At 42.4% G+C, this 144,179-nt stretch overlaps 2 protein-coding genes and 1 non-coding gene across 5 annotated transcripts; all 3 read right to left on the bottom strand.

Moving 5' to 3' along the window:
- Positions 1-30,956: 30,956 nt before the first annotated feature.
- Positions 30,957-68,807, bottom strand: SMC3 (structural maintenance of chromosomes 3). Of its 2 annotated transcripts, none has more exons than XM_014346593.4 (29): positions 68,152-68,807; positions 66,966-67,041; positions 61,864-61,902; positions 60,195-60,262; positions 58,113-58,184; positions 57,688-57,767; positions 56,897-56,975; positions 54,590-54,707; positions 53,507-53,682; positions 52,963-53,043; positions 52,052-52,216; positions 51,638-51,759; positions 51,204-51,417; positions 45,907-46,010; positions 45,624-45,723; positions 45,043-45,203; positions 44,480-44,621; positions 42,382-42,532; positions 39,029-39,181; positions 37,299-37,450; positions 35,777-35,935; positions 35,052-35,159; positions 34,454-34,562; positions 33,698-33,945; positions 33,404-33,616; positions 32,917-33,108; positions 32,580-32,757; positions 32,292-32,398; positions 30,957-31,360 (listed from the first exon to the last, which is right to left on the bottom strand). In XM_014346593.4, exons 1-29 carry the CDS (start codon positions 68,164-68,166, stop codon positions 31,289-31,291), a joined length of 3,654 nt encoding a protein of 1,217 aa, XP_014202079.1. In that variant the 5' UTR covers positions 68,167-68,807; the 3' UTR covers positions 30,957-31,288. The 2 variants fall into 2 exon arrangements, with proteins under 2 accessions (XP_014202079.1, XP_063463600.1); XM_063607530.1 differs by lacking the exon at positions 68,152-68,807 and adding an exon at positions 67,897-68,096.
- LOC112441101 (small nucleolar RNA U13) lies at positions 59,140-59,241 on the bottom strand. The gene has a single exon (XR_003029077.1). It is a non-coding gene; the product is annotated as a small nucleolar RNA U13 (small nucleolar RNA).
- A 16,258-nt stretch (positions 68,808-85,065) lies between the features above and the next one.
- Positions 85,066-141,335, bottom strand: DUSP5 (dual specificity phosphatase 5). Of its 2 annotated transcripts, none has more exons than XM_063607528.1 (4): positions 140,630-141,335; positions 135,960-136,108; positions 131,688-131,907; positions 85,066-87,872 (listed from the first exon to the last, which is right to left on the bottom strand). In XM_063607528.1, the coding sequence occupies exons 1-4, from the start codon at positions 141,285-141,287 to the stop codon at positions 87,736-87,738; spliced, it is 1,164 nt and encodes a 387-aa protein (XP_063463598.1). In that variant the 5' UTR covers positions 141,288-141,335; the 3' UTR covers positions 85,066-87,735. The 2 variants fall into 2 exon arrangements, with proteins under 2 accessions (XP_063463598.1, XP_034787344.2); XM_034931453.2 differs by lacking the exon at positions 85,066-87,872 and adding an exon at positions 126,401-127,926 and having other exon boundaries at positions 140,630-141,315.
- Positions 141,336-144,179: the final 2,844 nt, after the last annotated feature.

Genomic DNA, 144,179 nt, shown 5'->3' with positions numbered 1-144,179 from the left:
CTAATTCTGGACTTTCTATTTTTTCCTAGTAGTCTTCCTGTTCACTTATTAGTTTTGACTAAAGATCCTTTATAATAATATTTGTTATTTGACAAGAACTCTCTCTTCTCACAGCTCTTCTTTTTGGGGGTTTTCATAACTCTTCTTGCATTTTTATTTTTCCGTATGAGCTCTGCAATCAATTTTCTAGAAAAAAAATGTGGTATTAAAAAAAAATAGCCAGATGTGGTGGCACATGCCTGTAATTCCAGCTACTCAGGAGGCAGAGGCACAAGAATCATTTGAACCTGGAAGGCAGAGGTTGCAGTGAGCCAAGATCGCACCACTGCGCTCCAGCCCGGGCGACAGAGTGAGACTCAGTCTCTAAATAAATAAATAAGTGGTATTTTTATTAGATCTTGTTAAAATTATATATTATCTTGAGGAGAATTAGACCTTTACGATGATGAGTTAGTCCCATCACAGAACAAGGGATGTCTTTTGCTTTGTTCAAGTCTACTTTTATGCCTTTAGGGAGTATCTTAAAGTTTTCCTCAGAGAAGTTTTGGTGGTTTTAGTGGTATCAAATAAAATACTTGACACTGCAGCAGATCAAAGCAAAAGCTTTGTTACAGAAAAAGTAATACTAGGAGGGAGGCCAGAGCCAAGCAAATCATCACACTGACACCAGCTGCCAGACTCACAGCCCGGAGGGACAAGAGACATGGAGCCAGACGGGCAAGCAGCCAAGCCGGAAGTTGGCACCCATAGCACCTCCCCTGGAACTAAGCACCATCCTCATAGTACCTGGGCTTGTAAGACCCTAGGAATTCTAAAGTCGTTCTATGGGTGGTTATGTTGAGAGCCAAGTTTGTCTATTATATACCATGTTTTCTTATTCGTGACTATCTAACTCATTTATTCCATGCTTAGTGCCACGATATGGGATCAACAACTCCCTAAGGTATTATGTTGGAGTTCCCACACAATTCACACTTTTCTTCTTAGTTTGTTCCTAAATATTTTATGCTCTTTAGTTTGTATAATAAGTAAGGCTTTCTCTTTTATTATCTTCTCTAACTGGTTATTGTTTATATAAATATAAATGTATATTTGCCTATTTATATTTCTATATTATTTAATCTATACATAAAATAATGCATGCATATGCACAGAATTATTTTGCTTTAGTTTTATCATTACAACTTTTGAGTTTTCCAGATATTCTATCATGTTATCTACAAATAGAGTTTTACTTTTTTCCCTGTCAATTTGTATTCCTCTAATAGTTTTCTCTTGTCTAGTTGTATCGATTAATATCTCGATTGTGTTAAATAATAGTAGTGGATATATAGGCTTCTTTGCCTTGTTTCTGATCTCATGTGTTTATCTATTAAGATGCTGACTTTCCTAATATGTACATTTATTATATATGTTTACATCCTTATATATACATTTATTGTATTAAAATGAATTCTTACATTGGCATTGTGTGGAAAGTTAAAAAGACGAGGAAAAGGCCCGGCACGGTGGCTCACGCCTGTAATCCCAGCACTTTGGGGGGCTGAGGCGGGCAGATCACGAGGTCAGGAGTTCGAGACCAGCCTGGCCAACATGGTGAAACCCCGTCTTTACTAAAAATACAAAAATTAGCCAGGCATGGTGGGTGCCTGTAATCACAGCTACTAAGGAGGCTGAGGTAGGAGAATCACTTGAACCCAGGAGGCTAAATTTTGTATTTTTAGTAGAGATGGAGTTTTGCCATGTTGGCCAGGCTGGTCTCGAACTCCCGACCTCAGGTGATCCACCTGCCTCGGCCTCCCAAAGTGCTGGGATTACAGGCCTGAGCCACTGTGCCCAGCCAATTGTCCTCTATTTTTATAACACTGTATTAATACCGGATGAGCAAGAATTATATTGGAAGTCTGTACTCCAGAGGGTGAGAACTTAAACCTCATGAAGATTCAGGAGCTTGCACATTAGTGGATTTGTAAGGACCCAGTGGTCTAGGGTCTGTCATCCCCTCCAAAGTAAAAGGTAAATCTTTTGCAGTGGCCTTATCAACCTCTTTCCCCTTTCAAAATTCTACTTTCCCCTCTGAATAGCTGGTACGATGTGAGTGTCTTCTTATAAGTGTCTGATGTAAACTGGGTGAGGATCAGGATCAATCTATATGTGAAATATTAGCAAAACTTTGAAAAATTTTTGATGACATGGATAAAAGAAAACCAAAAGCTCTAATATTTTCTTCTTGTATTCCAGTGGATTGACTTTTGAGCCTCATATTTGGAAGTCAATTGAATAAATTATTACTTTTATTTATTTATTTATTTTGAGGGGGAGTTTCACTCTGTCACCCAGGCTGGAGTGCAGTGATGTGACCTTGGCTCACTGCATCTTGTACCATCCATCATCCAAAAGGAAACATAGAAATACTGCCTTGGTCCATCTATCAAGTGATAGGAAATGCTGTCAGCTTTCTTGGAATGAGGCACTGCCTGGGAAAGGATTCTGCAGAAAGTCCAGGCTAGGCACGAGTAACTCTGCTACCTGGACCATGTGACACAGAGGATCCTATAGCATGAGAGGCATTTATGGAAGGAAAGACATATTGAATCTATTACAAGCCCCAGTAGGGGGATCACAATGTAGACACCTAGAGCTCTGGAGCAAGTCATGACATGTGCAGCAGAAATTTACAGCATTTGGAAAATAGTTCCTAGTGGGTGACTTGGCCCTGGTAGAGACAGAGCCTCTGATCTTGCCAACCATGGAACATCAAGTGACTATGTGGCAAGAGCTGCTGCATTACATTTCTACTGTTGTGTAACAGATTATCGTAAATGTAAGGGCTTAAAAGAGCACACATTTATTTGTTCACAGTTATGCAGGTCAGAAATCCAGAATGGCTCAACTGGGTTCTCGGCTCAGGATGTTACAAGGCCAAAATCAAGATATTGGCCAGGCTGGGCTCTTATCTGGAGGCTGTAGGTGAGAATCTGATTCCAACTTCATTCAAGTTGTTGGCCAAGTGCAGTTTCTTGTGGTTGTAGGACTGGAGTCCTCATTTTCTAGTTGACTATCAACAGAAGGCCTCTCTCAGCTCTTAAGGCCACTACACTCCCTCTCAAGTGGCTCCACCATCTTCAAGCAAGCAACAATGCATCAAATTCCGCTTATACTTGAAAGAGACTTGAACCCACCACTAGAACCTTTAGAGTAAATCCAGCACACTCACTGTTCCTCACAATCTAAATGATATAACTCCTATGCTTAGAGAATTGGCTCCTTCTCTGTTTATTAGCAGGCTGTGCTTGAGCAAGTCAAGTTATCTAATCTCTCTGTTTTAGTTCCTGATCTAAAAAAATAAAGGTATAACACCTTATAGGGCTGTTGTGAACATCAGTGAAATAACACTTATAAAGTACCTGACACATGGAGATGCTCAGTTAATGAAAGCAGTCAAAACCAGCACCTCCACCACCACCACCACCATCATCATCATCATCATCAGAACAATGAAGACATGAACAATGCTGTTTTAGGCCTCTTTGGCCTAGAGAATGACAAGCCTTTGGTAAAGTAACAATGGAAATGAAAATAGTTTGGGGCTCCAAATCCTAATGTATCTGAATTCCTGGGATCCCTGGAGTCCCAAGTTCCAGTAAAGCATCATGGGTGGTATGTGTTTGGTGGCCCTCTTAGTTTGTTTTTTGTTGCTTATAACAGAATACTGGAACGGGGGAATCTATAAAGAAAGAGAATTTATTTCTTACAGTTGTGGAGGCTGAGAAGTCCAAGGTCAAGGGGCTGCATCTGGCAAGGGCCTTCTTGCTGGTGAGGACTCTCTGCAGAGTCCCTAGGCAGTGCAGGACATTGCTTGGGAAGGGGGCTGAGTGTGCTAGCTCAGGTCTCTCTGCTTCTTCTTATAAAGCTACCAGTTCCACTCTCATGATAACCCATTAATTCATTAACCTGTTCATAAGGCCCAATCACCTCTTAAAGCCCTACCTCTCTAAATACTGCCACGTTTAGGATTAAACTTCAACATGAGTTTTGGAGGGGACAAACATTCAAACCATAGCACCCTCATTGGTTTTGCATATGGTAAATTAGTGGCCATTCAAATCATTCTACTTTTCTCGTCTTAATTGATAGCTGTTCTTCTGACATTGTTGGGATGAGGTAGGCTCCCTGCTTTGCACTCCCACAGCAACAAGAACTGCCCTCATCACCACCCTGTCTTCTAATTGCCTTTTGCTGGCTACATATTCCATGAGACTGTGAGTGCTCTCTGAAGGTGAGTATTTTTGTCCTACTCACCATTGTATTCCCTGGATATAACACAGCATATGATAGCATAGCAAGTGCTAATTAAATACTTGTTCAATACATGAATGAATGAATGTCTCCCAGCTCTTTTAATCATTATACCTAACAAGGCAGAAGGAATTAAGTGAATTAGGGGCATTATTAGTACATAGCAATTAAAAATGATAATCATAACCATTATGTAGGAACTTAAGAAGACAACTATGTAAGAATGCCAAATGATAGAAAAGTTACTTAAACTCCTTTTGGCCACATCCAGAAAATGAGGCTAGCAGCATCTGTAATATTGGTTTGTTGTTATAATTAAATGAGAGAAAATAGGTAAAATATTTAGCATGGTGCCCAATATGAACATGTGTTTCAAAAATGGCAGTCATTTTGTTGTTGTTTACAATAATAGTAGGTGAAAGAAAAAAACAGAAAGAAAATAGTTATTTTAGAGCTTATAAAATGATAGTTCTATAATTCTACAACTTCAAAGTTTCTATAATTTCAAATTCTATTTCTATAAAAATAACTATCACAAATATTTCTATTTTGTCATTAAAGTCAAAGTGACCTGGGTTTATTACCAATTCTCTGAGCCCCGTTAATAAAGTAAAAATAAGTATTATATCGTACTTGCTTTATAGGTCTTCAGTCAATCAAATAAATTTCTAAATGTGAAAGTGACTTGAAAGTAGTTACCTACTTTTTTCCAGTTCTGTCCTGCCTTAGTTTTCCCCTCTGGTATCCTTGTGATGGATGTACTGGCCACAAGGGAAATTCTGTACAAAAAGGGAGTCAGTAATTGGAGTGAAAATCAGTATGGGGTTGCCCATGACTTCAGAGAGTCAGAGTGGCCAGCCCTAGAGAGGATCTAGGGAGCAAGCCCAGGGAGTGGGTTCCCACAAAGAGAACCTGGAGATGACTGGGAAGTGGAGACAAATCTACCGTGCTGGATTCTGGGTTTGGAAGGAAGACAGGAAGACCCAGGAATGTAATATATATATACCCAAGGAGAGCATCCTCATACCACCAGGTCTCAACAGAGGCATTTTTTTGTTCAAAACTAGCTCTAGCTTCCCACTTCCCATACCTAAGCCACCCACAGGCTCCAGCCTATTATTAGTATTGGCTGTTTGGTTCCGAATGACATGAGCCTTTCTTTGACTCTATCCCCAGGCTAAGAAAAACACAGGTCTTGGCTGGTTAAATTCTGCATCTACAGAGTCATAGCAACTGATCAGCACCACGAAGGTTATTCCTGCTGCTGGATTTGTTGCTTTCTGGCTCCAGAAATAGCACGCATTCCTTGCCTCTGTGTGTTCTACCCACTCCCTCTGAGAATACACAGACAGAAGTTGGATCAGGGACCACTCATGCTAAATGTAAACAGTTGAGTGTATTTGGAGTCCTTTTGTTTTAAAAGTCCAGCAGCTTCCTTTGCACCTGTTGGCACAGTGTCAACTTTCTCTGTTTCATTCATGCTGCATGGGAGAGTCAATCATAGCTTCAATTACAAAGTCAACAACATTTGGGAAACCCTGCCAGGAAATTTCACTTAATCCTCATAAAAACTCTACATAATACAAGATAGGCATTATGCACATTTTAGGAATGAGAGAACTGAATTTCAAAGAAGTTCAAAAACTTGAACAGGAGCACACGGCAGAGCCAGGATTCAAAACTAGAGCTTTGGCCTACTGAAAGCCTGAACCTTTCTACAACACCAGATTATAAACATAGAATGTTGGGACTTTAAAGATTGCTTTGTAAGTTTATACTTTGAAGAACTACTGCTGCTCCAAGCACGTAAGAATAATAGATGAAATATGGGGAAAAAAGGTAATCTTTGCTCAAAAGCACAATGAACATCTCCATGGACTACTGAAAATGAACCTGAAAAACAAGATTTTTAAGCAAATGAAAAAATCTAACCCTAAGAAAAAAGCCAACAAAATCAAACAACAGGAAGAAAAATTTAATACAGATAAAATTAAAATAATAAGATTATCTGACAGATACTTTAAAATATGTTTAAGTTGCTCAAACTAAGAAATAATATGTATATAAGAACAAAATAAAGGCGAAATAGGCAGAAAAAAGGGGAACAGGTGAGTAATGAAAAAGAACCAAGTAGGAATCTTGGCAAAAAAATAAATAAACAAAAAAGAGTATTCCACTTTTGGCCTCGATGGATTAACAGAGACCGGATTTACCCTCTTGCCAGAAACAACAAGAAAAACAGAAAAACATGACACAATGGTTTTCAAGACACTTGACATTAGGAAACAAAGAACGTGATCCCTGAACAATGGGAGACAAACAAGGTGAGCCCTGTTACTGCTACAGTTTACTGCCTTGAGAAGAGTTCCAGGGCACAATCTGGGGGTAGGGGGTGGCGGGGGCGGGTAGGGGGGTGGTAGGGTGTAGGCAACTAAAGCCCAGTGGCGTTTCTGATTTGAGGCGACAGAGCTGAGAATCTAGCAAGACCAAGACGCAAGTGTTCACAGGACAGAGTACCAGAGGGGAGAGAACTGCACAGAGACTGAAACCCAGAGATCTCCAGAGGGTCCCTCTCAAATATCCAGCAGAGTACTAATCAGTGCACGTGTGTGAGGTCAGGAGAAAAATCATCTGAAAGGATCTGAGAGAACAGTGTTCAGCACTCACACAGGACTGGCAATAATACCTGTTCCCACCAGAGAGAATGGAAAAACTCCAAATTCAATGGGTAGTGTAATTAGCCTAAGACTGAGTACTTCTCTGAGTCTGCCTTAAAAATCATAAAAGCAAGATCTAAAAGCATCAAACTGTTTCCAAGTAATAGTTGGAACAAAGTTCAATAAAGTTCAAGATTTACAGGGATACAAAATATCCAGCACCTAATAGGGTAAAATTCACAATGTCTGGCTTCCAGTCAAAGATTACTAGGCATGCAAAGAGGCAGGAAAACACAATCCATCATGGGGATAATAATCAATTAAAACCAACCCAGAAATGGCACAGATGTTAGAATTAGTAGAGGGCATTAAAACCATGATTAAAACTGCATTCCATATGTTTAAAAAGTTAAGTAGAAACATGAAAGATATATAAAAAGATCCAAATAGAACTTGTAGTGATAAAAATTACAATGATTGAGGAAAATAATAGACATGAATGTAGTTTCATCAACTCTAACAAATGTACCCCTCTAGTGAAGAATGTTCACCAGATAATGGGGGAGGCTATGCATGTGTTGGGACAGGGAGTATGTGGGAAATCTCTGTACTTTCCTCTCAATTTTGCTTTGAATCTAAAACGTCTCTAAAAACAACATCTTTAAAAAACATATTCTCTATATAACATATTTTATACAGAGAAACAAAGAAAAAGATGACAGCAGGTTTCTTGATTTCTCTTCGGAAACAATGCAAGAGAGAAGACTTGGAATAACATCTTTAAAGTATTGAAAAAAAATTGTTGACCTATAATCCCACATCTAGCAAAAATAACTTCCAAACAAAGATAAAATAAAGTCATTTTCAGACACAAAAGTTGAAATAATTTATCACCACCAGACCCATACTATAGAAGATGTTAAAGCAAGATCTTCTAAGGTCACTCAACCAATTAGGAGCACAGCCAGGATTTGAAAACAATAAAATTAACCACAGCAAACATTCAACAAACATTGGCTTATGGAATAACGAAGGACACTCACTTAACCTTCACAACACCCATATAAGGTATGCATGACTTGGCCTTACTTTATAGATGAAGAAACTGAGGCCTGGGAAGGTGAAGAAACTTAGCTTAGGGCACACACATGCCAAGGTTCAAGTTCAGGCTTGTCTGAATTTGGAGGGTGTGATGTTTTCCTCGTATGCAAATCTCTTGGGGGCACCAGCAATAAGTGGACCAGAGGGTCCAGCCTCTCTCTGGGAGGGTCCTGGCATCTGGAGATCTCTGTCTGGGCAGCTAAGAGCCCAGATCCTTAGATGGTCAACCTGACTCCTCAGGCTGAGGGAGTCAGTGAAGGAGCAAGTGAAAAGTTGAGACCACTATCCAACAGGTCTGGGGCATGCAGGTGAGCCCAGGCCCCACAAGCTGGAACCATGAAGGAGCTCGTGAAAGTTACTCCCATCCCACAAGAGCAGCTCATCCCACTGGTCTCAGCTCTACCTCTCTAACACCCCCGAAAAAGGGAAGCCAACTCCAACAACACCTTGGTGTCCCTGGAGGTAGTGCTTCCTGCATTCCACATCCCACTGACAGATTGTTGGCTTCCTTTGATGACCCTAATAAAATGTACCAGTAATTATTTATTTTGTCTTAGGAGTGCAAAAGGCTTATTGGGGGAAAAAAAAGAAAACAAACAAAATAATAATTTGCTTTGCCTTAATTAAGAACTCCTGCTTGGAGGCAGTAAAGGAATGACCCTCCATGGCCTGGTGATCAAACTCAGGGTAAAAGCTCTTGGCTCTCCGCCCACTCCTAGTCTCCATCCCTCTGAACTCTCCATGACACCTTCTCTCTATTAGGTGCTGGACAAGACCTCCCTCACTGCCTTCTGAGGTTTGTTTTTACAACAGTAAGAGCTTCCATTTACTGAAAGCCCACTCTGGGCCAGGCCCCATACCAAGCAAATGACCTGCTCTCTCACTGATTCCTCATGGCCACCCAGAAGAGTGCCATTATTGTGTCTACTCAGAGATTGGGTGGCTTTCCCAAAGTCACACAGCAAGTAAGTGGCAAAGACTCAAATTGCATGTACTTGCTTCTGAGCCACACTGCCTTAGTCAGCTGAGAGTGAGCCAGGAGACCCCCAAAAGTCAGACAAGGACCCTGCCTTGAGTCAGATATTCCTGGGATGAGACAGGAATTGAAAGTCAGAGTCAACTGCCTTCCCTCTGGGCCCTCTGGCACAGTGATTACCCTCATAAGTCTGGAGTCCAAAAGGCACAGGGTCAAATCCAGGCTGCTTCCAGGTTGCATGGCCTTGGGCAAGGTACTTAAGTTCTCCAACTCTCAGTTTTCCCATTTGTGAAATGAAATAACACCTATTGCACAGTTTAGACTCACAGGGCTGGAACTGAGTCAACTCAGGCAGCAGTGGTGTCAAGGGCACCCTGTGAACAGGCCACAGCATAGCAGGCCTGAGCAGGAACTCTGGAGACTGATTTCTTGGGTTCAAATTCCATCTCTACCACTTATCAACTGTCTGACTTCAGGCTGGTAATGTGGCCTTTCCAAGCCTCGGTTTCTTCATTTACTAAAAAAAAGAAAATGGGAAACTGCTTCTTCTCCTTCCCTCTCCTTTCCTTGCTGAACAATTCATGGGGTGGGGGACTGGGGAGGATAACACTGCAGTGACCCAGAGTGAGGGTGTTGGAGTCTGTGGAGGGTGAGGAGGCATCTATTTGGGAGGTGGCAAGTCATGGGAATCAGAATGGGAAGAGGGCAAAGCAGTTGTCCCATGGAGGGGCAGCCCAGCACGAAAGGTAAGAGACCAAGTGGGGTGAGAAGGGAATCTGCTGGTGTGGGGAAGTGGTGGCCCAATATGGAGAGTCACAGAACAGGTGGGGCAAGGAGAAAATTCACTGGGAAGGGCAGAGGCCCAGCCTAGCATGGGTGTCAGAGTCCAAGTGGAGTGAAGAGGGCGTCCACATGTGGGGAGGCTGAGTTCCCGAGCTGATGAGAGCATCTATGCGTAGGTGACAAGTGGCCTGGAATGGGGGATTTGGGGCCCAAGCGGAGAGGAGAGTGTCTGATGAGGGAAGGATTAGTGGAGGACATGGACATTGGTCACATACAGAGGGATTAATCAAAGAAGGCAACACATTCAGGATAATGAAACCAGAATTCTTGCCACTGGAGAAATGGGCTGCAAAGATGTAAAGGGAGAAAATGAGAATAAATTCTATGGTGTGAAACTGGAATTGGAAGTTTCAGTGTGAATTTATTTCTGTATGTATTTTATCTATATTTATTTCTTATATAGAGAATATAAATAAATCTAGAAGTAAATATGTATCATTTATGTGTACTTTTTTGAAGATTTTTGAAATAAGCACAAACTTACAGAAACTTTGGAGGTACAAGTAACTTCTTTTCTTCCATTTGAGAGTAAGAAGCTGACCTGATGCCTCATTATTCCTGAACACTTTACTGACTTTTTTTTTTATTTTGGAGGTTGGTGGGGTATGAGGACAGTGGGGGAGTATTAAGACAAAGCCTTTCTGTCACCCAGGCTGGAATACAGGGGCACAATCACAGCTCACTGCAGCCCCAAGCCCTGGGCTCAAGAGATCCTCCCACCTCAGTCTCCTGAGAAGCTGGCACCACAGATGTGCCCAACCATGCCCAGCTAATTTTTTTTTTTAGAGAGACAAGGGTCTCCCTGTGTTGCCCAGGTTGGTCTCTAGTGTGTGATTTATCCTGCATAACCTCAATACAACCTTCAAAAGCAGGGATTTCACATAGTTGCATTACTCTCTAATCCTCAGACGAAGTTTTGCCAGTTGTCCCAATCATTTTCTTTACAGCAAAAGAATCCAGCTCCAAATCACATGGTGCATTTAGTTGTCACATTTCTTCAGCTTCCTTAAATGCTGAAAGATGGAATAGTTCCTTGATCTTTCCTTGACTTTCATGATCTTGACACTTTTCAAGATAACAGGTCAGCCGGGCGTGGTGGCTCATGCCTGTAATCCCAGCACTTTGGGAGGCTGAGGTGGGTGGATCACCTGAGGTCAGGAGTTCAAGACCAGCCTGGCCAACATGGTGAAACCCCATCTCTACTAAAAATACAAAAAAAAAAAAAAATTAGCCAGATCTGGTGGCGTGCACCCCAGCCACCCGGGTGTAATCTCAGCTATCTGGGAGGCCGAGGCAGGAGAATCACTTGAGCCAGGGAGGCGGAGGTTGCAGTGAGCTGAGATCATGCCACTGCACTCCAGCCTGGGCCACAGAGTGAGACTCCATCTCAAAAAAAAAAAAAAAAAAAAGATAATAGGTCAGTTATTTTGTAGAATGTCCCTTAAGTTTCCTCCATACTTGGATTCAGGTTATGCATCCTTGGCAGGAGTATCACAGAAGTGATTTTTCTCATTGCATCTTATCAAGTGGTTCATGGTTTCAATTTGTCCTGTTAATAATGATGTTCATTTTGGTCTGTTGACTAAGACGGTGTCTGCTAGTCTTCTCCACTCCTTTGTAATTAGTAACTCCTTTGTAATCAGTAAGAATTCTGTGAAAAGCCATTAGGATGCTGCTGCATTTGCGCAAACTAGAGTCAGTGGTGGCTTTCACTGAGATAATGGCGCAGCAGTGGAGAGGCAGGGGCATGTTTCAGGAAATACAACCCACAGGCCTTGGTAGCTATTTGGATATGAGGAATGAGAGAAAGGGAGAAACTAACAGTGGTGCTAATAGAGTTCCCATCTGGGCAGCTGGGTGTGCAAGTGCACTTGGTAGGTGTGTAAATTAGCTCTACCATTGTGGAAAGTGGTGTGGTGATTCCTCAAAAAGCTGAAAACAGAACGACTATTCGATCCAGCAATCCCATTATTGGGTATACCCAAAGAAATATAAATCATTCCACCGTAAAGACACATTCACATGTATCTTCATTGCAGCACTATTCACAATAGCAAAGACATGGAATAGACCTAAATGCCCATCGGTGATAGACTGGATAAAGAAAATGTGGTATATATACACCATGGAATACTATACAGCCATAAAAAAGAATGAGATCATGTCCTTCACAGGAACATGGATAGAGCTGGAGGCCATCATCCTCTGCAAACTAATGCAGGACAGAAAACCAAATACCACATGTTCTCACTTATCAGTGGGAGCTAAATGATGAGAACATGTGGACACAAAGATGAAAACAACAGACGCCGAGGTCTATTTAAGGACAGAGTGTAGGAGGAGGGAGAGGATCAGAAAAAAAATAACTGTTGGGTACTAAGCTTAGTACCTGGGTGATAAAATAATCTGTATAAGAAATCCCCGCTACACAAGTTTACCTATATAACAAACCTGCACATGTACCCCTGAACCTAAAATAAAAGTTAAAAAAAATAAAAATTGATATTCTGATTGTCAAATATAAATGGAAAGTTAAAAAAAAACTTAAAATAGCTAAAAACAATTTTGACAAAGGAAGAAATCCAGAGGACCTACACTACTAAATCTGAGAATTACCATTAAGTTACAGTCATCAAGACAGCTTAGTATCGATGCGATGACAGATATAGAGATCAATAGATGAGAATACAGTGAGAAATAGGCCTATACATATAGGGTTAATTGATTTTCAGTGGTGCCAGGATAATTCAATGGGAGAAATACAATCTTTTTAACAAATGGTATTGAATCCAATGGATAGCTTCATGAAAAATAATTAAACCTTGGGCCGAGCGCAGTGGCTCATGCCTGTAATCCCAGCAATTTGGGAGGCCAAAGTGGGCAGATCTCTTGAAGTCAGGAGTTCAAGACCAACCTGGCCAACATGGTGAAACCCTGAGTCCACTAAAAATACAAAATTTAGCCAGGTGTGGTGGCAGGCGCCTGTAATTCCAGCTACTCGGGAGTCTGAGGCAGGAGAATCACTTGAACCTGAGAGGCAGAGATTGTGACACTGCACTCCAGACAGAGTGAGACTCCATCTCAATAAAATAAAATAAAATAAAATAAAATAAAATAAATTTTGACCCTCACTTCACACCATACACAAAAATTAACTGAAAATGAATCATAGACGTAAATGTAAATGCTGATTATAAAATTTCAAATAAAAAATAGAAAAAAAATCTTTGCACAAACTTTAAAGATTAATAAATTAGAGTTCATTAAAATTAGAACTTCTGCTCTTCAAAAGCCACCATTAAGAAAATGAAAAGGTAAGACACAAACTGGAAGAAAATGTTCATAGCACATATATCTAACAAATAGCTTGCATCCAGAATATAGGAGGAACTTTACAACTCTGTATTAAGAATGCAAATCAGGAGACTTTTTATGATGAACAAAAATTTAAAACATAAAAGAAGATAAGCAAATGGCCAAGAAGTAATTTTAAAAAGCTCAACATTATTAGTTACCAGGGAAATACAAAGTAAAACCATAATAAGAGCATCGTACACCCAGCAAAATGGCTCAAATTTAAAAGACTGGTGATATGAAATGTTGGTGAGGGTACAGAGGAACTGGAACTCTCATATACTGCTGGTGGGAAGATAATATGATGCAACCACTTGGAGAGCAATTTAGCAGTTTCTAATAAAGTTCAAATATACTTACTATACAACCTATAAAACCCAGAAATTGCTCACCTACTGAAATTAAATTCCTCCAGAAGAATTTAAAATATGATACATCTACACAAAGACCTCTATACAAATGCTCTTAGCAGCTTTATTCATAATAGCCAAAAACTAGAAACAATCTAAATATTCATCAGTAGTATATGGATTTAAAAAATTGTGGTATGTTTATATGATAGAATATTACATAGCAATAAAAAGGAGTACAATAGCAACATATGAATTTAAAAAATGTGTGGAGCAAACGAAGCAAGATACAGAAGAGTATATAATGTATTATTCCATATATTTGAATTTCTAGAAATGAAAAATCTCATTTATGTTGACAAAAAGCAGATAAATGGTTTTCTGGGACCAAGGGGACTGACTACAAAGGGGCATGAGAAACCTTTTTGGGGGTGGTAAAAATGTGCTAATTTATCTGAGGTATGTAACTATGAGTAGAATTACTAATCATAGCGTGGTTGTATGTTGTGGTTTATGGACCATCAGACCTTTTCCCAAAGTGGTTATACCAATGGCGGTGGTTTACACTCCCACCAGCAGTATACAAGAGTCTCAGTTGCTCTGTATCCTCAACACTTGATACTGTGAGTCTTTTTAATTTTAGCCACACTGGTGGATATGTAGTAGTAATTTGTGATTTTAATTCACATTCTCTGAAGACTTTCCAATGTGTATTGGCTTTGGGAAATGCTTTTGAGACCTTTTGCCCATTTTGAAAATTAAAATTGAGTTATCTGTATTTTTCTGATTATATTGTAGAATTTCTTTGTATAATGTGGAATTGAGTTGTTTGCCAAATGTAAATGTCAGTATAGCTTAACTTTGTATTATTCTTTTTATAAGTGAGGATGAACATCTTTTTATTAAGAACCATTTGTATTTCTTTTTCTGAAGAGTCTTTATCCTTTGCCCATTTTTAAAATTGTTTTGGCATTATTTCATACAAATGATAAGAACTGTTTATATTATATATTAAGAAGATTAGCCTTTTGCCTTAATATCAATGGCATGTTTTTTTCTTAGCTTGACACTTCTCTTTTGGCTTCGCTTATGGTGTACTTTTTGGCCACGCAGGGTTTTTTTCTTTTTTTTTTTAAAGAATTTATCAACCTTTTCTTTTAGATGTGTAGTCATTTTTAAGTCCAATGTCCCCATTAGATACCAAAGAGAGGTGATGTCAGGCAATGTCTAGCCGCCTTGGACTGAGCCTATGGAAGGGCCTGAGCTAGTAGGGAGGGGAACAGGGGCTCAAGTCCTCTTTCTGCTACTTATGAGCTGTGGATCTTTAGGCAGGTTACTTTACCTCCCCTTGGGGCAGTTTCTTTTTCTGCAAAATGGGGATATTGGGGCCCACATTACAGAGTTGATGTAACAATTAAATGAGATATTGTACGAAAAGCACCTAACGCACAGCTAGCACAGAGTATAAACACTCCATACAAGGTACTTCTCTCTCTCTAAATGGGGTGTGTGTGTGTGTGTGTGTAACAGGTGTAAATAAATGTGTGTGTGTCTGTGAGTGGGAGGAAGCAGGGCCCAGCTGTAGGATACAACACACAGTTGGCTCAATTACTCATGGCCTCAAGATTAAAAAGCGGCTCCAAGTATTTACAGGCCCCCGGATAATTGCAAATCCCACAGCCTGGCTCCAGGCCAGAGCACTCTGCCTACACTCCCTTCCCCCACCTCCTCCACTGGTGGTCAGAACCTGGCTCCCCTACTCCCTCACTGGGTATCCCCTGGCCCATAGATACCCAGAGGATCTGAGACTCCAGGGTGGTCTTGAAGGGGAGAGGCTGGGGCCTTGGTGGTCTGCTAAGCCTTCTGGAGATCCCCATCTGGACTGACTGCCTGCTCTGGGGACCTCTCCAGGCAAGGAGATCAGTGTACAGCCAGAGAGTAGAGGGGCTCCACATGGCCTGGGGCTCTCCCCCTTGACACCTTGGCTCAGCCAGACTTGCAAATCTCATTCCTCAACATACTGGAGTTCACAGAGCAAGTGGGGCTTTATGTCTCAGTGTTGCTGAGAAAGGGCCAGGAATTCCCTTTTTGTATATCCAATTCTTCCAGAGTTCTGGGAGAGCTGGCAGTTTAAAGGAGTCCTGCTGAGAATCTTCTAGGCAGACCAGGTTACCTCTTCCCTGTGGAGCTTTGTGAAGCTGTTTTTCTCTGACTTTGCTAAAGATGAGAGGTGCATAGACACCTCTGGAACCAGCTGGAAAGTTGACATGAGGCCAGGGAGGTCTCTCTGTTTCCCCAGTAGTGCCAGTCAGCCTCACAGGGCTCTGGTGCTAGGAAAGGGCTCATGGGCAGCAAATCCATGCTCCTTCTTGTCCTACTCACTAGGGAAGTGGGCACCAAGAAGGGATATGATTTGCCTGAGGTCACTACATTAGAAGCAAGTCCAGGCAGAGATCTAGAAACCAGGAGCACACTCTTTCCTCCCTTCATGTTCCCAGCATCAGGCATAGGGTCTTTAGTGTAATGGGAGCTCAAAGTGATGGTTGGCTGGATTCAAACACCAGGTTTCCTGACGGCTGATCTAGTTCTGATCTAGTTCTCTCCCAAGATGGCCCTGGAAATATTCTATGCAGAGAAATACTTTGTAAGATCCTTGTTGAGGGTAACTGTGGTAGATTAAAGACGGCTGCAAAATCATGGCTATTCCTCCATGGAGAGGTGGGGCCCAATTCCACTCTGCTTGAAACTAGTTTGGGCTTAGTACCTCACCTGACAAATTGAATGATGTGGAAGTGATGTTCTAGGACTTCCGAGGCTAGGTCATAAGCAGCTTAGCAGCTTCTACTTTAGCCATTAGTTAGCACTCCCTCCTGTAAACCTGAGCTTCCATGTAAGAAGTCCAGCCACGCTGAGACCGCCAGGCCAGAGAACTCACTTGCAGGCCTCTGGCTGACAGCATCTCTGAGTCCAGCCTTCTCACTTCCCCTAAACACACACCAGACACGGGAGCGATGCCGTCTTGGGCCCTCCAGTCCATCTGCCCTCTCCATCCCACTTAGGCAACCACCACTAATGCCATGTGAGGCAAAGAATCACCTAGTGAGTCCTGCCTGGATTTCCTATCTTCAAATTCTAAGATGCAATCAAATGGTGCTTGTTTTAATCTACCTGAGTTTTGGTGACGTTTGTTACACAATAATAAATAACTGTAGGAAAACTTTCCCTCTTCAGGAGCTGCTGTTGAGCCCGTTCCAGAGTGAGTACATGCAAACTTACCCAGCCCCAAATATTACAAATGTAACCTGGCTGCCAACTGGCACAAAAAGCTAAACCTAAGTCTCATATAGCAAGCACTGCGTGCAAGGCACTCTATTCACACATAATTCTCAAGCCACCTTTTTAGATAGTTTCGTGTGATGTCTCCATTTTACCAGAGAGGAAATGGAGGCAAAGGTTAACAGACTTGCCCAAGACCACACAACTAACAAGTTGCACAGCTGAGACTCAAAACCCACGCCTTTTTCCAGAGTCTATGTGTATTGTCTCCCTCGATGAGTGGGTGCTTCCTGGGGCTCTCCCCACTTAGGAGACATCATGCCTGCACAGGCTGTGTGGGTGACATGAGGGACTCTGGAGTACACGTGAGGGTGAGAGTTCCAGTGCCCAGGAGAGCTGCCTCCAGGGTGATGAATGAGTCCAAACCCCAGGCCCAACCTCGTTCCACCCACCCAAGCCCCCTCCTCAGGCCCCTGCCACAGCTGCCACCATCACAGCCTCCTATCCAATTACAAGCCCCAGACTACCCCCCCTCCCTACCTCCTCCTCCTCCTCCTTCCAGTCCACAGGAGGGCAGAGACCCATCCTTCCTGGGAACAGTGCTAAAGCTGGAGCACAAATCTGTCAAAGGCCGTGCCAGCTGCTGTCATTGCTGTGGCCCCCGCTTGCTGAGCTCATTCCCTGGGGTCCAAGGCAGCTGGTGTTGAAGAGGGACAGGAATGAGGGCCCTGCAGTGAGGATGTGTGGAATCCTGCAGTTGCCTTTGTTTAGATGTGTCAGACCACACCAGGCCTGGGCTCTGCACCTGCTGCTGGAGGAAGTCACCTCCTACCTCCCATCCAGTGCATGAGCATGTACACACACACAGTGCCACCTCTACCTTCCGCTCAGGGTGCGCTCACTCTCACACACACACACACACACACACACACACACACAGAGTGTCTCCTCTACCTCCCACTTCAGTGTGTGCTCACACACATACACATACGTATGCTGACATAGTGTCACCTCAACCTCCCACTCAGGGTGTGTTTATACACAATACACACACACACACACACAGAGTGTCCCTTCTACCTCCCACTTCAGTGTTCAGTGTGTACTGACACACACACACATCCAGTGTCACCTCTACCACCCATTCAGCGGCCTCCCACACAGTTGGGTCAGTGTGTGGAGTGATGTGGAAGCTCCCACATAGGCCTGGTAATACTGGTCTTTCCCGCTTAGTTGGTGACTCTTTCCTAATCTATTTTTATTTTCAGAGATGGGGTCTCAGAGTCTCAGGGCCTCGCTCTGTTGCCCAGACTGGAGTGCAGTGTTGCAATCAGGGCTCACTGCAGCCTCCAACTCCTGAGCTCAAGGGATCCTCCTGCCTTAGCCTCCCGAGTAGCTGGGACTACAGGCGTGTACCACAACAGCTGGATAATTTTTTTTTAACTTTTTGTTGAGACTTTTTTCACTTTGCCCAGGCTGGTCTTGAACTCCTGGACTCAGGTGACCCTCCTGCCTCAGCCTCCTGAGTAGCTGAGATTACAAGCATAAGCCACCATGCTCGACCCTGTTCCTAATCAGTTTTCCCATCAGAAAAACTGGTTAATCAAAGCATCAAACTTACAGGTTTTTATATTTCAGGTCCTTACCAAATGATTGTTGAATAAAACCAAAGAGTCACTCCCCAAATCTATCATTCGTCCCTATGGTGCAGGTCCCTAACCCCACTCCCTGTACACTTTCCCTTCCTTCCCGCCATCCCACACACACATGGACCTTGACCTGAGCTGCTCCTTATCAGGCCTGCCTTCTACCCTGAGAGTCCATGAGCTGCCTTCCTCATGGCCACGCTCTGAGGCCTGAAGTGGGTGGTCAGAGGAGCTTCCTATGTTTTGGAAATGTATCTAATACTTGGAAAGACATGACAAGCTCACTGGATGTTCTTTCAAAGCCACACTAGAGCATGGTCCAACAGACCCTCTAAGGGTCATCTGACTCTCCAGGGGAAAGTAGCTTCAATTGACCCACTGTTTTCTACTGATTAGACCCAGACTCTGTAAATGAGATGTTAACTTACAGGGAAATAGAGGCTGGTAAATTGGAAGTGACTCTTGTCTGCTAGAAAAGATAAGCCCAGAGCCGGGCATGGTGGCTCACACCTATAATCCCCGCATTTTGGGAGGCTAAGGTGGGTGGATCACGAGGTCAGGAGTTCAAGATCAGCCTGGCCAATATGGTGAAACCCCCTCTCTACTAAAAATACAAAAATTAGCTGGGTATGGTGGTGGGCACCTGTAGTCCCAGCTACTCTGGAGGCTGAGGCAGGAGAAACGCTTGACCCTGGAAGGTGGAGGTTGCAGTGAGCCAAGACTGCACCACTGACTCCAGCCTGGGCGACAGAGTGAGACTCTATCTCAAAAAAAAAAAAAAAAAAGAAAGAAAAGAAAAGATAAGCCCAAAGGTTAATGTCCTAGACAACTTTTGTCATCCTGCTGGTTCCCTCGTTAATAAGTCCCTGACAAATTCTCACTATAGCCTGTATGAGAATCATGATTTCAACTTTGCAAAAATTATGCTTCAACGCTGATCTCAAGTTTCCAGAGGATGTCAGAATTGGGGTGAGAGGACCTCTGAGGGTGGAAATTGGGAGGAAGAAGGTTGAAGTCACTGTGAAGGATGACAGGCTGTAGGGTGGAGAAGAAGACTGAGCTTAAGGCAGGAAGTGCCCCTGTGTCCTGAGTAAATGGTGCTGAGGATGCTGGTGGGAATATGTGGGGTGGGTGGAGGTGTGTGGGGGAGGCAGGGGAGAGGAGCAGACAGAACTGGAAGAGGTGATGGCTAAACAGTGGTCAAGCAAAGTGGCCACCAAGCCAGGAGCTCATTGGTCCCTCTTCCTAAACCTGAGAGAGAAGGTGGATGAGGAAGTCTGGTCTCTATGAGAGAGTGTTTCAAAGAAAAGAAACCTCAAAAAAATTCTCATGTAGTAAAAGGAACGTTCCAGAAGTCTTGGTGATACGAGTTTTTTGAAGGAGGTGGGGGTGAATATGGAAGGTGGTAGACTGCAAGGAGCAGCTCCTCAGGTCCAGGAATGAAGGCAGCAGGGTGGGAAGCCTTCTGGAAGGCAAGCTGAATCATAATGAGGCCTGTGACAGACTGACCAGACCTGGGGCTTCCTACTGGAACAGGGCCTGGTGTGGACTCAGAGATCAGGGATGCTTCAAGTCTGAGTTCTGAATGCTGGGCAGGGACCATTAGGGTTTTTCTTGGTGGGCTGGGCTAGAGGAGACAACTATGGAGTTGGTCACACTTCATGTGTGACCACATGTGTGACCACAGCAGCTTTTAACAGAAGCACCCTAGAAACCACTGGTACAAGGACAGTATCAGGTGGCAAGGAGCAGCCATAAGGCCCCCCAGCAGCATATCTGCACCACCAGGGCTGTGATTACCAGCAAGTCCCACCCTCAGAGCTGCTGCTGGCACAGACTCATCAGCTGTGAGCTTCAGGTTTCTTCTAATGAGGAGGCTGATGAATCAAACTGACTGGTTTAAAATTACTCTCCACTCAAGAAAGGAATGAGCTTAATAGCCCCAAGTAAAATGGGGCAGTAGCACATTACTGCGGCTGGTCAGGATGCAGACGTTGGCTCACTCATCTCTGTAACCCCAGCCCTCCAGCTTGGGGGCCTTTCTGTCTAAAATTCTGCCAGTTTCAGAGACTCCCCTCTATACCCAGTTGCTGTGCCACTGTTTATTTACCAAAGAGAAATTCCACTTTCCTCATTGGATAAAAACAAACAAAACAAAAAATCTCTGCTGCTTTCTTTTGTATAGATGCCTCAAAAAGGACGTCTCCCAGGTTCACAAACCATCCTTTCCAAAGGTCAAAATTTTAGCCCACCTAACTCCACTTTTTGAGGTCAATACATTTCCCTGGTTAGCAGGTCTCACCTGTGGCCCTCCTGGGCCCTGCCCGAGATCCAGTGTAGAATCTCCAAGGGGAGAGACTAGAAAAATCACTCTTTCAAGTGAATTTGATAATGAGGCAAGGACTGGGTAGGTTAAGATTAGAACCTCTCCAGTTTGCTAACAAGATAGTACGCTGGGTTCTGCACACATTTCTAGACAAAGTTCTGGCAAGGCTATTCCAGAATCTTACCTCACCACTAGGTTCACCCCGGGGTGGGGAGATGGGGGGCAGATGAACTGGGCTCCACAGAGTGCAGCTTCTCTCCAGCACCCATTCCTCATTTCTCTATGGGTAGAATCTAGTTAAAGAGAACCATGGTGAAGACGGCAGTCGTCTGTGGGGCAGTCTCTGAGGGGCGAAGCAGCCAGGGTATTGTGGGAGCTAGCCTACCACAGGTGGAACACTCACTCATTGCCAGAGAGGCTCCGCGTCACTGTGGACCTCCGAGGTGGACGAGGCCTGCGGTGAAGCTGGCTTCCACCACTTACAGCTGCATGGCCATGATGGGTAATAACCTCTTTAAGGTGTAGTCCACTCCTTTGGAACATGCAGAGAACAGTAATTCTTGCAGGGTTGTTGTGAGGTTTGTCTGCCACAAAGAACAGAAATTACTCAGCATAAAGCCTGACACATAGTCAGTGCTCAGTAAGTGCCAGCTACTATATATTCGACAAACACTGGGTAAAAATAAGAAAAACAAAACAAAAACAGATAGGCATGGCCCCAGCACAGAACTTACAGAGTACAGGGTTTTAAAGGGACATTTCACTCTAAAATAATAGAAGACAATGGGTATTTGTTTTTAAAGTGACAGGAAAATAACTGGGGAAAAGCACAGGGTTGATTCAGAAATGAGTTTTTTTCTGACCCCTAGAAGCAAGGAAAAAAAAAAAAAAGAGGAAGAGAGTTCTGACCTTGCACGTTCTTTAGACCTAAGTCTGTTGGAGCTAAAATAGAGTATAGGGGCACAGAAAAGGTGTGTGTCTTACACATTGCAGAGCCTTTAGCCTTGCGACCAATTGTTACCCCTGCACCTGCCCTAATGTGTCTGACAGCTTGGCTACCTGGAACTGTTTTGAGTTGTCAACATCCACATCCCTTCTGATATTGTTGGCTCTGTGATCCCACCAAAATCCCATCTTGTAGTTCCCATAATCACCACATCTCGTGGGAGGGACCAGGTGGAGATAATTGATTCATGGGGGTGGTTTTGCCCCATCCTGCTCTCGTGATAGTGAGTTAGTTCTCACGAGACCTGATGGTTTTATAAGGGGCTTCCCCCCCGCTTCACTGGGTGTTTAGGCTGTCTTCTGCTAGCCTGTGAAGAGGTGTTTTCCACCGTGATTGTGAGTTTCCTGAGGCCTCCCCAGCCATGTGGAACTGTGAGTCAATTAAACCTCTTTTCTTTATAAATTTCCTAGTCTCAGGTATTCCCTTCATGGCAGTGTGAGAATAGACTAATACACCTCCCTACGTCAAATGTCCCAAGTGTCTCCTTAAAAATCCTCTTATGGCTGGGTGTGGTGGCTCACGCCTGTAATCCCAGAATTTTGGGAGGCCGAGGGGGGCAGATCATTTGAGGCCAGGAGTTCAAGACCAGCTTGACCTACATAGTGAAACCCCGTCTCTACTAAAATACAAAAATTAGCCGGGCATGGTGGCAGGAGCCTGTAATCCCAGCTACTTGGGAGGCTGAGGCAGGAGAATTGCTTGAACCCAGGAGGTAGAGGTTACAGTGAGCTGAGATCATGCCACTGCACTCCAACCTGGGCTACAGAGCAAGACTCTTTCTCAAACAAAAAACCCTCTTATACCTACAAACTACAAAGTGAAACACATTTAACTGGATGTGAGACCCAAAAGAGAAATGAAATGCTTGGGGGCAGAACCACAATCCTGCTCTTCAGAGTGGGCAGATGAAGCAGAGCTGGGCCAGGCTCCTGTGAGAAAGCAGAGTGCTAAGCGGCAGGGTCAGGAACAGGCACAGGGCAGTGGTAGTGCTCGGCGTGCAATCTTTCCCAGTCCTCCCACTACCAGTCCTCCACTAGTCTTTTCCTTTTCAAAATTGGGAGTAGAGACTAGGGTTGGGCCAGGTGAGAGGAGTTGAAAGTTAACTGCTAGAGAATAGCAGAATCAAAGGCACTCAGCTGGCAACTACTCTGCCAAGATGCACGTGGGGCATACAGTGCGAGAAAAGGGGCTCCTGGTTTTGAATTTGCGGCTCCTCCTCAGGTGCCATCTGAAAGAGCCTCCATCACCCAGGATCTTGTTCAAACAAAGCCTCCTGCTTTTGTGGCATGGCGTCCCAAGGGTGTGAGGATGGAGACAGCAGGAAACAATACACCCCAGATTTGTAGACAGCTCTGAAACCAACTGGTTCAAAGGTGCTTTTTGCCCTTCCTTGTGGCTGGTCTGTCTACAAGTGTTGGCACTGGTTTCATTTTGAATTTTTAAATGGCAGCTAGAGAGGTTGGTGGACTAAGATAAGCCAGGACTCTACTCTCAGTTCCACTGCTTTCCAACAGAAATTGTTAGACAAGTTACTTTGCCCTCATGAAACTTAGTTCCTCTTCTGCAAACTGGGGTTACCACCACCCACTTCAAAGTCGCTGCCCTTAAGAGAGACGATAAAAGCGCCCATCTGGTAGCTAGCAGGTAATTATTATGCACAAGGTGCATACATTGATATACAAAAAGAAACGATCTCTGAAAGACTGTAATCCTTCTGCCCCAAGGGATCAAGAAATTACTTGAAATCAATGAACCCCTCTTTTTCATCTACTTAGCCAAGGGCAGAAGTTAGATGAACAGACCCCCTGCCTAGAAGCATGTGCATAAGAAAAAGAAAAACCAAAAGGCAAGGATCACTGAGAAGACCTATTTGGCACCAGCTTCAGTGGTTTCTCTTTTTTGAGGTTTCTCAGAATCTCACAAATGAGATGAGCTCTGTCCATCACAAGGCCATGCTCCACGGTCATGCCAGCATTCCCATCAGTGTCAAGGCAGATGTTGCATCTCAGAGGATGAGATTTAGCCTGCTGTGTGACCCCTGTGCTGAGGTACAGGGGCAGGGCTATGTGTGGGCTCCCACATGCCTGCTCACCATGGGGATGAACCCTTTATTCTTAAGCAGTAGGGAAATGGGACTTCTGGAACAATCCTAAAGCACATAATAATCTCACATAACAGCCACATAATCGCAAGGCTACAGGGATTCTAATAAGATTTCTAACAAGAAGCAAGTATTCCCTTCACTCTGTGAAAGAACATAAGAGACGCTGATTCGGAGTGTCTTGTTGGGGAGATGACTTAAAAATGATAAACTGAAAAGCAACATAATAGGTGAAGCTGTTTCAATTAAGGGATGCCAGGTTAGAGACAGAGCAAATGAGGAAAATTATAATAGAACAACCTCTTCTGGGTTTATATGAAGATAGAGGAAAAAACTGCTCTGAGGAGAAACAAGTAGGGCTACTGCAAGAAAGGACCGTGATGGTTGATATTGTCAACTTGATTGAATTGAGGAATGCAAAGAATTGTTGCTGGGTGTGTTTGTGAGGGTGTTGCCAAAGGAGATTAACATTTGAGTTAGTGGATTAGGAGAGGCAGACCCACCTTCAATCTGGGTGGGCACCATCTAATCAGCTGCCAGTGCAGCTAGAATAAAACAGGCAGATGGAAAGAGCAGACTTCCTGAGACTTCCAGCCTTCATCTTTCTCCCGTGCTGGATGCCTCCTGTCCTCTAACATTGGACTCCAAGCTCTTCAGCTTTTGAACTCTTGGACTTATACCAGTGGTTTGCCAGGGGCTCTCAGGTCTTCAGCCACAGACTGAAGGCTGCACTGTTGGCTTCCCTACTTTTGAGGTTTTGAGACTCTGACTGGTTTCCTTGCTCCTCAGCTTGCAGACAGTCTATTGCGGGACTTCACCTTGTGATCATGTGAGTCAATACTCCTTAATAAACTACCCTTCATATATACATCTATCCTATTCCGTCCCTCTAGAGAACCCTAATACAGACTGCAATTTTGTTAACAAGATCCCATTAAATAGCTGCTGCATACCTTTCTAAGCAGCAATCCAACCTGTTGCAAGCACTGGGTACCTTGGCTAAAAGCATCCAATTACTGAGCTGCAGTTAACACGTAGCTCAAACTCTTGCAACAGAGAAATCTCAAGAATATCACACCTTGACCATCTCATTGCTCCTGGAACTCTACTCTAAGAAACTAGAGTTTGAAAAACTAGACTGAAAAAATGGAGGGGTTGGCATGTGTCAAGGGCCCCCTCTAGTGGCTCTGGGAAAAAAGTGAAGTAATTACTGGGAGACAAAGCAGCAGCCCAGTGATGAAGAAAGCCTCAGCCTTATCTACCTTTGCAGCCATCATTTCTAATTCTGAAGTGGTACGATAGATTCCTGTGTTTGAAGACCTCTCCTAGCAAAGGCCTCTGCCTCAGAAGTGTCAGGGACCTTTAGTACATTATACCTTAACTGCCTCTGTTAACTTAGTCCCAAATGATTTGCCTTAAACCCATGTCCTTCAATTTTCTATGGTGGTGGGTTTTTTCCACCCATATGTAGTTCCATGTTTCCAGCCTTTATCGCCATCATTGTTAATTACTGAATAATTTTAGGTGTATATTTATAAAGCCAAAGCAGGACTTGTGATCACTGTACACTTTAATGTTTGATAATCAACTTTCCAGGCACTGATCTGAACACACAAGTATCCATGAGATAACATTCAAACCTTAATGTCTCTTTCCAATAATAGAGTTATACCAACCAATGTGAGGACTTGAGAGAGGAAATAAATCCATGTGCTTCTTGCAAACCTAATCGCTAGGCTGCCTCATGTCCCTGAGCAATTACTGGCTGCCACAAGGGCTCTTACACCCAGGAGACTCTGTGTCTAGGAAGGGGAGAGTGAGTGCCACATGGTGGCAGATTTATGGAGCAACGCTGGCATCTTTCATGCAGAAGACTGGCAGCCAGGAGTAATCCAGTCCCCCTAGGACACTGAGATAAGTGATCAGAGTGTACCTAAATAAGTGCAGTCTAAAGAAAATAGGAGGAGTGGGGAGGCAAAAGGCAAAGAAAACCAGAGATGGTGAATTGTGCCCTTAAAATCTGTTTTCTCTGTGTCATGTGGAGGATCAATCAACACTGTACTATCTCTCTCCCATTTCATAGTTAACTTGGGAGAAAAAAAGAGCTAATGTATTAGAGTCTGTCCTGCTTGCGAAGGAAAGCCAGGACTTCGTTCTGGCTCTGTGGGTTATTAAGCTGTGTGTGCTCATTTATTCATTTGGGTCACTTACCTAATCTGGGCTTCAGATTTCCTCGTCTATAAAATTAAGGTATTAAACTAAAAAATTTTGTATCTCTGGATCTAAATATATCCTTCAAAGTCCTAACTTAGAAAAAGTGTAGATATGAAAGCCACTTTATTTTTTGAGACAGAGTCTCGCTCAGTCGCCCAGGCTGGAGTGCAGTGGCACAATCTCAGCTCACTGCAAGCTCTGCCTCCCAGGTTCACGCCATTCTCCTGCCTCAGCCTCCCGAGTACCTGGGACTACAGGCGCCCGCCACCAGGCCCGGCTAATTTTTTGTATCTTTAGTAGAGACAGGGTTTCACCGTGTTAGCCAGGATGCTCCGGATCTCCTAACCTCGTGATCCACCCACCTCGGCCTCCCGAAGTGTTGGGATTACAGGCGTGAGCCAACACGCCTGGCCGAAAGCCATTTTTAAGAAGACACGTTTTGTGAAATCTGAGCTCTTGCCAAAATAATATTCCTTCTAGAAATGTTAACCACTTTATCAAGAATTACTTAATGTGACCAAAATAAAAGCTGTAACACTTCTAGGCAATAGGCAATTGAAACAGATTCTGTTCTTACTTTTCCCGGATGAAAAGAATTGTTTCTTCCAAAAGATAAAACTAAGGAAACAAGGATATCACTGTTCAATCTTCACACAAAAGGAGAGGATAATTTCCACCTAATTACATATAATTTTAAAACAAAAAAGGGCCAGCTGCAGTGACTCACACCTGTAATTCTAACACTTTGGGAAGCCAAGGATCACTTGAGGCCAGGAGTTCGAGACCAGCCTGGGCAAAGTGAGACCCCCCCCCCACCCCCCCACCCCCCCATCTACTTAAAAAATCAGAAATCAGCCGGTGTGTTAGCACACACCTGTAATTCTAGCTACCTACTTGGGAAGGTGCCCTGAGAGGAACCCTTGAGCCCAGGAGTTGGAGATTGCAGTGAGCTATGATTGAACCACTGCACTCCAGCCCGAACGACAGAGTGAGGCCCTATCTTCTCTTTAAAAAAAAGAGAAAAAAAAAAAAGAAAAAAATACCAAGTAGGGAAGGAAAGATCCTCCTAACTTTTAAGTAGCAGGCTAACACTTTGCTGTTACCATTTAAACTGCATTAATGTGCAACTGGTTCCATTTGCACTTCCCTCCATTTAAGATAGCAGACTAAGCATAAATACACAAACCTGGATTATCAGTGTTCCAGGATAAGGAGATACGCCTAAGTAAAAAGATACAGAATGAATATTATTTCGTAAATATAACACTTTTTTTTTTTTTTGAGACAGGGTCTTGCTCTGTTGCCAGGCTGGAATGCAGTGGCATGATCATGGCACATTGTAGCCTCAACCTCCCAGGCTCAAGTGACCCCTTCCACCTCAGCCTCCCAAGTAGCTGGGACTACAGGTGTAGCCACCAAACCCAGCTAGTTTTAAAATTTTTTGTAGAAATCGGGTCTCACTACATTGCACAGGCTGGTCTCAAACTCCTGGCTCAAATGATCATCCTGCTCCAGCTTCTAAAAATGTTGGTATTACAGGTATGAACCACTATACCTAGCAGAATTTTTAAGAAAATGATTTCTTAAATCTTTAAGACAGAACATAATCTCTGCACCTCTGTGGCAAGCACCCAACAACTGGAAGCTGTATCCTGTGTAAGACCATTTGCTGGGTGATAGTGAAATCTGAATACTGTTCACTTTACTTAAACACTGGTATTCTCCCTTTGTGGGAAGCTGAATCAAAGTACTAGTCCTTTTATTAAGAGAGTTTTGGTTTTTTTTTTTTTTTTTTGAGGGAGTCTCGCTGTGTCTCCCAGGCTGGAGTGCAGTGGTGCGATCTCAGCTCACTGCAACCTCCACCGCCCAGATTCAAATGATTCTCCTGCCTCAGCCTCCCAAGCAGCTGGGACTATAGGCCCGCATCACCTCACCCGGCTAATTTTTAGTAGAAACAGGGTTTCACCATGTTGGCCAGGCTGGTCTTGAACTCTTGACCTTAAGTGATCCGCCTGCCTCAGCCTCCCAAAGTGCTGTGATTACAGGCGCCGAGCCACCACGCCTGGCCTAGATAGTTGTTAAAAGAGAAACACCTTTTAAGAATTAACTAAATATTTCCAAAGACCCGTTTGCTATTGCTTTTTTTTTTTTTTTTTTTTGAGATGGAGTCTCGCTCTATCGCCCAGGCTGGAGGGCAGTGGCACGATCTAGGCTCACTGCAAGCTCTGCCTCCCAGGCTACCGCCATTCTCCTGCCTCAGCCTCCACAGTAGCTGGGACTACAGACGCCCACCACCACGCCCGGAGAATCTTTTGTATTTTTAGTGGAGGCGGGATTTCACCAGGTTAGCCAGGATGGTCTCGATCTCCTGACCTCGTGATCCACCCACCTTGGCCTCCCAAAGTGCTGGGATTACAGGCGTGAACCACCGTGCCCGGCCGCCTATTGCTTACTTTTAAAAAAGAAATCCTCCCTTTCTATTTCTCCCTTTTCTACTGACTATATTATTCACAGTAAAATTATTTCTATAAATTACATCATTTTCTAAAATTACTATTTCACTAATTTTGAGTAGACAAATCCTTAACCTACATACTATTTCATATTTTACATTTTTTTCAAAAAGAGCATAAAGAGTATACAAAAATCCTTACAAATATTCACACTCTGACTTCTAGGAATCTACGCTGGGAAAATAATCCTAAATGTTGGGAGTTTTGTGTATAAAAATGTTGATCTGTTTTTTAATTCATTTTTGGTACTTTAGCCAAAAGAAAACGATCTAAGCCTCCAGTGGGATATTTAATTATGCTACTTCTACTTGACAGAATAGTATATGACTATTAAAATCTTGTTTCCAAAGCATTAAAACAGGAATATTTTATATTATTACTAAATTAAAAATCTAAGATATAAAATTATACACCTAGAATAAACATAAACCACAAAACTTTTTATGAAGATTTGAAGGAAATGCCCCAAAATATTAACATTGGCAGGCCAAAGCAGAAGATCACCTGAGCCCAGGAGTTCAAGGTTGCAGTGAGCTGTGATCCTGCCACCGCACTCCAGCGTGGGTGATGGGATGAGACCCCCCCACCATCTCTTAAAATATATGTTCTTCAATTCCACTATGGTGAATGTAATGCATTTGTAACAGTATTAACAAAATCTCCAAGTGGAAGAATCAGTACTACTCTGAGGAAAGGACTATCCAGCCAAAGAGAAGCATAGATTTTCTTATGAATCACTGGCTAACTCCTTGGGTAAATGTCTGTCCTTCCTCTAAGTTTCTGGGTTAAGCATGCTCAGGATTGTCACATTTTTCTATTCAGTCTCATTAGAATTAATTCATGACTAAGATATCACAAAGAATATAGGCTTTTACAAAAATTTTGTTTCATTATTTAGATGCTTTATTGTTATAAATTTACTGGCATTTCATTATACTAATATCCTTGGGGAAATGCTTAAGAACAATATTAAGGAGTTCTAGAATGATGCTATGTTTGTAACATCCCTTGAATTGAATCCTGGAACTTACCTTACACCAAATTCTGTATTATAAGGGGTTGGTCATATCAGAGCAACTCTACAAATCGTAAACTATACACCAAGCATTCATGATGAATATTCTTAGGTAGTTGTTTAAGAAAAATTCTTGGGTAAATGTGTAAGAAAAATGGTAGAAATATTAGAAAGATATTATAGTTACGTAACCCTTTGAATGGAGTCATAGATAGAACATATACCAAATTCTCTATTATAGATCAGTTATGTTATAGCAAAGCTACAAAGTATAAATAATACACCGAACATTTAAAGATTCAGCCAGTCAAAATGAAAACCCAAAGTAAACTCACATTTTTAAATTCAATTTAAAGTCCCATTACTATTTCTTTATTTTAAAAGTATCTCTTTAGGTATTTCTGGTTTCCAATGATGGAAGAGTAGCTCCTAACAAATTCTCCTGCAGATAACCAGTATAAACTCAGGCCAGGGGAAATCAAGAAAAAGAAATTAAAGGTAAATATTTGAAAAGGAAGAAATAAAACTGCCTCTTTCTTGCAAATGACATGACTGTCTATGTAGAAAATCTCAAAGAATCTACAAAAAGCTACGAGGACTATTGAGGTAGTTTTCCAGGGTCACAGGAGACCCCCAGTGCTTAAAGACCTACTTTCAAAGAAAAGAGTAGTATGGAAAGGGGAAAAAATGTAACTTCACAACAAAGAAACCTGGCAAGTACAATGTTGGGTAGGTGATCAAGGTAAACATCAGTGATAAAACATGTTAATAATATGTACTATTATATGAGGTAATGAGAATACTTCGCTTCTGTGGTATGAGCTCCAATCTAACCATGAGAAAAATATTAGACAAACCTAATTTGAGGGACATTCTACAAAATATGTGAATATTCTTCAAAATTGTCAAGATATGATAAACAATGACAGAGAAATTGTCACAGACTAGAGGAGATATAAGTAAATGTAATGTATCCTCTGTGGGATCCTAGAAAAGAAAAAGGGCCTTAGTGGAAAAACTAGTCAAATCTGAATAAAATCTTGAGCTTAGTTGATAGTAATGTATCAATGATAAATATACCATGGTAGGGGCTGATTTTGTGCTTCCCTTCCCAAACTCACATGTTGAAGTCCTAACCCTCAATACCTCAAATTTAACTGTATTTGGAGACAGGTCTTTTAAAGAGGTGATTAAGTTAAAATGAGGCCTTACATCCAATCTGATTAGTGTTCTCACTGGAAGAGACTATGACAAATGAAAAGCCACATAAAACACTGTATTAGTCATAAAACCGATTATTTAATTGAAGCTATAAAAAAGGTAGTATAAGTGATAAAATAATTAGGAAAGAATATTTAGCATGTTTCAAAACATTTAAAATAGGAGCAGAACATTTTACAAAAAGTTGTACAGGAAATTAAATTCTTAAACTGTAAGTACAAACATGACATTACAGAGTATCTTATAAAATACAAAGACAAATATAAAAGGACTATGATGCTTTAAGTCTGAAAACTATTGGCCAAATATTTAGGTTTAAATTTACAGTTCCTGGGTATGAGAATCATATTACTATATACATCTCCCAAACCAGTAGGTAGTATTTTCCAATTAACCATGTGTGGTATCATCTTCTACAAAGTCTTTGGCCATCTCTGCTGTGATCACATCAATATGACTAACCTGAAGAATAAATGTTAAAAACAAAAATCTGTTAATTACATCAGTGTTTACATTGTATAGGGTAAATATATACAGCCTATCAACTACATTTAACTACATTTTTTAATTTATAATTTTTTTTTTTTTTGAGATGGAGTCTTGCTCTGTTGCCCTGGCTGGAGTGTAGTGGCACCATCTTGGCTCACTGCTACCTCCGCCTCCCAGGTTCAAGCAATTATTCTGCCTCAGCCTCCCAAGTAGCTGGGACGACAGGTGCACGCCAGCATGCCCAGCTAATTTTTGTATTTTTAGTAGAGACGGGGGTTTCACCATACTGGCCACGTTGGTCTCAAACTCCTGACCTGGTTATCTACCTGCCTTGGCCTCCCAAAGTGCTGGGATTACAGGCATGAGCCATTGCGCCCGGACTATCACCTATATTTTACATATGAAGGAAAATAATTCTGAAGCACTGACTTATAAAACCTTTATTTACAGTGGTGTTTGTTCAATGCATGGATTTAAAAAATATGTATTTTAATGCTCTGAAGAAATAAATATCATGCCTAAACATCTAAACTACCTTTTTGTTCACTTTCTATTACTTTGCTATTTCATCAAGAATTTTAAGGTTGGGAAGACACCCAGGAAGAGCTATGCAGTCTATACAAATGAACATATATAATTGTTAAAGACTGTGCATTACAGAAGCATTGAATAGACTGGACAGAAAGATATTGTTTATTAATGCCAATGAAAATAAAACCAATGCAACGCCATAAAATACTGCTAAAGTTCATAGTTATTTGAAGGAAAAGTTCTTTCTTTACAAAGACATCAGATAAGCAAAGACTTTCTAAGTTTTCTTTCACTATTTAAGTAACATAAAATCAGAATTCAACAAATATAATTGATTAAATACAAACTTAAACTCAATGTAAAATAAAATTACCTTATTTCTGAACTTTACACCATAGAATTTGTCAGCTGACTCAAGCAGTTCAGGCCTAAAAGTAGTTGTAATAAACTGAGCATGTACAGCAAGTTCCATAATCATATCTGTAAAAAGAAAATTGTGCTTTAACAAATTTCTTTTCAGCAGATCTATAAATTTAAAAAGCAACTATCTTTACTCTTACTAAAATTCAAAACTGCCTGAGTTTGATTTTTTCATATATACATCAGCAAATATTACCAGCTTATTGTTAAATACAAAACCAAAACTGTACTGAAACTGTACCTGACACAGCCTTTCTGTGCTGAGCATCCAGAGCCTGGTCAATTTCATCAAACAAGTAAAATGGAGCCGGGTCACATTTCTGAATGGCAAAAATCAGAGCAAGGGCTACCAAGGATTTCTGTCCACCTGAAAGCTGTTGCATTTCTCTCATTTCACCTTGTTTTCCTGTAAATGACACCTAAAAATAAACATATTATGAGTTAATATCCTAAAGGGCAGAATCACCACCATCTTTCAAAAGTAACTTGCATATAATGCACCAATCAGATTTGCAAAAGATACTATAAATTCGATTACGGTAATGCTCTGAGGAAAATGGAATACAAAGGTATTTTACCCTAATTCCAACTCCAGTAAACTGGTCAACTGATGGGACACTGCTTTGTGAGCCAGAACCCCTCTCACTCTCACCACTCCCTTCTCCTTCATCTTGAGACTGACTGCCCTCCACATCTCCTTTCTTCATCACCAAAGTAGCTTTGCCACCAGGTACTAACTTCTGGAATACTTCACTGAAGTTCTTAGATACCTTAAAACAAAAGCAGATTGAAATATAAATTTTGCTTAGAATTATATATAACACTTAAGTAAAATATTTAAAAGCAACCAATTATTTTTTAATCTTAAGAACAAGGATAACAGACTAGATCCTTCTAAGGGCTGTGTAAAACATTCAAGTTACTGTAAACCTATATGCTAGGTTTGTTCACATGTATTAGATTCACCTGGTAATGAGGAAAAAAGCTTTAAAATCTTTACAAACTGAAAAGAGCTGGAAGCTTTTGTCCTCTGTGTGTATGTTTTAACTACAAAGCGAAACATACCTGTTTGAAAGTTAACTGAATAGCTTCATATTTCCGAAGTTCAAGTACATTCATCAGTTCCATGATCGATTTGTAACCCCTATCTAACTCTTCTTGACGCTTTATTAACTTTTCTTTCTGCTCGGAGAAATTTACAAACTGATCCAAAGCCTTTTTGTTAACATGGCTGTACTTCTTTAATTCTGTGTTGCACTGCTCAAGTTTTCGAAACAACTATAAAGAGAAAATATGTATTCATATAAATAAATTTATATACTGAGCAATTTGTAACAAGACTTCAAATTTAAAACCAACCTGTTTGAGGCTCAGTGTCTGGTACTTTTCAAATGCTTCCTGGGGAAGTGATCCAAGTTCTCGAATTTTCTTCATACACTCTTCTTTCTTCTTCAATAGCATGCCTTGCCGATTTGTCATCTTTTCCAGTTCTTTAGTATCATGATTTATAGCATCCATATGTTCTTTTTCCATATTTTTCCAGCGCTCCATACTCTTCTGAAGCTCCTTAATTCCAGCTTCTGTTTTATCAATGGAATTGTCCAAATCTAAGATGGGGGGAAACAAAATTAGGCTATAATACCTATAAAGCCAGTGTTATATGTTGAGTATAGATTTTTATGATCAAACCTACCAAAATAGGTTTTAGGTTTTGTGTTTAAAATTTTCTGTGAAAATTTATGAACCACGTTAAGTCAGTACAAAATTAGAAGTATATACGAGTCACTCAAATATATAATTTTCATTATTCAATGTTAATGCTTATAAACTATAGTTATTTTCTAGCAACTAAGTGATAAGAGAAACTTTAGTCAGATATTTCATATTTTATCAACAAAATGAATCATTTATGGTCTCAAAATTGTCATAAACATTTCAGTAAAACAAAAGTTACTATTTATAGTCAACTTCCTAAATTCCATTTGCTATACATTGTTTATAATGGAAAACAAAAAATCATTAGTATATGCTTCTGCCTATTTGGACATTTCATTCTGTAGTAAACAATTTTATAAAACATGCATATAAACAAAATTTTACTACATAAAAATTCACCTTCTGATCGTGCCATAGTGTCTTTTACTCTTTTATTGATGGCTTCAAGTTCTGATGTTGTGGCTGTGAGAACAGTACCCCCTTCTGTCTCTCTCAGCTCATTAAGTTCCTGTAACAAAAAATACAAATTCCATTAGTTTCAAATGTTATGACTGCCAACATTTTCTATGGCTATTGTCTGAATAAACATTCAAGAAAACAAAAAAATATAAATACATCATATAATTACAAATACTTAGAAGTATCCATTAAAGGGAAGAAAAAAAAGACATAATTACTAGAAAATTTCTAAGCATCTAACCACCACTGAAAAAATATTAACATTAACTAAGTACTTAGAATGTGTCAGGATAGCAATTATATAAAACAAATATGATAATGCTTAATTTACACAAGAAACTGAGGGTTAGAAATAGTGACTTGTCCAAAATCACACACTAGGTGGCAGAATTCCAACCCAAGGCCCACAAGACACTAAGCTTTCTGTCCCCAAAGCCCATGCTTTCAATCAGAGCCTCTGATATAACCACTTGCAATAGGTCATGGCCACCAAGGAGCCCTTAAAAAAAAAAAAAAAAAAAAAAAAACACATACACACCTGTTCTACTTGGTCCAAGCGTTTTCTCAGATTCTCATTGAGATAAGTCTCTACTCGAGTAATAATACCTTCTAATTTAATTCTTTCATTTAGCAACTGTCTGTTTTCCTAGAATTAAGAAAAAGTTGTCTATATAAGCATGTACATTTCACACACAGGAATGGTGCTCATTTGCTGTCCTCTCTAGTACTTGTGCTCACGTGAGCTGAAATGAAGTTTAATATGTTATATTCTTCAAAAAAGCCCTATACTTCATTTTTCTCTTATCAATTCATAATGTTAAATTTTTGTGGCTGGCTCTTTTTATAACGCATGCTGTCAAAAACAGTTTCTTTAAATGCTTTTCATTTTTTAGAATCGGTGTTGGTAGTTTACATCTATGCAGTTTTAAAAATCAATTAAAATGCTTAATCAAAACATTAAATATGTAAAGGCAGTAAGATAAATATGGTAAGGCTAACAAGCTCAAACTCATAGCAATACTTACAACTAATAAGTAATGCTAATTAACTAAATTTTAAGGAAATGAAAATTTCTTGTATAATCCTAACCTAGCTAGAATGGTTTAGAAAAACAAAATCTTATTTACTCCTATGTATATTAAAAGTCCAAGCCTCATTTTAATATTTTCTCAGTTCTTTCATATTCCCCTAGTTAGCAAGAAAGGCCCTTTTCACAATAGCCAATTACTAATGAATTCTTTTTCCAGTCAGCTGTCTACTTACCTGCTGAAGTTGACGAATCTCATCATTCAGTGCATCTACTCTCTTCTGATCTTCCAAACTCAGTTGAGAAAGCAAATCAGTTCCCAGTTCTGCTTTCAATGACTCTCTGGTAGACTCCATAGCATGCAAGCTTGCCTCCAAACTCTGTAAGCTACGTTGCTATATGACATTATCCATTTATTAGTAAGGTATTAGCCACTGTATTACTTATAGTGAAAATTTTAAAACAATCTATATTTGATTGAGCTAAATATATACACATATCAACTCAAATATTAGGTGCCTATTAATTTGGTAATTAGGACTCTAGCAACAAGAAAAATATGATGTAATAGTATAGGTGGGGCAGGGTGGGGCAGATCATATTCCATGATTAAACTATACAAAAATCTTCAGGCATATTATAAGAACAAAAAGTTGCCAGGCGCAGTGGCTCACGCCTGTAACCCCAGCACTTTGGGAGGCCAAGGTGGGTGGATCACGAGGTCAGGAGTTCGAGACGAGCCTGGCCAACATGGTGAAACCCGTCTCTACTGAAAATACAAAAATTAGCTGGGTGTGGAGGCACACGCCTGTAATCCCAGCTACTCTGGAGGCCGAGGCAGGAGAATCGCTTGAACCCAGGAAGTGGAGGTTGCAGTGAGCCGAGATCACGCCATTGCACTCCAGCCTGGGCGATAGGGCGAGACTCCATCCCCCTCAAAAAAAAAAAAAAAAGTTGTCAGAATATGGTTGGGATGGTACAACTGTAGGCACATCTTTTTTTTTTTTTAAGCTCTTTGTAGTTTTAGTATTATACTAAGTAAAAGATTTGTCAAAACTGTCAAGTTTATGAGACCAATAACACACTATCACTTATAAGTTTGCTTTCTAATTTTAATACAATCTGGACAAAACGGAATCAAATATTCAACTAATTCCATTGTGCTTCAGATAAAAATGGTTACTGACAAAAACTGACCATCAGACAGTACTCTTATGTCATAGCTTCAAATGCCTATTTGTTCAATGAAGGTGGAAAGTTTGAACGTGCCAACAATAGGAGACTTTGGGTATCCATGGGTTTAAGAATGGTAAAATAGATGTAGATATCCAAAAGTATGGGTCTAGCCTGGGCACAGTGGCTCACACTTGTAATCCCAGCACTTCGGGAGGGCAAGGCAGGTGGATCATCTGAGGTCAGGAGTTTGAGACAAGCCTGGACAACATGGTGAAACCCCATGTCTACTAAAAACACAAAATTAGCCGGATGTGGTGGCGTACGTCTGTAGTCCCAGCTACTCAGGAGGCTGAGACAGGAAAATCGCTTGAACCCAGGAGGTGGAGGCTGCAGTGAGCTGAGAATGCACCACTGCACTCCAGCCTGGGTGAGACAGAAAGAGACTCTGTCTTCAAAAAAAAAGTATGGGTCCAAACAAAAATGAAACATAAAATTCAAGGATAACCCATATAATGTATGATTCATATTTCCATATTATTAATCTGTAACAATCGATCTATAACCAAAGATATACTTACGAACCTTAGGCATGAAGGTTTTCTCTGACTGCTGCCTCTTCTCTTTTAGCATCTTCATTTCTGATAATATGCTATCTCTAGATGCTTTAAATTTCCTTTGCTGGGTCTCGATCTGTTGCATTTGGTTCATCAACTGATCAATTTCATTATTAATCCATATACAAGGCTAAGGAAAATTATCTCCAGGTTGTAAATATATCGTATGTTCTTAATTCTTTTTAGACACAACACCATGTATCCCTTCCTTTTCTTTACCCCCAAATAACATTTATGTCCTCAAATTTATGGACCAAAACAATGCTGAACTATATTACCCAAAATGCATTCAATCATAAAGAAGCTTGAAACATTTCACCCCATTTCACTCTCAGAATAACATGTATACTGTTTTACTAAAAGTTATACAAAACAAATTCTTGGAAAACCATAAAGGAGGTTAGGTGAAATCTAACAATATTACATACTTTTAAATATCTTTTCATTCAACAAATGTTTACTGTTACTGTGCTTAAGGCACTATGTTAAGGGTTTATGTATGAAGAGTTCTTGCCATGTGTGGAATAATTCAATCTAGCTGGATTATCAAACACAGGAAGACAGCTGGTATACACTGTCAACATCCTCCTTTTCCTCAGTATTTCCCCATACTCTCTTTGTGTTAACATCTTGCCAAATTCAGGCAGTTCTTTAAAGTGCGATATGCAGACCCCTGCAAGGTCAAAGCTCAGGTGCTTATTTTTCTTTTTCTGTGCTTGCACTGACGGCACAGAAGTTATAAATCTGCAGTTTTAAAAAAATGCCAGTTTCACCTGAAGCAGTTAAAAATCATTAACTTTATATCTATTCTTGATGCTCAAGTACCTATATTTTTCAACTTGTGTGGCAAAATGGAAAGCACACATAAAGTACTTCTTATACCAAAGCACCATGGTGGTTTTAAGAAAATCCACATATACAATTGTTTCATTTGTGAACTGAACTAACCACTCCTCATGCAGCACCATTTTTATGTAAAAAAAAAAAAAAACTATGGTTACTCCGACTTGGTTATCTGACAGCCATTTCTTCCACTAACATTAAATCTGCACCAAATAACTTCAAGACAGTAAAATCTAACATTTTTCACCCTCCCCTGCCACCTTCTTTTTTTTTTTTTTGAGACAGGGTCCCATTTTGTCACCCAGGCTGGAGTGCAGTGGTGCGATCTCAGCTCACCGCAACCTCCACCTCCCAGGCTCAAGTGATCCTCCTGCCTCAGCCTCCCAAGTAGCTGGGACTACAGGCCTGTGCCACTGTACAATAAAATGCCAGTCCTTATATATTTGACTTCTAAGCAATATGTAACATTACTGATGCCGCCCCCACTCTCTTCCTTAAAACATTATCTCTTGCTTACATAAATTTAACAGGGAAGAAGGGAAAAAAAAACTACCAAGGTTTTACTTGTACAATTCACAAACTGATCAGTTTCCTCTTTCTTTGCCTGATACAACCTTTATTTTTGTGTTCTAGGGGTTCTTTTCTTCCAAGTGACTTCATGGTATTAGCTACTTAACACTTAAGCAAAGAATCATTAAAATAGCTTTTAGTCTTCAAAAGCTAAACAAACATAAGCTCTTGAACTTAAAACACAAGAAATTTTTAATATGTGAAAAAACAAAAGATTATATATGGCAACCAAAACACAGTTCTTCCCCCACAATATCTATCATTATGCACACAACAAAAAGATATTTTCAATATTTCTGCGCAGGTTTTCATTGAGCTTTGCTTCAAGTTCACCTAGTTCTTCTTCTGCTTTTCTAACATCTTTTTGCAATTCAAGTCGAGACTTCCTTGTGTCATAATAACCTCCAGTTAGAGCACCCCGATGGCTGACTTGGTCACCTATAAACAAAACATATGTAATAGGTCTGTACAACTTTTTTATTCAATGATAAATTGACTTATAGCAAAAAAACTAACCTACAGGCTTTAAGTAGATAATGAGAATTGAAAATAATTTAAACCACCCTGAAAAAATTTTGCTTTTCAATGCTAGAATTTTTTTTTTTTTTTTTTTTTTGAGACAGGGTCTTGCTCTTGTTGCTCAGGCTGGAGTGCAGTGGTGCGGTCATAGCTCACTGCAACCTCAAACTCCTGGATTCAAGTGATCCTCCTGCTTCAGCCTCCTGAGTGGCTAGGACTACAGGTGTGCACCACCACACCTTTTTTGTAGAGACCAGGTCTTGCTATGTGCCCAGACGGTTCTCGAACTCCTGCCCTCAAGTGATCCTCATGCTTCAGCCTCTTAAGTATCTGGGATTACAGAGTCAAGCCACTGTGCCCAGCCAAAATTTGCAGTCTTTAAAAAAAAAAAAAAAAAAAAAAAAAAAAAAAAAAAAAAAGACCCTCCAGTTGAACCTGAACATCTACCAGAGGGCAAGGAAGTGAAGACTAAAGAGGAAATATTAGTAGGACACAGGACCTAGCTTGAAATTTCCACTGGCCATATTTGGGAAAATTTGAGCATCAAAATAACAATACCAATGTAATAACATATTGAATTTAAAAAAAAAAAAATTCATGAATCACAATGATACTTTTTTAAAAAATGAAAATTGGAGACTCTTTTCTACAGAAGAGTGACAGCTAATAAATGCAGCAGCAATAACAGAATTTATGAATCACCATTTTGAAACCCCCCAGTGTAACAACTGATTCAGGCAAGAGTCAACAAAGGTGCTAAAGCAACTGAAGTTGTTGGGAGAACCTGACTTGAAGAATAATCTCACATATTATTCAATTACAAAGGAGCAAAGGGATACCTTTACAACGGAGAGATCTGCAGGTGATCAAACCTAATATCACTAACAATGGGACACATTATATGACACCATAAGTACATATCATTCATGTAGCATTCATGCCAACAATATTTAAACAATGATGAGGAAGCAATAAGACAAATCCAGAAAATGGAACTTTTCTGGATTTCTCTGGGTGGGGAGAAGGGAGCAGAAGGAACTGTCTTATATTTAAAGAATCTAGACCGGGCATGGTGGCTCACGCCTGTAATCCCAGCACTTTGGGAGGTTGAGGTGGGCGGATCACCTGAGGTCAGGAGTTCGAGACCAGCCTGACCAACATAGAGAAACCCCGTCTCTACTAAATACAAAATTAGCTGGGCATAGTGGCACATGTCTGTAATCCCAGCTACTTGGGAGGCTGAGGCAGGAGAATCGCTTGAACCTGGGAGGCGGAGGTTGTGTTGAGCTGAGATCATGCCACTGCACTCCAGCCTGGGCTCGAAACTCCATCTCAAAAAAAAATAGAAGACACTATACGCATACTTGATTTAATCCTAAATAGAAAAATATTTTAGGATAATTGAGAAAACTTGAATATGGATACTTTTTAGAGGATATTAGGTTAATGTTAAATTTCTTAGGTGTAACAATGATACTGTGGCTATACAAAAGAATGTTCTTATCGTTAGGAGATGCATGCTTAAATTTTAGAGATGACATGTGATGATGTTTTACTTATTCTTGGATGGTTCAAAAACAACCACAACAAACTGTACGTATACAGAAACAAAGCTTGGGGGGAGACGGGTTTACCTGCTTTCTTCAACAAGTAAAGAGGAAAAAAAAATTGAGGGCAGGTAAACTAAACCTATATACTGGAGGTTCTTAACCTGGATTTCAAAGATAAAATTCAGAAGATCTGTGATTTGAGTAGGAAAAAAATTTACATCTTTATTTTTATTAACCTCAAAATGAGATTTAGCATTTCCCTTCTATAACAAACACGACAAGAACCATAGTACTAGTATTAGTATCTGTGACTACCAAAAGAAGAGCTATTTTCATATTAGGTAACACTTGTCAGATGTCAAAATATTGTTTACATGTGTCAGTACTTCAAACTTATGGTAGCTGTTAGACCCACTACTATCTTGTTTTTTGAATACATTAAAGAATTATATAATATTTTTAAAAATAATAACCATGCAAATACAATTCATCTCCTTTGTGATCCAAAGTATTTTAATTTATGCATTAAAAACTGTGTTGAATGTGGCTTTTGTTGTGGAAAAGAAAAAAAGTAAAAATTAAAAATTAAAAAATTTTAAAAAAAATTGTGAAGAAAGATCCATAGGCTTCAAACAGCCAAAGCAGTCCACACTGCAAAAAAGGTTAAGAACCCCTGCTATACACCAAATGATCACATTTCAGAGACATCAACAAAATATCAAGTACGAACCCTGTCTGGACTCTTAATTGAACAAACCAACTATTTAAAAAACGATAAAATAATTGAAAATAAACTTTTCTTTTTTTTTTTGAGACAGGATCTTGATCTATCACCCAGGCTGGAGTGCAGGGGTGTGATGTTGGCTCACTGCACCCTCTGCCTCCCAGGTTTAAGCCATTCTCATGCCTCAGCCTTCTGAGTAGTTGGGATTACAGGTGTGCGCCACCACACCCAGCTAATTTTTTGTATTTTTAGTAGAGATGGGGTTTCACCATGTTGGCTAGGCTAGTCTTGAATTCCCTCCTCAAGTTATCCACCTGCCTCAGCCTCCCAAAGTGCTGGGGTTATATATAGATGTGAGCCACCACGCCCGGCCAAAGGATGAATTTTTCGAATACTCTCAAAACCAGAATGTCTCCAAAATACTGTAAGATATATTCATCAGACATGCATACAGCTCAACTGACATATTATACAGATTATATGTCTCTTTGTTTTTTGAGACAGAGTCTCGCTCTGTCACCCAAGCTGGAGTGCAGTGGCGTGATCTCGGCTCACTGCAACCACTGCCTCCCAGGTTCAAGCAATTCTCCTGCCCCAGCCTCCTGAGTAGCTGGGACTACAGGTGCACACCACCACACCCAGCTAATCTTTGTATTTTTAGTGGAGACAGGGTTTCGCCTCGTTAGCCAGGTTGGTCTTGAACTCCTGACTTCAGGTGATCCACCCGCCTCAGCCTCCCAAAGTGCTGGGATTACAGGCATGAGCCACTGCGCCCAGCCAGATTATATGTTTTAAATGATTTGTTAGAATTTATCTGTTTAAAGCTAAGAATTAGTATTACAAACCTTCCAAAGTAATACAGTCCATAGTGAAAGCACGGGCCAGCTGGGTTGAAACTTCCATGCTACGACAAATAAGGGTCTTTCCAAACACATGTTTGAAAGCTTTGTCAAATCTGGGATTGTACCTCAGTTTGCTGATCATAGGAATAGCATCCTAAAAATGAAATTTTGTCAACAGAGAGATCACAACACAGTTAACTAAGAACTTAGAATTACGAAATTACATCTTTATGAAATACAAATAAACCATAAACACCATTATATTTCAAAACGATTGGCGTTTTCCCTGAAGTAGTTAGAAGACTCATTCCACTAGAATATCCTGGTAATTTTGCTCTTGTAATCAAGGTTTTCAATAGTAGAGCCTAATAGTGCTAAAGAGTTTAGTGGTTCTGAAGCTAGACTGCCCAAATTCAAACACTCGTTTTACCATTTATCAGATGTGTACTGTGGACAAGTTGCTTAACTTCCTCAGATAATAGTTACTTTATCTACAAAATCGTAGACAATACATACCTTCCTTATAAAGTTGTGAAGACTAAATGAGTTAATATATGCAAAACTTACGATAGTATCTCTCACATAAAAGGGCTAAATATAAATAGTACTTCCTCAAAATGTTTTAATTTTACATATTTTATACATCTAAATTAGATATTCAGGAAAATATTTTGTCAGATAAAATTTCATTTCCTCTCTCCTAAACTGTTAGAACAGGGTTTTTAAAATTATGAAAATATATCCCATATATAGAAAAATGTAGTTAAGTATTCAGTGTAAATTAATAGAACACCAACATAACCACCACACAAGAAACAGAGCACTGCTGACACCCCAGAAGTCATGGGTGTGCTCCTTTCCTAATCACAAAGCAGTTACCTACAGTGGTTACCTGCCAGAAACGACCACTGCCATGACTGTGCTAATCACTTCCTTGCACTTCCCAGTTCTATATATATATATTTTTTTTTTGAGATGGAGTCTTGCTCTGTTGCCAGGATGAAGTACAGTGGCATGATCTTGGCTCACTGCAACCTCTGCCTCCCCAGTTCAAGTGATTTTCCCACTTCAGCCTCCCAAGTACCTGGGATTACAGGTGCCTACTACCATGTCCAGCTAATTTTTTGTATTTTTAGTAGAGACAGGGTTTTGCCATGTTGGCCAGGCTGGTCTTGAACTCCTAACCTCAGGTGATCCGCCCACCTCCCCCTCCCAAAGTGAGGGGATTACAGGCGTGAGCCACCGAGCCTGGCCCTAAGTTTGGTTTTGTTTACTCAGCGTAAATGGAACCACGATCCATGTATTCCTTTGTGTCTCGTTCCATTCATACATCATGTTTTTGAGACTCAATTTTTCTTACCCAAACTTCAAAGACAATTTGTAGATGTGATAGCAGAAAAAGTCAGACCCTTTGATAGCTTACAAGATTCTTAATGTTCCACTTAAATTATTGATCATTCTCATGGGGTTTCAGCTTTAACTTCAGAGGATGGTAAAACAGTTGATACTACCATCAACATTCTGAAGTCAAGTACCTCAAAGCAATTACACTGTTCTAAGAATGGTGTCTGAAGAATATTTTTAATCCACCTGAAGTGCACTTTTGTTATCAACAAAAGCAATATTATGCTTCCGAAGTCTATCACCTTACTAGCCATTTTTTCCATTTAATCCTAAGTACATCAAGACACTTTAAATCTATACATGACAGTTCCTTGGGAATCTTTCTCCAACTCCCTAACCTTAATTATGTCACTCCCAGATATGCTCTCAAAGTATCCTGTACTTACGCTTTTAACACTGCACATTTGCAATGATTTGTTTCATATCTTAGCTTTTTTCTCTTCTTTTTAAATGATCCTCCCACTTCAGCCTCCCAAGTAGCTGGGATTACAGGCGTGCGTCACCACACCAATCATAGCTGTGACTTCTGTCTCCCTCCCCAAAACCCACTCAGCACTAAGGTCCATGGGAAGACAGATATTTTTATCTCATACACCACTGAATCCCAGTGTATAGTGCCTGGGCACTAGCATGTGTTAGACTATGTGATTAAAAAATAACATAAAAGAGAAATACACCTTATCACACAATGACTCACATTGGTTTCAGGATAGGCTGTATCCCTGACATCTAACTTGTTAAGAGGCAGAAAAGTAACCTCTCCAGGAAGATTCATTTTATTAAACTCCATTAAAATCTTCGTGCTGACTTCATCTGAATCAACAATGTGATAAAATAACCTAAATATAAACAGAGTAAGACAAATCTTTATTGGTACTCAGGGTCTCCCCATGTTGCCCAAACTTATCAATCCTCCCACCTCAGCCTCCTGCATAGCTGGGACTAAAGGTGTGCACTTTAAAAATATTATAAACACTTAAGCATCAAACAGTTTTTTCCTATATAATCCAAATAATTTTTGAAAATAAGACTACTTTAAAAATTCCAATGGCGGGGAGGGAGAAACTCCCAAAAGGGGAAAGTTCTAGCTTCTATAATTAGGAACAAATACTTAGCATCTACTTCTTTAATTAGAAAGTTAAGGAACCGAGATATAAAAAGATAATGGAAGATATGTTGTACAAAAACTACAAAAGTTGTTTCTTAAGCTATTCTTATTCCCTCTTCTAAAAATGCTAAATATCAAGCAAAAGCTTTAACCTGTTTCCAGCAGTGACTTCCACGCATGTGTAGAAAGCTGGTTCACATTCAAAGTTATTCATTACAATACCATGATAGCCATTTTGAACATGCTGGTTTATTCCTTTTCGACGAAAGTGGTCTAGCACTTTGTTTATGCTGTCTATTCCATTTAAAATGGCCTGTAAGTTGTCAGAAATGAAAAATATTAAAATAATATCATCAATGGCACTCCTGGTAAGGAATGAGCCCACACCACCATACATTTTAAAAATATACCAGTGATTAAACTAAACATCCTCTCCAACAAACACATCACCTCCTCACAATATGCCAACTACATGTAACACCTTATATGATAGGTTCTGTTCTATAACAGTAGTGTTAAAAATGGGCTCTTTATCTGAACATCAAAAGTGCTATTAATAGTATGTGTAGTAATAAAACTATTTAATCTCTATCATTTCATATTTAGAAGATAATTTGGACTCCTATTTATCACTTGGAACCCATGACCTACACCTTGAAAGGTAAAAAATTATTACATAACGATTAACTCAATGACTCAGTGTAAACAGAGGTGATGAAAAGAACCTGCCCACCTTTCCTGTTGCTGCTCTAAGAAGTTGTTGCTTCTTTTCAAGATCTTCTCTTTTAGCAGCAAGTGCTTGCTGTTCTGCATTCTCTTCTCTCCACAAGTAGCTAATAAATAAAAAGTAGACTGTCTTTAATTTTAAACACATATGAGGATGCATTAACAGTATACAGTTTAGAATCAAAATACACAAAACAAGCCTGACCGGTTAACTTGTAACTTAAAGACCACATAACAGCTAGTAACGAACATTACTGAAAACATTAATGCACATTTTAGTCTATACTAACTTTCTTTCACTTTGTAGTTCATCTTTCTTATTTTTTACTTCGTAATATTTTCTGTCCAGTTCTTCTACTCGAGCTTTGACTTCATTAAGATCCTGGTCCAGTTTCTATGGAAATAAAAATAAATTTAAAATTCAATTTCATGAAACTAATCTACACCGATAGAAAGCAGATCAGTGGTTGCAGATGGATGGGGGAGGCGGACAAAAGGTGAGGGAGGAATTACAAAGGGGTATGGAAAACACTTTTGGGTAATAAACATGTTTATTGTCTTAACTGTGGTGATGGTTTTACAGATGTATACGTATGTCAAAACTCATCAAATTATATACTTTATTTTTGCCACTTTCCTGACTAGGAAAAATGATGTACACTAAATATGTACAATTTACTGTATGTGAATTATACCTCAATCATGCTGTTGAAAAATCCAATTTCAGTTTCTGTTTTTTTTGTTTTTTGTATTTTTAGTAGAGACGGGGTTTCACCGTGTTAGCCAGGATGGTCTTGATCTCCTGACCTCATGATCCGCCCGTCTCGGCCTCCCAAAGTGCTGAGATTACAGGCGTGAGACACTGCGCCCGGCCCCATTTCAGTTTTTAAAAGTTGTCTTTAGGCAAAAGAGCATACCACCAGAAAACACAAACCATTAAATACTATAAAACATGTTGCTAAAAGTTAATTTGTTCATTAGTGATCTAAATCTTCCTATTTCTATAATATACACTCCAGAATTTTAGAAAAAAAATTCTAAGTTCTCATAATAGTCCATTATATACTTTCATACTGCCCCCTCTACACACACACACAACAGAACACAAAAACTATTTTCACCTATTTTACATTCAAGAAAAATGAGTTAAAAATCTTGGCAGAACCTATAACAAATCTCTAAGAACCTAACATAAGATGCTGTTTCCTTAAGGAGAATTAATGAACTGTATTCATTAATTTAGTAGACTATACTGAGCTGAAAAAATCCAATAGCCTCATTGGCTAGAGTTTAATGAAGCTGACACTTCATCCACTTAGTGAAGTTACCAAAACCCCAGTATGTACCAGGCATTCTTAGAAGAGCTGGGGAATCATAAAAGACCAAAGCAAACAAAAATCCTTGCCTTATTGGGAAGCAATAAGACAAGCAAAATAAAGCTGAAGATCATCCTTCAGGGGAAGGGCTTCAAACTGCTTCATAAAGTAATTACATTCATCTGTTTGTATTATAACTAATTGTCAGATATCAAAGTAATTGTAAATATTCCCACAGAGTACTAACAATTATTCGTCCTCAGTAGTAACACTGACTTTTTGTCCAAAATTTTGATGGACAAAAGTCAATGTTACTACTAATTCTACTGACAAAGTCAATGTTACTACTGAGTCATAAAATCTTAGATTGGCCGGGCGCGGTGGCTCACACCTGTAATCCCAGCACTTTGGGAGGCCGAGGTGGGCAGCTCATGAAGTCAAGAGATGGAGACGATCCTGGGCAACATCGTGAAACCCCGTCTCTACTGAAAATACAAAAATTCGCCAGGCGTGATGGCACATGCCTGTAGTCCCAGCTACTGGGGGAGGCTGAGGCAGGAGAATCACTTGAACCCAGGAGGGGGAGGTTGCAGTGAGCCGAGATTGTGCCACTGCACTCCAACCTGGTGACACAGCGAGACTCTGTCTCAAAAAATCTTGGATAATCAGAATGACTTTTAACATCTTGGATAATTAAACCCTTTAATTCTACACATAAGGAATTTGGGACTCAGTGGTATCTGAAACCATAAAAGAGTTAACAAATTCCCTATGTAAAATTTAACTTTTCTGCAGCAATTACTTAATTCATCCCCAGGCTATCTGAACACATGCTAAAAGAAGAGTATAAACCTTGAAGAGTCAGTTTTCCTAAATTAATGTTTCAACTTTTACAGTCCTAAACAATTCAAAGACTGTTGTGTTATTAACTAGCATTACAGCTTACAGTATTTCTTTTTTTTTTTTTTTTTTCCTTTGAGATGGAGTCTCGCTCTGTCGTCCAGGCTGGAGTGCAGTGGTGCAATCTTGGCTCACTGCAAGCTCTGCCTCCCAGGTTCACGCCATTCTCCTGCCTCAGCCCCCCGAGTAGCTGGGACTACAGGCGCCCGTCACCACGCCCAGCTAATTTTTTGTATTTTTTAGTAGAGATGTGGTTTCACCGTGTTAGCCAGGATGGATGGTCTCGATCTCCTGACCTCGTGATCCGTCCACCTCGGCCTCCCAAAGTGCTGGGATTACAGGCGTAAGCCACTGCGCCTGGCAGCATACAGTATTTCTTAAGTCCTACATACTTTGTTTTTTTCCAGGTGTATCTGAACACTAATGGTTCCCTTTCTGACACCATGAGGCTACTCAGAACCAGTAATAAAGTAAGCTACCTATATTAAATTCAAAATATAATGTTTTGTAGACTTTATTAAATGCATTACAACCTGGAAAAGAGAAAACATTTAGTTTGCACTGAAACTATCTAAGAGCTTCCCCTTCTCCACAGCAGTTGCTACGGCCAAGATACCACTGACATAAGTTAGAAAAGTCTAAAAACTTAGTTTGATAAGTATGTAGGATACGTATCACATAAATGAACCGTAATAAAGCATAATAAAACCACCAGAAAGACATTTTATTTTTCATACTGCAGGTTTTAAAAATACACTGTGGAAAAATTAATTTAGGATAATACCAAGAGGCAAAAGGCTATTTACGCTGGGCGCGGTGGCTCACGCCTGTAATCCCAGCACTTTGGGAGGCTGAGGTGGGCGGATCACCTGAGGTCAGGAGTTCGAGACCAGCCTGACCAACATGGTGAAACCCTGTCTCTACTAAAATACAAAAATTAGCCAGGCGCAGTGGTGGGCGCCTGTAATCTCAGCTACGTGGGAGGCTGAGGTAGGAGAATTGCTTGAACCCAGGAGGCAGAGGTTGCAGTGAGCCAAGATCGCACCATTGCACTCCAGCCTGGCAACAGAGTGGGACTGTCTCAAAAAAAAGGCTATTTACATAACAAAATCAGCACTATAAAATCATCTCTGTCCAAAGGAAAGGCTTCATCTTCACAAGTGGTCATTCTGATAACCAAAAGTGTGGCTGGAATACTGGAAAATAATGAACTTCAAGCATGACAAAAAATGAATAAATTCTCTCACTGGAGGCGCCTTCAAAAAGGGCATCTGCTGTGGTTGGTTTCATAAACTCAAGAGAAAACTCATTTTATTTCAAGAAAGGAGGTGTTAACTATCAGTTCAGACTATACTAACCATATAAAGAACTGCCTGGATTAACCCAACTTTTCCACTCCTTCCACAAAGTATCACAACTAAAACCCACAGCACGACTGGACTTCCAAGAACAGCAGGCTACACTCCTGGCAATTTTACCTACCTATTATTTATGCCTACAGAAGGTGTTGTGTTTGCTCCCCACTATATATTTTTTTCTTTATGTAAAGTGAGAATATGAGTACAAAGAAAACAGCTCTTTCTTTAAAACTTCACTGAGGTTTTGGAAACATTTAAAGGTGAGTCACCAAAAACTTGAAGTGGGCAAATCACTATAACAGATTAGGGGCCAGGCATGGTGGCTCACACCTATAATCCCAGCACTTTGGGAGGCCGAGGCGGGCAGGTCACAAGGTCAAGAGATCGAGACCATCCTGGCTAACACAGTGAAACCCCATTCTACTAAAAATACAAAAAATTAGCCAGGCGTGGTGGCATGTGCCTGTGGTCCCAGCTACTTGGGAGGCTGAGGCAGGAGACTTGCTTGAACCCGGGAAGCGGAGGGTGCAGTGAGCCAAGATTGCGCCACTGCACTCCAGCCTGGGCGACAGAGCAAGACTCCATCTCCAAAAAAAAAGAAGAGATTAGGGACAAATAATTATATATAATATACAATTAATAAGTACATAAATATTAATATATGTACTTTATAACAAATAATTAAAAATGTCAAGTCCCAAAAGTCAAGAAAAAACTGAAGAACTGGTCCAGATTAAAGCAGATAAAAGAAACATGACAACTACATGTAACATAAGATGCTGGAATACCAAAAAATGATTTTTAAAAAAAAAAATATTACACCAGGCGTGGTGGCTCACGCCTGCAATCCCAGCACTTTGGAAGGCTGAGGCGGGTGGATCTCGAGGTCAGGAGTTCAAGACCAGCCTGGCCAAGATGGTGAAACCCCACCTCTACTAAAAATACAAAAAAATTAGCCGGGCGTGGTGGCAGGCACCTGTAATCCCAGCCACTCGGGAGGGTGAGGCAGAGAATTGCTTGAACTCGGGAGGTGGAGGTTGCAGTGAGCTGAGATCATGCCACTGCACTCCAGAATGGGCGACACAGTGAGACTCGTATCAAAAAAAAAAAAAAAAAAATTGTTACTATCAGCTGGGCACGGTGGCTCACGCCTGTAACCCCAGCACATTGGGAGGCTGAGGCGGGCAGATCACCTGAGGTTGGGAGTTTGAGAGCAGCCTGACCAACATGGAGAAACCCCATCTCTACTAAAAATACAAAATTAGCTGGGCTTGGTGGTGCATGCCTGTAATCCCAGCTACTCAGGAGGCTGAGGTTGCAGTGAGCCGAAATTGCACCATTGCACTCTAGCCTGGGCAACAAGAGCCAAACTCCATCTCAAAAAAAAAAAAGTTACCAACAAGCTATTTTAGACATATGTTGTGACATCTTGTTAAATTAAGGGTATGTAAGACACATGCTACCAATTCATAAAAACATATTTTAAGCTGGGCACAGTGGCTCATGCTTCTAATCCCACCACTTTGGGAGGCCAAGGTCGGAGGATTGCTTAAGCCCAAGATTTCGAGACCAGCCTAGGCTACATGGCAAGACCTCGTCTCTACAAAAAAATAAATAAAAATTTTGCTGGGTCTGGTGATACATGCCTGTGGTCCCAGTTAGGAGGCTAAGGATGGAGGATCGCTGAGCCTGGAAGGTGGAGGCTGCAGTGAGTTGTGTTTGTACCACTGCACTCCAGATTGGGTGACAGAACAAGACCCTATCTCAAAAAAATTAAAAATACATACATACATTTTAATATACTTAATCTACATAAAGGCTCAATGACATGAATATTCTTTAAAAAAGAGAACTATATGTATATTAAATTGTGCAGGCCTTTTCTAAATAAGTGTCTGTCATATTTTAAGAGCAACATGTAGACTTATTTAAAAAGAAAACTTGAAGTAGATAAAACTAAACACATTTATCTCTTCTGAAAGATTTTTACAAAGCAGCTATAAAAGTTCTTACATTATACTGCTCCAGATTTTTCTCTTTATTTGCTTCAGTGTCTTCCAAATCCTTATGTATAGCAGCAATCTGTCTTTTCTTGTCATTAATAGCCTGATCTAAAGACTTGAGTTCCTTTTTAATCCACTTATCCCTTTCTTCTTTTGATGTAAACTGGCTTCCTCGACCCTGCTTTGCATAAAGATCCGTTCTTTCCTGGGTAGCTTGAGCCAATCTACACAAAATAGAAGCGAATGGGATGAAAAGGAGAATAATCACCAAGTTTAATTGTAACCAATAATGTCAACTGCACACAGAAACATAAAGCCATTTTTCAAAACGATACAAGAAGAATTAAGTGTAAAAAGCAGCTACTATATAATTGAGCTCCTTGGACAACCTAGTTTTACATAATATGATGTAGAAAGTTAAAGTGTTGGTGAAAGTTCTCAGACCTAGCAATTCCTCGTTCTTCTTTCTCTTTCACACTGTTGAATTTGGGTTCTGTTTCTGCCAGTTCTTTCTGCTTTTCTTCTATTTTTTCAAGCAGCTTCTGCCTCTCTTTTAATAAACGTTTCTGTAAATAAAGTAAAAATGCAAACTGCTTTAAATTTTTTGCATAATTTAGGTCTAGCATAAATGTTTTCTCAGGAAAAAAACTTCATGAGAAAACCCACCTGTAACATGAAACTCTTTTTTAATGTAAGAAACAAAGGGACAGTACCAAGTTGTTACTTGAGTACAAATTATGTTAACGTAGCAAAGCTTAAAAAAAAATTCCAACACATACCAGTCACAGAAAGGGCTGTCTTCTACAGTTGCTACTCACCTGAACATTCACATCTTTCATTTTTAGCATTTTAACTTACCCTTTGTTCACTATTGCCTGCTAGTTCATCTTGTAAATCCTTGGCTTTAAGCTCCAACTTAGTCCTCTGCTTAATTTGCTCTTGTCTTTCAGCACTAAGCTGTTCTTTTTCTTCTTTCATAGCTGAAATTTTTGTTTTCAATTCTCTAACTTGGCGTTCGATATCCTATTCAAAAGTATTAAACAGAAAATAATGCAATTAGAAGTACAATAGCAGAATTGTGACACCATTAATTCTCTTTCACTTAATGTTTAGTACTACTCTGTCCGTTCAATATTCAATTCCTCTAACTCTCCCTTGTGTAATCATTCCATAATTCTGGTACAAAAGGGTTTACTATGGTCAAAAACATACGATGGCTGGACATGCTTGCTCATGCCTGTAAACTCAGCACTTTGGGAGGCCCAGGTGGGAGGACTCCTTGAACCCAGGAGTTCAAAACCAGCCTGGGCAACATACTGAGATTCCATCTCTTCAAAAAATAAAAAAAATAGGAGGCTGAGGTGGGAGGATCACTTGAGCTTGAGAGATCAAGGCTGCAGTGAGCTGTGATCTCACCACTGCACTCCAGCCTGTGCAATGGAGTGAGACCCTGTCTTTCAAAAAAAAAAAAAAAAAAAACTTCAGGAGGCTGAGGCAGAAGGATCACTTGAGCCCAGGAGTTCGTGACCAGCCTGGGCAACATGGTAAGACCTTGTCTCTACAATATATTTAAAAACTAGACAGGTGTGGTGATACACACCTGTGCTCCCAGCTATTCAGGAAGCTGCCGCAAGAGGATTGCCTGAGCCCAGGAAGTCAAGGCTACAACGAGCCATGATGGCACCACTGTACTCCAGCCTGGATGACAGAACAAGACCCTGTCTCAAAAGTAAAAAGTAAGTTAACATGAACCTTGTTTATAATCTTACCTCCATTTTATCTCTTGCATCCTGCTGAGCATCTCTTAATTGTCTGGATTTTTCTCCACTAGTCTCTCGCTTAGCAGAAAGCTAAGAAAAAAAAACAACTTATCATATCTAACTCATTTTGTAATTACTAAATATTTCATAACATCTAATAAAAATTTTTCTATTAAAATAAACCAAAAGTAACCGCTCAAATTTTTTACAAAAATTTTAAAAATGATTTTAAACTAGAAAACTGAAGCACTAAATTTTTGTACAAAATGTGTAGTTTAGGATATACTACAACTACAAGAAGCCTTCAAAATGGCTTTCCTCTCATCTTGTCTGCCTAATACCACCATCTGATTATATTTCAGATAATACTACATAGAAAGGACCACATGGCTAATTTCCTTGAACTAAAAAAACTTGCTGACTAATAAATTCATTGAGAGGTTTTTTTAAGTTTCTATTTAAAATCACTGAAAAGTGTAATTATGGCCTGAGTTTAACAAATTCATAAAAACAAAATTAATCTGATTTTAAGTGTCACAGGTAAATATTTTACCTCATCAAGTTTGGCACGAGTCTCATTAAGTTCCTGATTGTAAATGGTATATTCCAGGGCTCGTCTCATTTTATCCCACTTCTGATACTGAGCTAGTTCTTCCTTTTCTTCCTCTAGAGTATGTAATCTCTCTTCAATGTATTTTAACAACTCATTGATTTTTTCCCGTTTGCCCTCTTAAAAGAAATGGGGAGAGAGGTGGAAGAATTGAATAAGATTTTTATGTAATATCACTTCTTAAATATACCTTGAATTAAATTATTTTTAAGAACTGTAGCATTATTTCTTTGATGTGATGTGGTAACCCAATTTAAAATACTAAAATAGCAATTAGCCCATTTATGCCGGAGGTTGCAAATTTTTTTCTGTGAAAAATCAGACCTTGGCAATGACCTTGAGCAGTAGAATATAAGTAACATCCACAAGCTTAGGATTCCAATAATGGAATGCTAGGCATAAATGGCTTAAGATCCTTTATTATGAAAAGCACCAGAGAACAAATTTACACATGGTGACACTGGTTCTTTTATAACATGTAGTAAGGGCCTCAGTTTAAGCTTCCTTTTAAAAAGTCAGTGTGCCAGCCAGGCGCAGTGGCTCATATGAGTAATCCCAGCACTTTGAGAGGCCAAGGCAGGTGGATCATCTGAAGTCAGGAGTTCGAGATCAGCCTGGACAACATGGTGAAACCCTGTCTCTACTAAAAATACAAAAATTAACTGAGTATGGTGGTGGGCACCTGTAATCCCAGCTACTCAGGGAAGCTGAGGCAGGAGAATCACTTGAACCCGGGAGGCAGAGGTTGCAATAAGCAGAGATCGCGCCACTGCACTCCAGCCTGGGTGACAGAGCAAGACTCCATCTCAAAAAAAAAAAAAAAAAGAAAAAGTCAGTGTGCGTTTCCACAATATTTTTAAAAGCTACTAACATCATTGGTGTTATGGATTCTCAATTTTTATTAATAACAGCATTATCTACTGCTGTCATATACTAAACACCTACTATATTCCCATCATGGAGCCACTCTGTCACAAAAACAGTAATTTGCAACAAAAAAATAAGGCAGTATCCCATTTATTTTACCTGTTTCTTTCATTAAGGAGATGCTTTCTTCCTTTCGTTCGTCATACACTCTAGTACCAGCTACTTCTCTTAATAGCTTTAATCTCTGAGAATCTGGTGCTGTTGCCATCTGGTTGATCTAAAATTTTTAGAAAAATAATCATTACATAGCTGTAGCCTCCGTTTAAGAAGAAGAACTCCACGTTGAAAGGTTTTTAATACACATGAAGGTGTTGGGTATCCCTTATGCAAAATGGTTAGAAACCAGAAGTGTTACAGATTTTAGATTTTTTCAAGTTTTGGAATATTTGCATTTATACTTACCAGGTGAGCAACCCAAATCCAAAAATTTGAAATCCAAAATGTTCCAACAAGCATTTCCTTTGAATGTCATGTCCACACTCAAAAGGTTTCAGATTGTAGAGCATTTTGTATTTCAGACTTTTGAATTTGGGACATGCCAAGTTTTAAATAGATTATGATTTGCCTAATGTCATTTGTATAGTAGGCATGCCTACATATCTATGTCTCCTTTACTTAAATGAAATTTACCAAATAAAATCCAAATACAACTGTTACGTTCATAACTCTCCTTTATGAATAGGGCTAACAAGTGAAGGAGTATCTCACACCATCATCTTTTTCTTAGTCAATATGATAAGGTATAAAAGATGAGCTCCATTCTCAAAAAACAAAGTATTTTTATAAGGGAAAACCATCACTGACTACACTTTTTTTTAAAGCTACAATAATATATTAAAAGTCAATTCTTCCTCAGTTCCCATGGGGATTGGTTCTAGGACCCCCTGCAGGTACCAAAATCCAAGGATGCTCAAGTCCCTTATATAAAATGGCATAGTATTTGCATATAACCTATGCACATCCTTCCATATACTTTAATATCTAGATTAATTATAATAATACAATGTAAATGCTACGTAAATAGTTTTACTGTATTTTTAAATTTGTATTATTTCTTATTGTACTGTTTTAAAATTTTATTTAAATATTTTTGATCCATGGTTGGCTGAATTTGCAGATGTGGAACCTACAGATACAGAAGGCTAACGATATGACAAAAATAGTATGCTTTAAATATAGAGAGAATGGTACAACTTAAGTGCCATGCAACTTAATATATAACAAGTATCCCTAAATGTCAAAAATGATATCACTGCATTAAAAAATTGAAATTATCTCTAAGAAAATATGGTCTATCAAAAGTATCTACATCAAAGAATCATCCTTCAGATCCTCATTATTGAACGCTCCAATTATACATATTGGTTCATGCAATTTACTCACTTAAAAATTATTTTTCAAATGGCTACAACATATGTGCCACTGCTGGGCACTGGAAAAGAGCAAACAAAGCAGAAAAGGTCCCGCCCTCATGGAGCTTACATTCTAATGGAAAAAGACAGAAAATAAGTACTATCATAACAGTGTAAGTGTTATGAAGAAAAAACAGATTAAGGAAATAAAGCACATAGGGTTGAGGGGACCGCAATGCTTTCAGATGAGGCAATCAAGGATGGCATACGGGCAGAAACTGAAATGAAGTAAAAGGGCCTAGATTGACAGCAGACGGATCTCAGAAAAGTGCTCTTTCAAATCAGCCTCCATTTAAAAAAATTTATCTCCCACAAATAGTTAAATCGGAAAAAAACTTGTTCTTCCAGTAACACATTTTCTAAAACTGAAACTCCATATTCTTCCTAATCACTTCTTCTAAATGCTAACTTTCCAATACATATCTAGAAAAAAAGGCCTACAGTATAAAATAAGTGAATATTCTTTGAGAATTTTCCCTAGTCCAAAAAAAAAGTGAAAGTATATGAGAAGAGAGCAGAACAATCAGTTAAAAAAGTTTGTAGTTTGGCTGCTGAAAAAATGTAAAAACAATCCCTATTAGGGAAAATAACACGTAGCAAAATGGCAGATTTCTGGTAATGTTAGCTTTTCAGTATTTTAATTATGATAAATAATTAGGTAACACAAAATATTAATTTTAGAAAGTTTTTCAAATGTGATTTTTATAGAATTCCTACAATATTCTTAATTACTGCAACATTCATAAGCCAATAATGTCTTCCCATACTTTCACCTCAGTAAGTAATACCAGTCACTAGGAAAACAAGATCCACTTAATATGCTGAAATACTTCCATCTCAACATGCAATGGACCTATTTGGTACTTTACGGCCATGTAAAAGAATATGGCCATTTTTGCTTCAGCTTAACCACTCAAATCAATAAACCAAATTCATCACTCAAGAATTACTCAGAAAACAAATTCTACTTAAAAAGGACATACAATTGTTTTACCTTTCCTTGTTTAACAATATAATACGGATTGCTTCGAGAAAAACCAGCGCTTTCAAGGAGGTTCATCACATCATTTTTCCTGTTGACAAACAATGAAATTACTTTCCGATAAATAATTTTAAAGCACCATTAAGCAATGAGTAGAGTAGCCCCTGGGTTGATAGCCTTAGGGAGGAAAGATCAGTAATTAAACCATCTGTATCATCCTCAGAACTTTCTGATTCTTATGTTTATCCTCTATATGTTGACTTGTTGAAGATGAAGCAAATATTCCTCATATATGAAGCAGGTAAAAGAATACTTTTACTCTTTTGTAAGGAAATCATAAAATTGCGGGCTGGGCGCAGTGGCTCATGCCTCTAACCCCAGCACTTTGGGAGGCCAAGGCAGGCAGATCACAAGGTCAAGAGTTCGAGACCAGCCTGCCAACATGGTGAAACCCTGTCTCTACTAAGAATACAAAAAGTAGCCGGGTGTGGTGGTGCCTGCCTGCAATCCCAGCTACTCAGAAGGCTGAGGCAGCAGAATAGCTTGAACCCGGGAGGTGGAGGTTGCAGTGAGCCGAGATTGCGCCACTGCACTCCAGCCTGGGCGACAGAGCAAGACTCTGTATTGGGAAAAAGAAAAATGCTGGCTGGGCGTGGTGGCTCATGTCTGTAATCCTAGCACTTTAGGAAGCCGAGGTGGATAATTTGAGGCCAAGAGTTCGAGACCAACCTGGCCAACACAGCAATACCCCATCTCTATTTAAGTACATATTCAATTTTTTTAAAAAAAAGAAAAATGCTTACGTGACCATCTTCTTGTCTAAGAAATACTGATCCTTTTTGGCACCAATAACTCTTCGAAGTGAAACTTCTTCTTTATCGATCTAAGAAAAAATGTAAAAGCCCACAGTTAATTTAATAGTAAAGGAGAAAACTTTTTAAATAAGGTCATTTTAAAGTCCTTGCCCATAACTATTTATTTTAAAATTTCAATTATCTCACTAAAAATACTACTACAAATACTCAATACTCTTAACCAAGACACTTTTCACAACAGTTTGTACATTCCCATTTGTTAACAGAGTATTCATTGTCATTTTAAGATAAAATCAGTATATAAACTGTAATTATTATAACAAATTATAAAAGCTTAAAAAGTTTCAAAGTATGAAGAAAATCAGCTAAACCAATTAAATTCTCAACATTACTTTAAAAAAAAAGTTACTTACTGGTAACCGGTTGTCTGAATTATCAAAAATAATCTCCACAAAAGCAGAAATAACACGAGGACCAGTACCTTCCTAAAAATGAAAGAAGTGAGATTTGCCATTTAAGTTGTATATTCATATCCTTTAAAGGATTCTTAAAGTCTAGGGCATAATAACAAGTCTGATTCAATGGAGAAAAATTTCTGCTAGATTCATATATACACACACACACTAATCTAACGTCTCTGCTCTTTTGGCAAGAGGGATACATACTTTGGGGATACCCCCAGAGTTATAGTATATATCCCTCTTGCCAAAACAGCAGAGATGTTAGATTAGGACAACAAAACTTCTCAACCAAATAGCTTTTGATTCTAAATAAAAAATAAGAACTATGCAAGACATGTCAAAGTTAGATATCCTTAAATATGATTCTACAGACCACTTTATTAGACTGCAAGACTGGGGACATTTAACTCTACCTATTTGCTAATATCTAATACACCATGAGGCTTTTCTCTTACAGTCTCATTTTAATGCTGCAAAGAAATCCTAATAAATCATGGGATAATTACCAAAAGTCTGTTTTTTAAAAAAAATTGAGACATTCTACAGTTCTAAATCTATTATAGAAATATACACATTTAACATGTGTCACATTTAAACCAATCTATGACACAAAAACTATGGTACCAAGTCCAGATACCTTCCAGATTATAGAAACTATGTAGTAAATACAATGAAGAACTGTACCAAAGAGGTTATTAATTATTTTAATGCCAATCTGAAAAACCTAAAAAGAATTTTTCTATAGGAAATCAATTCTGATTACTGGGCTACAAATTCAAACTAAACAAGGGGAAAAGACAGACGAGCTAAACAAAACAATTTCCTATGTGTGAGAAACACTGTTAAGACATATTGAGGAATTTCATTTTCTAGTCTTTAATAAACAATATTCAAATCAGAAGGATTAATCATTTTATTGTAGTCTTTCATGATTTTCTATCCTAAAATTACTTTAGTCCATTACTCATATTTTTTTCCACATCACATTGGTAATGTGCCAATGTCCTAACAAGGTTTGAGGGAGGCATGACTCACATGAACACGAAAACCCAATCATCGTGCTTATGCATTACAAAAGGACCCACTTAATAAAATATCCTAACTCACATTACTGTAAATATACAGGTGGACCCCAACTTACGACGGTTCAACAAATGGCTGAATGACAACGTGATAGCAGTCTACATTCAGTAGAAACCATAATTTGAGTATCCATAAAATCAGTTTTTTACTTTCAGCATAGTATTCAATAAATTATATGACAGATTCAACACTTTATTATAAAACAGACTTTGTGTTAGATCATTTTGCTCAACTGTAGGCTAATGTCCATTTTTGACTTATGGTATTTTCAGTTTATGATAGGTTTATTAGGACATAACCCCGCTGTAAGTTGCAGAACATCTCTACTGTTTTTCATACTGGAAAATGATGTTTACTATCTAAGTACAAATATGGCTAAAACAACAAACAACTTGTATGTTGTTTAGTTTGCAATGGTTGTTTCTCTATGTTCCAAATTAATTTTTGGTTCTGCATCTTAAAGTTCCTAATCTGCAATCTCAAACTCTTCTTTCTCCTCAGCAAACCTGCTTCTTAAGCCTTTGCAGATCACATCCTTAAAGAAATGTACATGGAGGACATACCCACCTATAGGCAAATCCTATAATTTTCTCCTAACCATCACATAAAAATTAGGCCTTTATCTGGCATTAACATGTTAGGCTAAATTTCACAGCAGAATAAAACACTTATGATATATATCCTGTCTCCTTTAAGACATTTATATGGAGGACATATCCATCTATAGGCAAATCCTATAATTTTCTCCTAAACCACTGTATAAAAATTGGGCTTTTATCTGGCATTAACATGTTAGGCTAAATTTCACAGCAGAGTAACACACTTATGAGATAGATTGTGTCTTGTTCACAAAGAATCTGAAACTTGAACAAATGCTTTTTTAACCAGCATGGAAAATTTATTTTTAAAATACATGTAATATCAATAATGTCTTAAAGCAGTCTCACTCACATGCAATAAAGCCAACCGCTGTTCTGGACGAAGATGACTAAACTCATCACTGAGAACAAACTGAATTGCTAGAAATACAAAAACAACTATTAGTATACCCTAAAAAGGTGTTTATAACTTATTTATAACTTCCCACACCTCAATAGAACATAGTGTGTCTGGTAATAGACAATGCAAATAAATTATCTGTTTCATATGGACAAAAGGAAATGCAGAAAATGTGCCTGCACATCAGACTAATCAGGTAGGAAATGATATAAGAAAAATACTGAGAAGTTTTCATCGAAACATTTAAAGTAAGAAAATAAAGAGAAACCACCGAAATACATGAAAACAGACAAGCAAAACTAAGGTATACCTCTGGCTCAAAGTGTTCACTGACTGGATTAGGTTAACACTGTATTTGCTTTTTTCCCCACTAGACATAAATGATACGAGTTAAAATCCTTTTTAACAAAATAGGATGTATTTTGAGAATATGCTTAAGTGGATACTTTACCAAAAGAAATAAAACTAAGGAAATACAGGGAAATGTTTGAGATGCCCAACTTCTACTACACGTCTTATACTATACCGAGCTCTGTAAGGGGCCATTCCTACTTCGATATAGAGTACCTAACTGGACCACCCTGCCTAGGAAGTGGAACTCTTTACTCAGCTGTTCTTGTCCCAGTCCACCCAAGAGACCTCTGGCACTGTGTATGTGTGGAGGTGGTGGGGGTGCCCACATCAGCAAGTACGTGCATAAGCATTAATGTGTGTGCTATGGACACAGGTCGAGGTGAGGAGACTTCACACTGCCCTCATCCCTGGAGATTCTGAAATACTTCCACTTCAGTCCACTCTCTCATCATTGCCAAATTACAACCACAATAGGATATACAGGCTAGAGAGTGCCTTTCAGATTCGTGTGCACAGAAGAGATAGAACCTTTGCTCTTATTAAGCCAGTCCACTAAATGCCCCTTTCCCTCAAGCATTACCCAACTAAAAAGTTCAAATTTTTCAACCTACTCCTTAACTGTCTAATTTTGTTAAAATGTTTTTCTCCTCAAAGGATTTGTTAACAGACGCATTGCTATTTACACTTAAATGCAATTTATCTTTAGAGAGAATTTTTGAAGCTCTATTTACTATCTTCAAAGTGACAACAGTCTGTTCAGTTTCAAGTTTTTTATACCTCTTCATCCTTTACAAAGATGATTGGTTTAGAAAACGTTTTTAAAAAGGTGAAATAAGAAAGATGAACAATTTTCCAAAGCAATACTATCAACTATTCTACTGCATTTACATACATTTAAAATATGCATTTATAACATTTATATATTACATTCAAGTTTAAAAAGCATTTTGATACATACTATTGCATTCCATTCTTACAAACCATCTAAGGTAGACAGGGCAAACATCCAAATATCTCCATTTTTAAAGTGAAAAGAAAAATTTGAGAGGCTACGTGTTTTGCCCACTCTCACATAGCTAATCAGCCACTGGGTATAAAGCAGAATTCAGATCTGTATACTCTAAACCCTCTACACTTAAGCTGCAACCCCATATAAAGTATTTCTTGGGTTTCATGCATACATAACCTCAGAAAATTAATGATTTTACTAATCTACCCTAAGATACCCAGGTCTTAATATATTTACAATTCAAAAAGCAACACCTACCATAAAAAAAGTTACTTTTTCCAGATCCATTTCTGCCCACTGGAAAATTTCAAAAAGTACAAGTTATTTTACATAAAAACCAATAAAACTGTTTACCTTTTAAAAAATACTCAATATTTTTAAAATCCAATTTTCTAATACATCTTAACATCTGAAATTAAACAACAGTGAACAAAAGAAACCAATAAAACAACTATAATCACCAAATAAATTCAATTTTTGTACAGATTTCTAATAGTTTTTTCTTTAAAGATATTTCACAGTTGATCCGTTTGCTCTTACCCAACAGTTTAAAATGAATAGGAATAGCTAAATATACTACCTGGCTCTTATAATATCATATTACAATGGATATATAATTCTATTTTAACTATATGTTTAACAATTTAAAGATTCATATATTGCTAATGTTCTAAAACAATCATTTTAAATCCTTAAAGTGTTCTCATGTTTAAAATCAACCCTATATTATCATGTGTAGTCTCACAGAACCACAAAAGTATAAATAATTTTAAGGTACTTTTTGACTAACAAAACTCAAATATAAGCAATTCAATATGTAAAAGGGTATCAAATCCTTTTGATTTTAAGTGTATTTGTTTAGTGAAATTTTCAGTGTTAAGACTCATAAATAACTATGTCAGTCTTCTCAATCTTGAGCCAGAAATATCCTGAGCAAATTAACCACAAAGTTACCACCTTTAATGCAAAGTAAATCTCAAAAAGATCATTCATGTCATGCCAGAAAGGATGTACTTTTTAAAAAAACGCATATGACAGACACAGGAGCCAGCTTGAAGGGGCCTTTCAGTAGCTAAAACTAGGGGTAATCTGAGCATCAAAATGGCCAAATAAATTATAAATTATTGGTGGGGGGAATAATCCATGCATCCATATCAATAATAAAAACATAAATAAGTAGGTAAGGAAGGAGAATTACCAAATGCCAAGTTGTAAATGTGAAAGGAGTGCTGGAAATGAAAAATCATTTTGTGACCGTCAGAATAAAGGCAAGGGTCATCAACAGATGGTAAATGCAGGCACAAAGTTTGAAAAGGAGCACAAGATTTACATGGTCCAAAAGCATCTGCCTATATTACTTATTAGCTGCAAGGGAAAAAATAATATCTACACAGTGGAAACATTAGACCTTGACTGGGTGATCAAAAGTAATATCATCAATAAGAGTCAGACAGACCTCATGTGCCTCCAGATGTGATATCCTGAGAGGGACACAACATCACTTATGTCTTAATTCTCAAAAATAACAATGTTATAAAAGACAAAGGAAGGCTGTGGAAATGATCCAGATTAAAGGAGACTAAAGAAGCATGACAACTATGAAATACCTGCTCCTAAATTAGATCCTGTACTGGAGGGGGAAAAATGCTATCAAGAACACTTCTGGGTCAGTCAACATAACTGGAAAATGGACAGATTACTATGTATTAAATTTACTTAAGTTGTAAATTGTACTGTGATTATGAAAGAGAATATCCCTCCTCTTAGAAAGTACACATTAAAGTCAGAGGTAAAGGACCATGGTGTAAATAACTTTAAGGAAAAAAGTGTGTAAAAAGTGGAAATGATACAGCAAGTGGGGAAAATGTTAACAACAGGTGAATCTAGGTAAAGGGTTTATGAGTAGTCTCTGAACAGTTCTTATTGGGGCAATTTTTCTGTAAATTTGAAACTATTTCTAAATAAAAGTTTAAGATGACAATTTATCATTAAATGAATAAATATTTCAAACCACAATCCATCTATAAATAACTGAAATTTTAAGAATTTCCTTTTAAGAATTACTCCTAGAGTGGAACACTATATAGCAATTTTAAAGGATGCTGAATATTTAATAAAGATATTTCAAGATTTATCCTGAAGGAGAATAACAGATTACCAGTAAGTTATATGATGAACCCATTTTTATTTAAAAATGAACCCATTTTTATTTAAAAATGAACCCATTTTTATTTAAAAATGAACCCATTTTTATTTAAAAATGAACCCATTTTTATTTAAAAATGAACCCATTTTTATTTAAAAATGAACCCATTTTTATTTAAAAATGAACCCATTTTTATTTAAAAATGAACCCATTTTTATTTAAAAATGAACCCATTTTTATTTAAAAATGAACCCATTTTTATTTAAAAATGAACCCATTTTTATTTAAAAATGAACCCATTTTTATTTAAAAATGAACCCATTTTTATTTAAAAATGAACCCATTTTTATTTAAAAATGAACCCATTTTTATTTAAAAATGAACCCATTTTTATTTAAAAATGAACCCATTTTTATTTAAAAAGGAACCCATTTTTATTTAAAAAGGAACCCATTTTTATTTAAATATATATTAAGAAGATATATACAAAGACTAAAAACGTACTGAGGTAAACACAGTTTATATGTGGCCCCAGATTCACCTTTCTCAACCCAGGCCTTGGCTGCCAATCAATGGAAAAGCTCAGTCTCCTAATACCTCTGGTAGATTCAAGCTACCTTGGGAGTACATTCAGGTACTCCTGAATTGTGAACATGGAAAGGAGGCTATAACTCCCTGACTACTTCCGGGTGTTAGTTCCCAGAGCACCACAATCCAAAAGCTTGGAGGCATCAATGCCGGATGTAGAAAACTTTGACCAATGAAAGACAGGTGTCAGCAAACAAATCCTTGTCAGAATCCAAATCCATTCCTCTATCATCTGACCTTTCTAAGGCATGGTGGGTCCACAAAGTCTGTGAGTTATTCAACATGACTGCAAACCACCTGTGTCTTCTTTAGAAATCTATGACCAGCTTTTCTCTTCATTCTTGCCCTCAAACTGCACCTCCCATTAAAGCCTTAGCAGCTAATCCTGTCTGTGCTGTTTTCTAGGAAACCAGGACTAATCACAAGTATAGACTGTTATTATTTAGAATGGTTATCTCTGAAGAATCATGGTGTGCAGTAAAAAACAAAGAATGGTTATCTCTGGGTAAAAGGATTATAGTTTATCTTAATTTTCTTCCTTTTAGCTTTTCCATAATGTTCTATAACATGTATTTCTTTTGTTAAAGGTTAGGGGGAAAAAGTCCCTAAAAAGGTATATGTTTGATGCATATACCCAACATCAGTACAAGAGATATTTTTTAATAGTCAACATCATTCATCAATCAAATTGGTATGCTTTCACCAGATATTTTTAAGGCAAATCTCAGTACCTAACTACTTTTGGTCTTTCTTACATTATGTCTTACAACCTGTCTGGTTTTAAAACATGTTTAATCAGTACTGTTATCTTGGGTTCATTTGTTTTAGTTAAACAAAACCATTTTCCTTTGTAACAGTGACTATTAACAAATCTAATGCTGCAATCACAAAGTACAACAGCTAACTGATAACAGCTAAAACAATGGTATTTGACGGACCTTATAGACAAAATGTAATCATTCTAGCTAGTAAGTTACAGATCATTTATAAAATCACACAAATGAAATATTAAGATACTTATTTTAAGGTGCAAGTTAAAGAAAACAGAAATCGAATAATTCTTATTTTTCTACATTTCTAAAGATTTTCTGATTGATGAAAAAAATCAGAAAGTACTTATATGTGAGCAAAACCCCAGTACAATTAAGCCACCCTATGGCATGTCAATTCAATTAAATGACTTCAGTAGACAGAGCACAAGCGGGGAAAAAAAAGTATGCCTTCTTTATTCCCAACTACAAGGCTGCTATTGATAAATCGAGGGCAAAAAAACCTGCCTTCAATTTTATCATTTTATACAAAATGAAGTATGATTCTCTAAAGGCCTTCTGGAAACATCAGTAATGTGAATCTCACCCACGCGCCACAGACTGAATTGTGTCCCCCTGAAACAACTGACACCTTAATCCCGAATGTGATAGTATTTGGACATGGGGACCCCTGGAAGATGATTATGGTTAAATGAGGACATGAGGATGGGGCCATGTGAGCACACAGCAAGACAGCAGCTGTCCATAAGCCAGGAAGAGAGCCTCACCAGAACCTAACCATGCAGGTATCCTGATCATGGATGTCTGACCTCCAGACTATGAGAAAAAAAATATCTTGTTTAAGCCACCAGTCTATGGTGTTTTGTTATGGCTGCCTTAGCAAACTAATATACCACTTAGTTTGGACTCTGTACAGCAAAACTATGTCAACAGCAGTCTGTGTTTCTGGTGTCCAGAAGCACTCCTTTCATCTATCCTGTAAAATACTCAGCAGTGTCAGAAAACATTTTTGTTAGCTGTATCAGCAAAATGCACACTACAATCTGAGCAATCTATAATGACTACATATTGTTAATGGCAATCACCATTAGCTCTTTATCTTCACACTTACATAAGGTTTCTCATTTAATCTTCTCAACAGCCCTATGAGACAGGTATCATCTCCACTTTACAAATGAGAAAACTGAAGCTTCTCAGAAAGTGAAAAAGAACGTGTGCCACAACTGGGATTCTTTTTTTCGTTGTTGTTATACTAGGATACATGTGCACAACATGCAGGTTTGTTACATAGGTATACATGTGCCATGTTGGTTTGCTGCACCCATCAACTCGACATTTACATTAGGTATTTCTCCTAATGCTATCCCTCCCCCAGGCCCCCACCCCCCTACAACTGGGATGTGAACCCCATTCTGTTATGCTCCAAAGTTTATGCTCTTCCAGTCTAGCTACATGGTCTGTCCTTAGAGACACTGACTGCCAGGGGTGAGGGGGAATCCTGGCATCTACTTTGTGAATAAAAATTGTCTGTCTCTGAAATAAGGCAACAGTCAGCATTTTCACTAGGATATATAACAAGAACAGAAGAGCGGAAATGCTTTAAAACACTCTTACACACACATACAAGGCTACCCAGATAAAAAATGTATAACTTATGAGTGTCTTATCCAAACATTTTAAGTTTATAAAAATAAGCAATTCATCAGTGCAATAAGACAGAAAAGTTATTTCACGCAGAAAAATATAACTTAATATTCAAAGACAATTCCTGTCTCCTTAAGCCAATATACAAATGGACAGAATTTACATTATCTGTATAGACTATAAATATGACCGAGTAAACCAAGAACACTTACCAATCACATTATGTTTTGAACTGAAGGGATCTACAATTGTTTGATCTCTGTAACTTCGAAAACCCTGGATAATCACCTAGTAAATAAAAAACATTTTTGAGAACCCACCCCCCAAAAAAAAAAATTAACATTTTTCTCTTGCATTTCTTTCTCGTTTTTCATTTAATGCAATATAGAAAACTCGAAATTTCATATAAGAAAAATTCGTTTTGGAAAGTGGTGATTAAAAATCTGCTAAAAAAAAAAAAAAAACTCCTTTTATCGGTAATCTTTGCCAAGGCAATGCTGCTGGGTTTAATTTTTTTTTTAGGAGTTATGCTGTCAACCTGTTAAGGACCTTTCAACATCAAAAACACTGTGTGAGCTTAACTGAACACTAAACACTGCAGCACAACAGCAAGTCTATAAAGCAGGCCGACGGGCCCCAGCTCTCCTGACTCCAAGACCACCGAGTGCTGCTTTCAGTCACTCACGCCGGCCAGCCTGAAAGAGCCCACGTTCCAAAGAAGGAGTGCTCAGAGCCCGACGGACCCAATAGAAAACCGTCTCCAAGGCCGTGTGCCTGGGCTCATCTTTGTGGTGGAGGCCCGCGCGGGAAGACCATTTTGACAGAAGTAAACAACCGAGGGAGGCGGCGCTCCGTATCCTGCAAGCAGGAGGGTCCCGCTCACTTCGCGGGTTAATCGGGGAGAGGCACGGCCCCCCGCAGTGACAGGTGACGACACCCCAGCCAATGCCCCCAGGGCCGCCCCCGGGCCGGGGAGGCCACCTTTCCACACATCCCAGGCACATGGGCCGTGTGAGGCCACCCCTGCAGGACCACACAGCCCTTCCCGCCCGCGGCCGCCCCGGCGGGGTGCCCCCGCCAGCTCTGGGGCCACCCAGGAAGGCCCGGTCCCTCCCAGCGGCCCGCCCGCCGGCCCTTCCACACCTCTCGGAGATCCTGCCTCTCCCAGACAAGCGCCAGCGGGGAGGCCCGGGCTGCAAAGGAGGGCCCCAATTCTCCGCGACCCCGCAGCCGGGGCACTAGCGGGGCCCGGGTCTCCCTCCTCCCCCACAGTCCCCGCCCAGCCCTGGTCCAGCCTGTGGAGACAGGGGAGAGGCTGCGGGTGGCGCCGCAACACTCCCGCCTCAAGGAGCGGTCCTTACCGGCCCATGACGGGGTGGAGGGACGCGAAGGCCTTACCTGCTTTATGTACATGATTCCGGGCCCCTGGCCTGGAAGGAGACCTGCCCCGGAGCAGCAACCGCACGGCTGCAGGGTCAGGTGAGGCGCCTACGCGACCCCTCCCCCAAAGCGCCGCTCGCTCCCCTCAGCCAAACAAAATGGCGGCGCTCGTGGGGGCGGAGTCCGCGCCTCGGACGGAACCACCTTGCAGCCTTCACAGGGCGTAGGAGGAGTCAAGTTCAGGTCTGCTCTTTCTTTTAGGCAAAACCAGTCCTCCGCAGCGTTTTTTGGTGGATTTCTTTTGAATCTAGAATTCTGTAGCTAACGCTTTCCTGAGACTTAGTCAAAAGCTTCACTCGGAAAATCTATGACCGTAGGGTTGGTCCGTACCACCTCCGAGCGCGGGGCCAATGGTCGCGTCCACAAAGGGGGAAAGGTTCCGCGCCAAAGCCAAGAGGGAGACTCCGAGGGCCAGTAGCGCCGCGGGCCGTCGGCCACGTGATTCCGCGCTGTTTAAAAAAGCGGACCTCGCGCGCACTGTGCTAGCCTTGGAACACATGGAATGCTGGTGATTCTTGGAATTCTGTGTGCGGAGTCAATGCTGCCCCTTTGTTATCGCTCTCCATAGGAACGTTTACAATCTTAGCACGCCCCAAGCTGGTTCCGAATTGCCCACTCGGAGGACAACCCCGAAGGGATTTGTCAATGCTCGAAAATTTGTTTTAATAATGTGATGATTAATTCTCTCGGGAACTGTTTCTGCTCAACCATCTGCTATAAATCTAGGCAGATCTGTACAATTGCAACAAAGATTTAGGTAAGGCTGAAAGCTTTTAATCCACTTTTAAAACAAAAGAAAACAGCCTGAAAGATACTAGGTGCTAGTGGCAACCCTAGGTCTGTCTGATCCTTGTCAGTCTTGGGAGAAAAACATCATTTGTTTAGAAAATGAATCTCTGGGCTGCTCTGAAATTACTTGCTGGGAAGAGAACAAAATAACTACCCAAATCATCCCCAGCCCCGCCCGCTGCTGGAGACAATTCTGGCCCTAATTATTTCTAGATTGAACTGTTTTTAGTAGCCTCCTAACTGCCTCTGCTAACCAGGTTATCTCCCTAGGAGTCCTTTATCTGGAGCCCGGATCAAATCCTATCCAGCCCTTGGTTTAAAAAAATAAATAGGCCTGGTCGAGTGGCTCAAGCGTGTAATCCCAGCACTTTGGGAGGCTGAGGGGGGAGGATCACCTGAGGTCACGAGTTCAAGACCAGCCTGGCCAGCATGGCGAAACCCCCGTCTCTACTCGAAATACAAAAACTAGCTGGGCGTCGTGGCGGGTGCCTGTAATCCCAGTTACTCGGGAGGCTGGGGCAGGAGAATTGCTTGAATCCAGGAGGCAGAGGTTGCAGTGAGCCAAGATCGCGCCACTGCACTCCAGCCTGGGCAACAGAGCGAGACTGTCTCAAAATAAATAAATATTTAAGCATTTTCTTTTATTTCTAACTTTTTTTTTTTTTTTTTTGACAGGATCTTGCTCTGTCACCCAGGGTGGAGCTGGAGCACAGTGGCTCGGTCATGGTTCACTGCAGCCTCGAACTCCTGGGTTCAAGCCATCCTCCCGCCTCAGCCTACAAGCTGTGGCCACTAAGCCCAGCTTTTTTTTGTTTTTGTAGAGACGGGGTCTCCTTATGTTGCCCAGGCTGGTCTCTAACTTCTGGCCTCAAGCGATCCTCCCACCTCTGCCTCCCTAAATGCTGGGATTACAGGAATGAGCCACTGCACTCAATCTAAACATTTTACTTCTAGATTTTAGTTGTATTATTTAAAGCTTAGGACAGGTATGGTGGTTCACGCCTGTAATCCCAGCACTTTGGGAGGCCCAGGTGGGTGGATCACTTGAGGTCAGGAGTTTCAGAACAGTCTGGCCAACATGGCAGATAGGATTATCTTATACATCCTGTTTGTAATTCTAAATATGATGGAGTTTTATCATCTTCATTTTATAGACTAGGAAGTGGAGGCTTAGCATGGCAAAACTCCGTCTCTACTAAAAATACAAAAATTAGCTGGGCGTGGTGGCAGACGCCTGTAATCTCAGCTACTCAGGAAGCTGAAGCAGGAGAATCACTTGAACCCAGGAGGCAGAGGTTGCAGTGAGCCGAGACTGTGACACTGCACTCCAGCCTGGGTGATGGAGCGAGACTCTGTCTCAAAAAAAAAAATTCTAAGCCTCCACTTCCTAGTCTATAAAATGAAGATGATAAAACTCCATCATATTTAGAATTACAAACAGGATGTATAAGATAATCCTATCTACCTAAAATTGTTTATACATATGTAGGCAAAATATGAAAAGATGGTGACTAAAACATTTGAATGGCTTTCACAGTGATGGGAGTTTTACTTTCTTCCTTAGGCTTTTCCATATTAAATGAAGCTTATACAATTAGCTTATATAATTTATATAGGCAGAAAAAAAGATCAGCGAAAAACCTAAAATAATCAAAAGGTGATTTTGAGAATGTAATGCTTTTATTTATATTTATGTATTTATTGTCTATCTCTGCACGAATATAAATCCAAGACAGAAGGGACTTCATTTTGTTCCTGCTGTTACTTAGTAACTAATTCACAGAAAGTACTCAGTATATATTTATGAGTGAAAAATGCACAGAAGCAAAGTACTTACCACCGTGCAGGGCTTACATATGCCAGCTACTGGTGTTTAAAAGCTCCCTATGTCCCCATTCCACCCACCTTTCATCCCCCTTAGGAGCATCATTCTCTTCTGGTAAGTACGTAGGAGTCGAACATATTGATCTCCTTTAGCCAGGATAAATAGTTATTCAAACCTATGAACTATCTGGAAGCAAAGGGACATTCCTGAAAGAAATTGCCACCATAAAGCAGAATGCCAGCCGCACAGTGCCTACTAGCTCATAGCTAAACAACGGAGAACTGCAGCCTTGAAACAGTGCCCCAAAGAGTTAAAGAAGCCTGTGACTAACAAATTCTTGAGTTTGCAGGATAGCAGATGAGGAAAGAAACAACTTGCTGAAACTCCCTCCACTTGTAATATTAAAAAACTGACTGAAATTGCTTGCAACCAACATGACCAACTGGAGTTTGTGCAGAATGGTTTGCTAACATCACAGCCTGAATTTCCAGTGCATGGTTCATACAAACTCCCCCTGAGTTTGACATATGATCCATGTGGTGGCATGAAGAGGTAACTGTGCATGCCTCAGCACTTTCTAGACCTCCGCTTTCCTTCCGCCAATCACCTACTAATCCCAGAATCCACCCATGAATTTTTTTCTAATAAAATTACTGCTTTAAACCTAGCACAGAGAGACAGATTCGAGCTGGATTCCTGTCTTTTTAGTCAACTTGCAATAAAAAGCTTTTCTTTTCTCAAAAACCCGGTATCATAGTATTGGCTTCTAGCACATCAAGCACTGAGCCCTTTTTGCTTGGTAACATCATTTTACATCTAAACATCCCATTAACAACACATGGCATCACCTCCTCAGTGTTTTTATTTCTCTCCCCCAACCCCACCTCAGATTGATTCAGCATGATCACTTAGACACACTGGAGTGGGAGGAGGGGAAAAAGAGACATTAATCATAAGTCTCTTTAAGAAGGGAGTCTCTAATGCTCAAAGCACAGACACACAGCAATCATAATCCCGTATATTTGTGTAGCTCCTCACCCAGCTTCAAAGTGCTATCATGTGTATCGTCTGTCTTAGATTTTTCTCACTGATGCTGTGAGGAGCAAGGGTACTTATTTTGCATTGGGTTGGAAACCCAAGGGTCTTATGCTGACTCCATTTGACAAATTCCATGAGTTGGGACATGTCATTTTACCATGTGACTTTCTGTAGATAAAATGGGAATATTCTCTGCCTTTCCAGGCAGCAAAGATGCAGATAGACATTTGCCCCAACAGTCAGTGGTCAGACTTTGGGAGAGCCGGGTCACATCCCGGCTCTATCACTTGCTGATGTATGACCTGGGGAAGATTAACCTCCTGAAGCCTGTTTCCTCATCTGTAAGTAAAGATTTTAATGATATCTATGGAAATTTCCTTGCAGGTAAATTAGGCTGATTTATTTAAAATAACTGGCACAAGACATAGTGTTAGCTATTTTTGTTATTAGTTCATAGCCAAACTTGTAGTCAGCAAATCCCTGGGAAAAGACAGCAAAGAGCTAAACTGAAAAATCAAAATGCCAGGAGAAAACTGACCAAAGACTCTGGGACCACCTCACCCCCCATTATTCATTCATTCATTCATTCATTCATTGAACAGATATTTACTGATTACCTCTAGCATGAATGTGTCCTAATAGCGTTGAGGAGAAAGAAACTTTTCCTCTGCCCTTTTATGTTTATGGGTGAGGTGTGGAGTGGGGGGAATCCATGAACATAAGAGGACAGGAGCTTAAGGCTTGGCGGCGATCGCCTGTAGTCCCAGCTACTCCGGAGACTGAGGTGGGAGGACGGCTTGAACCTAGGCGTTCAAGGCTGCAGTGAATCATGACTGTGCCACTGCACTCCAGCCTGCATGACACACTAGCAAAAGAAAAAGCAGATTTTAATCACATACGTACATGTGGGAGTTCACAAAGAAATGTGACTCAAAAGGGCAGTTACAATTTGGGGCTTATATACCCCAAATGGAGTTTGAGACCAGCCTAGCCAACATGGCAAAACCCCATCTCTGCTAAAAATACAAAAATTACCCAGGCATGGTGGCCTGCAACTGTAATCCCAGCTACTAGGGAGGCTGGGGCAGGAGAATTGCTTGAATCTAGGAGGTGGAGGTTGCAGTGAGTTAAGATCACACCACTGCACTTCAGCCTGGGTGACAGAGTGAGACTCCATCTCAAAAAAGAGAAAAAAATCCATTTTGACTGTGTGCTCATTGGTCAGGGAAATTGCCGCAAGATGGGTTTATGGACCTAGTGCAACGAATGTGAAACAGACTTGAGCCAGGACTTCACGTATCACCTGGCCTTTGTACACCTCCACTGGATCAGGGGAGCCATAAACATGTTTGAGCTCAGTGTCAGCTCAGATCCTATGTCCAACAGCACTCAAAAGATCTGGGTGTTCCCCTTTTCCTAGAGTTCAGTTACTCTGTTAAGTTTTAGGGTCAGATTGAAAGAAATGATACTGAATATACCCAAGGAGAAAATACACCTTCCTTGGGACTCAGCTTCCCCCTCAGTTGATGGGCTGTGGTGTGAGATCTGCCTCCCGTACATAAACTGGATGAGGGGTTGAGACTTTCCATTGCAGGGACTGACATCAGCTTGTGCTCGCTCAAGCCTAATCTAATTTGGTATGTAAGTGAAGCTGTACACACTGTCACTGGCTGCCAACTTATCTTACTCCTAGAACAACATGGTCTATGAACCATAGCCACAAACCCCTATGCGTTATAGACTTAAACAGGTCCTAAGACAAAATTATAATGAATTTAGTTTAAAGATCTTAATTGGCTTTACTTGTGATTCTAGAATCAAGCAACACCCCATTCTATGAAAAAGAATGCACATTCTGGTGAGTTGAGCAGAAGATCATGGCTTTCTAGATAGAAAAGGGCTGAGGAAAGCAGACAGAAAACAAAACACAGCTGTTTCAAAGTTGCTCTCCTTGTAAAGGTTAAAGCAGAGGAAGCTTCCTCATCATGCTGGCTAAAACAGGCCTATTTAGGAATTTGGCTATTTTCTCTCTCTCTTGATTTCTTGAAAGGTCAGATAAACAACTTAGTTTTGGCATGGTGTTGTGGAACTTCAATATGAGTAAATCCATTTTGGTTTGGTCTGTTGGGTCTAGTGCAGGAGCTCCATGAAAACCAATGACTTTCTATAAATTTTATTTAGCAAACCTAGGAGCTAAAACTACAAAACCCCCAGATAGAAACATAGGAGTAAATCGTTGTGACCTTGTGTTGGCAGTGGTTTCTGTAATGCATCGCCAAAGCAAAGTAACATACACAAAGATTAATTGTACTTCCTCAAAACTGTTGTTCACTAAGAGAAGTGAAAAGCTATAGACTGGGAGAAAATATTTGCAAATTATATACCTGACAATTTACATATGTGTGTGTGTGTGTATATATATATATATATCTAAAATATATAAAGAACTCTCACAACTCAACAATAAAAGACAAACAACCCACTTTAAAAATGGGCAAAAGATTTGAATACACATTTCTCCAAAGAAGATAAACAAATGGCCAATAAACGTGTGAAAAGATGCTCCACATCATTAGTCATCAGAGGAATGTCAATCAAAACCACAGTCAGATACCACTTCATACCCACTAGGATGGCTAAAATAAAAAGGCAGACAATAACATGTGTTGGCTGGGATATGGAGAAATTGAAAGCCTCGTATGTTGCTGGTGGGATTGTAAGATGATGCAGCCACTTTGGAAGACATTTAGGCACTTTCCAGAATAGGAAAATCCACAGAGACAGAAAACAGTTCAGTGGCTGCCTGGGGCTGGGGATTGGAAGGGAAGGTTTGAAAATGGAGTACAGGTTTGTTTTTTAGGGGAGGAAAGGGAGTGTTGAAAATATCCTAAAATTATATTGTAACGATGGTTGCATGACTTCTTGAATATAGTGAAAATAACTCAACTCCATATTTTAAATGGGTAAATTTTATTGTATGTGAAATATATCTTAATAAAGCTGGAAAAACCTAGGAAAATATTTCAACAGTGAATCTTTGAACCATACCAATACTTAGACCATGTACAGATGATAATGTGTAGATTATCTAAGTCATTCTTGAACCATTTCATAAAATATAACAGTGCTGTATATAATTGAAATACATCATAATTTGAAATGTGCTATTGAAATCTCAGGTTTAGATCGTCTTTACACAAAGCTTGAGCTATTTAGATTAATGCAGAAATCCAAATTCTGGCATAGATTCAAATATGCCAGGTTCCAGATTCCCAATTTTTCACTCAGTAGTAACTGTATCACTAGAAAGTTAAACACAAAACTACATTATTTAACAGTAACGTAAGCTGATACATTTTCTGGTTTAAATTATCTTTTATAATTTAAAAGGTATTTAATACAAAATCCCTAAATCTAGTATAAGTATTTTTGGGAGAAAGCAATGAAATGCAAAAAACAAGTTACTAGGAAAAGGGAGGTTTGGCCAGGCATAGTGGCTCATGCCTGTAATCCCAGCACTTTGGGAGGCCAAGGTGGGTGGATCACGAGGTCAAGAGATCGAGACCATCCTGGCCAATGTGGTGAATACCCATCTCTACTAAAAATATAAAAATTAGCTGGGCATGCTGGCGCACACCTGTAGTCCCAGCTACTCAGGAGGCTGAGGCAGGAGAATCGCTTGAGCCCGGGAGGCAGAGGTTGCAGTGAGCCGAGATCGTGCCACTGCACTCCAGCCTAGGCAACAAGAGCGAGACTCCATCTCAAAAAAAAAAAAAAAGAGACGTGAACTACAGACACATGCCGTGACGTGGCTGAATCTCCAAAATATTATATTGAGTGTGGCCAGGGGTGGTAACTCATGCCTGTAATCCGAACACTTAGGGATGCAGAGGCGGAAGGAACGCTTGAGCCCAGAAGTTTGACACCAGCCTGGGCAACATTGCAAGACCCCATTCTCCACAAAAAGGAAAAAATATATGTATTCTACTGAGTGAAAACAGCTTTCCCCTGATGAATACACACTGTGTAATTCTATGTATATGAAGTTCTTGAACAGGTGAAAAGCATCTATGGTGGAAAAAAATCAACTCTGTCTGATAATGAGGGCATATAGATTTAAAAAAATCAGAAAAGTGATAGCTTCAGGGAGAGTTGGAGAGAACCAGGAAGGAACATAGGGAATTTTCTGAGAGATGATGATAATGTTCTGTATCTTTATGGAGATTTGGATTCCACGATTTATGCATTTCTCAAAACTCAGTTAAGAATTTTGGAGGAGCTTCTGAAACCTTTTAGGGGATGGGCAGTTACTCTGTGATTCTCCCTGAGCATGTGCATGTTAAATGAATTTGTATGCCTTTTCTCTTATTAATCTGCCTCATGTCAGTGATTTTCCAACCTCCAGGGGGGCCAGGGCCTTGGCCCCTATACCTCTCATTTCTGGACATCCAGTAACTTGGATGCTTGCAATGAAATATGTTTTTGGCAACCTTTATTTTAATATCCAGCATAACTGAAGTAGAAATTATTCCATTTCCAACCTCCCACAGACTGTTACATGAGACTCACCTAACCCTGGATCTAAAATTCTTGCAGTTCTTCTGAATGGTACACAGAAATACTAGAATGTTTATAAAGGAAAAGACATTGATGAGGGAAAAAACACCTTGAGTTATGGGGGAAAGAAAAGAGCACAAAACCTGGAGAGTCAAGAAGCTGGAGTTCTCAACTTTCCTGAGCCTGGTTTATATCAGCTCTAAAATGAGGGAAAAAAAATCTGCCTCACATGTTTTCTGTGGGTTGAAATGACATGAGGAAGGTAGAAGACCCTAGAAACAATGACCAGCCCCATCGTAGACTCTTGGTCAGCGTGGTTGAGTCACAGTCCTGGTGGGGTGAAGTGGGGTCAGGCAGGAAAGTGACTTGGAAGGTGTCTGCAGACTGAGGTGGATTTGGGTTCACGAAGAGGAAGGATGAAGGTATTTCAGCAGAGGAGAACCACTCACCTGAAGGCACTGAAGTGAGTAGGAGCCTGTGGTGTGTGTTAAAAATCCTATCTAAGGCCAGGTGCTGTGGCTCACGCCTGTAATCCCAGCACTTTGGGAGGCCGAGGCAGGTGGATCAGGAGGTCAGGAGTTCAAGTAGAAATCCTGTCTCTACTAAAAATACAAAAATTAGGCAGGCGTGGTGGGGTGCACCTGTAATCCCAGCTACTCAGGAGGCTGAATCAGGAAAATCACTTGAACCAGGGAGGCAGAGGTTGCAGTGAGCTAAGATCACACCGCTGCACTCCAGCCTCAGCGACAGACACTCCATCTACAAAAAAAAAAAAAAAAATCCTATCTAAGGACATCCGTGACAGCTAATTCAGGGGAATTGCTGGTGGAAACAAGAGTGCAGAGTGATTAGCTGCAGAATTCTCCCTTCCTTCTTTTTTCTTCCCTTGGAGATGAAAGCAGGAGTCTTGCTTTCTGATGAGGGAGGAATGGCAGGAAAAGCAAACCAGATAAGCCACTCACCTAGTGAGAGAGCCCCAGCCTGGAAATCAGCAACTGGTCCCAGATCTGTCACCTGTGCTGCAGAACCATGGGCATAATGGCTCTGTCTGTGCTTCAGTTTCCCTGTTGGCCATGTGGAAATCGTATCCCTTTATTTCTTTAATTCATTTACCAGCGAGTTAAAAAGTAGGAAAACTCCCTAAACTACATGGTTATACAAATTTAAGATGTTACTAGTGCAGAGCCCAGTCTGAGTGAGAAAATATGGTGGTGATGCGGAGAAGTTTGGAAACTGAAAAGTTTGAAGCAACTAGCAATATGGGTTGTTGCTTAAGAAAGAAAAGGAAGCCAGGCACTGTGACTCTCATCTGTGGTTCCAGCTACTTGGGAGGTTGAAGTGGGAGGATCACTTGAGCCCAGGAGTGATCACAGCTTCAGTGAGCTGAGATCGCACCATACACTCTAGCCTGGGCACAGAGCAAGACCTTGTGTCTAAAAATAGTGATAAAATACTTTTTTAAAGTGAAAAAAATAATTTTGGCCAGGTGCAGTGGCTCAGGCCTGTAATCCCAGCACTCTGGGGGGCCACTGTGGGCAAATTGCTTGAGGTCAGGAGTTCAATACCAGCCTGGCCAACATGGCAAAACTCATCTCTACTAAAAATACAAAAATTAGCTGGGTGTGGTGGTGCTCATCTGTAATCCCAGCTACTCAGTAGGCTGAGGCACGAGAATCACTTGAACTGAGAAGGCAGAGGTTACAGTAAGCTGAGATCGTGCAACTACACTCCAACCTGGGCTCAAGACTCTGTCTCAAAAAAAAAAAAAAAAAAAAAAAAAGGTGGGGTGTGGTGGTTCATGCCTATAATCCCAGCACTTTGGGAGGCCGAGGCAGGTGGATCATTTGAAGTCAGGAGTTCAAGACCAGCCTGGCCAACATGGTGAAACCCTGTCTCTACTAAAAATACAAAAAGTAGCCACATGTGGTGGCAGGCCCCTGTAATCCCAGCTACTGGGGAGGCTGAGGCAGGAGAATCGCTTGAACCCGGGAGGTGGAGATTGCAGTGAGCCAGGATTGTGCCACTGCACTCCAGACTGGGCAATAAAGTGAGACTCAGTCTCAAAAAAAAAAAAAAAATTAAACTTTTTGGTAGTTTGAACATTTTTATAACATGTTTAGAGATAAAAGTTCTGTAAGACCCTAAACAATCTGGCTCATTTTTACCTCTCTGATCTCGTCTCTTGCTATCTCTCCTTTCAGTTCGAGCCACATTGAAGTGCACCAGGTGTCTCCTACTGCAGGGATTTTGCATTTGCCCCTCCTGAGCCTGCAAGTCTCTTCTCTGTTAGATCTATTTAACATTCTGCCGAATCTTCTGCGGCAAGCCAAATTCTAAGATGGCCCTAAGACGTCTGCCCCCTTGCGGTGCACATCCTGTATACGTTTCTCATTTTGAATGTGGCTGGGACCTGTGACTGTATGATGGGGGACCACTCTTGTGATTAGGTTATGTTATTCATATGTGGCAAAGGAGAACAGACTTTGCAGATGTCATTCAGATCCCTAATCAAGTGACTTTGAGTTAATGAAGAGGGAGATTATCTTCAGTGGGCCTGACCTAATCAAGTGATCCCTTTACAAGAAGGTATCAGAAAGGAAGTCAAGTTAGAGAGATTCAAAACCAGAGATGCTCTCCTGCTGGCCTCCTGCCATGTTGTGGAGAAGGCCATGTGGCAGGGAATGACAGGTGGCTTTAAGGAAAGATTTAGAAAAGAGAGACAAACTCTTTCATCGCTTCTCTCACAGATACCTAGGAGATATTGCAAGACCTCTTTTGGGACTTTAGCATCCCAAAAGTTCTACAGTTCTACAACTGCAAGTAATGGGTTCTGCCAAATCCAGGGAGGTTGGAAGAGGTTCTGAGGCTTGGATGAAACTGCAGCCTGGCTAACACCTTGATTTCAGTCTGATGCCACCTGGGCAGAGAGCTGTTACCTGTGCCCAGACTTCTGGCCATATTTCAAAAAAATTCTGAGGCTGTACACTCTTTCACACAACAACAATGTAGTTGGTGCAATAAAGTACCTGGTGCAATAAAGACTCCAAAGACAGCAAAGGTGAGGTACAGGGCAAGGGTAAAGTGCACACATGATGCACCTTGATGTCATAGTTTCTCATTGCCCTCCTTATCTCCCCTCTACTGCTATGAGATTCCATGGGAAAGTTCCATCTCGAAGTTAGTTTCAGTTCAGTTTCTCTTATCATCTCAGGAAGGGATCATGGACTGATTTTATCTCTTTGTTTAATTTCTCTGTTATTCCTCCCCACCTCTTAAAAATATTTTTCGCTCTCTTCCTCTCTTTTTTTTTTTCTTATGTGTGCCCTATCCGTTTTCACTCTTACGCTGGACAGACTTTCTATGGATACTTCCCAGTCTCATGAATAAGAAAGAGATACCTCACTATTGCCCAATTCCTATTCAATTCTCATGGTACCCAAGAGATAGAACTGGCACCCCAGAGATGTTCCCAAATTATAGTTCTGTCTTGGTGATGCCTGGGACTGTCAAATCATCCAAGAGAAAACCTAGGACACTCCCATCCTGGAAGATGGAAGAAGAACATTTGTGAGAAGATGAGATTTAGAAAAAAGAGACAAATTCTTTCATTGCTTCTCTCACAGAAGAGAGATACCTAGGCGACATTGCAAGACCTCTTTTGGGACTTTAGAGAAACACCTTACAAAGGAGCCTTTTCAGATGCTTGTAACAAGCCCCCAAAACTAAAGACCAGACTCATACCTCACAGGAAATACAGGTCCTCAGCCCTCCACTGAATGATGCCAGGAAAATTGTCATTATTGGAAAAACCCAGTAATTTTAAAAAGAAGTGCCCAAGTAACTCTCAATAACCTTCATTTTGCTTCTCCACTTAAAATTAACTTTGTGCCACCATAATCTTCAAATTTTTATTTTAAAAAACTCAATTCTCATATGAGCATGTGTCATAGTTTGATTTAACTTATTAATGAGGGAATCACTAAAATGACAAAGCTGGTTTAAAAGAGAATGTAAGAAACTCAAATTTAGGCATTGGAAAAAAAGAGTGCTGAAAACACACAAAACTAGTAAATATTCTACAGCGTGATAAACTATAACCTTTAAGGTTATCTTTTTCTAAGGGTCAAAAGAAATTCATCATACCGTATCAGTTTTCTTCCATTTTCTACAGCATTGTAAACCATCTGGGCCTTAAGCAATCGTGAATACTGAGTCATTAGTTATATTGAAAGGCCATGCAAATTTTTGTTGTTGCCTTGTAGTTCCAGGTTTTGCGTTACTTTTCTGAATAAGGACCTTGAGAATAAAAGAAAAGTTAGAGAGAAACTTTCTTGGTAACCTTAAACATTCCCTAAAAACTAAAGACCAAACCCTTATACCCTTGGAAAGGGTTACAATAATTCTGTCTCCACTGAGCTAATCACAGTAGGAAAATTGCAACTATTATGAAAAGCTGATCACTGGAAAAATAATTGCCTGAATAAACCTTGGTAATCCTCCATATATTGCTCTTATACTTGTACCAAATCCTCACAGCCTTCATTTTCCATGTAAATGCAATCACAAAATATGTGGCCTTTTGTGTCTGACTTCTTTCACGTAGCATAATGTTTCCAGGACTCATACACGTTGTAGCATGTATCAGTTACCTCTCCCCTCCTCTCTTTTTCTTTTTCTTCTTTTTCTTTTTTTCTTTTTCTTTTGATGAGGTCTTGCTCTGTTACCCAGGCTGGAGTGCAGTGGTGCTGTCACAGCTCACTGCAGCCTCAACCTACTGGGCTCAAGCAATTCTTCCACTTCAGCTCCTGAGTAGCGGGGATTACAGGTGCATGCCACCATGCCCAGATAATTTTTGTGTTTTTTGTGGGGACAGGATCTCACCACATTGCCCAGCCTGATTTCGAACTCCTGAGCTCAAGCAATCCAGCTGCCTCAGCCTCCCAAGTGCTGGGATTACACATGTGAGCCACCATGCCCAGCCTTTGCCCGTTTTTTATTTAGGTTATTTCCTTTTATTGTTGAGTTGTAAGAATTCTTTATATGTTCTGATCCTAGACCCTTATCAGGTACATGATTTGCAAATATGTTCTCCCATTTCTGTGGATTATCTTTTTACTTTGTTAATAATGTCATTTGAAGCACATACATTTTTAATTTTAATATAGTCTAACTTATCTGGTTTTTTTTCTTTGGTTGCTTGTGGTTTTCCTATCTGAGAAGCCATTGCTTAATATTTGGTCCAGTTTTTATTACTGGTATCTGTGAAAGGCTTCATCTGACTACTTCACACTGCCTGGAAAATACTTCTATGAGAAATACTCCCAAGACTTCATTCAGGCCTTTGCTCAATTGTCACCATATAAGGAAGGTCGCCTCTGACCACCCTATCTAAAGTAACACCACCCCTTGGTCACTCGGCAGATTTTATATTGCTTTGTCTTTCTTCAGAGCACTCACTGTGTGACACAGGGAGCCATTTTCACTGATTGCATTACCAGCCCCCCACTGGAATGTGTGCTCCTGGAGAGAAGGAATTTTGGTTTACTTTGTTAACTGCTGGTTACTCAGTGCCCAGCACAGACTTGTGATAGGTGATCAATAATCATTTATTAAAGTAATGATTCCCCACATCCTAACCAACACAATGTTATCAAACTTTTTGGTCTTTGCCAATCTGAAACGTGGAAAATGGCATTTTAATGTCTTTTAATTTGCATTCTTATTCCTGTGAGCGAGGTTTAGCACCTTTTCATACATTTGAAAATCATTTTTATTTCTATCTCTAGAAACACCATTGTTTTCAATAGATGCTATCATAAGAAATATATATACACCCTTTCACAAGAGTAATAGATGTCACAGTAGCGTTTGGTCCTTCTGTACTTTATCAGAGTTTAAAAAAGTGCCTGTTGAACGAATGAAGCATGAATACCAAAAGCACAACAGCTAGTTGCTGAAGACAGGCTCCATAAAAGTTCTTGATGTTTAAAAGGAGTCTTCATAATTGAAGGGGATCGGCCAGGCGCGGTGGCTCACACCTGTAATCCCAGCACTTTGGGAGGCCGAGGCGGGCATATCACCTGAGGTCAGGAGTTCGAGACCAGCCTGGTCGACATGGTGAAACCCCTGTCTCTACTAAAAATACAAAAAATTAGCCAGGTGTGGTCGTGGGCACCTGTAATCCCAGCTATTCAGAAGGCTGAGGCAGGAGAATCACTGGACCCGGGAGGCAGAGGTTGCAGTGAGCTGAGATCACACCATTGCACCTCAGCCTGAGCAGCAAGAGTGAATCTCTGTCTCAATAATAATAATAATAATAACAACAACAACAATAATAATAATAACAATAATTGAAAGGGATCTGAAATGTGCAGGTTACTCAGCATCTGCCCATGGACTTTATTTTAGTTTCTTCCACAAATGAAGCCTGACGTCAGGATTTGGGTGCCGGTGGTTTAAATGGGAGGAGATCCCAGGGAACAGAAGTGATGGAGTAGGAAGAGTAAGACAGCGAAGACAGAAAAGCCAACAACTTATGCTCTGTTGAACCAGTTACAAGTATGAACACTGAGAATCAAGCCCACTGGGAAATTTCTGAGGAAATGTCAATAGCATACCTGTATTCATCCATTTTCACGCTGCTGACAAAGATATACCCAAGACTGGGTAATTTATAAAGAAAAAGAGGTTTAATGGACTCACAGTTCCACATGGTTGGGGAGTCCTTACAATCATGGTGGAAGGCAAAAGGCATGTCTTACATGGCGGCAGACAAGAGAGAATGACAGCCAAGCAAAAGGGGAAGCCCCTTGTAAAATCATCAGATCTTGTGAGACTTACTACCGTGAGAACAGTATGGGGGAAACCACCCCCCATGATTCAATTATCTCCCACCAGGTCCCTCCCATAACACATGGGAATTATGGGAGCTACAATTCAAGATGAGATTTGGGTGGGGACACAGCCAAACCATATAAATACTTCAGAATTGTCCCACCAAAGCACAGGGACACAGAGGCTCTCGTCCACCAATTCTCATCTCCCATTGACTGGAGGTTGCCCTCAGAGGTCATTGCACCTCTGCTTGGCTGTGCCGATTTCCTTGGCCTCAGAGAAGGAATGGATGCAGAAAATCAGGTAGGTGGCATAGCACCTGGGCAGGGAGTCTGTTAACATGCATGAAAGTATCCACAGCCTGTTGTGCTGAGGGCTTGTGTGTAGCCCTTCCTTTGCTGTTCTTTAGACTACCAGTGCTTTTGAATGCTTCCTCATACTTTTGTCTTGTCTCCTCACCTGGATTTCACACACCTTAAAGGTTAGACTGTTGGCTAGTCTAAGGTATATCATACAGTCCCTTGGAATTACATAGTGACTTATACATTTGTTGGTTATTTTTCATTTTTGACAACGTGGTAATTATGGTTCTGCAGAAAAGGAAGAAAGACATGTTTAAGTGCTTTGAAATTTATACCTACCTGACCTTGCCTTTTGTTGCCCAGGGCACTGAATTTGCCTTCATCCCTGCATTTGTACATCCCAGAAAAGGAAGCCACACAGAACTTATCAGCCCTGGGCCAGATATCCAGGTGAACATTAGCTATAGAAATGCATTGAGCTAAAGAGTTGGAAGTCATGAAATAAAATCTCTGCTATCTGCAGATAATGTCCAAGGTTACAGTTCCTTCTGAACTGCTTTGTTAAGGGGATAAAGGATAGTCAGTGAGGGTCCCAATTATATCATCTAAGCTGGTTTTGCGGTCACCATAATAACTTCCCTGGGAAGAAAGCTGGTGGTTCTACTATTTGGAAGGAAAGACTGTGTTTCAGTGCCAAGGCTTGACTCTGGCTAATCAAGACAGTGCTGCTGTGTATGACTGTGTAGACTGCACTGCATAGCTCCTGGGTGCACAATTCCCAGAGTGGTGTGATATGCGGACCCATAGATAAGGATCTCAGATGGAAGCTCCTCAAATGGGAAAGGATTGAGAAAGGAGAGCACTGGGGGGTGTCTATGCTCACTGAATGCTGATGATGAACTGGTCCCTCTCCCCCAGGCTTGGTCCTGAGGAAGATAGTGAAGGCTGGGAATCCGCGTCTGGGAAGACATCAGTCTACCTTACACCAGTGAGTTAGTGATAATAGTCATAGCATCTACTCTGTACGAGGCTCTATGCTAAACACTTCACATGAGTAATCTCATTTAATCTTTACAAAAACCCATTTGATAGATGAAAAAACTGAATTAAAATAGGAAATGAAGAGGGCATTAGACTAAGAGAAAGGTGATCCAGCACTTACTCACCACTTAGGTCTTCTTGTCAGCACTATTCAAATTGTGCTCCATAGAACCCTGTAGTCCACAAACTGTTACCAGTTCATGAGGAGAGCAGTACCTAATTGAAAGCAGGCATTTAGAAACTTTTATAGCAGTTTTACATTCAAGTGCATTAGGGAACCTGTCTCACTGAACAAGGGATAGACCAGTTCAGGTGCTGGCCATGAGCTGCGTGGCAGCAGGACCATGCTACAGTGTGTGGTACTTTAAGGTTAGTCGGTCAACTGAAAGCCAAAGGCATGTAAAAATCTGAGAAAACAAAAGCATTTATTTCTTTTGATATTTTGTTGTTTTTACTTATTACATATAATGTTTTTGTAAAAACTAATTTTTTTTAGTTTATAATTTTAAAATCTTCAGTTTTCTGGGTGGAACCAGGGAGAGTGTTGAAGAGAAGAAAAAGAAGGCTCCTGCTGTGCCAGAAACCTTTAAGTAAAAGTGAAGGCATTTTGCAGAGCTGAAGATCAAGTGCCAGAGAAAAAAGTTTGCCCAAAGGATGCTTCGAAAGGAAGGAAGCTTATCTATGAAGAAGCTAAACACTATCACTAGGAATATAGACAGATGTATAGAACTGAGATATGAATGGCTAGAATGGCAAGAAAAGCTGGCAACTTCTGTGTAGCTGCAGAACCCAAATTGGCATTGATCATTAGGATCAGAGGTCTCAGTGGTGGCAGCCCAAGGGTCCGAAAGGTGTGGCAGCTTCTTTGCCTTGTCAGATCTTCATCAGAACCTTTGTTAAGTTCAACAGTGCTTCAATTTACATGCTGAGGATTGTAGAACCATATATTGCATGAGAGTCTCCGAACCTGAATTCAGTAAATGAACTAGTCTCCAAGTGTGGTTACAGCAAAATCAATATGAAGCGAATTGTCTTGACAGATAACACTTTGATGGCTTGATCTCTTGGTAAATATGGAATCATCTGTGCAGAGGATCTGATTCATGAGGTCTGTGCTGTTGGAAAATGCTTCAAAGAAGCAAATAACTTCCTCAGGCCTTTCAAATTATCCTCTCCATGAGGAGGAATGAAGGAAAAGACCACCTATTTTGTAGAAGGTGGAGATGCTGGCAACAGGGACAACCAGATCAAAAAGCTCCTTAGAAGGATGAACTATGGTGTCTGCCACAATTATTTCTGTAATCTGATCAGTTAATAAACAGTGATTGCTTTCAAATTGAAAAAATAACAAAAATATTAGCTAAATTAGGAAGCAGACTTTCATAATAATTTTTAACTGTAATTTAGAGGTGACAAAACAAACTTCACTAGACTCGTTTTCATCAAGAAAAGACACACCTTTGCTAATGCACAGCAGCACCAATAGTAAAACAGATGATGACTATGGAAGTGATTCCAAAGAAATTAAACTACTACGAAAAGAGTTTGTACTAGTTTTACTCAGAAGTATAATTCCTCACATATTGAGTTCAGTTTTGTAGCCATAATTGACACTAATATTCTAAAACTATAGTATGTTATTTGTAGAGATATGCTAGCTAATAAAGCTCATAAGACCATCAACCTTATGTAGCATTTACATAGAAAACAAAAGAAGTAAATTCAAAACCTAAAGAATACCTTGAAAGAATGTTGAATTTAAAAACCTCATAAGAACAGATGTTCAATATTTCACATATAAACATTAGTAATGTATGAGCATCTTATAAAGTAGCATTTGGGGATGCGAAAATTTAAAAAAGAAGACTTTAGCACAAGACTGTATCAAAGATCTTTGAAATTATGGGTGACTATGTGGCAAATAAAGTAACTCAAATGTCGTTTTTCATAACTAGACGAATTCAGTAACTAGCTAATGACATGGCAGATTAACTCACAGATAAACACGGCTAGCAAAGTCGTTTTCATTGCAAGTTATTGAATGCCCACATACTGCTAAAATGACAATTAATGTAGTATATATGCAATTCAAACATAGTGGAAGAATTTTTTTCAGTTTCATTGATGACAAGCACAACTAGTCCTAAATGTATAAAACTATAAAGGATTACACTGTCAAGGAATGTGGTTTAAGACTGCTGTAGGAAGACGCTTTAATGTGCAGCTTCATTGACAGAAAAGCATACTAAGTTTGAAGAATGTAAATCAATGCACTGCTTTTTTTAATCAGGAAAGTTTTACAATGAAAAAAAAAGTTAGCTGAATTAAACAGTGTCTAGTTGTGTAGTTACATAGCAAAAAAATAGTTATGCAAAGGATAATGCATGAAATTCGAGATTATTCTCTTTATTATAATATGTGTTCATATGGAAGCTGATCATAAACAACTGTTGTAGGCGAGATACGATGCTTACTGAAGAGAAAAGTACTATTAGGAATGTTTGACTGTGAAACAAACTCTTAGTGTTCCTAGAAAGTGAAACAAACATCTTTATAAGGTCCCAATGTGGTTTGGGACAATAGGCATGCTTCTTTGTGTGATATTTTTGGCATTTTAAATGCTTTTACTACTTCTAAGCAGGGGGGGAAAAATGCAGTGTGATTTTCAATGGCAAAGAAGATTGAAGGGCAAAAATGACAGAAGCTTGGAAAACAGAATATCCAGAGACTGTTACAACATGCCCCATAGTTTAGCAACAATTATCAGTGATGTTAGTGATAATCTTGATATTGCATATCTGTAAAATGTTATGGTCAAACAAGTTATGGGACATTTACATTTTATTTCCATCAAAAGAAGATTCGTGCATGGGAAATTCAGAGATCCATAATCTGTTGCTTTCATTGAAAGACAATTTAACTCTACAGGATAAACTGTTGGAACTGGCAATTGAATAATTGACGAATTTTGAAAATACAGAATCATTTGCTTCATTTTGAATAAAAGTGAAAGATGGAAATCCTGAGCTTCCTAAAATTGTCTTAAAATCTCTTTTTCCTTTCCCGTTAACAAAGCTCTGTGAGACTGGTTCCACTAACCTCTTATTAAAACAAAACATAGAAGCCAGGTGTTGTGGTACGTGCCTGCAGTCCTTCCTAGCTACTGGCGGGGGATGGGGGGTGGCGGAGGGGGGCAGTCCTGAGGTGGGAGGATCGCTTGAGCCCAGGAGGCTTCAGTGAGCTATGATCTTGCCACTGCACTCCAGCCTCAGTGACGCAGTGAGATCCCATTTCTAAAATAAATAAATAAGTAAATAAATAAATAAAATAATTATTCTTTATTAAATTACAACAACAACAACAACAAAAATAGAAGCAATCTCATCACACATTCTACTTTGCAAGTAGCATTATAGTCCATTCTGGCTGGGTTAGATAGGTTGGCAAGCAATAACTTGTGTATTTGTCCATTAAGAATGCTTAATATTGATATGCATGGTGTTCATTCAAAGTAGAGAAACACTATTTTACTCAAAATTTTTCATTTAGTTATAATTGCAGAACAACAAAAATTATAAATGCAATAGCAATTTATATATTAATCATATAATACACACATTCAATAAACATGTACAGATTTTGCAATTATTTTTCCCGTTATGTTTATTCTGATTATATTTATTGAAATGCAATTTTGTCTGTTGAATATGATAATAAAATTTGGTTCAATTTTGTATATCTTTGTTTTTTAATGTAATGTGTCCAGTATTAATAATTCATTTTTATTGTACAATGGATTGGTTTGCAGATTAAAATTCTTTTAAAAACTGGTTCTTCGCCAGCCAATTTGAGAAGCACTGTTCTACACGTCAACTTTATCTGTAAAGTGAGGATGAACTGCCAACTTTGGAGCAATCACAATTTTGGATTATATAAAGTCCAGTGAGTTATCAGAAAAAAAGGGGCCATGTTCAACATCAGCAGGAAAGGCGAATGGTTATTCTGAGTGTTACATCTTCATCTTTACCACTAGAGGGCGGTGAAGAAGTTCTTGTAATTGGATGCATCACAAAGCCAAAATTGCTTGTAAACCGAGAAATTGAAGCACGCAGGAAAAAAATAAAACACAGAGTAAGATCAATTACCCAGTGAACATTTGTTGGTCGCCAATACTGTCCTGTAACACACTAAGACTCAATACAGAGGTCAAAACCCAGGGTCTATTTGTAGCTAAAATTCAAAATAGTAGGTAAAATTGGGATGGACACAAGATTAAAGAGATAGCTTTGCATGATGAAGAGTCCTGGAGATTAGTTGCATAATAACATCAACATACGTTTAAAAATGCTTAAGATGGTAAATTTTGTGTTATGTGTATTTTGCCACAATTTACGGGGGTGGGAGGAAGAGAAAGAGAGAGAGATTGCTTCTTTAGCCTGGCGTGGGCAGGAACTGTCTATACTCAACCAACAGCTCTAGCTCACAAGACGTGGAGAGGAGAGGTGGAGGTACACAGGCCAATGCATCACAGGGGTTGTGGAGCCTTTGCCGTGGGACCCACACTCACACACACACATGCACTTTTATTCTTAGTTCTGCCACATATCTTAGCCCATCATTCTGCCCCAGTTTTTCAACCCCTGAAAAGCTTAGGGAGCTCGTTTGCATAATCAGTTCATTCATTCATTCATTCATTCATTCATGTATTTGCTTAACGTTAACTGAGCACCTACTCTGTTCCAGGCATCCTGTGAGGTGCTGGGGTACAGCTATGATAAGACAGACAACCTCTGCCCTCAACGTGTTTACAGAGCATTGCCTTTTCTAGTTGAGGCCTTGAAGGGTCCTAGGAACTGTTTTTATCTCAAGTCAGCATCTCCTTCAATCAGTGACAAGTAGGCCATTTGGAGCCGCTGTCTCTAAAGTATTCTCTTGAAACCGTAGGAAGACAAGGACACAAGAGGGAGAATAACCACAGAACCACAAAGGGATCCAAGGTTGCCTTGACAACAGGATCAGAGGAAATAGCCAAGCCCTTGAGGTGCCAGGACTGGACTCTGAGCCTGGGCCGACTGTCCATTCAATGTCACCTTTTGACTTTGACAGGACTTCACTGAAGTGAGTCTTTGAACTCCAGAGGAAGAGAGGCCCACGCACTGAGGAACTCATCCCACGTCCATCCCAGCCTTGTTCTGATTCTGGAGGAACACAGGATGTCCTCACTCCAAAGGCTGCCAGAGACTGCTGGAGGCCGCACAGGAAAATAGGCAAGAGTCTGGCTTATGATTCTAACAAGCTTCAGTTAAACTCGGGCTGGGCCTCAGAGTCGCTGTGTAACAACATATGTCTTTCTGAGCCTCAGTTTCTCTATTTGTAAAGTAGAAATAATACTAATAGTATATAGCACCTCAGGGAATGTTATGAGGATGAAATTACATAATAAATGTGAAGTTCTTAGCACAGTGCCTGGCACACAATAAGCACACACTTAATGTTGTTCAAAAAAAAAAAAAAGCTGTGCTGGACTCCATCTTTTCAAATGAGAGAACTGAAGCCCAGCAGCTTAGTAATAGTGGAAAGTTGATGAATTGTGGAATTATACCCAGTTTTGGCTCTCCCAGTAGACTTTGGGAAACTCACTTAGTCTCTCTAAACCTCCGTTTTCTCATCTGTGAAATGGAACAACCAGGTTGTTCTGAGGACTACCTGAGTTATGTTAAGCACCTGGCACCAGAACCTGGCATATTGCGGTGTCCAGTAAAATGTTCACTTTTTTGTTCCTCTCTGTGGTTGTCCAGAGTCAAACTTGGTTCTAACTTTAAAATTGCAGCCCTCAAGGAGTTCATGCTCACCTTCACAATGCAAGCTTGGAAGTCAAGCAGCTCTCAACTCAAATCCAGTTCCTGACCTTGGGCACATTACTTAGCTTTTTTCTTTCTGCTGCAGTTTCCTAGTATGTAAAATGAAGATCATGATAGTACCTGCTTCCCAGTGCTGGCATGAGGATTATGTTTTCTTTTGTAGTGTCCCATAAATGTTTATTATTATGTCCTGCAATCATGGCCCTAACCAAGAGGCTCTCAAGTAGATAAGTAGTATGCTTATATTTTGGTTTATTTGTGTGCTAGGCTGTTATCAGAGCTGGGATTCACAGAGTTAGACAGGACTCCTGCTCTTGAGCTGCCCACAGTCTAGGAGAAGAGACTTAAGCAATGGCCTCATGACTGTGGTCAAGGGCTTTGATGAGATGCTGGGTGGCCAGTGGTTAAGAATACAGATTCTGGAGCCAGACAGCTGAAGTTTGACCTCAGTCCTGCCACTCTGTGATCTTGTGCAAGATATACTTAACCTCTCTGTGCCTCTATAAAATAAGGATAGCAATAGCACTTGATTCATAGGGCTATTAGGGAAAGTTCAGTGGTTTCATATCTGCTTAGAACAGGGCCTGGCACATAGTAAGCACTCTATGCAGGCTCCTTCAATGAATAAAAGCTTACATACAGGCCGGATTCGGTGGCTCATGCCTGTAATCCCAGCACTTTGGGAGGCCGAGGCGGGCGGATCACTAGGTCAGGAGATCGAGACCACCCTGGCTAACACGGTGAAACCCCATCTCTACTAAAAATACAGAAAAATTAGCCAGGCGTGGTGACGGGCACCTGTAGTCCCAGTTACTCTGGAGGCTGAGGCAGAAGAATGGCGTGAACCCGGCAGGCAGAGCTTGCAGTGAGCCAAGATCACACCACTGCACTCCAGCCTGGGCGACAGAGCGAGACTCCATCTCAATAAATAAATAAATAAAATAAAAGCTTACATACAAATGACATTGGTAGCATTCAGAGGAGAGAGTATAGTTCTAGAGGAGGAAGTAAGGAAACCCATAAGAAATTGAGTACAGTTTCTATACCTCAGTCCCCCTGGATTTCACTCAAAATATTTCCACCAGCCAAACCTGGAAGGGATCGTGAAGAGTTTTGTGTCAGAGACTCATGGTCTGCAGATAAGGAAACTCAGGCCAGAGAAAGTGGCTTGCCCAGGTGAGGTGGGCAGAATAATAATCCCCCAAATGTCCACACCCTAATTCCTAGAACCTATGAATATGAAAGCTTACATGACAAAACTGATTAAGTTCAGGATTTTGAGATGGGGAGATTATCCTGGATCATCTGGAGTGGCCCAGCGTAATCACAAAGGTCCTGATAAGGGAAAGAAGAAGACAGGGGAGTTGGGAAAATAGAGGTGATGACAGAAGCAGAGGTTGGAGTGACACAGGCCAGTGAGCCAAGGCACATGAGTGACCAATGCCTTTGCTTGTACCACATCTCCTTCCTCCGGGGTGCCCTTCCTTTGATCTGAGCTCTCATTTCCTGCTATTTGTCCCAAGGACCAAATTTCCTACTTTCAGCTTTGATAAAATGCTCTTCTCCCCAGTCCACCTTTGAAAACAATGTCGGAGACCCTCACCCTCAGAAACGCAGTGTAGATAGAAAATGAGTGATATTCACTATCTGCAGAAACAACTCACCTTCAACAAGATTTGTAAATGTGGCTAATGACATTTGAGAAACGTAGGCAATAGTAGATAAGCAGTAATCGAATTACTGGTCATGGATCTTCCGTGAGACGAGACTTGGTGACTGGCTGGGAAATTAGCAGGAGACCAGTTTCTCCAGAGCTCATGTCTCCAGATTTATACTGGGCAGAAGAGGCCTTGTGAGGCCCAGAGACCAAATCTATGCATTTGGACAGAAATATCTCTAGAAGAAAAAGTGATTTCTAGGGTGCTGGCTGCTAATAGAAAACAAAAACAAAACCCAGGGTTGGCCTGCAATCAAGATAACGAACTGGGTAGGTGGGAACAGAAAATGGCTGGAACTTTTGAAAGGCTGATTGTCAGTATGGACCAATGATTCTCCTTCAGGAAATTTGTTGTTGTTGTTGTTGTTGTTTGAGACGGAGTCTCGCTCTGTCGCCCAGGCTGGAGTGCAGTGGTGGGATCTCGGCTCACTGCAAGCTCCGCCTCCCAGGTTCACGCCATTCTCCTGCCTCAGCCTCCCGAGCAGCTGGGACTACAGGTGCCTGCCACCACGCCCGGCTAATTTTTTGTATTTTTAGTAGAGACAGGGTTTCACCGTGTTAGCCAGGATGGTCTCGATCTCCTGACCTCGTGATCCGCCCGCCTCGGCCTCCCAGAGTGCTGGGATTACAGGCGTGAGCCACCGCGCCCGGTCTCCTTCAGGAAATTAATCACTGGGGAGTAATGAAAGTTGCTCAGCTCAGGGCCGGGTGCCGTGGCTCACGCCTGTAATCCCAGCACTTTGGGAGGCCCAGGTGGGTGGATCACCTGAGGTCAGGAGTGCTGGCCAACGTGGTAAAACCCCCTCTCTACTAAAAACACAAAAATTGGCTGGGCGTGATGGCGCTCTCCTGTAGTCCCAGCTACTGGGAGGCTGAGGCAGGAGAATCACTTGAACCCTGGAGGCGGAGTTTGCAGTGAGCTGAGATCATGCCATTGCACTCCAGCCTGGGCTTCAGAGCAAGACTCTGTCTAAAAAAAAGAAGGAAGGAAGGAAGAAGGAAAGTTGCTCAGCTGCTCAGATGTTCATTTTTGCATTGTTTATAATGGAGACACTGCTCAACAATATGAGGTTGGTTAAATAAAATATGACGACCAGGCTCAGTACCTCATGCCTGTAATCCCAGCACTTCAGGAGGCCGAGGCAGGTGGATTCCTTTGAGCCCAGGAGTTCAAGACCAACCTGGGCAACATGGAGAGAGCCTGCCTCTACAAAAAAAAAAAAAAATTGAAAAATTAACTGAGTGTGATGATGCCTGTAGTCCCAGCTACCTGGGAGGCTGAGATGGGAGCATCACCTGAGCCCTGGAGATTGAGGCTGCAGTGAGGTGTGATCATGCCACTGCACTCCAGCCTGAGTGACAGAGTGAGCCCCTGTCTGAAAAAATAAATGATAAGGCTGGGCATGGTGCCTCATGCCTGTAAATCCCAGCACTTTGGGAGAGTGAGGAAGGCAAATCGGTTGAGGTCAGGAGTTCAAGACCAGTCTGGCCAACTTGGTGAAACCCCGTCTCTACTAAAAATACAAAAGTTAGCCGGGTGTGGTGGCACATGCCTGTAATCCTAGCTACTCAGGAGGCCGAGTCAGGAGAATCGCTTGAACCTGGGAGTCAGAGGCTGCAGTGAGCCAAGATTGCAGCACTGCATTCTAGCCTGGGTGACAGAGCGAGACTCTGTCAAAAAAAAAAAAAAATTATATGGCCATATTGTGGGTCACTGTGTCCAACTTTTTCTTTTTAATTATGCCGTAGAGGATGTGAAGATATGAGATGATGTAAATATATGGTCATAAGTTAAAAGAGTGGGTTTTAAGACACCATGGGAGTAGGATCCTGTTTTTGTTTTTAAAAATAATAACACATAAAAAGGCCTGGAGGGACAAATACGAAAATGCTACTAACAGTTATCTCTGGCTGATGGAATTGTGGGAGATTTTAGTTTTTTCCTTTTGGCTTATCAAACATTTTCCATATTCAGTAATTAACATGATGTATCACATTGCAGTTGAAAATTATCTATAAAAATAATTAAAAGGAAGTGAGCATTTGGTGATATCTAGTTTGTGCCTGGACTTTTCCATACGTTATCTCATTTACTCTTTAAAACAGCTGTGTGAGTTAGGTGTTATGGTGCCCATTTTATTTGTGGAGAAACTGACACAGACTTTTAGGTAACTTGCCCAAAGTCACATAGTTAGTAAGTACTGGAGCCATGATTTCCAGCCAATTTCATCTGACCACCCTCTTTTTACTATACCACTAGCCTCCCTCTAAATAATTCCCACATCCCTTTGTGGTCTTTCTACGTTCTGAGCAACCTTTTGCTTCTACAGTGGTCTCAACTTGCCTCATCCATCAGGAGAGAACAGTAGTGCAGCAGCAGTAATCTTGTTGCTGCTGGACTCAAGGAATTGGCTTATAAACTAACACATTCATTTCCTGTTTCATTATTCCCATTCTTGTTGATTACTTAGAATAAATTGGTCTCCCAGGATCTGATTAGGGCTGTAGGAACTGGTGGATTAACATACAGCCAGACCCGAGGCCATGCTTGTGGGCTCCGGCTAGCCTGGCTGGTTTCCTGCTCAGCCTCCTTCACTCTGGCCTCCAGTGAAGGGAGTGGGTCATTTGAAAGAAGATCTATCTTTGGTACATACCAGCAGCTGGATGATGCCCCAGCATATGTTAACCCAGGGCATTGGGAGGAATGTTCAGTTTCCAATGCTCAAGTTGACCAAGGAAAGGTACGTGTCTGACGGGACTCGGTACCCACACCACTTAGCACGGTGCTTGGCATGGAGAAGATATTCCGTCAATGTGGGCTGAATTAATCTGTGGTCATGGGAAATCAGCCAGGTAACTCTCCCTGCCCCTGCCTGTGGGGAAACCTAGAAGAAATTGCTTCTGTTGAGCCCACAGGTACCCTTTGTTTCCTCGTGCAAATTTGGCAGAATATATATGTGTGTGTTGTGTGTGCATGTATAAACAATGTATTATATACACATACATAATACATGTGTATTTATATAAAATATATATTCTTGTATTTATTATGTATGTATATATGTATATGTACATGTGTAATATACATGTGTATTACATGTGTATATATGTCATATTCATAATATGTATTATATACATACATAATACATGTGTATTTTTATATATTATATGTATTTGTATGGATATATAAATATATATGATATAGTTTGGATCTGTGTCCCCATCAAAATCTCATGTTGAAATGTAATCCCCAACGTTGGAGGTGAGGCCTCGTGGGAGGATTGCATCGTGGGGGTGTTTTCTCATGGTTTAACACCCCGGAGCTGTTGTCGCGATAGGAGTTCTCGTGAGATCTGGTTGTTTAAAAGTGTACAGCAACCTCCCCCTCTCTCTCGGTCCTGCTCCTGCCATGTAAGATGCCTGCTCCCACTTTGCCTTCTGGCATAAATAAAAGCTCCCCGAGGCCTCCCCAGAAGCAGATGCAGCCATGTTTCCTGTATAGCCTGTGGAACTGTGAGCCAATTAAACCTCTTTTCTTTATAAATTACCGAGTCTCAGGGATTTCTTTTTTGTGTGTGTGTTTGTGTGTGTGTGTGTGTGTGTGTGTGTGTGTGTGTGTGTGTGAGATGGAGTTTCTCTCTTGTTGCCCAGGCTAGAGTGCAATGGTACAATCTCGGCTCACTGCAACCTCCACCTCTCGAGTTCAAGCGATTCTCCTGCGTCAGCCTCCCAAGTAGCTGGGAATACAGGTGCCCACCATCACGCCTGGCTAATATTTTTGTATTTTTAGTAGAGATAGGGTTTCACCATTTTGGCCAGGCTGGTCTTGAACTCCTGACCTCAGGTGATCCACCTGCCTCAGCCTCCCAAAGTGCTGGGATTACAGGCAAGAGCCACCACACCTGGCCCAGGGATTTCTTTATAGCAGTGCAAGAATGAACTAATACTGTATCTATCTATAGATCAATATAGATACATCTATCTACATATATAGATAGATAGATAAATCGAACTATATCTATCTATATCTCCACTGTACTTTGGGTTGGATTCCTGGCTCCAGCACTTAACATTGAGAGATTTAAGGAGGTGGCTTAAACTCCTCAGGCCTCATTTTCCTAATCTATAAAGCAGGAAGAGGTACCACGGCCTAACTTTCTGTGTTGTTGTAAGGATCATATTAAAGCATGATATAGCTCCTATTTATTATTAATCAAAGCAGGCTGCCAGAAGTTGCCTTTTCTTTCCCCTTAAGTCAAAAGTTGCCCGGGTGATCAGAGACATGAGCAAGCTGTTAGTATTTTCTGAACATCTGCACTATGTCCTGTTACCCGAAATGACTAAAGGGAAGGGGACAGAAATGGACAACTATTGAGTGCCTGTTTGGGGTCAGCACTCTGCTCTTTTCCATATTCATTCATTCATTCATTCATTCATCCAACAAATACATTACTTGGTGAATGTCTACTGTAGGCTAGGCTTTGTATTGGGTGACAGAGATAAATAAACAGGTAAACAAGGATGCTGTGTAAGAAGCTTCTTACTTAATTCTCACATGATCCTTAAGCATACGATTTTTTTTAAGTTTTTAAAAGATCATATAGGAACGTTTGACTTTTTTTCTTCTGATGTATGGTTCTATGCATTTTAACATATGTATAGATTCCTGTAAACAGCATCTCAATCAGGATACAGAACAAAGTGTGGGAATTTTAATTTCCAATTGACTTTGAGGAAATCAAGGTCCAGACAGTTTGATGACTTTGATGCCCCAAAGTCAACCTGTCCTGTGTTAACACAGATGGCCAAAGGGAATATGGGTTTAGCCGTGGAGTCTGTGAGAGGACCTCAGGAAAACTCTGTGGCCCCTCACTGTTCCTTGAAGTGGAACTCCTCTCTTCCCCATGGATTGCAAACTTCTTGGCATTGGTGAAGTCTACTTTGTAGACTTTAAGAAAGGCTTCCGGGAATTTAGAACTTAGCTGGGCCCAACAGTTAACTCTCTTCACTTAACTGCCCTATCTCAAGGTATATGGCTTATCTGGAGTAGCCGATTTTTTTATTTTATTTTATTTTATTTTTGAGACAGGGTCTTGTTCTGTCGCTCGGGCTGGAGTGCAGTGGTGCGATCATGGCTCACTGCAGCCTGGACCTCTACCTCGGCTACTGTGGTCTCTGCCACTGTGCCAAGTAGCTGAGACCACAGGTGTACACCACAACACCTGGCTAATTTTTAAATTATCTGTAGGGATGGGATCTCTGTGTCACCCAGGCTGGTCTTGAACTTCTGCCTTGGCCTCCCAAAGTGCTGGGGTTACAGGCATGAGGCACATTGCCCAGCCTGGAAGAACTGATTTTAACTAAGCAGTATTTGTCTCACTTTCTTAAAAAAAAAAAAAAAAAAGAAAGAAAGAAAATTAAAAAAAAGGTGAATACAATATAATCTTTTGCCAATAGCTCTTGGTTTCTTTTGTGGCTGTCAATTGTTGCACCCAAAATGAAACAGAGTTGTTTCTCTGACTCCTCTCTTGGGGGATAGTGTTATTTGCCTGCCCTTATCACCAGCCTAAGTTTCATTTTAATTGATGAGTTTCCTGAGCTCTACACTGGAAAGTAAACATTTCAGTGTTATGCAAAGGGTTTGTAAACTGAAAGTCTATAAATCTGAGAGAAAGGTCAAGAGCCTCTTCTAAGAAGCATCACACACTTGCAACATCCAGTACTCTGTTACGCCACTTAAATCACCTACTGTGTTGCTGGAAGCACTTTGGGAACTTTTTAACCCCAGTGTTTTTATTTTAGTTTCTATAACTAATACATATACATGATAAAAATGGCATTAAGTGATGAATAGTGTCCCTCTCACCCAAGACCCTCGTCCTCTGGCCCGCCTCTCCAGAAGTGAACACATAACCAGTATCCTGAGTATCCTTGTGCAAAGTCACTAAATAACTGGAAGGCATTTTATTTATTGTTTATAGAATGTGCATTTATATACTGCCTTAAAGAAATACGCCATTTCATTCTTCCTGACTTTATTCATTCAATTAATTCAACCAAGGGCCAGCACCAGGGATACAAGAACCAATAAGGCAGTCGTGCCTTTCAAGGAGCTCATAGTTGAACACAGGGGAACATACGTGTAAATGGCACTGAACACAGAGTGCTCTGATTGGTGGCTAAAATCCCCTTGGTGCCCCCCAGTTGGTCCTAATCCAGTCATCCCTGGTGCTATCTTGTGACAGTGTGGCTGGTTTTCCAGATGTAGCTGCAGGGCTGGTCCAAGACCTCCAAGGCAGGGGTAAGCTTGCCTTCCTGGAGAAAAGGGTAACTCTTCTCCTCAAAGTCCCCAAAAAGACCCCAGAGGCCCATCCCACAGCCTGTGACTCCCCCCAGCCTGGAGCAGGCCTTTGCAGTTCCTTCCAAAGTACTTGGAATGCCCACCCTAGCATCATCAGACCAGAAAAGACTTTATAGGGTAAGCCACTTTCTTTCCAGATTCTCACACATCTTGTCCCCATCATAGGGACTTCTGGCCTCTGTGGGAACACAACAGTGACTGGGCACTTCCTCCCTGGGAAGCCCACTTAGTGGTCACACAACATAAATCGTTAGAAAGATCTTCCCTATATTAGCCAACACATGTGGTCCAGTGACTTCTATTCACTGCAGGATTATCCAACGGGTAGACCATACGGGGCAATGGCACCAGCAAAGTGGAGGCAACAGAAAGTGAGAAAAAAAGACACTGATAAAAAAGGACTGAAGTGGTCATTATGGAAATAATCAGAACATTACTGGACTTCCTTATGCTTGTTTTTATTTATTTTTTCTTTTTTAAACTTTTTATTGTGTATTAATGTATGATATTTACGTAATAATATATAACATGTAAATAGTTTTGGGACGTGATAATTTCATACATTCATGTAATTTATAAAGATAAATCAGTGTACTTGTGATGTCCATCACCTTAAATGTTTATCTTTTCCTTACGCTGGAAGCATTCGAATGATTCTCTTCCAGCTATTTTGAAACGTACAACAGATGATAATAAATTATAGTTGCCCTCCTTACGTATCAAACACTAGGTCTTACGTATTCTATCAAATGGTATATTTGTACCCATTAATCAATTTCTCTTCATCCCCAGTTCCCTTTGCCTTCCCAGCCTCTAGTAACCACCAATCTACTCTCTCTTTATGAGATCCACTTTTGTAGCTCCGACATTTGAGTGAGATCATGCAGTATTTGTTTTTCTGTGCCTGGCTTATTTCGCTTAACATAATGTCCTCCAGTTCCATCTATGTTGCTGCAAATGACAGGATTTCATTCTTTTTATGGCTGAATAATATTCCATTGGGTGTATGTACCATATTTTCTTCATCCATTCATCTGTTGATGGGCACTTAGGTTGATGCCATATGTTGGCTATGGTGAATAGTGCTGCAGGAAGCATGGGAGTGCAGATATCTCTTCCATATATTGATTTCCTTCCTTTTGGATGTACACCTAGCAGTGGAATTCCTGGATCATATGGTAATTCTATTATTAGTTTTTTGAGGAACCTCAATACTATTTTCCATAGTGGCTGTTCTCATGTACATTCCCACTAGCAGTGTATGAGGATTTGCCTTTCTCCATATCCTTGCTAGCATCTGTTATTGCTTTTTTTTTTAAATAAATAAAAGCCATTTTAACTGGAGTGAGATGATATTTCATTGTTTTGATTTGCATTTCTCTCATAATTAATGATGTTGAGCACATACCTGTTGGCCATTTGTATGCCTTCTTTTGAGAAATGTCTACTCAGATATTTTGCCCTTTTTTTTTTTTTTTTTTAAGACGGAGTCTCGCTCTCTCACCCAGGCTGGAGTGCAGTGGTGCCATCTCGGCTCACTGCAAGCTCTGCCTCCCGGGTTCACGCCATTCTCCTGCCTCAGCCTCCAGAGTAGCTGGGACTGCAGGTGCCCGCCACCACGCCCGGCTAATTTTTTGTATTTTTAGTAGAGACAGGGTTTCACTGTGTTAGCCAGGATGGTCTCAATCTCCTGACCTCGTGATCCACCCACCTCGGCCTCCCAAAGTGCTGAGATTACAGGCGTGACCCACCGCGCCTGGCCTATTTTGCCCATTTTTAAATGGGATTATTTGTTTTTTTCCTATTGAGTTGTTTGAGCTTTTTATATGTTCTGTCAGGTGGATAGTTGCAGGTATTTTCTCCCATTCTGTAGGTTGTCTCTTCACTTTGTCGATAATTTCCTTTGCTGAACAAAAGATTTTTCGCTTAATGTAATCCCATTTGTCTACTTTTGCTTTGGTTTCCTGTTGCTTTTGAGGTTACATGAAAAGATTACACGGAAAATCTTTGCCCAGACCAATGTCTTGGAACACTTCCCCAATGTTTTCTTCTAATAGTTTCATAGTTTCATGTCTTAGATTTAAGTATTTAATCCACTTTGATTTGATTTTTGTGTATGGGGAGAGATAGGGGTCTGGTTTCATTTTTCTGCATACAGTTTTCCCAGCACCATTTATTAAAGGGATGATCCTTAGTGTTTGCTCCTGGCACCTTTGTCGAAATGAGTTGGCTACAAATGTGTCGATTTATATCTGAGTTCTCTATTCTGTTCCAGTGATCTATGTGTCTCTTTTTATGCCAGTACCATACTATAGCTTTGTAATAAATTTTGAAGTCAGGTAGTGTGATGCCTTCAGCTTTGTTCTTTTTGTTCAAAATTGCTTTGGCTATTTGGAGTCTCCTGGGTTCCATATGAATTTTAGATTTTTTTTCCATTTTCATAAGTAACATCATTGATATTTTGATAAGGACATACTTATTTTTAGGATTTAGATTGTTTTATTTTATGTTATCTATGAGGGTTTGTGTGGGGCAAGAAATACTTGTAGCATAATCTTTAGAGGTTGAGTACTGCTAAAGATCTTAATCCAGCCGTGATGGTCCTAGATTTTGCTCTGTGCATTTACCCAGAGGAAGTCTCCTCTTCCGGATGGCCCCCTAGGATCTAATGACTCCCTTGGCTCTCAGACTCAACATTAGCTACAGCTGTCAGCCTCCAGGAAGGCATTTCTGAGCAAATGAAAGAGAATTGGGGTTTCCCTCAAAGACATATAACCCCCTTGGCATTTCTTTCCACTTGGTGTTCTGACCCATGTGCTTGGAGACAACAACATCCAGTGAGTAGTGCCTCTGAGGAGCCCACCGGGTCAGTGACTACCTCCCTTACTTCATGGCTGAGGTTTGGACGTCTGCCCACCTGTCCGGTCAGCCTTACATCACCAGTCTAGAGGAATGGAGATCGTCCTTTTGCCTACTTGTGCAGCCCCGGGACAAACGGGGTGTCCCACCAGGCTCCTGTTGCAAGGTAGTGAAATGGTGCAGAAACTGAGAGTTGATGCTTCTAAGTCTAGTAGAATCAGGGTATAGGAAGGGGTGACTAAGCCCCCCTAGCAATCCAGGAGTCATAAACTTTGTGGCATTTACTAAATAGGGCATGGCAGAGTGAGGGCTCTGGAGAACAAGGGACCCTGAATGGAACAGGAAGTGGTCACTGTGATTCAACCACAGAGCCTTTCCCTGAGTGTCATCTGTTAAGCGTGACACAGCCTTGGGGGAAAGTCACTGTGCTGAGGTGGGGGTGTGTGTGTGGGTGGGGGGACATTCAAGTTATGGGTTGGAGCTGCCACAGAACTGGGCAGTGAAATCAGGAAGAAGAGTAGCCTCCTGCAACACTGGTGTCTCCAGGGAACTGGGGCCACCCCCGATCTCAGTCATGAAGAAAATGCTTCTCTGTAGAAAGGGACAGCCCCCAGGAGGCAGCATCTCTCTGCCTTCCTGCAGTCGGGAACCTTGCTTACTCAATCAACCATTTGGACAGGTTACCTTACTTCTCTGAGCCTCTGTTTTCTTAACAATATAATTAGAATACTAGTGGAATCCATGAATGGGGTCACTGCGAAAATCAAGTGAGATGTTACATGTACATGGCTTATAAGAGAGACGGGTATAAAGTAAGTGGCAATAAACAATGACTGTCATTTTATCTTGTTTATTTATTTATTTATATATATTCTTTGAGATAGAGTTTCACTCTTTTTGCCTAGGCTGGGGTGCAATGGCATGATCTCAGCTCACTGCAACCTTTGCCACCCAGGTTCAAGTGATTCTCCTGCCTCAGCCTCCGGAGTGGCTGGGATTAAAGGCGCCCGCCACCATGCCCGGCTAATTTTTTGTATTTTTAGTAGAGACGGGGTTTCACCATGTTGGGCAGGTTGGTCGCGAACTCCTGATCTCAGGTGATCCACCTGCCTCCCAAAGTGCTGGGATTACAGGCATGATCTACTGCGCCCAGAGACTGTCATTATTTTATATTTATAATCAGAGACTCTCAGAGGTGGAAACCTTAGGCATAAGTCATCCATTTTAAAGAAAAGAAGCTGGGCACAGTGGCTCATGCCTGTGATCCCAGCACTTTGGGAGTCAGAGGTGGGTAGATCACCTGAGGTCAGGAGTTCGAGACCAGTCTGGCCAAAATGGTGAAACCCCGTCTCCACTAAAAATACAAAGATTAGCCAGGCATGGTGGCAGGCGCCTGTAATCTCAGCTACTCAGGAGGCTGAGGCAGGAGAATTGATTGAACCTAGGAGCCGGAGGTTGCAGTGAGCCAAGATCATGCCATTGCACTCCAGCCTGGGCAACAAGAGCGAAACTCCATCTCAAAAAAAAGGAAGAAAGAAAAGAAAAGAAATCTGAGGTGTCAAGAGGGGCATGATGTCCCCAAGGTCTCACATAGCTAACCAGAGGCACAGCCGTATCTAGAACAAGGGTCTCCTGCTCAGCCCCTTTCTCTTTTTCTCTGCCCCCTCCCCTCCTCCTCCTTCTTCATCATCGACCTTCACTGGGTCCTTGTTATGTGCCAATCATTTTACGTTTGTGATATATCAGTTAATTCTCACACCAGGTAGGCAAAATTGCTCCATTTTCCAGGTGTCATGCCATTCATAATGCTTCCATTCATCTTGTCAACAGTATCCTTTTAAAACTCTGCCCTCAACTCTCCTCCACCTCCAGGAAGGCCTCCTGGATTAAACCTCCCCCCAAGACTTTAATCTCTCCCAAACATCACACCCTCTCAGCTGTCAGCCCACATCCTGATCTAGCAGATACTTCTACAACCATCAACAATTGCCACAGACATATGGAGAAGGGGACAGTGTCCTTTAAACATAAGGAAGGGTCTTTCAAACCATAACTCTTTCCAGAAAATTATAAAAAGTACTTTAATAATAAACAGAACATAATAACAGAAAGTTTTCTGAGTATTTATTTTCTGCCAGCCTCTCTTCTAAGTGATTTACATGGGATATCTTTAAATATGCATCCTATAATATTCTCAAGAAATGAAGAGAATTCCTTGGCAGCTTATGTCCTGCCGAGGGTTTCCCTGGCTTCCAGCAGTTCAACCAAGGCAGTAGCAGCTTGGGGCAGCTTTTACCTTTAGGAAGGGTCCAGTCACGGGTAAGACCTCCAGAGCACAAGGCTGGGGGCAAAGGACTACAGGTGGGCAAATGTCCCCAGTACATGGAGGGACCAACCAGCCAAACACATTCATTGTGAGTTTTTTTTCTTTCCTATTATTATTATTATCATTTTTTAAGGTTCAGTAGTCTTTTATGACTTGATTTCTTTTTCTTTCTTTCTTTCTTTCTTTCTTTTTTTTCTTGAGACAGAGTCTTGCTGTGTCCTCCAGGCTGGAGTGCAGTGGCACGATCTCAGCTCACTATAACCTCCGCCTCCCAGGTTCAAGCGACTATCATGCCTCAGCTTCCAGAGTAGCTGGGACTACAGAAGCGCGCCACCATGCCCGGCTACTTTTTGTATTTTTAGCAGAGACGGTGTTTCACCATGCTGGCCAGGCTGGTCTTGAACTCCTGACCTCATGTGATCCACCTACCTTGCCCTCCCAAAGTGCTGGGATTACAAGCGTGAGCCACCATGCTCAGCTTCTTTTATTACTTTCTACTATTGTGGTTTTAAATGTATTTCTGAATATATTTTATAATATATAGAAATATATTTCTAAATATATTTTAAATACCCCTCGGTTTGTGTTTGATTTCCCCAGTTTCAGTGTCAGCCGGAGTTAGCCATGTCTATGGTGTCAAGTCCAAAACCTTTATGGGACATTCTCAGCCTGGTGATCTCTCCACCGTCCCCACGTCCTCCCGCTAATCTCTGAGACCTGGTCACTCACCACTTCCTCCGTTGGCTCCTGCCCCTGTTTTTCCTACACCAACGAGTTTTGCTGCAATGAGCCCACACAGCTGGGACTCTGCACATTTCCCTCCCTGCTTCAAAGGCTTCCCCTCAGCCCCTGCTTGCTGCCTGAGGATAATCACAGAGGATTACATATACCCTATTCAAGTCTGTCTCCCCAGAGTAAACTGTGGCTCCTCAAAACAAGGACTGAGATTTACTCTTAATAAAACTTTATTTATAAAAACAGGCTGCAACTTGCCTTGTGCATGCAGATGTTAAAGTAAAATTTAAATTTAAAATTAAAAAAAAAAAACTAGGCTGCAGGCCTATGGGATATCATTTCCTAATTTGATTTTTTAAAATATTGCATTACAATATTATGTTATTTTGGGCCAGGCGCAGTGGTTCACACCTGTAATCCCAGCACTTTGGGAGGCTAAGGTGGGTGAATTGCTTGAGCTCAGGAGTTTGAAAACAGCCTGGGCAACATGGCAAAACTCCATCTCTACAGAAAATACAAAAATTAGCTGGGCATGGTGGCATGTGCCTATAGTACCAGCTACCTGGGAGATAGAGGCGGGAGGATCACTTGGGCCCAGAAGGTCAAGGCTGCAACGAGTTGTGATTGCGACACTGCACTCCAGCCTGGGTGACAAAGTGAGACCATGTCTCAAAAATAAAGTAAAATAAAATATCATGTGTTTTGAATACTGAGGTTTTTGGAACCCTCCCTCAAAGCAAGTGTGTCCCTATCCTCTCCCTACTGTTTTTGTTCTTAGAGCCCAGCATATGGAGGTATGTCAGCTCAGTTCCTGTAGTTGGATAAATGAGTGACTGTCCGGAAAGGACAGCAGACAGAATTGGGAGATCTGAGGTCCAGGTTCTGCCATAATTATGTGATCCAGTCATATCCCTTACCTGTTGCAGGCCTCAGTTTTTTCATCTGTAAAACACACAGGCCTTATTAGATGATCTGGCAGGGCTCTCTCTGCAACCAACATTCATAGATAAAGTTATGGATCATACATAGAAAGATGGACACGACTTCATTCCTTACCCTGGAGGTACTCACAACTGAGTGGATGTAATAAATCTCTGAGCCTTGGGTTTTTACCCCTGTAAAACAGGATGCTATTTGCTTAGGGCTGTTGTGAAGCTTATGAGAGACAGTAAGTGTTCTGCCTTGTATTACTAAAAGTCTTCTCAAAACCTGAGCCAAAGGGCCAGGCATGGTTGCTCATGCCTGTTAATCCCAGCATTTTGGGAGGCTGAACTGGGAGGATTGCTTGAGAACATGAGTTCGAGATCAGCCTGGGCAACATAGTGAGACCCTGTCTCTACAAAATATTTTCTAAAAGAAAGAAAAAATAAGAACTTTAGCCAAATACTTGTTTCATACTTTAAAAAAACTAGTTGACCAAAATACGAACACCACACTGTTAATGCTGGGCTGTGGGAAGCAGCTGAGTGCCATGATTTCAACTGCACGTGGGCACTTACTGTGTGTCCTTGGGCAAGTTACTTAACCTCTCTGAGCCTTCATTTCCTGCTCTGTTGAATGGGAATGACAGCTAACAGTACCCCCAGCTCACAGCATTGTTTCAAAGGCCACTGGAGATTGCATACAAGTGCCTTAAAAACAGAATACAGCTGTACTTGGGAGGCCATAGGAGGGCTCCTGCCACCTTGAGGTTTTATATGCTCTCTTCCCCTCTTTCCGTCACAGGATTGATCCTTGCCTGTGGAAGCTGAGGCAAGTTTTTACTTGGCATCAAAACCTTAAAGTAAAGGATGTGTGGAGGAATTTCTTTTCTTTTTTTTTTTTGAAACAGAGTCTCGCTCTGTCGCCCAGGCTGGAGTGCAGTGGCGCGATCTCAGCTCACTGCAAGCTCCGCCTCCTGGGTTCATGCCATTCTCCTGCCTCAGCCTCCTGAGTAGCTGGGACTACAGGCGCCCGCCACCATGCCCGGCTAATTTTTTGTATTTTTAGTAGAGACGGGGTTTCACCATGTTAGCCAGGATGGTCTCGATCTCCTGACCTCGTGATCCGCCTGCCTCGGCCCCCCAAAGTGCTGGGATTACAGGCTTGAGCCACCGCGTCCAGCCTGTGGAGGAATTTCAGGTGAGTCACAGGAGAACCTGGGGGTCAGAGAGTCTTTTGGAGTCATTGAAATCACACAGTGTTAGGGACAGTGCTTTCTAAAGCTCCAGCTGTTCTCTTTGTTTGGCTATTTCTTTCCTTCTTTTTCTTTTTTTAAAATTGAGACAGGGTCTTGTTCTGTCGCCCAGGCTGGATTGCAGTAGTGCAATCACGGCTCACTGCAGCCTTGACCTCCTAAGGCTCAAGCAATCCTCCCAACCCAGCCTCTCCAGTAGCAGGGACTACAGGCTTGCACTGCCACACCCGGCTAATTTTTAAAGTTTGTTTCTTTTTTGTTTGTTTGTTTGTTTTAATAGAGACAGGGTCTCGTATGTTGCTCAGGCTGGTATCGAACTCCTGGGATCAATCAATCCTCCTGCCTGGTCCTGCCAAAGTGCTGAGATTACAGGTGTGAGCCACCTTGCCCAGCCTGGTTATTTCTTATAGAAACTTGGGGTAGAGCAATTCACTTCTCCTTGGACCTCCATGAAAGGAGACTCTGCACTGGCCCCTGCGTCTTTCCTGGCCTTGCACCTTTCAATTTCTAATGGTGCTTTGGAAGGGCCGGGAGGGGCGAGTGGAAGGGGAAAGGACGATTTCATTTCCCTGTGCCCCTTCAGATGTCCTTTCTGCCCTGGTCACTTCACTCCCGCATCCGTGGCCAGAGGAGAGCCAGGCCGCCCAGCCTGAGATCCTGAGCAGGTCCATGGTGGATTCAGGACCACGTTGGTTGTCCCGAGCCAGGAGATCCCGGAGCAAGGGTGAGCGCTCCGCCCTCCTGGAGCATCCTCTGCGCGCCCCACCCCGCTCCTCCATCGGAGCCCGCCCTGGCTGGGCCCGGGCCCATTTCACAATCGCTGCAGTTGGGAATGTGGCCGGGTCAGTTCCCACGGGGCTCCCTACTCAGGGTGGGACCTCCTACTTGGTGGGGCGATCGGAATCGCCTCGTCAAAATACTAATTATTGTTGCATCCAAAGCCCCACCAGCGGCGGGTGCCCGGCCCTACCCAGGAAATCCAAATAATCAGCATCACTGGGATTTTAGTCACCTCGGTGGGGAGCCGGGTCACCTGATACCCCAGCCGCTGGGAGCCAGCGTCAGGCGCGAGCCACTTCCTGGAACCCAGCCTGGGACCTGAAGAGGCAGGGAGGCTGGTCGGGGGTAGGGCGGGGCTGGGGGGTGGGAGTAAGGGAGAGGACGAGACTATAGAACCGTCGAGGAAGAAAGAAGAAAAGCTTACTATCTAGGCGCATGTATCCCTCTCTCTTTAATCCTGGAAGATAGACATGACTCTTCACTTTACAGAAGAGGTTGAGAAATGTAAGAAAATTGCCTCAAGTCCTAAGCTGGCAAGAGGCAGAGCTGGGGCACTTTCCACTACACTAATGGCAGGTAATTTCACAGGCAGGATAAACCACCCCAGCCTAATCAGTGGTTGAGCAAATTGGGAACGTGAGAAAGCTGTGGGCAGACGAGTGGTGTCAAGGCGTCACGGGACTATGGGACTCTCACGTTCACAGCAGCAGTGAGAATGCCCCCCTCAAAACACAATGAGGTGATAGGCATCCATGTGGGCCATGCCCCACCCCCCACCTGCATCAGAATTGTGAGAATTTTAGGAAATGGCTAATGGCTTCCTAAGGGCCCTTCGGAACAAAGTGCGTAACTGATGTCAGTTAAGCATTCATCAGTATTCAAAGAAGCATTCCAGAATCAGAAAACGTTTTTGAAAAAAACGCTCATAATTTATAAATGCATATGAACCCCGCCGCCCAACACACACCCGCCAAACAGTGGAAACAACACTATCCATTCCACAGGATATTTCGCAGCCGTTAAGAATAATTACAGGCTCACACTTGTAATTCCAGCACTTTGGGAAGCCGAGGCAGGCGGATCTCTTGAGCCCAGGAGTTCAAGACCAGCCTGGCCAACATGGTGAAACCCCATCTCTACAAAAAGTTAGCCGGACATGGTGGTGTGCATCTGTAGTCCCAGCTACTCAAGAGGCTGAGGTGGGAGGATCGCTTGAGCCTGGGAGGCAGAGGTTGCAGTGAGTCAAGATTGCATCACTATACTCCAGCCTAGGTGACAGAGGGAAATTCCCCCTCTCCCCCAAAAAAGAAATGCACATACTACAAGGTAGGGTACACAACTGTACACATACAGAATGATCACAGCTGTTTGAAAGGAAAAAAGGAAGAAAGAACAAAACAACCAACACCAGTACATAGAAAATAGATTGGCAGGAAATACCAAAATGCTGACAGTGGTTTTCTGTGGGTGTTAGGTGATTTCTTTTCTTCTTTCAACTTTTCTGCATTTTTCAACTTTTCTATGTATGACATCTATTACTTTTACAGTGAAAACTATCTGGATTTTATTTGAAAAGAGAGAAAGTGAATAACACTAGTAATAACAATATTAATAGTAGTAGTAGTAAATTAACATTTACTGAGAATTTATGGGGTGTTTGACACCATGCTAAGCACTTTATTTGCTTTTTAAAAAAACCCTCGTAGTAATCCTGTGAAATAGATATGATTGTTGTCTGTGTTTTATAAAGGCTCTGAGAGATTAGGCCATGTCGTAGGCATTGAGTTTTTGGCTGTACAGGTTCTAAAGCCCCTCATCCAGGGGGCAGAACTCCCCTTGGGTATTGACTTGGAGGGAGGAGCACCTGCCTCATACCACTGAAGCCCAAAGGCAAATCCTCCCCGTCCTGTTTCCTGGCAATGGGTATGAGTGCATGACCAAGGCTCAGTCCATCAGATGCACCTGCCTGAGGCCTGGCCCCTGGACCCACTGCGTGCTGGGGGGTTAGCACTCCATTTGCTGTGATATCTGGCTGCAGTGGCAGCAGCGTCATGACTAGACTCTTCCAGCTCAAATGATGGTTTTCTGCCTCCTGCTGCTCCAGGCCTGGAGAGCTGCTTAAGTTTCTGCCCCTTTCTCAAGACTGTTCCCTCCTGAACCTCTGCCAATTCTATTGCAGTGGATTCCCTTCTGTGTTTAAGATAGTCAGGGTCCATTTTCTATGGCTTGTTACCCAGGGTCCTGACAACTCTCGGTGACTTTCCAGCAGTCCCAGAGAAAATGGCAGGAGCAGGACCCCAATCCCGATCTGTCCATCCAGAGCCCGAAGCATTGACCCAAACCTCCCGTGCTGCCCACTCTTCCCCAAAAGTATGATAAACATTTCCTGAACTTCTGGAAAACAAACCAGAAACATGTTCTTAAAGATTTTCTCAGAAATTGGCAGCCCACTGCCCACCCTACTGTCGTGGGAGCCTGGAAAACCATCTTGTGAAAGGCAGGAAGCTGAGGCGAAACCTGGGTCAGGGAGGAACCAACCCAGGCTCCAGTGACTGGAGCATAGACTGGATCTGGGGAGGAGAGGACGCAGAGGCGTTTCAGGCCTCCCTGGCACTTCCTGACCAGTGCCAGAGGACTGACTCAGCCTAGGGTCTCCTCCCCCAGGAAGCCTCTCGACCTTTGGAGTCTGGGAGTGGAAACTCTGGTTGGACCCCCTTGTACCTTGCATGTTCCTCTAGGTGGTGAGAGCTTGTTTTCATGTCCACCCCCATGTGACTGTGAACTTCTAGAGGACAAGGACTGCAGCTTTTTCACCCAAATTCTTGATGCCAGGCATATAAATGTTATTAGAGTGAATGAGAGAAGGAATGCCAGAAGGGCTCTCCCCATCCCCATGCCAAGCAGTGTGCAACCATGAACCCTGGGACTTTTCCGAAGCATCTTGGCAAAATAGAACAGCCATGGGCTTTGGAGTTGATAAATCTTGCTTCAAACCCTGGCTCTCTCACATATGAGCAAATTCCTCCTTAACCTCTCTGAACCTCAGCTTTCTCATCTGAAGAATGGGGACAGTGCCTAACTCTAAAACCAAGCAATTGGGAAGATGTGAAAAGTGGTTGGCACACAGTAGGCCCTCAGTACAGGCTAGCCCCCTTCCTCCTCCAACACTTCATCTTGACTCAATTCCTTCTTCCTGCTCCTCTCCTGAGTAAATGTCCAGCAAGAGGGAAAAGGTTAAATAAACTATGGCATATCAATAAGATAAAATGTTATTTGGCCTATAAAAATAGTTCAACCAATAATTTTTAATGGCATAGAAAGTGCTCATATATTCATGTAAAGTGAAGAAAAGACCAAATTGTTCATACAGTATGACCTCAGCCATGTAAAATGAATAACATTTGCATGCTTGAACATGTACTAGACAATTTCTGGAAGATACACAAGAAACTCTTAACCATGGTTTCCCCCTGCATGGGAGTAGAAAGTTGGAGGTGGACTTTGACTTTTCACTTTATAACTTTGTGTTCTATTTGAGCATATATATATATATATATATGCATATATAAAATATATATATACACACAGATATATACATACATATATGTATGTATAATTGTGGTTTTGCTGTGAGTATATATTATTATTTAAATGAAACTCAAAGGGCCGGGCACGGTGGCTCACGCCTCTAATCCCAGCACTTTGGGAGGCCAAGGCGAGTGGATCACGAGGTCAGGAGATAGAGACCATCTTGTCTAACACGGTGAAACCCCATCTCTATTAAAAATACAAAAAATTAGCCAGGTGTGGTGGCGGGCGCCTGTAGTCCCAGCTACTCCAGAGGCTGAGGTGAGAGAATGGCGTGAACCCGGGAGGCGGAGTTTGCAGTGAGCCAAGATCACGCCACTGCACTCCAGCCTGGGCGACAAAGCAAGACTCCGACTCAAAAATAAATAAATAAATAAATAAATGAAACTCAGAGGACAGAAAAATAGAAAGGAAATATAACAAGACTTCAGCAGTGGTTATTTTGGGAGTAGTGGAATTATAGGATTATTCAAATGCTTGTTTGTATTTTTCTACATTCTCTAGGTTTCCTATGATGCACTTATAGTTCTTTTATAATCAGAATTAAGGGCAAAAATGACTTCAAGTGGCTCCCCAGGGGTGGGATTGGGGGAAGGAGCAAGTGACTGTATCTAAAGGGCGAAGGGAGCATGAGATGGAACCGGGCAGAGGCAGATGTATTTTTGGAGCCATGTGGTTCCTCCTGAGTCAACTAACTTGTTGTCTGGTCCCAGCCTGCCAAAGGAGGCAGGAAATGCTCCCACTCCTGCCTGGTTCACTCTTAGTCACGCTCTGGGAGAGTAGGGTAGGGTGTAGGGGCAGGAGGCTAGTTGGGAGGAGTCTCCATCTGCCCCTGTAGCCTTCTGGACAGAGAGGTCCCAGGAAGGAGTCTTTAGCCCAGGCATCCTACCCACCCTGCATCGTCACCTTGGGGCTGGCAGGGGCTGGGAGTGAGCAGAAAAGGTTGAGGGAAGAATACTGGGAAAATACCCCCTGGCCTTTGGCAGACACCACTGCATCCTCCTGTGGAAGCTGTTGTGAAAATTAATTACCATTTGTCCAGGGCTTTGAGATTCCCCAGATGAAAGACCCGGCAGAAGGAGAGTCATAATGAATATGTGTTTATGGTTCTGACTTTCATCCCAAATGCCCGTCATGACAATCACGTGTCCCTCACCTAACCTCCCACCACCTGAACATCCTGACTTCTAAGCACCAGAAGTTGAACATCGGTATTGACTCAGTCCTGACAGGGAAGGAGGGAAGAGCAGAGGGCAGGTGATCTCCTATCATCCTGCATTTCAGATGGGTAAACAGGTGTTCCATCCCCCCACAGGTTAAATGGAGGAAATTGTGACAAAGCCTAGGAAGCGGAGGAAGGAAGCCTTGGAGAGAAGGGTAATGGATTACTCTGGGCCAGTTCCTGATTGTGCCATCATCTTGGAGCCCAGGACTCTGTCTTTCTTTTGGATAGAGGGCTAGGAGGAATTCTAGGACTTCTGGTCTCAGGCCATTGCTCTGCTCACCAGTGTTAGGCAGGTTTATCCCTATATGCTCAAGGCAAATAGAATTCATTCCAATTGCTGATTCCCCCAGCAAAATGAATCAATTCTTTGCTAATTGCTTCAGAACACATTTTTGTAATTTTTTATGTTTTAAAAATTATTTTTTAACTAATGTCGATATGGGAGTCTCACTGTGTTGTTCAGGCTGGTCTCGAACTGCTGGCCTCAAGTGATCTTTGCCCCTTGGCCTCCCAAAGTGCTGGGATTACAGACTTGAGCCACCACACCTGGCCAGCTTCCAAACGCTTTTGACCACAGCTGAATTCTGTCATCTGACTCCTGAATTTGGGTGGGAAGCTCTTTTGTCTTCTGGGTTCTTTCCATTTTGTCTCTCCTTCATTTCATACAAGAAGATACTTATCTGTAAAGCCCCTCAGTGCAATTCTGGGCAAGTGTATGGAGCAAATCCAATGAAGAGAGGATCCTGAAGGGGCCAGCCTATCACTCGAAGAGACTGCATTCTTATTGGAGAGTTGGGCCCTTGCTTATAAGACACTTAAACAATCTAAGAGGGCAAGCAGGCAGAAAAAGAGGCATGGGTCCTGAGAAGAGCAGGATGGCTGTGGACTGGAGAGTTCAGGAGACTCTCCTAGGACCCAGGTAAGGAGGCACAAAGGGATGTAGCCTAGGTGGAGACTGTGAGGAGCCCATCACAACCAGAATTGAAGGTTCACCTGGGGACGGGGGCAGGAAAGCAGACTGGGCAAGACTGTGGAGGCCCTTGAACGCCAAGTTAAATAACTGGGATTTTTGTCCAGAGGGCAGTGAAAACCCACTGGAAGTTTCCCAGCCAGAGATTGATAGGATGTAGAGTTTGAGAGGAGGTTAAAATATCTCACCAGAAGGTAAATCTTAGCATCTCTGAGTCAGCAGCTCTAACAGGGAATCATCATCTTCCTCCTCAGACCAGCCCCTGACTTCTATTTCAGCTAATGACACATCAGCACCAATGTCACCTCCCCTGGTGCTCTCTGACACACTATCCAATTTTATTTTTCTCATAGCACTTGTCACCTTCGGAAATGATTTTGTTTATGTACTTGTTTGCTTCCTTTTTCTCTGTCATCTCATAGAATGTAAACAAAATGGGGTAGGTCGGGGGTTGTTGCCTGTTTTCTTCACTGTTACATCTCTAGCACCTCTGATAGTACCAGGCTGATGGCAGATGCTCAGTGTGTATTTGTGGAATGAATGGATAGATGGATTGATAAATGGATTCATGACACCACTTTTCTCAGTTACCTGGTCCCCAACACCATGGTGATACTTGACTCATCCTTCTTCCTCCTCTGCAGAATCTAGTAATTTCCATGTCTATGGAGATTATCTCTGCATCCCTCCCTGCCCTCCCCCTTTGCGTTTCCACTTCTACTCTCTAAGCTCCTTGGGAACAGAGGCTCCTCACCGACATTTCCCCCATGGGGCTCAGCACAGGGTCTTGGCAATGACAATTCTCACTGATCCAGCCTTTATAATTTTCCAAGAATTTTTCACATCATCTTGCTCTACCTAGGGCAGATTCAGGACTTGAACCTCAGTCTTCAACTCTAAACAACTTACTGTTGTTATTCTCATTCCACTGTTGTTCTGATTTGTCCATAATTTATGATGAATGAATGAAAGAGTACTCAAGAGTGATTGTAGAGGAAAAACTGAAAAAGGGAAGACCATGTTGACACAAAAGGACAGAAAAGAACAGGAAAACAAGTGAATGGAAGTGGGGGAAGAGGGGGTAACTAAAAGCTGGGCCTGGAGAGGACAACCCCGCAGGGATTAGATTACTCTGTGTCCCACTGTCTTCTAATATAAGACAGAAAGTCAGGTAGCCAACCCAGGAGAAGATGCCAGAGACAAAGTTAAAGGGGCAGGGAAGTTCTGAATCCAAAGGAGATATTTTCTATCAGTTTGTGAGTTTATTACTTATAAGCAATAAGTATTAAAAATATAAGCAATTCCCCTGGGCAAAAATTATAAAGGACAAAAAAAGTATAAAAAATAAAATTAAAATCACCAGTTATTGCACCATCCAGAAAATGTCATTCTAATATTTTGATGTATATCTTTTCAGACTATGTAAGTAATCATAAATGTAAAATAAGTAGAGGCACTTATATTTTATATATTATAGTATATATATTACAATATACGTATCATGTATATACTTATGTATATATACTTGTGTGTGTGTATATATATAATATATATACACTAGCATACACACAATCTGTTGTTAATAAAATGAGATACATACAGTTTTGTAACCTGCTTTTGTTCACTTAATAACATGTTATGAACACAAAGGAGTTTTTATAAGCCCAAAGGGCAGTTTGAAAAGACAACCTTTGGGATAAACAGGAAGCCAGAGAAGATATATGAACATAAAATGAGCAGCTAAGCTCTGTGGTTTTGATAAATACTGTTAAAGTAAATAAATCTTAAATGCCCTGCCAGGTTAGGTAATGATTAGCTCCCTATCAGCAAGGCCACTAATTCATAGACTCATAGGATGTTGGTTCTTGAAGGTGCCTTTGAGGTTATCTGATTCAATCCCCTTACCTTCAGCATTGAGAAACTACACACCTAGAGACATTGAATAACATGCCTAAAGTGCTATGACTGGTAAACCACAGAGCCAGGATGACAGCCAAGTCCCCTGACTCCCAGTCCAGTGCTCTTACCACCAAACCACACTGATCAACAATGTATGTGCACTTCAGCTACATGAACTGATGTGCAGAACGGAACAGGGAGTGATGCGGCCCTAGATCCAGTGGTTCTCTGGGTGTATAACAATGGTGAAGGGGTGTGTGTTAAGAGAGCAGCAAAGTGTCCCTGGGCAGGCCACTGACGAGACAGCAGAGTTCAGTAGTGAGGAGTGGTTGGCCCCGATGTTTGCTTGTTGATCTTGCTGTACCTTTGGGCAATTTACATAAACTTTTTAGCCTCCATGTTCTTATCTGTAAAAAGGAGATAAGAGTGGTATCTACCTCATCAGGTTGCAGTGAGAATTAAGAGAAAATGCACACAAAGGGCTTAGCAAGGTGCTTGGCATATAGAAAGGGCTCAATAAATGTGAGCCATCATGATTATTAATGCTCCGGCATAAAGGCCAATGTCCTTGTAAACTTTAAAAGGAGTTTAAGGTCATATGATAGCTGTCCTTGGCTGCAGACATCTATAGGGAAAGGGGACTCAGAAGGAAGCCCAACAAAGTACAGTAACTAAGAGACATCATCATCATCCAAAGGAGGACATGTGGCCCAGGATGGAGCTGTAAGCAGCTGGAGACTCAGGGACTGTTCAGTACTCTCACTGGAAGTCACCCCCAAGATGCCACAGTGAGGCCATCCTCATATTCCTTGGGCCAGCCACTTATTATACAAATCAAGGGTGAAGAAACATTTTTCTTTATTTTCCAATCAATTTTTTTTTTCTTTTGAGATGGAGTCTCGCTCTGTCACCCAGGCTGGAGTGCAGTGGCCCGATCTCGGCTCACTGCAACCTCCACCTCCCTGCTTCAAGCAATTCCCCTGCCTCAGCCTTCTGAGTAGCTGGGATTACAGGCACATGCCACCATGCCCGGCTAATTTTTTTGCATTTTTAGTAGAGACGGGGTTTCACCATGTTGGCCAGGCTGGTCTCGAACTCCTGTCCTCAGGCAATCCACCCGCCTCAGGCTCCCAAAGTGCTGGGATTACGGGCGTGAGCCACCGTGCCCGACCTCAATTTATTAATATAAGGGCTAGGCATGGTTGGCTCGTGCCTGTAATCAGGCCAAGGTAGGAGGATTGCTTGAGCCCAGGAGTTCAAGATCAGCCTGGGCAATATAGTGAGACCTCATCACTATAAAAATTTTTTTAAATTAGCCTGGCACTGTGATGTGTGCCTGTAATCCCAGGTACTTGGGATGCGAAGGGAGGACGGCTTGAGCCCAGGAGGCAGAGGCTGCAATGAGCTGTGATCTCACCACTGCACTGTAGCCTGGACAACAGAGCAAGACTCTGTCTCATAAAATAAAATAATAAAATAAAATGAAAAAAAGAGTAGCAATATTAATATCCGGCAATATAGACAACAGAACAAGGAATATTATCAGGGACAAAGAAGGACATTTCAGGCCAGGCACAATGGCTCACACTTGTAATCCCAGCACTTTGGGAGGCCGAGGCAGGGGATCACGTGAGCCTAGGACTTCAAGACCAGCCCAGGCAACATAGTGAGATCCCATTCCAAAAAACTAAAAAAAAGTTTAAAAAAAAATTTTAAATAAGAGAAGGGTATTTCATAATCATAAAGGGGTCAATTTATCAGGAGGACACACAAACCCTAAACATTGCTGCACCTAACAACTTCAGAATACACGAAACAAAAACTGATATAACTGCAAGGAGAGATAGGCAAATCCCAATTTTGGTTGAAGATACTCCTTTCTTGGTAATCGATGGAAAAGTAGACAGAAAATCAGTAAGTATATAGAAGACTTGAACCACATCATCAATCAGCTTGGCCTCATTGACATTTCATAACATTCTACCCTAAACCAGAATATTACACATTGTTTTCCATAGGCACATGAAATACTCACCAAGATAGACTATGTTTTGAGCCATCAAATTAGTCTCAGTAAATTTGAAGGTACTGAAATCACACAAAGTACATTCCCTAATCACCACGGAATTAAATTAGACATCAGCAACAGAATGATATCTGGAAAATGCCTCAATTTTTGCAATTAGTCAGGTAGATCAAAAAAGAGATTATATGGGAAATTAGAACATAGTTTGAACTGAATAAAAATGAAAATATACATATCAAAATTGATGGGGGCTTAGAGGAAAAGTTTTACCTTTGAGTGCTTATATTATAAAAGAAGAAAGTAGAAAATCAATGATAAGTTTCCACCTTAAGAAACTATTAAAAGGGGCCAGGCTCGGTGGCTCATGCCTGTAATCTCAGCACTTCGGGAGGCCGAGGCAGGCGGATCACAAGGTCAGGAGTTCGAGACCATCCTGCCTAAAACGGTGAAACCCCGTCTCTACTAAAAATACAAAAAATATTAGCCGGGTGTGGTGGCGGGCGCTTGTAATCCCAGCTAGGCTGAGGCAGGAGAATGGTGTGAACCCGGGAGGCAGAGCTTGCAGTGAGCCGAGATCATGCCACTGCACTCCAGCCTGGGCAACAGAGCGAGACTCCGTCTCAAAAATAAATAAATAAATAAAAAAGAAACTATTAAAAAGAAGAGCAAATTAAACCCAAAGTAAACAGGAAGAAGGAAAAAATAAAGAGTGAAAATTAGTAAGTAGAAAATAGACAATACAGAATAATCAATGAAACCAAGTGCTAGTTAATTGGCAAATTTCTATCCAGACTTATCAGGAGAAAAAAACAGAAAAGACAAGAATTACCATTATCAGGAATGAGACAGAGGACATCAATATAGATCCTAAGACCTCCAAGGATAACAAGGAAATATTAAGAACTTTATGTTAAACAAATTCAGCAACTTCAGTGAAATGAACAAATTATTTGAAAGACACAAATTACCAAAGCTTACTCAAGGAGGCTGGGTGCAGTGGCACATACCTATAATCCCAGCACTTTGGGAGGCCAAGGTGGGCGGATAACTTGTGGTCGGGAGTTGGAGATCAGCCTGGCCAACATGGTGAAACCCCATCTCTACTAAAAAAAAAAATACAAAAAATAGCCAGGCATCATGACACATGCCTGTAATCCCAGCTACTTGGAAGCCTGAGGCAGGAGAATTGCTTGAACCCAGCAGGCAGAGGTTTCAGTGAGCCGAGATCGTGCCACTGCACTCCAACCTGGGTGACAGAGCAAGACTCCATCTCATAAAGAAAGAAAGAAAAGAAAAAAGCTCACTCAAGGAAACACTAAGTAACTGGAATAGCTCTCTATCTCTATCCATCTATAAAAAATCAAATTTATAGCTAAAAAGCTTCACAAAAAGAAAAGCTCGGTCCCAAATGACTTCTTGGTAAGTTCTCAAATATTTAAGGAAGAAATGCTACCAATTCTATACAATCTCTTACAAAAACTTGGAAGAGGAAAGAACTCTTAATCGTTTCATGGGGGCAGCATTATCCTGATACCAAAACCAGACAAATACATCACAAAAAAAGACCAAAGACAAATATTCCTCATAACCATAAGTACAAAAATCTTTAACAAAATATCAGCATATCAAACCCAGAAATAAGTAAAAAGGATAGGCTGGGCATGGTGGCTCACGCCTGTAACCCCAGCACTTTGGGAAGCCGAGGTGGGTGAATCACCTGATGCTTGGAGTTTGAGACCAGCCTGGCCAACGTGGCGAAACCCCGTCTCTACTAAAAATACAAAAAAAATAGCCGGGCGTGGTGGCCGTACGCCTGTAGTCCCAGCTAGGGAGGCTGAGGCAGGAGAATCTCTTGAACCCGGGAAGTGGAGGCTGCAGGGAGCCCTGATCTCACCACTGCACTCCAGCCTGGGTGACAGAGCGAGACCCTGTCTCAAAAAACAAACAAACAAACAAACGAAAAAAGTCAGGGTAAAGTGGGATTTATCCCAGAAATGCAGGGTTTGATCAACACTCAAAAATCAATTTATGTATGAAATTACATGTAAACGAATTAATCCATGTACAGTAACATCCAAAAATATTTAGGAATAATTTGACAATGGAAGTGAAAGACTTGTACACTGAAAACTACAAAATATTGTTGAGAAACTAAAGAAGACTTGAATAAATGGAAAGACATCCACACTCATAGATCAGAAGAGTTAATATTGTTTACTTAATTTACTTTATACTGTAAGGTAAAATGAGTAAATGTTTATTGTAGGAAAATTATATCTCAATAAAGCAGATTTTTAAAAATTACAGGCATCATTATTTAATTCCCACATGACAGTACTGTGAAAGAAAGGTATAGGTACCAGAAAGACACGTAATATGGAATCCTGAAATCCGAGAAGGCTGAGGAGGGGAATAAAGAGTGAGACCAAAGGACAGCTATAAATGAGCAGGGTGATGAGGGGAAGCGATGAGACAGAGGGAGGGAGTTGTGCAAAGTCTCCGAGGCTTGAATCCTTCCCACAATAGCCTTTCCCATAGAAATCCCACTTCTGCTTGTCCAATCCTCAATGCTCAGTGTTATAGAGTCTTGCTCTGTTGCCTAGGCTGGAGTGCAGTGGCGTGATCAAGCCATTCTCCCACCTTAGCCTCCCAAGTAGCCAAGATTACAGGTGTGTGCTACTATGCCTAATTTTTAAAAATTCTTTGTAGAATTAAAATTTAATTCTTTATAGAGATGAGGTCTCACTATGTTGCCCAGGCTGGTCTCAAACTCTTGGTGTCAAGTAATCCCCCTGCCTTGGCCTCCCAAAGTGCTACAGGGATGCGCCACCACACCTGGCCTAACAGATTTCATAACCACATTTAAGGGGTATAGACATGGAGACACATACTGAGAAGCTGTTAAATTTCCTTTTCTGGAACATACTGTAGTCTAGATTAGCGGTCTCCAACCTTTTTGGCACCAGGGACCAGTTTTGTGGAAGACAATTTTCCCACAGACGGGGTTCGGGGCTGGTGAATGGTTTCGGGATGAAACCGTTCCACCTCAGATCAGGCATAAGATCTCATAAGGAGCGCACAACCTAGATCCCTCGAATGTACAATTCACAATAGCGTTTGAACTCCTATGAGAATCTAATGCCGCCCCTGATCTGACGGGAGGCGGGGCTCAGGTGGTAATTCTCACTTGCCCACCGCTCACCTACTGCTGTGCGGCCCAGTTCCTAACAGGCCTCTGACTGGTATCCAGTCTGCAGCCCAGGGGTTGGGGAACCCTGGTCTATGGGAAAGAGTATAGCCCTGGAAGTCCATTGCAAGTTGGGTATCCTGGCTCTAAAATTCACAGACTCTAGCTATGTAGCCTTGGGCAGGATAGGTCATCTGTAAAACAGGGCTAACAATATCCATCTTGCAGGGTTCTTGCAGATCTTAAGTGAGAGAACATATGCAAAGCACCCAGCACACAGCTGGACCATAGTAAATGCTCAATATGTTATCTCTCTCCCCTGCTTTTCTATAGAAAACAGGTCATTCTGGCCTAGTTTGGGGATGGTCCTTCTGAAGCAGGAGATAGAACTATGTGAACTTTTGAAATTACTTGCAGTCTGGCAACTCTAGGGCATTACAGGACCTGCTCCTGGCTCCCCCTCCTCCTTCCACAACCTTCACACTTACACTCACGTACATACAGGTTGCCTTTGGGAGCAGCTCCCCTTGTGGGTCCCAGACAGTAGGGTTCCCTCGTGTCTGGCACCAGAAGCCATGCTTCCTGGTTCTAAGTCCACTGTTGTTTCCTTGTGGGGATACAGTTTTTCATCTTTCTACCATGGTGACATATATGAGGCTTCACCATTTGGGAGGTTAGTTCCTTTTAAGCAATACATTTTCTCCTCCCTCTGGAAGAAGCCCAGAATGAAAAATGCACAGATACTTCAAGGGCCTGCTTTAAGCCCCTGTTTGGTGGCTTCTTGGTTTCTGTAAACTTCGTAAGTGAACGGGTGTGTACTGGGGATGGGTGATGGAATAGTGGGAAGGGATCGGACCTACTAGTACAAATGAACCAGGATTTAAATTTCAGTTACCATGGCCGGGCACAGTGGCTCACACCTGTAATCCCAGCACTTTGGGAGGCCAAGGCAGGTGGATCACTTGAGGTCAGGAGTTCGAGACCAGACTGGCTAACATGGTGAAACCTCGTCTCTACTAAAAATACCGAAAAAAAAAAAAAAAAAAGGCCAGGCATGGTGCTACACGCCTGTAATCCCAGCTGCTCGGGAGGCTGAGGCATGAGAATCACCTGAACCCGGGAGGCGGAGGCTGCAGTCAGCCAAGATTGTGTCACTGCACTCCAGCCTGGATGACAGAGCAGGACTCCATCTCAAAAATAAATACATAAAAAATAAAAAAAGAAAACAAAATAAAATTTAGTTACCACAATTGATCACTTTGGGGCAAGCAGGGAAGGGTTGTTTTATTATTTATTTTGAGACAAGGCCTCGCTCTATCGCCCAGGTTAGAGTGCAGTGGTGTGATCATGGTTCACTGCAGCCTCAACCTCCTGGGCTCAAGTGATCGGTAGGGTTTTTCTTTATGGCAGTTTTCTGGGGACTTCTTATGGAACGCTCAAGTCTCAGAGTCTGAGCGAGGCAGGTCTCTGAACCTAGAGGAAACCGATTGATCCCAGGGTGGGCATCTGACCCAAGGGCAGCCCAGCCATAGGCTGACCAGTGACCAACGAGGTGAGGGGGTACCATGGCCTCTGACCAATAAGGTAGCAGTAATTAGCTAAGGCTGGGAATCTGCTTCCTCCAGGATTGGGGAGGAACTGGCAAATAGGCCCAGGATAAAGGAACTCACGTTTGGAGGGTCATAGGGGCTCTGAGAGAAACGGAGAGAACAGCTTCTGCTTCTGACCAGCGTTTCATTCTGTTTGTCACTTCTTCACTCCTTCACTCAACCAGTACTCATTGAATACCTAGGATAAGTCAGACCCTGTGCTTGGTTACTCTTGAAATGCAATGTAATCTCTGTTCTCCCGGTGCTTCTAGTCTGAAGGAGATGACGTTAATAAAATAATCACAGAGAAATGAAAAATTTTTAAACTTTGATGAAATACGAAGAAACGATATAGAAGACTATGAGAGAGCCAATAGGGACATCTGACCTAGTCTGGGAGGGCTTTCCTGGGAAGGTGAATTTTGAACTGAGAGGCGAAAAACCAGTATGAGTTAATCGGTTGGAGGGGGAATTTATAGGAGAAAGATTCCAGTCAGAGGGACCAGCATGTGCAAAGGTCCTGAGGTAGGAGGGAGGTTGGCATGTTTATGGGATTGTCAGAAAGCCAATGTGGCTGGAATGGAGTGTAACTGGGGATTCAGTGCTATTTGCATTTATCCACAAACACTTTTCCTTAATGTAGACTGAGGAGACTTCCTTGCAAACAAAAGCCCAATGGACAGAAGTACCTATTGTATACCCCAGGTGTTCAGAGGGGTACAAGATCAATGAAATAGCTTCATTCGAGCTCTACCCTTTGCTAACTGTGTGACTTTGGGCAAGTTACTTAATATTTCTGAGGTTCAGTTTGTGCATCTGTAAAAATGAGATATAAAAACACTTACAGGCAGGCGCGGTGCCTCACGCCTGTAATCCCAGCACTTTGGGAGGCTGAGGCGGGTGGATCACAAGGTCAGGAGTTCAAGACCAGCCTGGCCAACATGGTAAAACCTTGTCTCTACTAAAAATACAAAAATTAGCTGGGCGTGGTGGTGGGCGCCTGTAATCCCAGCTACTCGGGAGGCTGAGGCAGATAATTGCTTGAACCCAGGAGGCAAAAGCTGCAGTGAGCCGAGATCGTGCCACTGCACTTCAGCCTGTGTGACAGAGCGAGACGAAAAAAAATTATACAAGGCTGTGATGAGAATCAGACATGATGCCTGTGTGCCTAGGTTGGTCTGTGGCACACAGTAGGTGCTTTATAAACATTTCTGATGCTAACCAAATAGCCCAGAAAAGGCTAGGGCTCAATAAGAGCTCATTTCTTTTTGAACTCTGAGGTGGGAGGTGGAGGTGGGGTATTCACAAAAAAGTTAATGAACGGCCGGGCGTGGTGGCTCACACCTGTAATTCCAGCACTTTGGAAGGCCAAGGTGGGCCGTATCACCTGAGGTCAGGAGTTTAAAACCACCCTGGCCAACATGGAAAAACCCTGTCTCTACTAAAAATACAAAAATCAGCCAGGCATGGTGGCACATGCCTGTAATCCCAGCTACTTGGGAGGCTGAGGCAGGAGAATTGCTTGAACCCAGGAGGTGGAGGTTGCAGTGAGCTGAGATGGGGCCACTGCGCTCCAGCCTGGGCGACAGGGCAAGACTCCCTCTAAAAAAAAAAAGTTAATGAACAATGCAAGAGAGACTAAGGGGTGGGCTGAGTAGGGTGTGGATTGCTGGCACAGTAACACAGCCATAACCACAGGCTGGCAAATCTGAGGAGCTTGGGTACGAGGTTGTGCTGAACCACAGATAGAAGATGAAGCTAGAGCCTAGAAGAGGGGAGCTGGAGAAGGGGATTGTGTGGGGCTAACGACATTGGTCCAACTAAGGAGGTCAGCTCCAGGCAGGGACAGAAAGCCAGTGAACAGTCATCAGTACTCATGGACCCATGAGGGTGGGGCCATATGGCTGTTTGGCTGTTTTCCCCTGAATTCCAGGTTCTAGCAGGGGTTGTCAAGTGGATGGAAAGGTGATGGTTATCTAAGCATGGGAGTCCCCTCCATCCCATCCAGTGGTTAGGGGTCAGGAGGGCCTGCGCTGTAGCTTTGAGCATCCGTCCATCAGTGCCAACACTCTCCATAGAATGGTACTGGCAGCAGAATACAAGGCTGAAAGTATAGGGCAGTGCTAGTGATTCTGAGGCAAGGATCCAGGGCCCCAGCTATGAGGTTTGGGCTCTGTACAGAATCTATTTCAGAAGTAATACAGGACTTGGCAGACTCACTGAAAAGGTAAAGGAACCCAGTCTTATGGATGAACCCTTCAGAGTGAGTTGAACAATAGTAACACTGAGGATGCACAGGCTACTCTCTATATATTTATACCCTATTTCATTCCATAAATGCATTGGAGTCTATTTAAAGAGGGTGTAAAAGTTTTGCTGTTCTTTTTAAGAATGATGAGGAAATGGAAGTAAAAGAAAAATAAAGACGGGAAATTTTAAAGGAAACGGTGGAATCAACACCCAAAATTCATGTTAAGTTCCTACAAAACTGCCAGAAGTGGGCTAAGAGTTTAGTTCTGAGCTGCCTGGTGGCCTTAGCAAGGAAGGGAAACAGGAGCAGTCATGAGCTTTATGGTGTTCAGAAGAACTACCAGTAACTCAAAGAGATAGAGCTGTTCAGAGTATTGAAATTGGTGAGGCACTTTCCTGAGGGCCTCACACAGTGAAGATCCACAGTACCCAGGACTCCTGCCAGCACACTGGATCCTGGTTAGAGACTGCTCACACAACTCCTGCCCCATCAGGCCTAGCTCATTAGCTAGGGTGGATCTGAGGGGGCTTCCTACAGGTACAGCTGGGAAAGAGAGAACTAACATCTTTCTTCTCCTGAACACATCTCTATGTGCGATGATGCTTGGAGACCGACAGAGGTGTTTCTCAAAACCTGGGGATGAAGGATCTAAACGCCATCAGCTTGAATTCCCCATCTGGCACTGGAAGCCAGTGTAGAGTTGGTCTTGGCAAGAATGGAGATGTAATTAATGAAGAGACTATTAAGTGGAGTGAGGGTTCTAGAGCCATCCCCAGCTGTGGGGCTTCACTTGGCTTACCCTCCAGTGACTCACCCGTCGATGAGCAATCCTCATATGCCTGATTTAGAGGACTTACTCACCCTTCAGAGAAAGACTTTAATGCAATAAAGCAAATGTCAGCAAGTGGGCTGAGCTTAGCACATCACCCCAGCCTGCATCCAGCTTCCCACTCCCCGGCTCTCCCTACCCAAGGTTCCTTTAGCCACTCAGCACCTGCATAGGCCCACACAATGGGCAGGCTTCAGGGACACACTCCAAGGCTGGTCAGAGGCTCAGAGATGGGACACCACGAGGGATTAGGCACCAGCTAGATAGAGCCCTGGAGAAATCTAGTCCACAGAGGTTGGAGATTAGCTCCAAACCACTGGAGAGCTGGGGGAAGGGCAAGGGCTAGAACCCACAACTTCTCACCATCTGGTCTAGTGCTCTTCATTGTGGAAGCTGTTTGGTTACACAGATGAGGGGAGTGGGCTGAAAGAAATTCAGCATCCTAACCCTGGGTGACCTTCTCATCTGTGGACTTTCCAAGGAACCTCTGAACAGAGTTGGGGAAAGGAAAGACAGGTGGAGAGAAAGACCTCACCAAAGCCTTTGAGGTGAGGAATTTAGAGAGCTGGGCTGCCTGTGCTCCGCCACCATCTTGCTATTTGTTGACACAATGCATATCGGGAGAACTGGACACCCTTTGGACCCTCCAGCATTGAGAAGTATGGCTGGATCCGTTATTTATCAGCTGACTGGGATGGCATAAACCCCAACCAGCTCCCTGTTCCCTCAGATTAGGAACAGGCCCCAGGAGTTAGGCTGGAGCCCAGGCAGAGCCAATCATGGGGAGAAGCTGACAACTGCCCCTTCCTTCCTCCACCTACGCAGAGGAAGTTACTCACAAAGCAAGTCGATTCAGCCTTGGATTTAAACCTACTCATTGAGGGATTTACCTTGGAACTCCTGGGGAATTATCTAGAATTAGTTGCAAGAGTGGAAAGACGGGGTCAGGCAGGCTGGCAGGGCAAACTTTCACCTCATTCACTTCTCCATCCCTTGGCCACTTACCCAGCCTTTTCTGAGTCTGCCATATGCCAGGCACTAGAGGGAGGAAGCTGGCCACAAGCTTGGCACTCAGGCTTACTGGAACCAAGGGCCTTATGCTTTAAGGGACTCTTGGGATCATCTAACTCAGCTCACTCTTCACAGGTGAGGAATCTGAGGTTCAAGTAGAGCTCTTTGCCTAGTGCGATGGCAGTGAAGGGCCCTGAGTGGGCAGATACTCTCACCACCTCCCTATGAGGCCTGCACTAAGGAATTCTCTTGCCGGTTAGCTTAGGGAAACCCCTCAGTTGGAAAGCAACATTCTGTATCGTCATGCCTATAGCTGCACCTCCACCACCATCACCCTGTTGTTCATTTACAAATAAATCCCAATGAAGCAGGCTGGGTCCCCACCCAAGGGTATTCCTACCTTATCCCAATTCACCAACAACATGAAGAAGTGCTTTTCTCCTTTTACTATTTTTATTTTACACTATAAAAAACAAGAACAACAACAACAACCAGTAACATACTGCTTTTCTTCACATTCACACGGGTCTTAGAAAATTATTGCCTTTTCCCCTGGAGAAATAACTAACAGACAAAAAGAAAAAAAAAGTAGTACCACATTGCAAAATCTGCAAATCCCAGAAGTCCACAGCTTGAAGACAACCTCCAGGGGCAGGGAGGAAAACAACTGTCACAAGAGACATAAGCACACAGAAGGACAGGAAGCTGAGGAAACCAGTTTTCAACACCACTGACCCAGGATACCTAGCAAGTACCCTTTTCCTCCTGTAATCTACTGCTACCACCTCGAAGGTATGACTTTTTTGGTCTATGATCTGAAGAACTCTTTTCACAAAGGAAGAGTTGCTCTGAGAAGAGGTGGAATGAGACAAGTTCAAGTATGACTAAGAATCATGCCAAAGTCCAAGGTCAGTGAAGAACCCATGGCAAAAAAAAATCCAGAAAAGTCAACAACTTGCTACTTCAACCAACTGCTTCATTGGACCCAAGACGGTATCTACACAACATTTCAGGGTTCAAATCAGGATGCTGATCATGTCCCTACAAACCCTGTAGGGTTACTTTCCCAACTAGACGGTGATCAGCTTATGCCCTGAAGCAACAGAGACAGACATTGAAACTGCCAAAGTTCAAAAAATAAGGTGGAAATTGTGCTTCCTTCAAAATGAATTGGCTTCATAACTGCCTTTTCTCCTGGTCCAGCAACTTCTTTCTCCCACGTTGCTGCAGGTATTTATTGCCTTATGCTTGAAATGAAAAGGCGAACTCTGAGGTGCAAGGACTGGGCAGTCCCAAGAGGGCAGGGGTCTGGAAGTACAGTAGTCAGCACATGCTGTGCTCCCTTAATGGCTTGGCCTTCCTTCAGTCCCGAGAACCTACCCTGAGGTCCGTCTGAAGTTCATTTGCAAGCCTGGTGACCACTCACTATCTCACTGGGGCAGCATGACAGAATGAGGTCTTCAGTATTGCACAGGTATGAAATGTCCATGAGTCTTAAAACCAAAAATCACAGTTGCTCTTGGGGCTGGGCTGATTCCTCCATCCCAGTTTTAGCAGGATGTGGCCGTTGCCACAGGGCTTCTGCTGAGCTCTGAGACTGTTGAGTGAGTAGGCACCGGTGCCAGCACCGAGGCAGGGAATGTGCAGTAGGCACCCTGCATGTCAGGGCTCAGTGTCTGCAAATGCCCTATCAGTGAAGAGCCTGCTGCCTCCCCTTGGCAGGAGGGAGGCTGGGGGTTGGGCGTGGAGGGCAGGATCTCAGATTCGTACTGCAGGAGCTGGCCCATGAAGCCAAAGTTGGGCGAGACCATGCTCCTCCTCTGCTTGATGTAATCGAAGGCCTCCTTCAGGCGGAACTGCTTGGTCTTCATAAGGTAAGCCATGCAGATGGTGGGTGAACGGGAGATCCCAGCCTCACAGTGGACCAGGACCTTGCCTCCCTTTTCCCTGACACAGTCTGGAAGGAAGAAAAGATGGTGGGAGTGAGTTGGGATTAGAATCTAAGGGCAATGGCAAAACACAAGAATCAAACACTGGAGTAACCTAGATATGAAACTGTTGTGCCTGCCTAAGAGCCACGGCCCTACACTACACTTCTGCCAGTCTTTAATCCCCACTGGTGAGGATAGAGCTTTTGGGGTCCCAGCAAAGACTATCCCCAAGTAGGACCTTTATATTCCTTACAGCAGCTTTACAGTTCCCAGGATACTTGCAGATTCTGCCTCTGGAGGCGACGGACCTGGAGCAGTCCCTTCCTGGGGATGCCATCTTAACCTAGGTTCCACTGATGGTTCCAAGAGGGCATTGGAAAATCCTTGAAATTGTGCACATTTTTATTGGGCACATACATTTTTCTAAGGAGAGCATCCCAGGCTCAAAGACTGACTTGGAGAAGCAACTCTTGTCTCTCCAGGTCTGATTCTAAGGGTAACAACCTAACCCCGATCCTGGTAGAGGCCTTCCGGTCTCTCCGGGCACCCTGTCCAGCTGTGCCAGGGCAGGATGCTTGGCTCAGCTCCCAGGGTTCTCACCACCAAACACACAATAAATAGCGCATGGCCACTAATTATAGCCCTGGCTAAGTGACGCCTACTAGACGGAGGATATAAATGGCTTTCACAAATTCCATCTTGCTCAACAATGGGAGTCGCTGCTATAAAGCTACCACCATCAGTTAGCATTCTTTAGCTCAATATGACAAAAAGGGGAGGATGCCTCCCTTCCTGCTTTACCTCCCAGCCCCTGCCCCCAGAAAACCAGCTACAACTATTAAAAATGGGAAGGGGTGAAAGGTTAAAGATACGTACACATCAAATCCACAAAAAATACAGTCTTTCCAATTCCCTCTCTTGCTAGTGAGGAAACAATTACATCACAGGAAGTTAGATGTAGCTGGCACTACGCAGGCTACAATACGCAAAAACATTTACGATTCTGAAGGGCCAAAAGAAAAAGTCATTCCCCTTACCACCCTCCACTTCCCTGCCCCAAGGTCAAAGTATGCAAATCAATCTGCAAGATCTAAAAGATAAAATTTCTGAGGCATCAGGGAGGAATCCTAGAGTTTCCCCATCTGAACAAAAACCCCACAGCATACCCCAAAGCAGTTCAATAGGGGTGTCCTCCAATTCAGTCTGACTCAAAAGAAACAACAAAACAGTCTCTTTAAATTAGTTCAAAGGGGAGACCCCCAAGTCCCTAGAATTACAGCGTCGGGTTCCTATTTCCCTTCGCTCCTCTGTTGGCCTCCTTCAAAGTTTAGCTTTTAACTGGCCTAGTGCCACATCCAAGAATGCAAAGGGTCCAGAGTGTATTGCCTCTGGAGCCCACTCGACACCTCGGAGCCTCCCTTCCACATGGTCCTCTTCCCTTGGAAGGGGTCAGCGTATATTCAGCACATGGCTCACTGGGGAGACCCAGTCTCTCCTTCCATTAGCAGGGCAAGCAATCGGAGAAAAAGCATCCTGTGCTTTCAAACTGCTGTGGGTTTGTGGATTGTGCGTACACAGACACAATACACACACAGGATGGGGAGGGAGGGTTCTGAGAACTGGACGGGGGCGTGTTTCATGACCTCATGAAGTAGCTACCCAGGTAATTAAATAACAGGCTGAGAAGGGCAAGGCATTCCCAGGGACAGGGAGAACAAGTCAAGGGTTTCCCACCCTGAACCCATCATTTGGCTGCCTTTCAAGCTCCAAAGGAATCATCTCAGCCCAGAGGCTCAGGGGACAAGCAGGACAGGCTCGGCCTTTTGCCTCTGATGATTTCTCGTCAGGGTTTCCTGGGGAGCAGAAATTGTGTGGTGAACAGAGGGCCACTATGTGGCTCAAGGGGGACCTTTAATTGCTACCTGCACTAAGTAATTATTGCTGTGCTAACACCTGCCTTTCCTCCTCCAACATCCCTTGGAACGAGAGACAGGAAAATCATGCGTCAGTTTCAACAACTACGTATGTTAAAGAGGAAGATGGGAGCTGGAAAGCGGGGCATGATCACAAGGTTAGAGACTGGTACTTGCAAATCTGAAACAGAAAAAAGTCAGGCCAGCCTCCTAGGAAGACGGATGGGGGAGGAGAAGATGCCAAATGGGAGAACAATCCAGGCAACACAGAGGACCTGGAAACCCTAAGGCCACAGCCCTTTCCTGGCAGAGGGACCAGAGGCCAAGGCCTCGGTTTTCAGGTCTATGCAATGGAATAAATAACTGCCTAACAAGAATGCAGAAAGCAGTAAAAGGCGAAAGATTTATACGATTTGAAGAGAAACCAGAGCAAAAAAGTGGGCGAAGGACATGAACAGACACTTCTCAAAAGAAGACATTTATGCAGCCAAAAAACACATGAAAAATGCTCATCACCACTGGCCATCAGAGAAATGCAAATCAAAACCACTATGAGATATCATCTCACACCAGTTAGAATGGCAATCATTAAAAAGTCAGGAAACAACAGGTGCTGGAGAGGATGTGGAGAAATAGGAACACTTTTACACTGTTGGTGGGACTGTAAACTAGTTCAACCATTGTGGAAGTCAGTGTGGCGATTCCTCAGGGATCTAGAACTGGAAATACCATTTGACCCAGCCATCCCATTACTGGGTATATACCCAAATGACTATAAATCATGCTGCTATAAAGACACATGCACACGTATGTTTATTGCGGCATTATTCACAATAGCAAAGACTTGGAACCAACCCAAATGTCCAACAATGATAGACTGGATTAAGAAAATGTGGCACATATACACCATGGAATACTATGCAGCCATAAAAAATGATGAGTTCATGTCCTTTGTAGGGACATGGATGAAATTGGAAATCATCATTCTCAGTAAACTATCGCAAGAACAAAAAACCAAACACCGCATATTCTCACTCATAGGTGGGAATTGAACAATGAGATCACATGGACACATGAAGGGGAATATCACACTCTGGGGACTGTGGTGGGGTGGGGGGAGCGGGGAGGGATAGCATTGGGAGATATACCTAAGGCTAGATGACGAGTTAGTGGGTGCAGCGCACCAGCATGGCACATGTATACATATGTAACTAACCTGCACAATGTGCACATGTACCCTAAAACTTAAAGTATAATAAAAAAAAAAAAAGAAAAAAAAAAAGAGAGAAGGAAAAAAAAAAAGAATGCAGAAAGCAGGCAAAAGATGCCAACTTTTCTGTGCATACAGCATGGAGCTTGAGTCAAGTGCTATCTTTAATCCAAAATTAGCTGAAAATGCAAAACAAATTGCCCCAAGCCGTTCACCAAGAGTATGGAAAGCTGCTGGGGGCCCTTGGGGCTCAGTGCGTAAGTAGTGCTCTCTGAATCCTTCTGTTTGCTTTTAAAAATAAACCCAACCTACGTAGAAGCACAGTTAGGGAGGTTCTTCCCCCTGCTTTCCTTGTGTGGAGCATTACGCAGGGATGCACTCAGCTCCTGCCCAGCTAGAAACAATAACAAGATCGACAGTGAGTACTGCCATAAAATTATATTAATTCATTTATCTTGCAAATTAAAGCTCCTATTCATAGCAACTTAAATCCTCCCTTCCACCTTTTTGGTAGCTGCATCCCATGTTGGCTCCAACTCTTAGCAGCGGCATATACAAGACACTTTTCTTTCAGTGAAGGTAGCTTCCATCAGGACATCAAAAGTCAAGAACACATGCCCCAAAGGGGCTCCCAAAATAACTGAAGGGGAATGGCTAAACCTACCAATGAAGTCTATTGCTTCTTGAAAGTGGGAGCTAATGTCAGCCGTGTGGCTGTCTTCCACAGGGATCCATTTGTAGTGTAGGTGGGTCGTGCAGGCCTCGGAGGTCCGTCGGGAGACATTCAGCAGGGCTGTGATGTGCAGGTTGGCGAGGAACTCGCACTTGGATGCATGGTAGGCACTTCCAAGGTAGAGGAAGGGAAGGATTTCAACTGGGCCGCCCTGGAAGCAGGGACAAAGGACAATCAGGAAATATTGGATTAGCTTGTTCATTTGAGAGAGGAAAAAACAACTCCGACCTATTTGTTTCTTCAGATGGGTGGTTCCCTTTCTGGTTTCCAAGTGGAGTTCAGAGCCAGGGCAGTTCAACCAAGTGTGGTTGTATCTCCATCCTGGCCAACTCTCTACCTTATGTGACTGCCTTGTGACTCAATGACAGCAAAGAGTTCACTTTTTTGCACATATCCAGGAGGTAGGATATGCCGACAGCCTTCCTGCGCTGACAAGGATGAGAAGCCATGTGGTAACATGGGAAAAACTGACGGGCCTGTGTTGAAGTTACAGCTGCCCTGAGAGTACCAGGGCAATCTCCTATGCCTTGGGAAAGTCTTGCTTTCTTTACAGATAAAATGGACCAGGACTCAACATGGTGTGTGTCCTCCTTTACAGCCTTGACATTTTACATAGTGTATTTTTTTTTTCCTTTTTGGAAAGACAGAGTCTTGCTCCGTCACCCAGGCTGCAGTGCAGCGGCACAATCATAGCTTACTGTAATCTTGAATTCCTACACTGAAGAGATCGTACCGTCTCAGTCTCCCGAGTAGCTGGGCCTACAGGCATGTACCACCATGCCTGGCTAATTTTATAATTTTTTTGGTAGAGATGAGTTCTTGCTATGTTGCCCAGAATGGTCTTCAACTCCTGGCCTCAAGCAATCTTCCTACCTCAGCCTCCTGAAGTGCTGGGATTATGGGCATGAGCTACCAAGCCTAGCCTATATGGTGTATTTCATCAAACCAAAGACACTGTTGATCCTAAGATGCACCCAGGTTTTAGAGATGTTAAAATGCACCTCCACCTCCACAAAAAAGTATGCTTTTTAGAAATGAAAATAACCACTACCTACTCAGAATCTTTAGATAAAAAATGTTGTCAGGCCACAAGCAGAGGGGCTTCCCCGCCTCTGACCTTCTTCACACGGGGGTTTGTTGAAAGTGCTGGTGAGACCTGCTTACAGAGCCATCCTTTTGGGAGGCTACCCACACCCCAGATTTCTAGTCAAGGGGGAACCAGAGACCATCCACCTTGAGGCAAAACTAAAATGAACCGCTGGTTAGACTCTGGCAGTCACAGCATTTACAGGGCTCTAAAGGTGGCAGAAAAGCTAGTGATGGTTGGAAAAATGGGAGCCCTTAGAGACTGAGAGGGAAACAAGGGGCTGGGTGACAGTGGCTGTGTCTTTGGGAGCCTTTCCCATGCCAACCATCTGCTTCCTGTGTTTCCATTTCCTGCCCTGGAATAAGAACGGAATGGAAACTCTCAGCCAGATCCCTAACAGGGAAGGGTGCGTGGGACAGGGGCCAGCCACAGGCAATTCTCAATTTACCCCACACCCGGCGTTAGCTTTTTGTTTCCTGAGAAGTCAAGTGTTTAAGCAAAGGCCAGTTCAGTCACTTGAAAGAAAATTACACAAGATTTTACATACGGTAATAACAACTGGTATTTTTATCAGCATCAACTATGGCTGGCCTCTGGGGGCTTAACCCTTTAGATGTGCCTACATCATACCAATTTCACAAAATCTGTGAGGTAGGTAACATTATTCCCATTTTACGGATGGGCAACTTGAGGCTCAGATGCATTTAATAACTTGTCCAAGTCAGAGCTAGTCAGTGGTAGAGCTGGGCTGAAACCCAAAACTGATTGCGTAGCATGAGATGCAAGGCCTTGTCTGACTGCATTTCAATAGTGATCAACATGAGAAAGTAAGTATTTCAGGTAAAGACAGGAAGGAAAAAATTCCCTCTTTCCTCTCTTCCTCTAGAGATAAAATGTCCATCTGCATCACCTCCTCGAAACCTCCCAAACTTCCATGCGTACAGAGCAGCCTTCCTGGTGGCAAAGTAGTGCAGTGGTTAACAACCTGGGCTTGGGCATCAGACAGTGGAGCTCTTGGTTAAGTTCCAGAGCTCCATGCTTACTACCTGATGTGATCTTGGATAGCTTCTTTAACCTATGACCCTTTGTCTCTAAACTGGGGATAATACCTATCCTCTCTGGATAATTGGTAAGGTGTAAATGGGATAATGAATGCATTAAAACCTGGCACGTTACATAGCTGCCACTGTCATAGAGATTGAAGAATGAACAGAACATGGCTTCTCTCCATGGGGAAGACACAGGTTTTTAGGCAATCCAAGCAGGTCTAGTCCTGACCTGAGTTGGACCCACTCCCTGGGCACAGCATCCCCACCAGCTAGAAACCAGGAGAACAGCAGAGGTGGTACAAAGTTCTTTGGAAAGGAGTCAGAGTTCCAAGTCCAGATTCACATGGCCACTGATGACTTACGGGTCCCCACCAATGGACACTAACAGGCTCGCCCTTTTAAGGAGCAGGCTGGATGGTTGACTCAAGATCTCTTCCTCTCCTGAGTGCCTGGAAATTGCTGATACACCAGACCTGGGATCCTATCCAGTTTCTTTTGGAGCTCAGCCCAACACACCCCTGAAACTACATTTCTTTCCCTTTTTGAACTTCTGTTTAGACCAAGAGGAAGAAGCCAAAGGCCTTCAGAAACCCCAAAAGTTAACACAACCTCATCTGGCTGCTCTAAATGCAGAAGCATTTCTAAGAAGTAGCATTAGGGGGTTCCCCAGATGAATCTTGAAGACACATCAGGGCTTTCTCACCCCTCACTTGGCCAAAGATGTGCCGTGCTTTCACAACATTCTGCCAATTCTTATTTCTCTTTCACTTTCTGAGAAATGGGGGGAAAACACAACCCAAACAAACAAACAAAAGTAGAAATCTAGCTAGGCCAGATGTCCACAGCTTGAAAGCCACGGGCTCGTCATATACTGTAAGGATGTTTATTAAAGGAAAACAAACAAAATCCTAACCCTGGCATCTGGACAAGCTAATAGGATTCCTGACCAAGGAGCCCGTTCAAGAAAAGGTCATCTGGCTTTACTTCGAAGTTTATCCCCAGGGACAGGGTTTTGTTCATGGCAGGGAGCTGGCATTTTAGCATCTAGCAATCTTTCTTCTTATGATTTGCGTATGTTCTTGGTTTATGTGAAAAGTTTGAAAGGTTACTCCCACCAGGTCAGGTGTCTAGATTAGAGGCCATGTGGAAAACAGAACAAGGTCCTGAAATAATCAGAACAGGGAGCTGAGAGAAAGGGGTTCTGAGCCTGATGCTGCCTTGAACCAGCTGCAGGACTCTGCAAAATCAATCATCTCACTTGCCACAGAACACTTCTTTTCCCTTCCGTAAGATGGTTAGGTTTTGATCTCTGGTTTCTGCCAGATTTGGATTCTCACCTGCTTTTTCATCTTCCTGGATGGTGCTACGTAACCCCCTTCCACTTTATTTTTCCCTTTAATGAGTTATCACAAAGCACTCATTTTTAGAAGAAAAACAAAAACTCACTAGTTTACAGAAACATGAAGCCCTCTAGTATCTTTTGATTTCCTCTGGTTTCAGTTATCTGTGGAATTGTAAGCATAAGAACCCCTTAGAGGAGCCTACTTAGCCACCCAAACAGGACTTTCTCTGTAGCACCCCCACCAACACCAGTTTCAGTTAAACATACCAACAAGACACACCTTGACAGGTACCGGGATGGTTTGCAGAAACTGCAGAGCATGGACAATTACAAAGAAAAGCAACACAGGAAGCCTGAAAGTCAACTCTGAAATGTCTTCAGGGAAACCTAGACCAGTATTTCAAAGCTTCTCTGAACCTCTGAAGCCAGATGACAATAATGTATCTTTCACTTCCCCTTTTCCCCAGAAGCTGCCAAGCATCCTGTGGCTGGTTTGCTCTTGTCAGCTTGTTTGCTGGAAGGAAGCCCATTTACTCTTGGATGGAAGCTCAAGCTGGCAAGCAACAGAAGCTCCCTAAAGCCAGGGGATTTTGCCAACACCCTGATCCACAAAAGAACTAACCATCATTGCTGAGTGGGGAGAGAACAGTCAGGTGCTGAGGAAGGAAGGGAGACAGGAGCCCAGAATACCACTCAGGATACCTCTTCCCCATCACATCACGTACCTGGTCATAAGCTGGCCTGTAGCTGACATTTACCACTGGTTTTCCACATTGGCTGATGAGGGCTCTCTCACTCTCAATCTTCTCTTGTGAAATGGGTTTTACATCCACGCAACACTCGGGATATTCCGAGTAGAAAGTCTCATATCCCCCTACAAAAACAAAAAGGTGAGACAGATGGTAAGCATCAATTTCTCACGCTGTGAGAAAATACCCATAGTTAATCAATACTCTGAGTGTTACACAGTTAAGAAAAAAAATAAGCCAGTACAGATTCTGGTCATTAAAAATTGAGCAAAACCAGCAAACAGATTTAGAATAGAAAGGGGCTGTACACACATACAAACCTCTAAAAAGAACTCTTTCAGAGGCAATGATTAACTTTTTGTGTCTATCAGAAGCAGATTAAACTGTGAAAGAAAGTGTCTAGCATCTGGCAAATATTAACCAAATCCCTCCAGAAAACAAAGGCTATTTTCTCTCTTGTTTATCTAAAAGGAAGGTGTGATTACCCAAAATTTCATTAATTGGCGAGAAGATAGGCTCCTCAAGTGGCTTCTTCCCCAGCCCATCTGCTCTAAGCAGGATTCTAGCTGGAACCTCCTCCATTTATAAGGAAATGGGGGCTCATACGAGGTTTCACTTCAACTCAGGGCAGTAAAACAGCCTCACTGCTTCTCACTCCCAAGGTGCTAAGAACACTGCTGACAATCCTTTCTAGGTCCAATTTGGAGTCATCAATCCAGTTAATTACCTTCTTTTTTTTTTTTTTTTTTTTTTGAGACGGAGTCTTGCTCTTTCGCCCAGGCTGGAGTGCAGTGGCCCGATCTCAGCTCACTGCAAGCTCCGCCTCCTGGGTTCACGCCATTCTCCTGCCTCAGCCTCCCGAGTAGCTGGGACTACAGGCGCCCGCCACCACGCCCGGCTAATTTTTTCTATTTTTAGTAGAGACGGGGTTTCACCGTGTTAGCTAGGATGGTCTCGATCTCCTGACCTCGTGATCCGCCCGCCTCGGCCTCCCAAAGTGCTGGGATTACAGGCGTGAGCCACCGCGCCCGGCCTAATTACCTTCTAAATCAACTGAAAGAATAAAGACTTCTGAATTTAATTCTCAGCCCTCATGAGCAAAAACTGTCTCTGTCCCCTTCATGACCACCCTATCTTCTTATCCCCACTTTTCTTACTTCTCTCCTACTGTATCCCCCCTCCCAATCAATAAGTCAACTTACGGCATGTGTGACTCTCAGAATCCTTAATATTACATTTACACCTCTCCAAATGGATATAAGGTAAAAACGACCCTCTGAGCAAGTCACAGAAACTTGCAAATATAAGTAAGCCTTCTTGGGCCCATTTCAGTGGGGAAGAACCAAATGAAAAGGTGGCCTTGGAACCCTCAGAATGCCGAGGGCTGCCAGGTGCAACAGGCCAGCCTTGCTTGGGAAACTCCTTTGCTGGTAACCCAGAGAGCAACCTGAGACATTTCCTAGGGCCTCCAGAAAGCCCACTTGTCTTTTTCTGGCCTAGAGAATTCACTTGGAGTCAAATCCATTAAACATGCATTCTGAGACCATGAATTTTCCAAAGAACCCCCTTTTTCTTTTCTGACTTTGGGTGTTGTGATGCTGGTTTTTTTAAAGCCCTGCAGTAGACAAATGGTTAATGGATTACAAGGCAGTCTCCAACTCCCTCCCAGAAGCTGCAGCCAATCCTAGAATGAGTCATCTTGCCATTACTGCTTCCTCTCAGCTCGCTGGAACTGCCCCGCCCCCACTTAGTACACCCAGATCTCCCCTGTGGTCACCTCACGAGCAGCCCATTGCGCCTGCCCAGGAGCTCCTGGTCCTCCTCAATGACCATGCTCCCCACCACAACGGGAGGCCACGGCAGAGGTGCAAGATGGTGCTATAGGCAGCTTAGCTTCCCATGCTCTGCCACAGCCCCTGGGCCCCTTCCCTTCCAGCAGTCAAGAGAGAATGACGCAGGCTCACAATGACCCACAGCTTCCTTGGAAGAGGCATCCCTAGTCAGTAAACCACCTGATCACTTCCCGTGCCTGGACCTCGACATTATGGGTTCCAGGAGACAAACAAGGATTTGGATGGGAATTTGGAGTTCAGAATGACCTGGGCCCTCCCAAACTTCAGGACGAAGGTTGGGGAAATAGGAATCTTCAGGCTACCCCATCTTTTGGCTTTAAATATATTACTTCAGAGTTGGCTATCAGGAGGACAGATAAGAGGTTCGGGTGTGGGCTGGATCCTGCATGCTGTTGACAAAATTTAGTTGAGGGACAGATAAACAGGGTCCTGCCTCTTCAAGCTGGGATTCAGAGGAATCCTCCAGATTAAATGGTCTCAGTCTTTCACCCACTCCCATCAGAGGTGTGGAGAGACAGAACATTCCTCGCTGGTGCCTCACTCGAGTGGCAAAAGCCATGGCAATTCTTAGAGCTACTTCTCTTGGAGTGAGTCTGCTTTCAATCACCACCACATTACCAGGGAACAGAGACAGCACAGATACTATATATAAACAAGCACTGACCACGCAATTCAGTCATCACCATTTCATTTTAGTGGTTGTTTGGGAGACAGGGGACTATGGAAAGTGTCAAAAGGCATTGCCCCCGCCAAGATCTGAGATGCCACCAGATTAAAACCTGAACGCCTATCTGCACATGAATTACGTAAAGAAATAAAAATTTTCTCTGGCAACAATTTAAAGTTTAGTAGTGTTATAAGGGTAGGCATGAAGCAATTTCTACTGAAACTTAAAATGCATGTAATTCTTGACCTGGCAATTCTCATGATTTACTGAAAGGCACTGCACACGCAAGAGCACATGGAGGACATCTACAGCATTGCTTGGAGCAGTGAGGCGGGACGCAACCTAATGGTCATTACAGGAGACCGGTTCAATGTGAAACAGACATGTATGATCAGATATGGACAAGTCTCCAAGATCTAGATAGATACAAGAGGCAGGACAGGGACTATACAAAATCAATCTATTTCTAAGATACTTATGAAAAATTATCTAAAGGTAAACAAGAAATAGTTGACGACTGTCTCTGGGGAGTGGAACTGGGTTCTAAGATATGCAGAAGACCCGCTTCTCATCACAGGGCCTTCATGCTGTTCAAATTTGTACCTGTGTATATGTTACCTTCTTTTAAAAAAACATTTTAACACAGTTTTCCTGAGATGTGAGTCTATAGAGCTGCCTACTTTGTGGCGACAACTTCTAAACTGTCAGCAGGGCCAGCTTAGAGAAGCATGGGGAGGAGAGGGGGGACCAGGGAGGGTCTCCTGGAACCTCTTTCGTACTACTGAGGCAGAAACTTCTCCAAACCACAGGAGATAAAAACCATATTAGGAAGAGAAAGAAATCAGGAGGCACGCTGAAACCTCTGCAGAGCCAGAAGGCCAACCCTCTATCCCCTGGGGGCTAGGCTGTTAGAAGAAGGACGATTACCATCTACCTCTGTTATCTCTCCAACAGGAAATCAACAGGGGACCAGTCAGCAGGAGGTGCTAGCAGAGAGGGGAACTGTCTCCACAATCTTCCTGGCCCGGAGTGTGTGAAACTCAAGTTGCATGGCTTTAAAACAGGCTCCTAACTCGGCGCCGGCTCTCTGCACCGAGCTCTGATCCCCATCACTGTTACATCCCAAGGTGTCCGCGCCAGGGCTGGCACGGCCTTGGGGCCCTGCTGGGGCTAAGCCCTCATCTCTACATGTGGGTCAGGTCTCCCCGGGTGTCATTTGAGGTTACAAAGGACTCAAACACAAAGCAGGAGCAGTCATAGGAAGTAACCCAGAAAAAAACCAATGCTTTGGATTTTGAGAGTCAATCACCCACCCACCACCAGAAGCCAAAGTTATCTTCCCGGCAGGTGAAATGGGCAGGCCTGTGGCGGTAGCTACGGGAGATGTCAAATCAAAGGCCGCAGAATCTCCACACCACCCTGCCCCCGCGCACCTCTATTTCGTGGCTGGCTGGCTGTAGGCTCAGCTCAGGATGGGTCCCAGGGATAATCCTGGGGCGGAGGAGGGAGGAGGTGAAAAGGGTGGAAAGGATGTGAGCTCCAAACTGAGCTAGAGAAAAGACCTAGGAGGGGAGAAGAGGCCGGAGGGAAACAATAAAAAGCAATAAAATGAAATGGAAAGGGAAGGGACTCGCCAGGTCAAAAAGGCAAGAGGGGTCGGTGAAGACACAGCTGGCTAGGCGGGAGGAAGGGGGGCACCACGGCGCCACACCAGGGGGGAGAGGATCGCGACCTGCTGCTCCCGCCAGATCAGTCTATCAGGAAGGCCCCGAGCCCTGACCCCAGCGACAGCGGCGAAGCTCGCGTCTGGAAAGGGGGCTCGTGCCCAGCACGAGCCGACGGCCCCCAAACTGCTAAGCAGCAGCATCCTCCGCAGCATAACCAACTCCACCCAGCCCAGCGGGCAGACCCGCTGCCGGGCGCTTTCGAGGAACGCGGGTGGGGAAGAGGGGGAGCTCTGAGTGCTGACATTTGCAGTGCCCTCCCAAGCGCACAACAAGCCCCAGGGTGCAGACTCCGGCAGGTGGTGACTCTCCCGGTCCCAGGGTGTAGGAGGGCGGCCCGGCGCAGGGAGGGGATCCGGGGGCGCCGGAGGGGCGAGCGTGGCAGGGACCCCGAGCGCTCACCTTTGAGGAAGTAGACCCGCGGGCCGGCGGGCAGACAAGCGAGCAGCGAGGTGAGCACAACACGCGCGGCGCTCTCCTCTCGCAGCTTCTGCCAGTGGCGGCTGCCCTGGTCCAGCACCACCACGGCCGCGACGCCGCCGCCGCCCTCCTGCAGGAGCCGCGCGCGCGCCGCCTCGTCGGGCAGCACGTAGCGCGCCGACACCGCGCCGCCCCGGGCCCTCCGCAGCACCACCGAGTTGAGGTTGACGTTGAGCGAGCCGCGCACGTTCGAGGCAGCGAAGGCCAGATAGGGCCGGCAGTCGAGCACCACGCAGCGCGCCGCCGCCTCCTTGCGGAGCATCTTGCGCAGCTGGCGCCCGTCGAGCGACGTGACCTTCATGCCGCCGCCGCCGCCGGCCAGCGGCCCCGCGCCGCGCGCCCCGCGGGTGCCCACGGCCAGGGTGTCCACGGCCAGGGTGTCCGCGGGCGAGGCACGGGAGGGCGACCCGCGGGGCTGCGGCCGCGACGGAGCCTGGCGCCCAAGCGGCGGCGCAACTGCGCGTTCCCGCCCCGCTCGCTCGATACCCAGCCCGGCCGCTCGCCGCCCTAGAAGCCGGGGATTCCGCGGGCCGCGCAGCGTTTTATGTGAATGAGTGCCGTCCGTGACGCGGCTGCCCATATAAGGCCAAATATGGGTGTTTCCCCGCCCCTCGGGCCGTGGCCACGCCCTGCCGGGGGCGGGGCAGCGGGGGCGCGGGACGCGCGGGGCGGGTGCCGGCGTTAGAGCGAGAGGAAGTGGAAGGCGCCTCCTCGTTCTCTCCTCCGCGCTTCGCTGAGGGACTCACTCGCGCATCACCCGCGGCTGCCGGCCGAGTGTCCGAGGCGCTCCGGGGCCGCGGTGACCCGCGCAGTGCGGACCGAGGAGGAAGCGCCGTGGGGGGCGGGGCGGCGCCGCACCATCCGGCCTTCAGCTTCACGGACGTGGGCTGAGAACCCGCCCGCGCCGCGCTTAGCAGGGCCGAGGGAGCCGGCCAGGGCCCCAGAGGAGTCCGGAACGGATTCCCGTCGCTACCGAGGTCTGCGCGTGTAAGGAGAGGACGTCGGAGATTTGCCTCGAGGGGTGGGGTATAGATGACTGGAGAGGTCGGGCGCGGGTTGGTCATCGCTGAGGCTGGGTGATGGGTGGCCGGATTCGTTATACTGTTTTCTCCACTTTTCTGTATGTTTGATATTTTTCATAATAAAGTTTGTAAAAGTAAAAACGGGGGTTGGGGGTCGGCGGTGAGAAAAGCCATTTAATCTCCCTAAATGGATTCTGCCCTCAAAGGATTGACACTCTTTTCTCTGTCACTCTCCAATAATGATTAGAATAATAAGTTGTATTTTGAGGAGCTGTTTTCTGGTTCCGGGGAGACCCTTGGTGAACTCAGCAGTACCATCAGCATGTATCCCACGATGGAGCTCAGTTCAGCCAACTGTTGTCCAGGTGGCTTCTGGATTTGGGGGATTATCTGTGGATCAAGTTTAATCTCAGGCTGTCTGCCCCCACCGGTCCCCAGGGGCTTCAGGCCTCCCACCCCTATTCCTGGGGAAGCAGACAAAATTCACCCATTCAGCAAGCATTTATTGAGGGTCAGCCGTGTGCCAGGGCTTTGCTAGCTGTGGGGACACATGGATGGAAACAGGTTTCTGCCCCCAAGCTCACTGCCAACCATTTTATTGTTAGCCTGGCTGGGACTGCTTGATGGAAAACAGTCTGCCCGCACTAGACAAGGGCTTGTTGACAACTGACATAAGGGAATGAGGTTTTCAGAAGGAAGCAGAGATCAAATTCTGAAATCAGATGCCGTCAAATCAGACACCAGGACAGCCGGCATTGCCTCTGGGTCACAGATGCATTCACCCACAGGCGCTGTCCTCGCCTTGCCAGTGGGGTCTTGGTGAAGACGTGATGCGGGGACCTTCTTTCTTTTTGTGGTTATCTGTGCCAGCCTTCCCTGCAGGCTGCTCTTCCTCCAGCACGTTCTGTTTCTGTTACCGGCCCTTTCCACCCCCGGCATCTCTGCCTAGAGCCACACACGTACGCGGAGCACCCACGTGGGCCAGGCTTTGTTTTGGGGCTGGCGGCACCAACGTGAGTAAGACTTATACTCAGCCCCAGCTGCCCCCAGCCCAGAGGGAAGGGGAAGGCCTGTAGTCCGTGGGGAAGAGCGCCCAGCAGGGGTGTGGCAGGGTGGGGCGTGGGCTGGAGAAGGCCTCCCGAGGAGACGAGAGCTGAGGCCAATTCCGAGGAATGAATTGTAAGCCAGGCTGCGAAGCAGGAGGGGAGATTCCAGGCAGAGGAAACTGCTTGGGGTAAAGAAAACAAAAAACGCAAAACCCAGCATGGTGCGTACTGGAGGTATGTGGGAGACTAAGGCCCTTCTGGTATTTATTAGCAGATTAAGCAGGGTCAGGCAACAGAGGGCCTTGTGCTGTTTTGAGTCATTTGGGTCTTAGTCTTTGGCCGGGCAGTCCCCAACAAGGGATCTTACTCAGTGACAAGATCCGGATAGCATTTGGGAACATCGCTGAGGCGGCTCTGTGCGGGATCGGTGCTTTATTTGAGAGTGGGGGTGGGGTCCGGAGTCTGGGGGATGGATGGGAGGATTTCATGGGTAATCTAGACATGAGCTGATATGGACTTGCCAGAACTTGGCAGTGACAGCAGCTATGGGGAGGCCATAGGAATGGGAGCACATTGAGGAAGTGAGATGCTGGGAGGGGTGAGATGGGGAGAGAGAATTGGAGACTGACACCAAAGATTTTTTTGTTTCCGGATTTTTTTTTTTTTAGATAGGTTCTCAGGCCGGGCGCGGTGGCTCACGCCTGTAATCCTAGCACTTTGGGAGGCGGAGGCAGGCGGATCACCTGAGGTCGGGAGTTCGAGACCAGCCTGACCAACATGGAGAAACCCCGTCTCTACTAACAATACAAAAAAACTAACCGAGCATGGTGGCACATGCCTGTAATCTCAGCTACTCGGGAGGCTGAGGCAGGAGAATCGCTTGAACCTGGGAGGCGGAGGTTGCAGTGAGCCGAGATCGCGCCATTGCACTCCAGCCTGGGCAACAAAAGCGAAACTCGGTCTCAAAAAAAAAAAAAAAAAAAAAAGATAGGTTCTCACTATGTCGGCCAGGGTGGTCTCAAACTCCTGGCCTCAAGTAATCCTCCCACCTCAGCCTCCTAAAGTGCTGGGATTACAGACATGAGCCACCACACCCGGTTAGCATTTTTCTTTTCTTTTTCTTTTTTTAGGACAGAGTCTTGCTCTGTCGCCCAGGCGGGAGTGCAGTGGCGTGATCTCGGCTCCCAGGTTCAAGCAATTCTTCTGCCTCAACCTCCTGAGTAGCTGGGATTGCAGGCACGCACCACCACGCCCAGCTAATTTTTGTATTTTTAGTAGAGACGGGGTTTCACCGTGTTGATCAGGCTGGTCTCGAACTCCTGACCTTGTGCTCCACCCACCTTGGCCTCCCAAAGTGCTGGGATTACAGGTATGACCCATGAGCCACCAAGCCCGGCCAACACC

Source organism: Pan paniscus, chromosome 8, assembly GCF_029289425.2.
Source record: "Pan paniscus chromosome 8, NHGRI_mPanPan1-v2.0_pri, whole genome shotgun sequence".
Classification (NCBI taxonomy): Eukaryota; Metazoa; Chordata; class Mammalia; order Primates; family Hominidae; genus Pan; species Pan paniscus.
This window is presented reverse-complemented; position numbering and strand designations above follow the sequence as displayed.

Coding starts and splice junctions, on each gene's coding strand:
- SMC3 (XM_014346593.4), bottom strand. Junction 53,044..53,506: donor CTCGTGCCAAACTTGATGAG/GTAAAATATTTA, acceptor TTTTTTTCTTAG/CTTTCTGCTAAGCGAGAGAC. Junction 46,011..51,203: donor AAAATCTGGAGCAGTATAAT/GTAAGAACTTTT, acceptor TTATTTCCATAG/AAACTGGACCAGGATCTTAA.
- DUSP5 (XM_034931453.2), bottom strand. CDS start 141,287: ATGGGCAGCCGCGTCACGGACGGCACTCATTCACATAAAACGCTGCGC. Junction 136,109..140,629: donor GCGGGTCTACTTCCTCAAAG/GTGAGCGCTCGG, acceptor TTGTTTTTGTAG/GGGGATATGAGACTTTCTAC. Junction 131,908..135,959: donor ACAGGCCAGCTTATGACCAG/GTACGTGATGTG, acceptor CCCTGCTTCCAG/GGCGGCCCAGTTGAAATCCT.